This window comes from Hippoglossus hippoglossus, chromosome 17, assembly GCF_009819705.1.
Source record: "Hippoglossus hippoglossus isolate fHipHip1 chromosome 17, fHipHip1.pri, whole genome shotgun sequence".
NCBI classification, from domain to species: Eukaryota; Metazoa; Chordata; class Actinopteri; order Pleuronectiformes; family Pleuronectidae; genus Hippoglossus; species Hippoglossus hippoglossus.
This window is the reverse complement of record NC_047167.1, coordinates 18518610-18644170: the sequence shown is the minus strand read 5'-3', so window position 1 is coordinate 18644170 and position 125561 is coordinate 18518610. Positions and strand designations below refer to the sequence as shown.

General features: G+C 41.2%; 4 protein-coding genes across 13 annotated transcripts in view; all 4 read left to right on the top strand.

Annotated features, from left to right (window-relative positions):
• The first annotated feature begins 19388 nt into the window (after positions 1 to 19388).
• Positions 19389 to 47559, top strand: myo9b (myosin IXb). Of its 4 annotated transcripts, none has more exons than XM_034613843.1 (41): positions 19389 to 19697; positions 20749 to 21585; positions 27669 to 27763; positions 27966 to 28028; positions 28596 to 28695; positions 29826 to 29929; positions 31166 to 31289; positions 31499 to 31588; positions 31729 to 31845; positions 31928 to 32062; positions 32410 to 32531; positions 33090 to 33231; positions 33521 to 33710; positions 33960 to 34023; positions 36068 to 36160; positions 36280 to 36319; positions 36402 to 36524; positions 36692 to 36772; positions 36866 to 36976; positions 37091 to 37213; positions 37505 to 37654; positions 37889 to 38022; positions 38373 to 38738; positions 38867 to 38948; positions 39160 to 39357; positions 40311 to 40417; positions 40547 to 40626; positions 40933 to 41117; positions 41265 to 41372; positions 41593 to 41763; positions 41845 to 41886; positions 42014 to 42125; positions 42224 to 42297; positions 42387 to 42579; positions 43018 to 43146; positions 43316 to 43421; positions 43506 to 43637; positions 43767 to 43890; positions 44633 to 44733; positions 44823 to 44959; positions 46016 to 46272. In XM_034613843.1, the coding sequence occupies exons 2-40, from the start codon at positions 20809 to 20811 to the stop codon at positions 44953 to 44955; spliced, it is 5421 nt and encodes a 1806-aa protein (XP_034469734.1). In that variant the 5' UTR covers positions 19389 to 19697; positions 20749 to 20808; the 3' UTR covers positions 44956 to 44959; positions 46016 to 46272. The 4 variants fall into 4 exon arrangements, with proteins under 4 accessions (XP_034469734.1, XP_034469732.1, XP_034469731.1 ...); XM_034613841.1 differs by having other exon boundaries at positions 19390 to 19697; positions 39160 to 39315; positions 44823 to 44947; positions 46016 to 47559; XM_034613840.1 differs by having other exon boundaries at positions 19390 to 19697; positions 44823 to 44947; positions 46016 to 47559.
• A 962-nt stretch (positions 47560 to 48521) lies between these two features.
• Positions 48522 to 62405, top strand: mfsd14a2 (major facilitator superfamily domain containing 14A2). Of its 2 annotated transcripts, none has more exons than XM_034613664.1 (12): positions 48522 to 48894; positions 52102 to 52197; positions 54696 to 54758; positions 55522 to 55649; positions 55892 to 56006; positions 56190 to 56408; positions 56550 to 56663; positions 57712 to 57783; positions 58306 to 58418; positions 59752 to 59849; positions 60185 to 60342; positions 60449 to 62405. In XM_034613664.1, the coding sequence occupies exons 1-12, from the start codon at positions 48811 to 48813 to the stop codon at positions 60659 to 60661; spliced, it is 1473 nt and encodes a 490-aa protein (XP_034469555.1). In that variant the 5' UTR covers positions 48522 to 48810; the 3' UTR covers positions 60662 to 62405. The 2 variants fall into 2 exon arrangements, with proteins under 2 accessions (XP_034469555.1, XP_034469556.1); XM_034613665.1 differs by having other exon boundaries at positions 48632 to 48894; positions 52108 to 52197.
• Positions 62406 to 73800: 11395 nt separating this feature from the next.
• insra (insulin receptor a) lies at positions 73801 to 121426 on the top strand. Of its 2 annotated transcripts, XM_034614683.1 has the most exons (22): positions 73801 to 74477; positions 83903 to 84454; positions 100506 to 100842; positions 101844 to 101897; positions 104592 to 104731; positions 105061 to 105205; positions 105449 to 105663; positions 107112 to 107238; positions 108093 to 108343; positions 111594 to 111761; positions 112992 to 113190; positions 113680 to 113966; positions 114566 to 114705; positions 115345 to 115504; positions 115596 to 115695; positions 115791 to 115858; positions 116163 to 116392; positions 116716 to 116826; positions 117492 to 117651; positions 118163 to 118292; positions 118748 to 118882; positions 119581 to 121426. In XM_034614683.1, the coding sequence occupies exons 1-22, from the start codon at positions 74378 to 74380 to the stop codon at positions 119936 to 119938; spliced, it is 4167 nt and encodes a 1388-aa protein (XP_034470574.1). In that variant the 5' UTR covers positions 73801 to 74377; the 3' UTR covers positions 119939 to 121426. The 2 variants fall into 2 exon arrangements, with proteins under 2 accessions (XP_034470574.1, XP_034470575.1); XM_034614684.1 differs by lacking the exon at positions 101844 to 101897 and having other exon boundaries at positions 119581 to 119938.
• A 2350-nt stretch (positions 121427 to 123776) lies between these two features.
• arhgef18a (rho/rac guanine nucleotide exchange factor (GEF) 18a) overlaps positions 123777 to 125561 on the top strand; it is a 16085-nt gene continuing 14300 nt past the window's right edge. Inside the window, exon 1 of one of the 5 annotated variants that reach the window (XM_034614685.1) lies at positions 123777 to 123900. The gene's annotated coding sequence lies outside the window, so the exon portion shown is untranslated. Of the gene's footprint in view, positions 124109 to 125561 lie in introns of all 5 variants that reach the window. The other 4 variants (XM_034614690.1, XM_034614688.1, XM_034614686.1 and 1 more) reach the window with 4 other exon arrangements.

Sequence of the window (125561 nt, the reverse complement as noted above, 5' to 3'; positions counted from 1 at the left end):
AGTAAAGCAGGAAAAGTCCCCCCCCCCCCCCCGTCTAAAATAGCATGAGGCGTTTACGTTGCGGCACAGCGACGGAGGACATCCAGGCGTTTATTTTCAAAGAAAGCTTTGAAAACAATGTGTTGTAAAAAAAAAAAATAATAAACTACTGGGAATCACAAACATAGGAAGATAAAGAGGGTTTATGCATCCCAGCAGGAGGATGAGCAGCAGTCCAGTCACAGCTGCTGGGAAAGACTGCTGCTGTAGATGAAACGAAGCTGCAGCGACAACACCTAACACATATATAACAAACATTCTCACAGGAGAGGGATGTGAATCTATATAAAACAGGGCTGATTATAAGGAGTTAGTTAGTAAGCAAAGTTCTCAGGCATCAAATCTCCAGTGACTCTTTGGCCTCTTTGAAGAAGTGAAAAACGAGCTGTGAAACTAACAAGTTGACCACATGCAAACACATGCAGCGGTTACATGGCAACATGATCGTTCATTTGCAGTTCTGCTTCTGCTCATCTGGCAAAAATCCAACCGATTTCGTCTCAACCAGCTCCTGCAGGAAATATCTGATCCACACCCTCAACCAATCCTGAGTCAGTCTCAGCTGTCAATCATGATGTTTCACCCTGTTTGAATAGCATCTCAAAAGTCATTAAAACTAAACTTACTGGAAAAATGAACACATGCACATACATCAGTGTGATAAGAACTACCTGAAATGAAAGAAACAATCTAAGAGAAAAATGTATTTGACGTGTACCTTGACTTTTCAGATTGGTCCATGTCCCAGCTGCTAATATGGAGGAGGCAGGATTTATGACCTACACAGTCACCAGGTGGCGATCTAGTCGCTTTAGCTTCACTTTTGGTGAGTTTTCATGGCATCCATCTTTACTTTCTGTTTATGGATGGAACCTAAACTGTAAATTTCTGTGCCCTGGAATCAAAACAAGGAGCTGAAAGGTCGTAAAACATTCCACCGAAGTGCCGAGTCAGGTGATTTTTCTTTGTGGGCTCAAGAACAATCCCACAAGTCATTTGATCCAATGTTAATATAAAAATATTGATCATAGCAGCTTTAAAAATCAAGAGAGAGTCTGTTTTTCAGTTAATCGGTAAATTAAATACTTGAGAAATCTAATTACATCAACGCATTGATGCAAAATTGTTTAAAAAATCCAGTTCTGCTCACACTGACATAATGAACCAAGAGAAAGAGGCAGATACCAGACAGAAAAACCTTCCTATCATCTCTCAGCACTTTGATAGTGTCCAACCCTAGAGTACAATAGTTGAATCGATCTTAGTACTCTGCTGTTATACATATTTCATAGTCTCTTAATAAACACAGAGGTGGAGCCACCCACAATAAAATATCATCACAGGCTCTTTTGAAATTGCATCATCGTTAACTCATGAAAACTTGCACTTGTCCTTGACTTTAGCAAAATATCAGCAAAGCAGTATTTCCACCTGAGTGCGACATTTCAGGATCTTTTCCACTCCTGAATTTAAGCACTGCACTCCGACGCTTTGTAACTCATCCATATGCACACGATCCAGACAGAAAGTCGATAAGAGGAGACACGGGAACACCTCAACCTGTCATCTTAATCTCAGTATTTCTTTAATAGCGCTTCCTCAGGCTCATTCTTTTGCTACACGCTCCAGTAGAAATATCAAAAGTTGTAGATGTCATACACCCATACATTCAGATGGGTGTAGCATGTGCGTGCGTGTGTGTGTGTGTGTGTTGCCTCAGAAAGTTCCCAGCTTGTGCAGCTCTTACATCACATTTCTTTGTGTCGGCCTGCCCACTTCCCGCTTCGCTGCATGACTGCGGGGCAACCACAAAGTAGAGAATGGGAGCCACACTTCAGCACTCGCAGCTCCGTGCTCTCACATCCTTGCCAGGGTCAAGATGACCTAATTAGAACATATGGATACTTCTAAATGAGACTATAACAGGAGCTCAGTATGGTGTCGGGGAGGTGTCATATGATTTGTGGCCTATTTACCCTCTGATGCAGCATCCCATGATATGTAAATTGTTCCTTATGTTGCCGGATTCATGCAAGTTACATTGTAGGTGATATGATGGATGTTTTGTCTGTGACTTCCTCAGACTCTACAGGCACATTTTAGCCTCATTACCCCGGCTTCCAGTGGGTTATGTTGATTTTAAATTCATTTCAATGAGAGGTTTGCAATTTTAACTACTATCCCTCAGTGGGTCTGCAATCATGTTTAAATACCTTCAAGACGTAGCTTTTGCAACTGTGGTCGACTTTAAATCATGTTTAAAAACCTCACTTGCATAGTTAGTCCTTTTATATCAATATATAGTTACATTGCATTAGTCCTTATACGAGTTGAGCCTGTGTTTCTGTTCTAGCTGAAGGTTTCTATATATTAAAAGAACTGAGAGTCCCAATGGGCTCGTACACACATGCATTAGCGTGCACGCAGCTGGCAGAGCCTTTGTTGCATGTCAGCCCCGCTGCTCTCTCTTTCCCTGCTGTGAACTTTGAAGTGAAGGTAAAATGCCAGAAATAAATAGCACATATTATTATTTACCTTGTGCTGTAAAAGGAAATGTTGTCAGACCTGATTGTGTTTATATATGACTCAGAGAGTAAAACTCGTAAAAATCCCCTCGGTTTCCTGTGCTAAAAGAAGATATACAGTATGAGAGTGAGATCACAGGCTATCGTCACTATATTTGATTGGATGCAAGTTTTTGTATCAATAGCATGACAATCTTTTTTATTGACAGCATTAAGAAGAACTAAGACTACAAACATCACTGTGTGTTTTTAAATCATCTCTCAAACCTTTGTTTTACCCAATGGCTTTAGCTCACTTCTCTTTCTTACTTTATGCTTTTTGTTTTTGTTTGTCCTCTTAGTGAAACGTGTTGTAACGGCTGTTTTGAAAGGTACTTCATGAATTAAGTTGTACTATAGTAGTATTAGTATAAGCATTAGTATTATCTTCACCATCAGATGGAATTTGTTCAGCCAATATGATCAGGAAAACAATTAGAAATGTGTAAATTTCCACAAAAATGATATTTTCCTTTATTTTACTTACACCACAAACATGTTCGTCAAAACCTTTTTCTTCCTTTAATTATCAAATATTTCCAAAACAAAAACAGCTATAAACATGAACCTTATCTAAATACTAGAAAATTCTGAATTTAAATCTGAACTTTCTGATAAGTTAAACAGATTCATTTTCAGCTTTTGATATTTGACAGTTTTGGACACTCTGTTCTATGGATCCATTTTGATTGGTAGCAAAAGAGTGATCAGGTTCAATACCAGCTCCTGTTTATCACTATTCAATAAAAACCTAACAAGCTTCTTAATAACCCTCCACAACAGATTCAGCGGTGCACACTTTGCAGACACTTCACAGAAAGTTTTAAACATTTTCAGGGTCTCGTCTTGAATCGGAAACGTGAATCATTCATGCAGCGGCTCACGTCAATGCTTTAATGTACGCTGAATGTATAAAGAACAAGGAGCACCTGTGTGACACTGCAGCACTCCTCTGCCTCTCTCTCTGTACTTTCTCCTTAACCGCTGCTGCAACACTCTAATAGAGGAAATCTATGTTGTGAGTGTACGCCTGAAATTTTGCATATTCATTGCACACTGAGAGGTTTAATGAGGATGAATAGTTCCTGCGTCTGTAGATGAGGTCAATCTAATTTCACTCGCAAATTATCTCCTATTGTGTGTATTGCACTGCGATTTCCTCAGGAGCTCCCATCACCATGAAACAGACACAGCACAATGTCCGTCCTGCTGCCTTGAAATGAGATTATAGGGTTTGTGCTGAGAAATGTCCAAAACAAAGTGGTTCCTGACAAAATGGAGAATAATATCAAATACTGGCACGATTCATGCTTAGTCACGGAGACTCCCCCTGCAGCCAAGAATGAAGTGTGACTAAGGTGTCTGACTGAGAGTATGGAGCAGATTGGATGTTAAACTGTTAGAAACACCTTTAACTCCCTGCTGGACAAGGAGTACGTCATCAGGGTGGACACATGGTCCATTCAGACTAAAGAGGGGACTGTGTTTGAGGGATTTGTGTGGTAAAATAAACTGGAGAAACCAGAGGGGCGTATTTTTTTTTCCACTTGTTTCAGAGATGCCATTTAAAGTTGACACATGAATGCAGGGAATCAAAATATTGAAATACACCATGCACCCGTGTCCTGTCCAATAACCAGAGCCTCTCTCAGAGAATATGGAGAAGGAGCAGAGTTTGACCAATTCTTGTGGGATTTCTTGTTGTTATTGTTAAAGTTAAGTTTTCCTTCTCTCTCTGTTGGATGTTCACATGTGATTCAGGTGTTTAAATGTCCAAAAACCATTGAGGCAGAACTGAGGTGACTGAAACAAGTAAGAGTGGCCAGAAAAAAACTGCAGTCAGAAGAAATTCTCCACCGTGAGATTTCCAGACTAGTGACAGCGCTGAGCCCATTTTACAGAAAACCCTGTGAGATCTAACACCCGGTGAGGTCACATCATATATCAGTGCACGTCCTGATTCTAGGGAACACAATGGTTGCGTTGTTCCAAAGAGGATTATAAAACAATTCCTATTTCCCAAGCCAGGAAACCCAATTGCATCATGCCACAAAAACAAAAAAAAACCTGCTGTGTCATGCAAATCCCAGGATACATTTTTTCGGTGAGTTTTTGTGAGAAAAGGTTTAAGTTGTGTTGTTGGAAAAGAGAAGTTGAGACTCGGATGTTCTAAGAGACACGAGGTTGGATATTAATCAAATCACTGCTGTCAACTCTTTGTGCAAGATTGGGTAATTATTGTCACAAGAGAAGATTTACTTCATACTTTTCATCTTCTCTGTTAGAATGAACGGTCCTTGAGACGATTCCACATCGAGTTATTAGAGGCAACTTGTCTCACAATGCATTGCACATACTGTGAACCTGCACAAAGCTTAAAAGACCTCAGGGTGCGGTAGCTAATTTGTCTTTATACGCTGAGCATCAAGGGCACCAAGCGGGAGCCTGCTGTTCAAAAAAAGAAAAAAGCCTGAAATCCAAATGACAAAAAGCACTAATGGACAGGATAATGACGGAGTGGAGTGAGTGTTGCCTTGAGAAGCACAGCAGAGGTGGCTGGCAGGAAGCTGTTGCCATGGCTGAGAGTAAGAAAGTGGGGGAGAAAATGTGTTAATGTTCCCCCTGTTGGGGTGAGATGCACCGTAGGGATATGGTTAAAAAACACAGCAAAAAGCCGGTGTAAATAGGGTTTGATTTGTGAATGGCGACGAGGGAGAAGGGAGAGATTGACGCATACCGTCTAACATGGGATTTGCAGCTCTGCACAAAAGGACATACAGCAGTGGATGTTTGTGGCTAAAACTACCTTCAATGTGTGTTAAGTAATTCTGAGGCCGGATCCACGTGAAATAGATAGTGTTGTTTACACCGAGACCCAAAGCTGTGCCAATGTCAGATTGACAGATTGTATTGTTTCAAGGATGAACAGTGACAGTGATGAATCTGGGAGATTCTCCACTGCACAGATGCTGATGGGAATGTCAATAGTTTTGCAGGTATTTGGCATCAGCTGTATATAAAGATGGACGACTTGATGGCTCCCAGAAAGTGAAGCCAAAGTGTCTCTATCAAACCCTCGAGGCTGGCTGCAGTATACGCCATAAGCCCTGCCTCCTCCATGTTAGCAGATGGGACAAGGAACAAGCTAAAAAGTCAAAGTAGACATTAAAAATGTTTTTCTCAAAGATCGTAGTTCTTATCGCAGATCTTCAAGTCCTATTTTTTCTGGTAAGTTTGGTTGTAATCAGTTATTTGATGTTATAAAAGTATGGTGAAACGTCATGATTGACAGCTGACACTGACACGTAACTGGTCAAGTGCATGTATCGTTATTGACTGTGGCTCCAAAATGATTTCTTCAGCGTTGGAAGTGGAGACGCATCGTCCCTCTTTATAGAAAATCTCTGGTATTTGGTCAGGAACCAACGTATTGGACTAATTAACAGGAATAGTTAGTTACTGAAGGAAAATTGACGAGATCAACAAAGTTATTAAATAGTGAGGGGGGATGAGAATGTCTGTAGCAATGTTCACAGCGGTCGATCCAACAGATCAACATAAAGCAAATCACCTAATATGGATAAAAGTCATGTGATGATCCAGAAATATCCAGAGGTCAGGAAGACAGATAAAAGATTCAAAGGAAGTGTTTACAAGTTCAGACTCAACCACTAAAACCCCACCTGAGGCTTAAAATAAATAAAAATGAAAATACCCTATTGAAAGGTCTGGCTCCTAGCTTGTGTTTTATGTGGGAATAAACAGCGCAGCACCATGAACACGTCAGTCTGGTCCAGGCGTCGTCTCACAGCCCAGGACTCTGTGTCTAAGACAGTCAGTCTTCTATTCAGTCAGAACTGACCTGCAGCAGCAACAGACCCTGACCCAGATAAACCCACATCACATTGTTCATTCAACAGCACCACACCAAGGCCTTTGGTCCTTATTAGTATACAGACAATGGAGAAATACTCCACTGCCAATGAAAAACTAAAAGAAAAATCTACTTTAAGTATTAAAACTATATTTTTGTTTTACAGGAAAATTAGCAAAGAGTCATATTGTATTGTATTACAGAATTTTTATTGTTCATAATTACTAATGCATTGATTTGCAAGTTGTAATTTATCGTTAGACATTTAAATATATAACAATGAGTCCTATTCTGAAAAGGTTTTGTATGTAAAACCTTCATCTAAAAAATGTAGTGGAGAATTAAGTGAAACATTTGCCTCTGAAATGTAGGAAAGTGTATATGAGAATAGAAATACTAAAGTACTGAATACAATTTGCTTAAAATTGCACTTGAGTAGTAGTATTCCACTCTAATAAACATACTTAGTGAAACTCTGAGAAGCTTTTCAAGGACTAAGCGTGGGTTCCTCTACCTTTTAAGTCAAGACTTTATGTTCAATATCAAGATTATATCATAGGTAACATGAACGTTTCTGCACAAAACGTTTTAGTTCATCTCTTATTTTAATGAAATGAGTGACAGGAGCAGATTGTTGCCCTTTGATATTTAGATATTTGCCTTTGAGGCACCAGAGTAAAGGTCGGCATCTAACAGAGAAACGTTCAAGGATTCAACCGTTTATCTTCAACAACTACAGAGTCGTAAAAGACCCTCGACAATATTACAGAAGAAAACTTCCATTTAAAGTAAGTGAAAGTAATTTGTGTTTTGCTCCTTGAGTGATTCCTGACGCGAACTGTGAAGAAGGAGAATAACAAACCTTTGACTCTTGATGTTCATGAATCCACAGGTGAATCTTAGTGTCTTTATCAAACTGTCCATTAAAAAGCTTGAGATATTACAGGAAATCAAAATTACTCAAAATCACACTTAGCCTCATGGTGATGCTATGAAAAGTTACTATGATTGTTATCCTCTGGGAACCAACCCATCTTATAGATATTGAGATATTTCACAAAAAAAACTTTCTACTGCTGGTGGAGTCACCGGGGTTCATCCTCTGGGAACCATGAATATCTTTTCCTGCATGATGTTAACCAACACATCTTTTTTTTTAGATATTTCACAAGATAAACCTTGAGCTTGAAGAAAAGAAAAACCAAATGACTCATGATGATTAGTTGTTAACCAACAAAAATGTTAACCAACCCATGAAGTAGATGTTGAGATATTTAACAAGATCAAACTTGAAGACATTAAAATAAAATCTTCTACTGGTGGAGCTTGAAGAAAAGACTTACCATTAGAATTCATTAGGACTCATCCTCTGGGACTCATGAATATCTTTTCTTGAAAAGGTTAATTAGCCCATCCAGTATAATTTACAGGATAAAACTTTAAAAATCTTTAGAAAAATTAAAAGAATTACCAAAGGATTCATTAGGACAAGGAGTCATTAAGATGTATCCTCTAGGAAGCCAGATACGTACAAACACGGCCAACATGTTACCAACCCTGCTAACATAAGGAAATAAAAAGTTATCTAACTCAGAATCCCATTGATTTTCTTTGATCTTTCCTTTTCTTCTCGTGTATCACTGGAATATTTTCCTCTCAGCATCTTAAACTCATCTTTCTTTCTTCTGATCTGGTCACAACAGTCGTTTAAAACCCCTGAGAACAGGGCAGACACATTCTCTTCACTTTTAGACCATCACAGGCCAAAATCAGGGAACCACAGTGTATCTGTACGTTCACATGACAGTGTCGAGGATCCAGTTAATTAAAACTGATCACGTCACATCAGGGGAATCAGAGGCTCTGTAGAGACCAACCACATTAAGATTTGATAAACTCGTTCTCAGATGCCACGGAGACATAATTACTGCACAAATCCTGCTGTAATTCACATTAAACAGAGGATTAAGGTCAGATCCCTTTTTTTAATTTGCAGCAACTTTCCAAACACATTACCCTGCCCTTCAAGATCAGGCTCGTTCCGTTTGTTCGGAGTAATTTCTCGTGTTTGCACCCCCACCCTGAAAGAACAACAGCTGAGTCATTTATTCATCACCATTCAAAGCTCTGCATGTCTTTCACGCAGCAAAGTCAGAGTTGATGGTGAAAGAGGGAAACTGTTGAAAGTGCTGCCGAGCCTCCAGCCTTCATATTCTGAGATGAATAGCAATGAACTCAACTTAAACTTGACAGCCGCTCACTATCTGTGGTGCTTGAATTCAGATAATGTGCGAAATACTCCAGGGAAACCGGTTAATGTCATAATCTTCATTTGCTCCTTAGTCACATCTGCTGCAAATGATGACTTTAAATCGGCCTCAAACAAAAACCTTTACTCTGGAAAAAGATGAGCGTTTGTTTTGTGGATATTTCAAGTGGCGTTCAGTGTCTTTTATTGTAAGTAGAAATGTACAGCAGATGGCAAAGAAAATCATGGCACTGCAGAGCCACTTGAAACTGAGACCGCTACTCAAAAGTTCAGTGTGTAGAGTTTAGTGACATCTAGTGGTGGAGTTGCACGTTGCAGCTGAATGCCCCCTCACCTCACCCTTTCCTTCCAAACATGACAGAACCTGTGGCAGCCGTCAGTTGTCATCAAAACTCAAAAGGTGTTTGTCTAGTTTGGGCTACTGTAAAAAACATGGTGGCTGCTCCTAATGTAAATATAAAGTATTTCAATAAAAAAGGACCCATTTTAGGGTAAAGAAAACAACAATTCGTACAATTTAGATGAAACACACCAGTGAAAACATCACTTGGATTATTTTATATTCAAATTCTGCCAATAGACACTACCTACACACTGGACCTTGAAGTCATGAAACATGCCAGCACAGATCGCACGTCATTAAAAAGGCCGGTCACCTCACTTGGAGAAAGTTTGCGGACGTGTCCTCAAGCAGCCTCGGAGCCGGAGCTGTTACTGACGGTCGGTGAAGGCGTCAACAGGGTTTTTATGCTTGGTAAACAGCCATTAAAGAAAGATGGCAGTCCTGCAAGACCTCGGTTGAACCAAATCTAGGAACAGCCCGGCCTGGGAGTGTGGTTTTAACACACTGTGCTGACACCACGCTCAATCTTGGCTCCGGCTATGCGACGTCTCTTATTTTCCTAAGTGGCAGTATCTTATTTAGTGCCGCAGCTCCCATGGAGCATTGTCCTGTGAACGCTGGGGCTTTTTTTGGTCCTTTAAATCACTGTCAGATCTGTGGCGAAGATCACGCGAGAAACCTCTCAAGCTCAGGCCTCTGTGCATTCACTTGATTCTCAGTTCACGACGGGACTGAGACTCAAGTGAGTCAGTTCAGGAAGAAAATATAAACTTCACAATACAAAAGAATAAGACACATTCATCATCTTGCTTTATGTGAATGTTTCATAAATCAAATGCTTAATCAAACTAATTATCATTATTTGCGGCGCCATCGGGACACAGTTATGATCCACAGTATTTATGAGGATGTATTTATTCATAGCTGTCAATAAAACACGACCACATTAAACTCTAACAAAAAAGGGAGGTACCAGCTATCAACAAGGATGGTTGTTGTGTTTTATTATTTGTTGTTCCGTTTTGTCATTTGTTGTTGTGTTTTGTGTGTTGATTTAAGTGATTTACTGTTGTGTTTTACGATTTGTTGCTGTGTTTTATGATTTGTTGTTGTGTTTTCGTATTGGCTTTTGTGTTTTCCCATTTATCGTTGTCATTTGCACTTCCGGGCTACCGCATTAAACACACAATTTTAACACCAGAATTTGTTTTACAAAAGCTCAGCAGAGACTTGCATTCAAGCCTGAGACGTTCACCGTTTGAAAGCAGTGCAGAGTGTTTCCTCCTCTGAAGAGATCGTCCCTGGGTGATTATTTATCTACTTTTAAACTGAAACACGTCCTTTGAAGCTTCACTTCAGATTTACTGACTATAATTAACTCCCTTGCATTTCCTGTGTGACACCGCTTGTACCGCAGAGACGAGTGGCGCAGACAACCTCACAGCTTGGTCTGCACAAGTGTCACCGACTCACACTAACCACTGGGAGGGTCAAAGGTCGGACAGTCGTGTTCACAGATGTTGTTTTCCTGTCCTGTTGCAACTGGATCTCTACTGATCCTGATCTGATCCTGCAGCTGCTCACAAAGTCAATGCTCTTTGTTTGGTGTTTCCTCCGGCGTTTAAAACATGACATTGATTGAACTGATCTTTGCACCTCAGAAATAGATTCGAATTCTCATCCTGATCAATAGGTGGCAGTCTCGATCTTTGAGAGTTTTGCAAGGTCACACTTACAGGAAGAGATTAGAGCTGCAAACAGTGAGTCAGGTACAAATACATTTTACCAGCTAATTACCACACAGTACATCTCAAAACACGTGTCAATATGTCACATGGTATATAAAATATCCTTTATGATTAGAAAACAATGCAGTCCAACATAAAATAATGACGTTACCAAACTTCTTGATGGATGTTAGAGTGAAACAACCTTTTCTGACACAAAAGCGCTGTCCTTCATTTTCAATCTTGGCTGACGAAAGTCTTATTCAGGCATTTATCACCTCCACGTTTGATTAATGCAACAGCACCCTCTACGGCACATCCTCCAAGATCCTGCAGCACATCCAAAAAGCCCTCCCGCCTGAGTGCTCTCTCTCTCTTTCTCTCTCTCTCTCTCTCTCTCTCTCTCTCTCTCTCTCTGCTGCTCTGTTATATAACTTCCTCCCTCCAAAATACCCATCGGCGTCTTTGCACGCAGCAAAGGTTGCATATCAATCCACTTCTCTCTGCATAAAGAGCGGTTCTTCACATGGCTCCGGCCCATCTCTGTGGCCTTTTTAACTATCACACACCTCCCTGCAGAGCTGTGCCAATGTCCTGCACCCGGCGCAAGGACGGAAAAAGTCCTTCAATTATCCACCTTTAGTCAAACTGTTAACTGTCTCCTTTATCAGTGAAATAGTCTGAGATGTCGAGCCATTTCTGTGGATGTCAAATCACATAAAAGTGACAGATTGGATGGAGCTGGTTCATTGTGGGACTGCATGTCTGCTAGATAGATAGATAGATAGATAGATAGATAGATAGATAGATAGATAGATAGATAGATAGATAGATAGACATTTTTCTCCCAAGAGCAATAATGTCCCTAGAATGGCTGAAAGCAGAAATTAACACAGATATAAAAGAAACATTACAGCTACGACTGCCCTGCAACAGAACCACAACAATCAATCTGCATAGCACTACACGACACAGCTTTAGAAATCAGCATCAAATAATTGAATGATCAGAGACTTGTTGGACATCTGCAGCCAAAGAGCAGTTTACCTCCAAACTCCTCCATCCACATAATGGACAATCAGGCCTGTCGGAGCCAGCTAGCCCATTAGCCTGGGCTAATGCATCCAGGACTCCCCGCCATGCCCATCACTCTCGACCGGATCCGGTTTCACACAGGAGCCGCCTCATCTCTTTGTGCCGGGGGAAACTCTTCCTCCAAAACAACAACCCCTGGGAAAAAACAGTTGTTGAGAAAAATTGGCGTTTTCTCTAATAGATTTGCGTTTAGCAGTTGAGGTCATTTAAAGATCTGTGAGTATCTGGAAAAATAATTAACATTTCCAGGTTTTCACAAGACAGACATATTGTCAGAAGAACAAGCTACAACAACCTGTAAAATGTAGAACTTGTATAATGTGCGTGTACAGTAACACGTATCGGATTCCGGTTTCAAAGTGTAAAGTGGATATTGGCTCAATCAGAGGGTGAAATTGTTTTTGACCAGGCCTGTGATCTTGGGTTTCACAGCTCTGCCTTGCTAAATGGACCGGGTGCATTAGGGGCCAGAGACGAGCGGGCTGCAGAGTGCTCTTAAAAGGCGAGGAGGAAAAAAAACAACTCCAGAGACAGCCTCCCAGCTCCTTTCTCTCTTTTTCAGCTGCGGAGGGACAGTGACACGCACCAACCATGTATGGAAGTGCTGCGTGTCAGGTTTCAGCCGTCAAATCAAAACAAGCCTCCTGATGGAGAGAGGGGCCGAATGGATACGGAGGGTATGGTGACTGACATGAGGGTCGACCGATGTGATGGAGGGTGGAAGTTTTCCATTCGCTCTTCTTTGTTACAAGTGGATAGAGTTTACAAGTTTTTCTTCTAATGGGCTTAGAATACCAGGGGAGCGGTGCTTGGACACAGGAAACAAAAGGAGAGAGCAAGAGTCAATTTCTGTGATCGTTTTTTTCAGATTTAATCACCTGAATTATTTGGTGAAATATCTCATGAAGGAAAAAGGATTGTGAGATGTTTTAATCTGTTTTTGCATTTTGTAATATCGTTGCACCAGCTATAGCTAAGTTTGCGATAAGTTAACTTTCCTTCTCTCATTTGGTTAAAATAATTTTCGGTGATATTAAAAATCTACTTTTGAGGTTTCTTTGGCAAACTTCATAGCAAATAGTTGCTTATTTAAACATCCACAGATATGAAGCAACATTATCAATCATCTGGAGTTTTGATGACTGAAGGTGCAATGTTCCTTCCTTTCAGCTCTGTTTTTGGTCTCCACCAACGGTTGAGGGGACGATCCTGCTCTTTAGCTCGTCTGTGTTCACAAACAAGTTGCTAACTTTGTCTTTCTGCTGTTTGGTGCATACCAAGTGTTGCACAGTGGGTTTTTAGAGCTTTTTAAATGAAAGCAGCTGCCGGCTGCGGCAGAAAACTATGCAAAGAGCGGTGGGAGTGAACCAAAACAATAACGTTGTCGACCAAAACAAAGACTATTACGACATTTAAACGTCAAGTTGAGTTGAGAGAAACGCCAGAGACGGGTGATAATTTCAGTTTTATCGTTTCACTTTTCATATAGCCTGTATAAAGTATTAATTAAATGTATTATATACTTTTTCAGAAGTTCAAGAATGAACACCCACGGTCGGAATTTGAGTATTATTCCACCTTCTTGTCTTATTTGTCTGTTACAACTCATAACTTCTTTCACACAAGTCAAAAGGTATTAAAGTTGGGTACCACAGTATCAGTGCAGTGTATAGTTGTGCTTGACGGTGTATTTACGATCCCCGCATCAGCACTTTGGAAACTTTGATCAAAGCTCTCACTTTGAAATAAAAATGAAACAAAAAGCTACAAGAGATAAGAAAACAAACGTTGAAGATGAGGTTACGTTTGATATTTTACCAACATATCTCCAGAATAATTGAGGGGATTGATCAGGTATTCAGGTTGCTTGGGTTTTGTCTCTTATGCTCAAATGTCTCTATTTAAACATTGTCCTCATTTCTCTGATTCACATCCCAGCTCTCTCCCTTAATCTCTTTCCATTTATGTTAGAAACTAGCTTTTCTCATGAATGTTTTAAATGCTGTTATTTTGCCGATGTGCTCTGTCATGCTCTGACATCTACTGCACTTCTGTCAGTCCCCAGGTTTCTGCAGTTGTTCCCACTCGTTAAAATAGTTTTTTCCTCAATCTCGTCGAGGGTCATAGGGACGGAGCATGTCACAACTTGTTAAACCCTATGAGGCAAATTATGTGATAATAAATTGGACTGAATGATTGAAAACCTTTATCACTTTGTATTTCCTCACACCCTGAAACAAAGACACATCCTGTTCATTTCAACACAACCTTTTCATTCCTTTGCATTTCACTGTGTGTCTCCCCCACACCCCCCCCCCTCCATAAGAACGATGACTCATCACGCTGAAGCAAACATGCCAACAGTGAACGCCACCAGCAGAGTGTGTAAATTCCACACCTGTCCGATTATCCTCCTCCCTTCTCCTCCCTCCCTTCCTCCCTCCCTTCCTCCCTCTCTCCCTCCCTCTTTTGTGCCTCCTCTCTTCTCCACACATGCTCACCCCCCCTCGTTCACTCACACCTCACACCGAGCAGCTTGAGGAGTGGAAGGCAGCGCTGGGAACATGCAACAGAGAACAGGGGGGAGCAGCAGGGACCGACGAGGGCTTGACAACACCGAGGGCCTCTTCTCTTCTGTCTCATTAACCACAGCTTGGGTTTACTCACAGGTAAGTGGAGATTCTCGTCCTTTTCTCAGGTGCTTTTACAACCAAATGAACGAAGGTGGATTTTTCCGCTCTTGGAGGAATTTGGGATGAGATGCAACAAACGTGAAAATCCTTTGCATGTGTCGGAATCATACTTTTATGTATTTAAGTGCATCTTTTCTTGTTAGGGGAATGTTTTTACTGAACATGACACCACTTGATTGCTTGTATCGACTATTTCCCACTGTACCCCTCTCTCCCTTCTGTTCCCTTCATTTTCTCTTTCTCAATCCTACTCTTCCAAACACTTTTCCCTCGTAAGAACTTCCCCATTTTCCCCCCGAGAAAGAGTCAGAACAGAACCTGACAAAAGTTGAATAAAGACAAGCACGAATGTGATAGCGGATCGCTTTGTTGTCCTGCTCATTTCGTCCAAAGATGGATCATCATCACACTTCTTCTCTGCAGGAGAGGAGGAGTTAGCCGGATGACAAAGGCTGCAGCTGCCTTTTCTTCTCAAGAAACGGGGTGAAAAATGACATAATGGCAGCTGAGCTCAGGTAACTTCACTCGGACATTGATACCCTTGAAACTAATCCAACCCCTGGGTCGTGTTTACAGGGTTTGTGCCGCTGCGAGTGTGAAATCGAAGCTATTTTGAGGGCAGAGTCTGAGAGGATGACTTATTTGGGTAACAAGACTGAATGAGGTAAGAAGAAATTACCAAATGATCTCATTAATGCCTCCACTTAGTCCTGTGTTTGTTGTTTTGCTGTGATTAAACCAGTGCAACTTGCAGGAGTGAAGAGATGAACACGTGAAGTCTAAACTCAGATTCTGTCATTTCAATTAACTTCAACGAGTGCTAGAATACACAGACAGAATTGATGCATGTGCATGTTATGTAAGGCTCCAGGTCGTGGAGGCACAAATGGCGTGAGTGAGTTGTTTTTCAGCGGACGGTGATGTCATGACACCACTGTTCGGATGGACTAACAGTTTGTAACAGAAAACTGAGCCTGTGTCCTGAGGCTCAGGCAAATTATCTGAGTACAAACGACGAACGTTTAGACTCCTGATGTGAAAAGAGAAAACTGATATCTGCGTCTAAAGCTCGTCAAAATGTCTAGTGAGCTGAATTTTCTAGGGATGTGCTGCCCAGCGCTGGACGCAGCATCCAGGAGAGGTTTGACCCTACACTCTTTCATTTTTCCTCCATTTCAGGGAGTTTCATTTATCATTTTCATGTTCTGCTATTTAAGATTTCAATTCACCACATTTCACATTTAAATATTTAACTTTTACTTCACTAAATGTATTTGTTGTTGATTATTATTAATAATCCACTTATACCTAATGTAATAATCTAACTCCGACATGAACCCTCTGCTGCGTGGATAAATATACTTCTACATACTTTATGTACATTTTACTGTTAATCTGTGATTTTACCTTTTTTCTTCCTGGTTTTACTTCAGAAAAGGTTTTGAAAACTTCTTCCACCACTCGATCAGAGGACGGATGTGAGGCCATTTCATTTTTACAATGGTCATTAACATGCAGGTCATGAAAAGAGCTTTTCAGCTCTTGCATTTCAAAGTAATAAACTGTGGTCTGACTCTTCGGCCGACCACTTCTCTTACGCTTCCATTCATTATAAGTGGTCAGTATATATTAGACTAATACACTTTGTTTTTATGAGCAAATTACCTGTTTACTCTCCCTTTAATGACGTCTGTGCCTGCAGTGGAGCTGGAATCTCATTTGGATAAACATTATCACTTTTACTGGGCTGCACGTGACTGCAACTCCATTTAAATCTGTGATCTCCATTAAACATCTGTATAATTTTGTTGTACAAAGTTTTTTTTTTTCTTGCAGAATGAGACGCACCAAGCTCCGATTTCCTTCTCTGCGATGACTTTTCTGAAGATGCAGAACTTAGCTCATTAGTGAGCATTAAACTTGACAGGAATTGTTCACAGTGGCTAAGTTCAGTGTCTGACATGAAAGAAGGAGCTCCGTGCACACCTGAGCGTCCGGGACATCCAAACACGGAGCGCTGAGGGAAGTGAAAGGAGGAAAAAGCACGACCACATGCACTGTACGACAAAGAGAAAATGCTGTAAAGGGATTTGCGTGTCCAGACACACAGTGTAATACCTGGATTCTTCTGATTTATGGGAGGTTTATGAAGATGGACAAGAAAAGACCACAATGAATGACAGAGGATCTAGTTCCATGTGGGTTCATCGCCAACACTTTTATTATGAAATGATTATCATCCACATTTATACATTTTCTGAGATAAGATGATTTCAGTATTGTGTTACTCTGTGTGTGTCAGATCTGCACTTTCCTTGCTGTGCAGAGTTAAAAATAGAAGCATAACTCGCTCGATTCTGTGCTTTCAATCATTTTGGGGAATGTTGCAACGAGGCATTTTTTCCGGCTGTGTACTCGTGTGCCTACTGAACTGGTTTCAGTGTGTCTTTGCAAAACTGGCTCAGTCCAGCAGGAACAAGAGTGACATCCAAAAGACACCATTGGTGCTAACAAGGCCTCCATCATCGTCCCCAATTTAAATAATCAGAATAACCAGAGATGTGTTTATTAAACCACTCAGTGGCAGGTATATGTCAGGAGTGATGAATTTGTGATTGTGACACATAGAAACAATGTGTGTGTGTGTGTGTGTGTGTGTGTGTGTGTGTGTGTGTGTGTGTGTGTGTGTGTGTGTGTGTGTGTGTGTGTGTGTGTGTGTGTGTGTGTGCCTCCTAATTTGTCTTCCTGTGTGGGTGAATATGGCTGCGTCTGCAGGCAGTCGTTATCAGCAGCAGCTGATTTGTGCTGAGTAACACTTTACCCCCTCTTCATTCCTCACACTATAATAAGCTGTCAGTGTGTCGGCAAACTTCTTCTCCAAACTGAGGTACAGTTTGATACGGGCTCAACACCTCTGCTCTCATTATGCACCTGAGTGGGCAGAGGCTGCATTAGCATAAAGCTAAACTGGTCATCACAAGACAAACTATTGATTTTGTACATGTCCTCTGTTTTCAGGGTGTCATTTAAACAAGAACTTTCCACCATGGGCCACCTTCGTTAAAAAACGTGCAGACATGGACAAAAATGTTGCTCAAAAAATGAACCGGTGTCGATTTTCATGTTGATTTCACTGAGTAAAACATGTCAGAATACAAACAGTAGATTGGACTTTTTATTTATTTGTCATGCATGGTGATTTCTGCTGTTTCACACCGATAACTGTGCAGTTCACACTATTATAATTTTACAGCTGAAGGTGGAGAATGTACCTAAATAGTCAAGACACTTTTCTGTCTGTGCCTTGCTGAGGATTAAAATGTTTCCAATGCGATAAAAATCTGTTCTCTGGCATCATTTGTGGGACTAAGATAAATTTAGGACTGGGGTTAATTTCATAAAGTTCCTGACACAGTTCCTTTAATGTCATAAAAGTACAATGGTTGAAAATACTGAAAAAAGAAAAATGTGGCGATAATGGTGATAAAATAGTCCAAAGCTGGTGTATTTCTGAAAATAGATTTCTGAAAATTCCAGACTTAATTTCTTTGTGTACAAAGTCATTTTTGTGTCTTGTTGTTTGTTGTATCGTGGTTTTATGTCTCTTTGTGGTCATGTTGTGTCTCTAGGTGTTCGATATTTGTCTTTTCACAATAATTTTCACCTTCCTGTAGTCATTTTCGTTTTTAAGTTGTCATTAGTATATAGAACTTTTAAATGAAAGAAGTAGTTCTTCTTTGTATAGTTTTTATATTATTTTTGTGTATTCCTGGGTGTATTTTCATTTTAATTTACACGCAAAAGTGGGGAAATCACAACCAAATTAAATGTGTCTGTGTGTGTGACATCACAGCATGTTAACGTGTTTATGAATATAAATCTATATTTATAGCTTTAACAAATATGTATGAAGTCACAGTTACAACTACCTGTGTGTAACAAATACAGACAGTTGCTGTGCTCTGGGTTTGTTGTAATACCTCAAACATCCAGTAGGAGGCGCCCCAGATCACCCTGATCAAGCCTGGTCTGTAAACACGTTCAAGTAAACAGTGGTGGAAAATAATGAATTTTCGTGAAATTATAAAAGTCCACATTTAATCAAACCTGAATTTAGTCCATTTTCATTATTTATTACATGAGTATAAGTCTCTGTATTTAAGACTTTTATATATAAAATGTGAAAGAAGGTTTTTATCTTATAGCTTCTTCTGTCCACACCCCCTTAATTTAATAACTTTTCCTGAGCTCCAGGTAAAAGCACAACTCGTCCACTTTGAAATGATCTGAAACAAACTAGAAAATCTAAATATTGGATCCTTAAGTATTCATATTTAATACTTTTTTGAAATCAACAGGTTTCATGTCATGTGACCCACTGACTCCAAACCAAAGCTGAGTTGTGTTATTACCCTGAATAAAGAGGACACGTCTTATTGTATGTTAGTGCTTCTGGTATTTTATATGAATATTAATGATTAAAAGAATAATACAAAATTGAAAATACAGTAATTCAAATACAGAATTGTATTATCTTTGGTTTCCATTATCCTACAATATTTTAGAATCCCGTCTTGAACACTTTAATAAACATTTAGATATTTTTGAGCAATAAAAATGCTTGAGTGCGACGTTCACTGCCAATGGGACGTTTACGTACCTGTATTGCGTAAAACCCTCTGCACTTCTCAGTTGTACCTGCTGTGAGCGAAACATCTGTCAGGTCCGTGAAGGCATCACTTTATTTCCACCTCGTCAATGTGTGCGTGTGCGTGCGTGTGAGTGTAAATCTAGGAAGTGAGTTCTCGACCCGGGACAACAACGCGGTGGAGACATCAAATCCACGACATCTCAAATGAAACCGTGATTTCAAGGAAAAACTACTTCTCTCGAAATGTGCGTGTGAGCGACTGGGAGGTGATTTGAAACTGAGCGAGGAACAGTTTCCTGTCTCACCTTTTTTCTCTGGAGGCTCAGGTGAGGGAAGTTTCAGTTTTTCTCTGACTTGGTTTCACTGGAGCTGCAGGAACTCGTCCCCTCTCCTCGCTGTCGTTGGGACTTTTCCAGCTTTTCAACATGAAATGAGCGGTTTGGTGAGTTTTGATTTGGACATTTGAATCCAGTTTGACACTTGTTGCTGTCCCTGTTTGACATTTGTCCCCTGGGTGGATGTGTGGGAACTTTCTGTGGTGATTAAGGGAAAAGTTGGTAATTCCTGATACAGCAGGTTGATACTCTGTGTGGAAATGAGGGAAGCAAAGTGTTTCAATGTATTTTGTCGTTTTTTGTGCCAAATGATGTAAAGTATGTTCACTGATGTTTCAACTACAAGAACACTTATAAATATCAGGACACACAGGAAAAGACACCAAGACAGAAAAAAGTACAGTACACACTACTGTACCTCAATACCATGTAGACTCCTTCAAAGAGCTGATCTGGGACCTGTCATCCCCAATGTAGTCTGGAAAAACTGTCTTTCAGTCTTTAGGACATTCACAAAGAAAAAGAAAGACAAAAAAGAAACCAAGACAGAGAAAAGGAAACTAGTGCATCAAGAGTCAGTTGTCGATGTCACGGCCGACTATCAGTGAATAGACCTCCTTCTTCGACCACCTTCTCTAGCTGGACCCCGTCATCCTCTATTTACTCCAGAAAGGGTCCCAGATCTTGTAAAAACTTGGAACAGCTTGTCTCTCAGCCAGAAGCGTATCGCTTCCAGAGAGATAAATTCCATAAATCTCCAGATCCAAAAACCATATGCGGACATTGTCCAATATCCAAAGAGGCAGAACACATCTCCTGACCGGTGCAAGACAGTAGCACCTCAGAGTGGATTGAATGATTGTAAAAACTGGTCCCAACCAGACATCATTTACAAGAGGACAGTCGAAAATACAGTGAAAATTTTATATTCAACAGATTTACACTTATTACAGTAATTTGAAAGCAAAGGTTTGAACTTGATATGTTTCACTGGGGTAATATGAAGCAAATGTATGATCTTGAATTAAATAATAATCTGCATTTTACTGTAAAAAGGAAGTTTTAGATGGTCATACTTGGATTTAGTTGTTTTGATTTCAGTTTGATTTTCATCATCTCACTATTTCATTTAATCTCACTATGTGTGTGTTTCCACAGTGGAAGCTGGCAGAGAGTTGGCGCAGTGAGTTATGCTGAAGCCTGCCTCCGTGTATCAGGATGAGCACTACAGATCAAGCCGGGGCCCCTGAGCAGGATGGAAGGGCCCGAGTTGTGCAGATCTACCCCCGGGTGTCCCAGGAAACGGCCGTCTACTGTCCCCTGCAGGTGAGCAGCGGGGACAATGCGAGGTCTGTCATCCACAACGCTATCGTCACTCTCGGGCTGGACTCCAGCCAGAGGTACGCCCTGCTGGAGGTCCGGGAGAGCGATGGAGAAGAGATGCCTCTAGAAGATGACGACTGTCCTCTGGAGCGAGTCCTGCTGTGGCCAACAGAGGCGCAGAGGTGGCATCCTCGGGGCCAGGGCCACTACTTCATCCTGCAGCAGCAGCAAGCCAACATTGCAGGCGACCAAGAGAGCAGCACCGAGGACTATGACGACCTCTGCAACCTCCCAGCTGTGACTGAGGAGAATATTCTGGAGGCTTTACGCCAACGCTTCTACAAGTTCAAAATCTACACCTACGCCAGCAACATCCTCATCGCCATCAATCCCAATAAGCTCCTTCCTGTTTACTACAACCCCAAGTATATCAAGATGTATGAGAAGCAGCCACTGGGCAAACTAAGCCCTCATATCTTTGCAGTAGCAGACGTGGCCTTCCGCACCATGCTCAACAGGCAGGTCAACCAGTGCATTGTCATATCTGGAGCGAGCGGCTCCGGGAAGACGGAGAGCAGCAGTTATCTCATCCACTGCCTGACCGCGCTGGGCCAGAAGACGTACTCCACCGGGCTGGAGCGGACCATCCTCGGGGCGGGACCGCTGCTGGAGGTAGGTGACTCCGGAATCCACTGACACCTGCGTCTGTAGTTGAAGAATGACTTTCTCGCTGTCTGACACGGATATCAAACACACAGTTATCGCAGTTTCAGATTTCTCAGCTACGGGGTCACAGCAATCAATCAATACAGTGACCTTTGATTGGGAAAAACAAATTATTTGAAGACACTGTGATGGCTCTGGGAAATGTAGGAACATTTTTATGACAATCTCGAACTTTAAACCCTCAAAACTTGAGCTCTAACTAACGATTATGCTCATTTTTAAAGATAAAATTTCTCGATTAATTATGTGATCTTTTCAAAAATGGTGCGAGTCTTGATCTTGTTGGATTAACTAGCTGATCATCTGACTATGTTGTGGCCTGAAGAGAGTGAAACTAACTGAACCTACACCCTGACCTCATTCAGTCATGGTGGTATGAGTTTGTGGGACACCACTTCGATGTGGGTGGGTTTTTTTTTTGCTGTAGGTCAGGGGCCACATTAAACTGAAACAACCTATTTCATGAATAAAGTTCATGCTTTAGTGTCAAAGCCTTTTCCGTACATGTTAATCACTGCTATTCTGGTTAAAAATAAACAGAATCTACTCCTGTAATACAGGAAATATAATCCAGACACTTGTGTTTTCCACTTCCTGCAGTAAAAAAACATGATTGTGTTCAAGAATACCCACAAAAAGCTGCCATGTGCACCATGGTGAGAGATAAACGGCCACAAGTGATGGATGATCATAAAGAGCCATAGACATGAACCAGATCGACAACATTTTAATTTCATAGTTTCCTCAAATGAACCTAAATCAAAATACAACATCTTGTTGTTTCTGTGGCTCTCTCAGTGTCAGGAACTTGAAGCCACAGTTCCCTCAGATCTCTGCTTTCTGTTTGAGATGTCGGTTAAATTACACAACATGTTCAAATAACTGACATGAAACTAGGCCAGATGGTTTTGAGTTTTTTTTAAAGGGAACTTCTAAACTCTTCGGAACTTGTGTTTTACAGGAAAAACACAATTTCTTTCTCAGTTTCCCTGTTCTCAGTCTATTTTCAATGCTCAAGGAACAGATCAACGAGTGGGAACTGGAAACATCAACTGGTTTCACTTCATTCCAAAAACGGAAACATTTGGTTCATACTTTAAAAGTTCAGCATGTGACTCTTTGCTTTATACCTTTTTTAAATCCACTGTATCTGCCAGTAATTGTGAACCGTGTTGGAGCAGAAGGTGTGGAGACGTGTCGAGCCTGGTTTTTTCAGATTTATGCTGTAATCCATTCTCTGTCTCTTCAATACACCAGCTAACCTTTCACATAAAAGATCCTGTTCCTCTTGGTACTGTTCACAACCCTACACACACAATCCCAGGGGGCCTGCCTCTTATTGGACAGAGAAACTAAATATGGATTCCTCCCCTTTCTGAACAAGACGGACAAGCATTTCCTTGTATTAAGTATTTTTCTGCCGAATGATCTCACTGGCATTTTGCTGTTTTGAGCTCATCTCCTAAAAGTCAGCGGTTTGACCTGAGCAGAGAGTGGTTTGTTGTGTTAATGGCAAATTGAAAATGCAGAACAAGCGTTCCGATGAAGAAATATTAAGGAAGAATATAATAAGAATAGAGGAATCGATCCAAGGCCTTTTTCCATTTGCAGGTTTTTTGGTCGTTGTGTTTCTGTAAATGTTCTGTTTTGAACGTCTATGGATTTCCTTTGCATTCGTGAGTCATACCCTGTGAAACTTGTTCCTTATCTTAAAACTAAGAAGTGCAGCTTCCTTATCTTTCCCTCTGATATGTCATTAAATGTTCTCTCGCTAAATTAGATTTTCGATCTCCCTGGTGACAGACAAACTGCCACTGTACTCAGGGTTTCTTTTTAGAATGCAAGTAATGAATAATACAACGTTTGTTGTATGTTGTTTGATATTAAAACCAGGAGGAAAATTGCAGTTAATAGCCAGGAAGTGATGACACCTTGCGGTGGTTGCTGGAGGTTTGTAGCTGCGCTCCACAGGGGGAATGTGCAGGGCGTTGTCCTGGAGGAAGCACCGGAGAGAGAAAAGAAACGGGAACGTGTCGGAACAGGCTCAGCCAGTTTGCTGGAAATCCTACAAAACAAAGCAGAAATCACCTCCTCGCTCTCAACCTAAACCCCGTTCTCACACAAGCACCTTTTCTCCCCCCCATTCTCCCTTTAGTCCAGCTGTGTGTCAATCCAGGGATCTCAAATTCATCCTAGCTTTTCCTTTCAAGAGCACAGTCATCCCCCTTTTCCCATTTTGACAAGCATATTCTGTCACATTTTAGAGGCCTCCACATATTCCAGCTAGAAATGCAGCTTTTATTTTAGTCTCAATTTGTTGGACAACACCGGTGGATCCTTTGCAGCCTCCTGTATCCCATAATCCACTTTGCAGCATTTGCATCAGGTTATGTTTTTATCTCCATTGTTTGTGAGTTAGCAGGATTATGCAAAAACAACTGAACCGCTCTCCATGAAACTTGGTGGAATGATGCAGTATGACTCAAGGACTGTGCAGGACTTCGTTTTCACTTTCTTCAACGTTGCGAAATGGTGAATTTAAATGTGGTTTCATAAGGGTTTTATTGGGCCTTGGCAGAGTAATGATCTTTAATCTGTGCCAGAGTCTTCCATTGTGTTCAGGAGATCCTTGTTAATTCACAAAGCCAGGAAATAATCACATGATCACAGGGAAATATTCCCACACCTTAAGTTTCGGACCCCAATATCTTCCACAGTAAATATGTGAAGTATCACAAGACTTCATGGGAGTGTTTACGCTCCCCAAAGGTCTGAGCTGTGGAAGCATTGGTGTTTATTGCTGTTAAACCAGTAAATCAGTTATATCCAGTGAGCCCCTGCTTGTCCATGTGAGCCTGTTGTACTTCTGTCGCTAAAAATAATATGACATGTTTTAGATAGTCTCGCTTTCTGCCTGGTGCGTTGCTTTTACCATCATTTCTCATCTGCCACCTTTACTGGTGATGTAGGCTTTCCCAGTTCGGAATCAACCACTCCCATTGGCTCTGGTGGGTGTCGTCACAGCCAAGTGTCGGATTCAGAGGACAAGAGCTCTCCTTTGTTAGTTAACGCAAACAGGAATAACACTGGATTATTCTGAGCTCAAAGCAAAGAGGAGTCGGGCTCAGTTTGTTGTAGTGACGGAAATAAAGACAAATAGATGACGCGAGTAAGATATTTAGTTCAGCTGAGGCTTTACAGCTGAATACTTTAAGGAGAAACCGACCTACAGTACATTTGATAATAATACTGTGTTTTCTCTGTAAGCAATACGGATCAGTAAAATGATGTAACTGCCTTTTATTGTGTAGTAGCGTATGGTGGAAGTTAACAGTTTCTGAAATGAACCAAATACTATTGAAAACTATTTTGGTCATTTCAATGAATCCTGTGCGTGATTGTGGACAGGAACTGCTCCCATGTGTTTCGTGTTTAGGGACATTTGGAAAAAGGCCTTAAACTGGCAAGAAGACACAAGAATATAAGAGCTTCAATCACTTCAAACATAAACCAAAGTATAGGTGTGAAACCTTTTATGTTCAGTTGTGGTTTTGATATAATGGGTTACAGTGCTTTTTGATTTTTAATGAAATTATCTTTTTGGCTAATACTTTAGAATATTGACACATAATAAGTGAGTCATTATTCAAACCACAAACGGTCTAAATGCGGATCTCAGAGAACGGGAAAGAAAAAGCAGGAAAAACATGTTGTCTATAAAACCTTAATGCCTCTGAAAGTTCTGGATAAATCTGTGGTTTAACTGGTAATCGCCTTGCTCCTGTGAAACCAGTGCTGATCGTTCACAGCTAAAAGTCTCGGACCAAACTAGATGAATGAAAAACTGTGTGAATACTGAAGTGGATGCAGGGTTAGAATTCTATCATTTGTTTTTAGTAATCCTCTTGTTTTTTTGTTAGTCAGAGCATTACAGGTAAATGGATGTGGTAACGATTAGGGCTTAATATAACGATTACCTTTTATTATAAGATTATAGATGATTTCTTCTGTCCATGAATTCATCATTTAAGATATAAAGCATCAGGAAATTGTGAAAAATTATCATTTGCTCTACAGCAGTTAAAAACTCTTAAGGTATTTAATTCATATTGATATGGAACAGAGACTTGTCACAGTTGAGGAGCTGGGATCAGCTTCATGTTGGGCACCTTAACTTAATAAATCAGTTTGACAAATGATTAGTTATCACAGCTCCTTCTGTAAACTCAAGTATTGTGGAACCGTTTTACCCCTGGTGGTTTTCCCCTTGTTTCCTGAAGGTGGATTTCTGGTGACAAATATGCAAATCTTTGACTCTTTGAATGATCTGTTGTCTGTGTTTCTGTAAATTCTAAGCCTGTACGTCCTCTCTTTTAAGATCATGTCCTTCAGAGGATCCAGTCCCTAAACTGAGACCTGACAAACACCTGTTTCTTTCTCTCTCTCTCTCTCTCTCCCACCATCTTTCCTTTTTTTCCCCTCCACATTCCTTTCATTCTTATCTCGCTACATCTACCATCTTTTATCGAGCTGGTTGAAAATGAAATCCTTCACCTCGGTGCGTTTGCAAAAGCTTCACGGGAACATTCCAGTGAAGAGTGTGATCAGTGCGGTTTGCAGACCTGTCTCACCCTCTGTGGAGACATTACTCTGGCGGGTTGAGACACGACTCTCGGCACAGCTCTCACAGGAATGAAGAACAAGGATATGCTTTGGAGACTGACCTGGGCTCAGTTGGGATTTTTCTTTTCCTTTTGGGAAAGGTTCACACTTGGGAAGTAGAAGCTGATCCAGAGTCAGCAGAGGCCGATGTGTCATTTTACCCACTGACGTTACCTGGGTGGAGTCTCCTGTGCTTTTCATAGATACTGTCTCCAGTGTGTTGTACAATAACACACTATGTAATGTTTGTGGGAGGGCTTCACTTATTGATTACATCATTATTGATTCTCAAAGGCTCAGAAAACAATCACAAGGTTTTAAAAATAGACATGATGAAATATCTTAGTTTGTCTGAACCACAGTTAAGGAGTTTGATTTAAAATGATTGAGCTGAAACGATCAGATAATAAATGGATTAGTTATCATGGTAATTTCAGATTGACTGTTGTTATAATAATTTTAAAATGAATACGAGGGAAATTCAGGATTATTTTTTCATTTATTTATTTATTGCTTTTTTAATTTTAATTTTATTTAAACTAAAGGGTGTAAATTGGACAAAACAAGCACATTTTTAGACAAACAGATGTTTTAACTACATTTCCTCACTTTTTACACTGAAATGTTAATGGAGTAGTTGAGAAAATAAGATAAAAGAAGTTATTATTTTAAGCTCTGCACATAAGAAACCGAACAAAGAGAATATTCCTCACATTTCAGATGTGGGAACAAGCTTAAGTTGTGCACTCATCCACTACACGGAAAATAAATGTTTATTTATTTATAAGTTCTTTGAGGCTTCAAGGATCTAATGCTCGTCATCACTTAGTTATGTGCCTGATGTGATTCTCCTGGTTTGACTGCATTGTTTAAACACATTGAAGTCTATGAAGGCAAATCAGGCGGACTGAAATATGACGTAGTGAAGCAGGTGAAGTGAAAGTGGTGATGTTGTAAAATCATGTGATTCAATTGTAAGTTCTTGGGAAATCGTTAAAATCAGACAAGCAGCTTTAAAAAATATTTTATATAATTTCAGATTTATGCTTTTACATCCTTATTACAACATTTTTCTATTTCCCACAATTCTCGTACTCATTGTATTATCTTAATACTTATTAGTATGTAGTGATTCGTCACTTTTTGTTTAGTTTCGCAGGCTACAGTCATGAAGAGAGTTTTGCCCAACTCCATCTTTGCTCTTTTGCTCGTGGAACGCACGCTCCACCATCCACACACCAAACTGATTTAGTTTATAGCTCCTCTGAGCAGCCGACATTTGCAGTGTTTAGGCTTTGGTGCCAGTGTCTGTGACAAATGTGTCTGTTCATTTCAGTGGAAACTTATACTCTCTATATTTCAAACAGGCTTTTGGCAACGCCAGGACTGCAGAGAATAACAACTCCAGTCGCTTCGGGAAGTTCATCCAGCTCCACTACCTGGAGAGCGGCGTCATCAGAGGGTGAGTTTTATTTCCCTCCACAACCTCCTGTGCTCCTTTTTTAATGAATCCTCCAGGCATCTGCGCTACTGTTTATTTTTGGAGGATGTCTTTGTTAAGCAAATTTTTCTTCTCATGTCATAATTGGTCAATGTTGGCAACCTCTGCGAAGCATCACAGGCTTTGTTGACACTCTCCTCTTGTCTGTGTGTGTTTCTTACAGGGCAGTTATTGAGAAGTACCTACTTGAAAAGTGCCGCCTGGTGTCCAGAGATAAGACGGAGAGGTAAGATGAAGACAGGGGACATTTCAAATCCTCAGGGAAAAACTCACATTTTAACGAATCTCTACTGAGACCAACCTTGCTCAGACTAACACACTGTGGCACAATACATGCGTGGGCAAGCGACTGAACCCCACGTGGCCCTGACAGCTGTGACGACCGTGTGTGATAGTGCTGCGAATAGAAGCCTTGTATGAATGTGTGTCTGAATGGACGAATGTACTGTAAAGGGCTTGGAATTGTCGATAACACTTGTGGACGGCTGTGGCTCAGGAGATCGAACCGGTCGTCCACTAACCAGAAGGTTGTTGATTCTCTCCCCGGCTCGTCCATACCGTGTGCTGAAGTGATGCTAGAGAAAGGGCTGCGTATAAAAGCGCTATATGAATATGAATGCACTGTAAAGCCTTTTATAAATACAGTCCATTCACCATCGTACCTGCACCCTGATCTGTGGAAGAGGTCAGGAACAGCAGACCTCACTCAAAACACACGCCTGCAGTGCCATCTTGAGTGAATAACACGAGCCCTGACTGACTGTATCTGCGCTCTGTGACCTCTGACCTGCAGGAACTACCACGTGTTCTACTATCTGCTGGTGGGAGCGTCCAAAGACGAGCGGGAGGAGTTTCATCTGCTGAAGCCGCAGGACTATCTCTACCTCAAGCAGGTAACTTTGATCCACAATCTTTACAGCAGCATGACACAGTGATGTGTCATTTAATGCTGTCAAGGGGGGGGGGGAGATCAGTGGTTGATGTTTTATAGACGGAGAACAATAATATCTTGAAACCCTCACATAAAACTGTAAAACACTTCACCTAGGAGTATAGTGCTCCTGTTTTCCTTCAAAACCATTTTATTACATTTTCAGTTTAAGAACACGTCGACCTCCAACATGTTTATTTAGGTTTTAGTGAACATACTTTACTTTAGTAGCACTTAAATTCATTCACTCATATTTATTTTTTACTGCGGTGTGATTGAGGTCTGTGTGTAGACTAAACAACACAATGGGTCAACCTGAAAACATTGATCTCTGTGGTTTATGGTGTTTTTAATTTAATTTATTGTGAAAAATGCAACTTGGAAGAACAAACAGCTTTTACCTCGATCATGTTCCAGTTAAAAACATATTTAATTTTTTTAGTTTTTAGTAGCTTTTCCTTATATGTGGCTGCATTTCAGTTGCAGCCATGAGTCATGGATGATGCTCATGAACAATACAGAAAGAAAACCTTTAAGTTCAGTGTTGAGAAGCATCATTTTTGCTGTCAGTGTCACTGAATCAGATTTTTAGGTTCATGCATTCTGATGATGAAGAATGACTCTAAATTAAACTAAATTACAGGTGTCAACACAACCTGGGAAATCTAAAGTACTTTTTTAGACATGGACCCATGGAGTTTTTCCCGCTGTATTCTCACATGGACTCGCTCTGACATTTCCTGGACATTTTCCCAGGGGCCCGGCAGGAAAAAATCTGGAAAATGTCATTTGCATTCCCACATGCAGCCCCTCTGGAATACTTCAGGAAAATGTCTGAGTTCAGTGCAAGTCTGAAAGCAGCTTTATAAACCACAAAAGTGAACCAAAGTGGATTATAGAGAAACGGAAACGAGATTTAAAAAAAAATCACAAATGTACATGAAAGTCAATAAATAGTGTGAGAATAAAAAAAGCTGAAGAAAATTGAGGATTCTGATCTTGTTTGAAATAATGTTACCATGCATAAACCTCTGTGGCGATATGCCTAATATTCCCGTGTCTCTCTTCACACCCCCTCTGTTTATTCTGCAGGTCTTCCTCAGTCTTATAGATGATGAGGAGAAACTTGGGCAGGAGTACAAAAGACTCCAGCAAGCCATGGAAATGGTCGGCTTCCTGGCCTCCACCAAGAAACAGTATGTACAGTTTTTACAAGACAGCTGAGGCAAATTGCACAAGCAATATAAGAAAATACAGAAAATATGACTTTAAAAAGAAAATATAGGTTAAAAATTAGTTAAATACAGAATAAATAAATGAATGAAAAGAGTGCAGTTTACAAAATGTGTAATTGAATGATTTAATAAAAGGACCGTGGCAAACAGGACAGTTTTCAGAGTTGATTTAAAAAAGAATTAAGATTTGCAGTTGACCTGCACTTCTCTGGAACAGGTTCCACAGTTTAACGTCAGCTGCACCAACCTGGAATATAAAAACTTTGCATGAAGGTGAATTCTTGTGCAATTCTAACCGAACCTTCTCTGAGAGCCTCTGCTTTCTTTGCTCATGTAACAGGTCAGAGCTTGTCAAGTGAAGCAGGAGAAAAATGCGGCAAAAGTGTTGGCAAGTGCCTGACAGCCTTGGGACACAGTGCACACATGAAAGCAGCAGCAGCATAGTTGTCAATCCTTCCTTAGAAGACACCTGTAGTGCTGAGGAACTGCTCGTGCACATAGTAAATCAAGTAAATCTCATTAATTTGCCACGTTGGTTATCAACTATCCTCTAGATTTTACAATTCTAGATGTGCTTGCTCAAAGTCAACATCAACACAGCAAAGTTTACTGTTTACACCACTGGCTCCAAATGCAGCAGTTTCACATCAGCTTTGTGTTAATACTGACGTGCTGATGAACTATCAACGAGGCTGTAAAAACAGGAAAAGAGATAAAAACGAGATACCAAAAGTCGGTCTACAGTACATGTCAGAGTCTGAGAACATGATCAGTTGATAATCTGAATATGAAGCAAGTCACTCAGTTTCTAGAAAATTAAAAGTTCTATATATGTATTTCAGGCAGAAATTATTTAATATTTTAATGCCTCTGTCCTTGATCCTCATTACTCCTGTAAGTAGCAAATAAATTGAAATACTTTGACCCAGAATCAGTCTGGCTGGATTCTCCTCCTGATCCAGATCCGCACAAAAAGTGAATGGGTTCTATCCTGACCCATTTTGTATCCTTCTACCATTCTTAATAATTTTTTGCATAATCTTGCTGACAAACAAACAAACCAACCAATTCATAAACAAGCATAACCTCCTTAACAACCATGGTTTAACCCAATATGCCACAACTAAAACCCCCCCAGTGTGTCTGCCAGATGTGCCAAAAAAACACTGACCCTGTGTGTGTGTTTGTTCCACGCAGAATATTTTCCACGCTCTCTGCCATCCTCCACCTGGGCAATGTGACGTACGCCCTGTCAGAGGACACCCAGGTGCTGGAGGTTGGACCTGCTGAGGTCCTGTCGACACTGTCTGACCTGCTCAAGGTGCGTTCTTAAAGCAAGACCCACATCACTAAATCATCATCTGGATTTATTGGTGTGTTACTTCAAAAGAAAGTCACTGAGCTAAACAACCCCACAATATTTTTTGGTTTAAAAACATGTTAAAACAGTTGTTTTACGGTGGATTAAATATATAAAGTATATTTATCAAAATTTGTCTCAACTTTTTTCTGTTTTCAATTTATTTCCAGGTGAAAAAGTGGCTGCTGGTGAAGACTTTGACCAAGAGGAGAGTCGTGACCACCAACACCACCATAGATTATCCGTACACACTAGAAGAGGTATAGTGTTTAAATCTAGTATTAGGGCTGCTTGTTTACCTTTTAATTATTATACAAATTTAGGCTCTTTCATTTGATTTACAACATTGTTTTTGTTATTTTGATCTTTTTGTGCATTAAATCTAAGATTTTCTGTGCAGGCCTCCAAAGTGCGGGACTCCATGGCCAAGTCTCTGTACAGCGCTCTGTTTGACTGGATCGTCCTTCACATCAACCACGCAATGCTCAACAGACGAGACATGGAGGAGTCCGTCTCTGTAAGTCTCTAATACTCACCACGGGAGGACAACGTGTTTAATGTTCCCCAAAGAACAAGTATTCATGTTTTCATTGTTTCAGTGTTTGTCCATCGGTGTGTTGGACTTGTTCGGATTCGAGAACCTCCACACAAACGGTTTTGAGCAGCTGTGCATCAACTACACGAATGAAAAGCTGCAGCATTACATCAACCAGAACATCTTCAGGCTTAAGCAAGTAGGTGTATTTACATATATACACACACATATATATATTTCAGCTTTAGGTTTGTATGGACTATGTGCTCTGCTATCTCAGTGCCTGCAAATCCCACAATATCTAAAACTATGTTGACACATTTCACTTATATGGTCTTACAGGTAGATAAATTGCAGATTTATCCATTTTTTTTAATTTTCAGTTTCTTTTTTCTTGGTTTTCTTCATTATTTTTAAAAGCATTTGGCATTAAAGACCCTGAAAACTTGCAGTATTTATTCCAGTATGTTCTGTTTGACCATTGCTACTGTTTCATTTAATTTACATTTAATCTGATCATGTGATTGTGAATAAACTTTATTCCAGGAGGATTATGTGTCGGAAGGCCTCACTTGGCAGAACATCGACTACAGCGACAACAGTGGCTGCATCGAACTGATCAGCCAGAAATCAACTGGAATCTTCGACCTGCTGCACAACCAGGATGAGTGAGTGAACTTCACCTGTCACATTTCCACTAACTTCATTTCTCAGATTACAACATTTGATGGGTTAAGGATTGTGTATTAGTACAGATGTGTTTTATTATATTGTCAATCATCGGTTGTTTAAACACCAATTAACCTCCACTTACAGATATCAACAGAAGGAGGAATAGCTGTTGACAAATGCTATAGGTTAAAATAATTTAATTATAGCTAGTTTTCCAAACAAAACAACCAGGGAAGATAAAGCAAGAGTACTCATGAATACATGTTTTCTGTGGTGTAAATATGACTGGGTGAGCAATATTGAATGATAATCTAAATATATGTACATATATGTAGATATGATCTTAAAATGTTTTTGTAAAGCTTTAGAATTGGCTGTAATATCATCATGTCACCACCTTGTTCTATCAATGAAAGCAAATAATCAGTCAATATCCTTAATTGAACAATGCAGCAGATTCCTTTGCTGTTCACATGCTCCTTTGTTTGAGTCTCATTTCTTTCCCATGTATCACATGTGTAACTGGATGTGTTGTCCTGTGTGTGTTCCTTCAGCCTCCCCGAGGCCACAGATGAAACCCTGATGCACCAGCTGAAGCAGCAGCATCACAACAACTCCCTTTTTGTACCTTCTCCAAACGCAAAGCTGACTTTTGCCATCCGACACTTTGCTTGGACTGTTGAATATCACATCCAGGTGGAGTATTGTTCCCACTTTGCAAACGTCCGTATTCATCCGTGTGAATTACGATTTCTCCGGCCACATTTGAAACTCAGTACTTTCCATCATTCCCCTGTAAAGGGTGTTGATCTGCTGTGGCCTTGTCAGATAAAGCAGTGTGAGAAAAACCTGAAAATATGTGAACTGAAGTAAATGATTAACGCGGCTCCCTCCTCGCATGTAGCGAATGTGAAGCCTCACAGATTCTCGGACTTCTAGACCAGAAGTTTCCAGAGTGTGAATCATGATTGTTTTTATTTTCCAGGACTTCAGAGAGAAGAACTCGGAGCACATGCGTCCTGAAGTCGTGTCTCTGCTACGCAGCAGTGAGCGGTCGTTCCTGCATCAGCTGGTTGCATCCAGCCCAGAGGCGCTGTTCAGATGGGGCGTCCTCCGAGCCACCATCCGAATCCTCTCCGTGTTCAAAAACCTGGGACGCCAGCGGGCAGACAAGAGTAGGTGGCTTGAGCTGCTAGTTGAATCACATATTTACCTGGAAACCAGCAGCTGCATACCTCACTCTGTGTTCCTCAGAGAAATGTTGACTTGACAGTGGATTTGTTTTTGCTGGAAAAAGCTGGTTCCAGTTCCTCGGTCATGACATGTTTGTCCAGACGAGCGACACCATCAACGTGTTTTTCTTTTTCTTCCTGTGATCAATGTTCTGATGATTTTTTTAAAACTGACTTCTATTGTCACCACAGCCACCAAACGGATATCCCTCAAGGAAATCAAACAGCGCAACAGTGCCGTGGACCGACTCTCCAGGTGAATACACAACACTGAACACAACACTTTTATTGAATCAGGCAGGAACTTTCTATTATAGAGATAGCACAGTAGCCATCAACCATCCAGGTCTGATTACAAAATGGGCAAAGATACTGAATTTAAATGTAATTCATTAATTTTCTTGTGTTTTTCTGTTTTGTCGCTCAGCTGTATTTGTTGAGGAAAGACTAAGTTGCAAGTGCATTTTCCTCCCTGTCAGAGTCTGTATCAGGAAACTCACTCTTTTCAGTGACCTGAAATCCTGGTTATTCGCTCTGAACTCAACTGAGGATGTTTTAATTATTCAATTTATATATACACTACCGTTCAAAAGTTTGGGGTCACTTAGAAATTTCCTTATTTTTCAAAGAAAAGCACTGTTTTTTTCAATGAAGATAACATTAAATTAATCAGAAATACACTCTATACATTGTTAATGTGGTAAATGACTATTCTAGGTGGAAACGTCGGGTTTTTAATGAAATATCTACATAGGTGTATAGAGGCCCATTTCCAGCAACTATCACTCCAGTGTTCTAATGGTACATTGTGTTTGCTAATTGCCTTAGAAGACTAATGGATGATTAGAAAACCCTTGAACACCCTTGTGCAATTATGTTAGCACAGCTGAAAACTGTTTTGCTGGTGAGAGAAGCTATAAAACTGGCCTTCCTTTGAGCTAGTTGAGTATCTGGAGCGTCACATTTGTGGGTTCGATTATACTCTCAAAATGGCCAGAAAAAGAGAACTTTCATGTGAAACTCGCCAGTCTATTCTTGTTCTTAGAAATGAAGGCTATTCCATGCGAGAAATTGCGAAGAAACTGAAAATTTCCTACAACGGTGTGTACTACTCCCTTCAGAGAACAGCACAAACAGGCTCTAACCAGAGTAGAAAGAGAAGTGGGAGGCCCCGGTGCACAACTCAGCAAGAAGACAAGTATATTAGAGTCTCTAGTTTGAGAAATAGACGCCTCACAGGTCCTCAACTGGCAGCTTCTTTAAATGGTACCCGCAAAACGCCAGTGTCAACGTCTACAGGGAAGAGGCGACTCCGGGATGCTGGCCTTCTAGGCAGAGTGGCAAAGAAAAAGCCATATCTGAGACTGGCCAATAAAAAGAAAAGATTGATATGGGCAAAAGAACACAGACATTGGACAGAGGAAGATTGGAAAAAAGTGTTATGGACAGACGAATCAAAGTTTGAGGTGTTTGGATCACACAGAAGAACATCTGTGAGACGCAGAACAGGTGAAAAGATGCTGGAAGAGTGCCTGACGCCATCTGTCAAGCATGGTGGAGGTAATGTGATGGTCTGGGGCTGCTTTGGTGCTGGTAAAGTGGGAGATTTGTAAAAGGTAAAAGGGATTTTAAATAAGGAAGGCTATCACTCCATTTTGCAACGCCATGCCATACCCTGTGGACAGCGCTTGATTGGAGCCAATTTCCTCCTACAACAGGACAATGACCCAAAGCACACCTCCAAATTATGCAAGAACTATTTAGGGAAGAAGCAGGCAGCTGGTATGCTGTCTGTAATGGAGTGGCCAGCGCAGTCACCAGATCTCAACCCCATTGAGCTGTTGTGGGAGCAGCTTGACCGTATGGTACGCAATAAGTGCCCATCAAGCCAATCCAACTTGTGGGAGGTGCTTCAGGAAGCGTGGGGTGAAATTTCTACAGATTACCTCAACAAATTAACAGCTAGAATGCCAAAGGTCTGCAATGCTGTAATTGCTGCAAATGGAGCATTCTTTGACGAAAGCAAAGTTTGAAGAACAAAATTAATATTTCAAATAAAAATCATTATTTCTAACCTTGTCAATGTCTTGACTATATTTTCTATTCATTTTGCAACTCATTTGATAAATAAAAGTGTGAGTTTTCATGGAAAACACAAAATTGTCTGGGTGACCCCAAACTTTTGAACGGTAGTGTATGTATTGTTCTTTTCAAGAGTGCTCCAGAGGAAACAACATGTTGTTCACTATAAATAAAAATCCTGTACAAATATATATATATACGTTTTTTTTCATTTACAGCAACAGCCTCACTCTGGATTTCTCCTTCGATCGCTCTGACGAACATCCTCTCGATGTATTTGAAGACATCTTCACCAGTTATGAAATGAGAAAGTAAGTCAGCCATATTCATGTAGTTTAAACTAAAGTTGATCTACTTTTTAAATTCTGTTAACGGCTACAGTCTGTACTGTTAATTGTTTGGAAACTCATTTCATGTGTGTTGTCTGCAGGACGAGCAAAGGAGGTCGACAGAAACAGCTCATTCCAAAGGTAAAGTGTTTGTCAAGTGTTTGTCGTCTCAAGAGTTTGTTAGTAGCTGTAAGATGTACATTAATTATGTCTCTTCAAACAGAAACTCATGGATTTTCGGTCACTCCAACATATTGTTGGTCTCACTGCGCACGACCGAACCAGCAAATCCGTCTTCCACCCTCACCCGAGAGCGAGGCCTCTCACAGTCAGTGCTCAGCTGCAGGTTCGTCATCTTCCTCTCTTCTTCTCTATGTAACTTTGCTGTGTTGCTCATGTGTGGTTAGGATCAGCTAAAGAATTATCCCCAAATGATCAGAACCATGTATCAGCTGATTCCTGATAAGCAAAGGCTGCACCTCCACACTCACTGCATCTAATGAATCTCTTCAGGCTTCGCTCCGAAAGCTGATGGAGACGATTGAAAAAGCTGACCCTTTTTTCATTTTCTGTCTTCGCTCCAACGCTGAAAAGGTAAAACGTCATTTATGAATCTGCAAAATCATCCTGATGAATTTAGTCTCACGTTTTGTTATCAGACTGATGGTTCACATTATTTTTTTACAGAAGGAGCTGCACTTTGATGAAGAACTTGTGCTGAAGCAAATCCGGTACACAAACATGCTGCAGATGGTTCACATCCAGAAGTCTGGCTACAGCGCTAGATACACATTCATGGTAAGAAGAAAAGTACACAAATATACAGATATACACTAGATATTTACAAAGCATTAAAGGAACGTAAAAAACACAAATAGTACAATGATAATACTGTTTTTCTGTTGATAACAGGAGTTTGTGGAGAAGTTCAGGATGTTATTCCCAAAAGGAGCACGTGGAGCTCCTGAGCACATAACGGAGCTGTTTGAGAAGATGAAGCTCGACACGTCCACCTACCAAATAGGAAAAACCAAGGTTAATCAAAATCATTACTATTTTATTACGAGTATTAACTCTGCATGATCCTGTGTATTACTGTGACCAGAAGGTAAAAGTAGCCTTTCTACGGTAACTGTAAATGAGACGCCATCCAGGAAATTCATGAACATATGTCTCCTCATGTAAACTGCTTCACTTGATGGTTTATACAAATTCATAAAAACAATAATGAATGAACTTAGATGTTAAACTGACTGCGCAGTACAACTATTCTTTGTGCTTTGCTCTTGCCTCACACTTTTCTATGCCTCCCTTGTATCTGCTCAGGTTTTCCTCAAGGAAAAGGAGAGGCAGCTGCTCCAAGACACTCATAACAAAGAGGTGATGCGTCGCCTCGTCATTCTGCAGCGCTGGTTCCGGGCCTCTCTCATACGACAGCACTTTCTGCAAAAGAAAGATGCCACGCTTCTCATTCAGGTGCAGTTTGTGTAAAAACATGCTTGAGAATAAAACAGTACTTTCAGAAATCTCCTTATGTGGACTGCTGGACAATGAAAACGCAGCTCCCATCACATTTTACAAGGACGTTGTTGATATTGTGACACAGTAACTATTCACCCATACATGTACATGACTGATGTACGTGAATAAAGAACAAATTAGATGTTCTGACATCGGACTGAGGTTGACAGAGGATTTCTGTTGTTTCAGAGGAGCTGGCGTGAGTTTTATGAGAATCAAAACCAAGCTGCGACCGTGATCCAGACAGCGTGGAGGACTTCCCTGAAGAGGTCGAATCAGCAGCACGGGAAGGACGAGGGGACGACTCGGCATGGAAGGGACAGGTACACAGATCACTGTATGATTCCATAGATTTCCAGTCTCTCTTCAGATCAACACTGTGTTCAGAGGCATGTGTGCAACAGGTAGAATAGTGTTCAAAGACAATATGAGCCAGTAACGTTCAGGTCAGTGGTTCGATGCCCCATTCCGTGTGCCAAATTTCCCATGGGCAAGACACTGAACCCCAAATTGCTCCTGACAGTTGTGCTGGAAGTGTTTGGAGGATTGTGAGAGAAAGTGCTGCACTGTAAAGAGCTTTGAGACTGAAAAGCACCATAAAAACACAAAACAATTTGTATTATGAATACAGTTACTGCAATGCCAGTCTAATATAATGGTTCTTACTCAACAGCATGACAAAAAAAGAGTTCAAGAGGCAGCAGAAAGTGGAGCAGAGCCCCAACAGGACCCGGAAGCTCGACCCCGTCAGCAACCAGTCGGCGCAGAGGGACCAGAGCCGGGAGAAACGCGACGGCAGAGGATCCCCGCCGCCGCTCAACAGGCCCCTCTCCTTCCCTCTGGACCCTAAAGTCGTCAATGAGGATCGCTCCCCCAGCCCCTCCAACAGCAGCTCGCTTCAGCGCTACACAGACAGGGAGGGCTTCAAGGAAAAGGCCGAGAAGTGGAAGGAAAGAAAGAGTGAGGGCGAACCCACGGATGAGTCGAGTCCAGAACTATTCAGGCGAAATGCACAGGCGAATAGGAAAGATGAATTTCAGTAAGTAAAAGCTCTATTATTCTGTTATTATTCTGCATATCTTGATGCTTTTACCAGCAAATGGAAAGTGTCTAATATTAGTTCCACAGTAATCCACAGCTTTGCTCTGGTTTCCTTCTGTAAAACAGCCGAAAAGGGATATCCATGTCTGTCGATGAACTGTCAAAGATCAGCTCATCGGGCTCTGATAGTTCACCGTCCGCCAATGAGGTAACCTTTACTATTCCTTGGTTTTCTTACACCATCTAAATATGATTTAAAGCATGGTTGTTGTTGGTTTTTTTCCATTCACAACAATAGATGTTGACGAGCTGTAGTTGTGTGCACTGTAAACGTATGTTAAGATCACAAAGCCGTGGAGGCTCCGTTCGCATGAGTCCGAGCCCTCCCTCTGCCTTACCACCTTTCCTGACCCAATTAGGTCAGGGTACGCCTCCGAAAGCAGCCCAAACGCAAACGGCGCTTAGCCTACGCCCGCAGCGGTTTGATGGCTAACTTTGGGGGCTCCAAGGAGAGTGAGTACTGGAGCTTTCCGCTGCCTCCCCTCAGCCCTCACATAAACACCATGAAGAGCTCGGTCAGTAGCGTGGATGTCCGGGGCCACAAATCCCAGGTCAAGGTACTGACCAAAGGGACGCTGATCCAAGATGATGCTTCTCTGCATGCAGGCCTCGCATGTCTATGTCCTGAACAGAACGAAGGTTTCGTTCTTGTGGAACTTTGCATTTTCTTCACTGCAAACCAGCGCAATGATAAATGAGCGGTTGCTTCCAAAGTGAGAGGAATTATGAAAACCCATTTCCACAGCTCGTTGCTCATCTTTTTTTTGACTCCTTACCCAAATGAGTCGTGCGTCAGTAGATTCAATTTACAACAGAAGATAGTGACTTGTTTCAGTGTCGGTTTGTATTTGTTCGCTTCATAGTTAAATCCGGGGTTTGTTCATGGTGGCCTCAGGAATCCCAGGTTATTGCTTCATATAGGCTCATTGTGATTGTGTTTAATGTACATGCTCACTAAAACTTAACCATGGCAGCTTGTGTTGATCTTAATCTATAAATGGACCAAGTACTAAATTAACCAATGTTCAAAAATCCTAACTTTAAATAATGTAATCGGCACTGGAATATTTTTCTTTACTCATAAAAATCCTACTATCTTGCACAGAGCGAATCACATCAAATACTTAACACATTAACATGGGAAATATGAATCTGTAAATTTGTCTTTTAAGTCTTACTAACCTGGCGTTAATGAAAATAATAACATACACTTATTAACTACAAACTAATTATGATGATACTAATTGAAAGGAACCAGGTTAAAGTTGAGGTGGCAGCAGGAGATCGTGTTCCCTTGCATGATAAATGAAAATGGTGAAGGAATAAAGCGGCTGTGCTAATATTTGATCTTGTTTACGGGTGTGTGATTTGGTGGTGGAGGAGCTGTGGGTGGAGTTTTGGAGGCATTGGGTGCGCTCTGTCGTTGCAGGTGAACATCGCAGGGGGGGGGAGTGGCTAACTCTGATACCAGTGGTATTTATTTTATGTTCACGTCTTAATACTTTTGCAGATTTCAGCAGAACCTGATGGGTCGAGGTTCAGCCTCCAGCCCAGGACCAGCGACGAGAACTCAGGACGACAGGGGTCGAACCAATCGCAGCTCACAACTCCTGAGAAGTAAGAATTCATAATACGGAAATTATTTAGGGGCTTGAGTTTCTAGAACCACCCTTTTTGTTTATTAGAAATCGTGAATATCATCCCTGCATGGAATTAACTTCTTTTAACTTCCCGTCTTTTCTACAGAGCCTGGTTTCTCAGCAAATTCCTCAAGAGACGAGTACAGAAACTTTCCCCGAGCAGTGACTCTCCTTCAGATAAAACAGGTAATATAAAGCAGTAGTTTTATTCTTTTTACTTGTGCAGTGCAGATATTTGAAATACACTGTAGCAGTAGTACAAACATATGAATATGATGATATACCCTGATATACCCACGCTCCTGTTTACTGCCACCTAGAGGTTAGTTGCCCATAAACAATTGATGGCAGACTTTTCATGTCATTTCTGTTTAATGTCTTTGAGATTGAAGAGATAATCTGTCCAGACAAAGATAAATTCAGTTTTTGATTGAAAATATCCTGATTCTCATGTCCGACTAATAACACCGTCTCTCCTCATGTCACCTCCAGTCGTCCTGCCCAGCTACACTCCATATCCCTACCACATGCCGAGCAACAACAGTGGGAGGCCCAAGCGAAACCCAACCATTAAAATCAGCCGCGCCACCCGGGCGATCGAGTGGAACACCTCTCTGGACCGAGAGATCAGCGACCCCAAGGAGCTACGACACCTGGACGAGTTCCTCGGAAACCAGGTGAGATCGGGAGGAAAAAGAGAAGAATGATAAATCAAGTCTTCACACTCATGGCTGTGCAGATAAATTGTCTGTGTCAGGGGACGGATGATTTATATATTTTGATGAACTCTCTGTTCTTCATCGTTTCCTCACCTCTGTCATCAGGTAAACGAGCTCCGAACAAGAATGAAAGAGCTGTCGCCAACAGAGAGCATCTTCCTCCTAGCCACCATGCAGTTCAGAGATACCATCAAAGGCATGTACTCTTTGGAGGTGAGTCCATTTCTTTCCTCCTTATGAACGAGAACCTTAAAGCTTCATCGAAGGGGAACAGTTATTTTCACCCCTTTTAGTTTTTAGCATGTCTCACTTTTGTTTATTTTACAATCACTGGTCAGAATCTGCCCCTAAATGTCTCACAAACGAACCAAATGAAGGGGATTGACGGTAAAATCGTGACTAACTGTTTCAATGGGCACTTTGTGACCAACAGAAGCCGCAGATTGCCTACAAAGATCTGATGAAAGGTTACCACAACAAGGTGAACACACTCGCTGGACCCAAGGAGAAGGCAGAAGTCTCCCTGGTGGTCAACCTGTTCCAGTCCGTGCTCGACGGCTTCATCAGGGGCGAAAGGAAACGAGTCGGGTCCGAACCGCCGAAGGTAAATGTGAGAATTTAAGACGATCATCACCCTCTGAACCATTGTGACAGTATAAACTAAATATATTCCTCACTCTCTCAGGCGTCTAAAGGGACAAAGAAGAGGCGGAAAAAGGACAAATGTGTAAGTTTAATATCTCCATCTGCACTGTTGGGTTCTCTCAATATGAATCTATTGAATAATGAATAATCCCAGTGTATATTCTCTGTGTGCCCCCCCCCCCCCCCCCCCCCCCCCCCCACGTCTACAGCTCGACAGTCCTCTGGATCACCTGTTCAGCACCTACCAGGTGAACATTATGCAGTCATGTGACTTGTGTGGCTCCTACATCTGGGGGATGGAGAAAGCGTACATGTGCAGCGGTGAGTTGGAAAAAGCTTCACAATCAAATATTAGCATACTAAAGAAACACAAATGGCCTTAAAAAAACTAATCTTTTGTTCTTCTGTTTTTATTTTAGCCTGCAAATTAATATGTCACAAGAAATGCTTGGACAAAATCATCACCGATTGCTCCACACGGTGCGCCAGACAGGTAAGAATGGAAGTTTTTAATATTTCCTAACATCACTTTCTCAAGACTGAATCCCTTACGTTAACTCATTCTGTCTTTCCGTACGACAGGATGACAATTTGCCAGGCTCCCTTCACTTTGGGGTGCAGGTGTGTGTCCTCACCAGTAAAGCCAACCCCGTGCCCAAGGTGGTGGAGATGCTGCTGTTGTATGTGGAGATAAACGGCCTCTACACCGAGGGCATTTACCGCAAGTCGGGCTCAGCCTCTCGAGCGAGGGAGCTGCACCAGATTCTGGAGACCAGTAAGAAATGTCAAGCTTTTGTCTCAGGAATCGAACAAATCCAGTCAGTTCTAGTCTTGCTGAGCATGTTCAAGTTCCACATGAAGCTGTGTGGAGCAACAGCAGCCTAAATAACTGGGGGTGGAAAAGTTGAGGAGAATCTGAATATCTATCTCCCTCTTAATCTCCCATATTCTGTTGTCTTTAGTTTTTTGTTAGTTTGATCTACTTTGTATGTTTGCTTACTTATATTTGTATTATTCAAGTTCGATTCAAAGTCTTTCAGAGTAAATCACGTAAAACAGACAACAATTAAAATATATATAAACTCAATACTTGATGGTAAAACAAATCTACAATCACATCCTTTGCCACCCAACAACATTTACTGAGAAATAACTTTGGACAATAATAAAGTCATATTTTTTTAAACCTGTGTTTTCTGTCTTGTTCCATCAGATCCTGAGTCGGCATGTTTAGAGAACTACCCCATCCACACCATCACAGGTCTGGTTAAACGATGGCTCAGAGAGCTGCCTGACCCCCTCTTGACCTATTCCCTCTACAGTGACTTTCTCCATGCTGCAGGTGAGAAAAATATTGATAGAATACATATTTTTATTTCACATATAAAGCTTGAGGGGTCCCGTTACAACGTAGGCCCTTGTTTTTCATTTCCCTTAATACATTCCTGATCAGCTTCTTTAATACGATATGAAATATAAAATGATGAATCTCCATTTTTTTCCACTTTCAGAGCTGCCGGAGAAAGATGACAGAATCAAGGCTGTGTACCAGAAGGCTGATGAACTTCCTCCTGCTAATTACAACACATTGGAGCGACTCATCTTTCACCTCGTCAGGTATGAGGATGATTTTTGTTTGTTTGGGTATTTTGTGTCAACCTGTGAGAGAAAAGTGAGATCTTGACCTTTTGTGTCTTTTAGGGTTGCAAAGGAAGAAGAGCACAACAAAATGACACCGAGCTCTCTGGCTATTGTGTTTGCCCCCTGTATCCTGCGCTCCCCTGACTCTGACGACCCCTTCCTGGGTATGAAGGACGTGGCCAAGACAACACAGTGAGTCAACCTGCTGCACGTCCCTCTCCACAGTCATTTATTTTTCATGTCACAACACGGTATGTTCCAGATACTGTCTGTATTTCCAGAGATGGATTGTGATTTATGGAGGCGCTCTGTTGTCTGCAGGTGTGTGGAGACGCTGATCTCTGAGCAGTTCAGACGCTACAATGAGAAGATGCAGAATATCCAGGAGCTGGAATATGCCGAGGCCCTGGCTGTGAATCAGCTCAAACTGAGGAGGCAGAACACGGTGAGAGGACAACACAAGACCTGGTTTTAAGACCTGGCGTTAACATCCGTCCTGAGTGATCACAAGTGGTCAGTGCTGAGGTCTGAACACAACCGAATGCGACTTCGGAGGTGGTTGTGGGATTTAGTGAGGCCACATTGTCTTTTGTCCTTTGACCGGCTACATTCAAATATTCAATCCAACGTGATTCTATGCTTTTTTGTTTGTGGTCACAGTCACATTATAAAAACTGATCACCACATAATGATTGCTACTTTTTAAGATTCATTCAGCCCATCCCTTTCTCTAGGAAGACACACACACACCGACACACACATGGACATCGGACTCATCTGTTTACTCAGACTGGGCTAAAACAACATAATTTGATCTTCACAAATGACGTACGTGATTATTTGCATGTACAGCTGGGAAGCAAGATCCGATCACGAGTGGTAACAGGAGACACATTCAGGAAGCATTTTAATTCTGTTCACTCTCCAAGGCTTTCCTGACTAAGAAGAGTCAGCCATTGTCACCAATTGTTAAAAGTAAATTTGAAACAAAAACTTGATTGTATCTGAGTGATGAGACATATTGTAATATAAACCTAAGCTTAAAGATGAGAGCAACTATTCAGAATGTATCTATTGTTCCTAGAGCAGTTGGATGTTACTTGTTCTTGCTTGTGGAATGAATTTAATTGGAGCCAGCGTCTCCATTTAGCAGTTTACACCCAATCACTAATCTGATCCATGTGCAGGTTGTTGAAAAACCTTCGGAGCTGAATGTTCCAGAGGAGATCAACACTGATGAAACAGAGATGACTCTCATCGAAAGGATCAAGTCCATCAAGCAAGAAAAGTGAGATGAAGTTTTTTTTTTTTCATTAAAGTTCATTAGAGATTCATCAGAGTTTGAATATTGATAATATCTTGTGTTGTTATCTCCAGGGTGGACCTGGCCTGCAGGTTACCTGATCTGGAGCAGGAGAACTCCGACAACGACAACCTGGACTCATCGTCATCAATGAGCTCCGAGAGCCTAGATGACCGTCTGGGGAGCCTGGATTCGGAAGGTCAGTAGGGAGGTAAGGTCTTTTCACCTTCCCCTGGGTTTAAGAAAAAAACACACCAGTTTTTTTATCCTACCTCCTAAATACATAGTTATTTCATCGTGATAGCATATCCGGTCACTGTGCATGCAGACATGTGTTATAGGCACATATATGAAGCAAGTAGTTGCGTGGAGAATGGAAGAAAAGAGAAAAACTCCTGCCTCACTCTGCCAAAGAAATGGGCATGATGTATAGTTGTCTTTCCCCTCAAACTCTAATTTTTCTCAGTTATTTCACTTACTGTATAAACCAGTGCAACAATATGAACCTGTCCAGGAAAGATTATCCAAAGAGTGTGCGTCATAGGCTGTGTGTAAAGATGAGCAATATGAAAGCTCCCCAGACGTGAAGCCAAAACATCAACAAAACCTAACTGCAGATGGGCCAAACTAAAAAGTCTAAATATATTACATTTGATGAGTGGGGTGAAACCTCATGACTTAAGATTGGTCCAGCATGTGTGGGCTTCTTCAGGACCTGAATACTGACCTCGAGATATCACATCTCTCTGGTCAGCCAGCTTCGAACACGGCCGTTTAGAGAACCTATGAGCACTTGTGTTGCAAGAGAGCAGATGTTTGGCTGTTTCTCTTTATTCTCTTTATGGCTCCAGAATCCCTCTTATAATTAAAAAAAACTCCATTTCCATTTGATTTCTGATTCCATAAATAGGCTTCACAGTTAAGTCCGCACATGAACTTGTGGTTGTACACACTGTGTCGCTCCCACTGACAGAAAAGCTACAACGACACACCCACACTCTACATCAGTGTACACACCCACTGCCATTTAACACATAGTATCATTCTCCACCAGTCACTCACCGCTCACAGCTGCACAGCTTGTACTTTGTGGTGAAAACATTCATCATGTATGTATATGTTTTTGTGCTATATTTCTTTTATATATTTTATACTTTTTATTAAAATTGCATGTATTTATTTATTTATAGTGTAAAAGTAGTTTTTTTCTACTAAACTAAATTCCTAGACCTAACGATGCTGACTAATCTGATGTTGCTACCAACAGGAAAGGTGACCATGCGATTGAAAACGCAGAAACCGGACTGCCCGGCGAAACCTCCTGACCTGGCACAGAGAGTCAGGAGTCTGATGGCTCAGACAAACGAGTTCACACCGGGACAAGCGACAGGTGTTACTCAGTCCATGATATTCCTGCCGAGCCACGACAACAAGCCCCAGGTCCCCAGCAACACGTTCAACGGGAGCTATGACGACCTGGACATCCCTTACATTGATGAAGATGAGGATCTAACTTGAGCACAACACCACCACCAATATTTTAGATTTTCTCAAGTACGTGTAAACAGAAGATGTGCACTTTGTTGTATAGACTTTTCCATTTGTCAGTGCTGCTATGGAGACAAAGTGCTTTGAGAACTTATTTGTATTTAACGGAGAAAACAGTTCCTTCAGGGTTTTTAATCACAGATCTGAAGAAGAACCATCCGCAGGGACTCACTCTGTATCTATGTGTATCGCTGTAAGAGATTTTAAACATATTTCAGAATTGTACAGGACACACGTTTAAGAAAAGTTGGGTATTTTGGACGACTCCCTTGGCGCTCTGTATCATCTGTAGAGAAGAATGGAGAAATGTGACGAGGAGCAATTTAGGATTCAAGTATCTCCTTTATTCACAGACCATATTCTGAGCTGACGACTGTGGTACCAATGGATGTGGAGGAGTTGTTTGTGAAAAGAACAAATAAGTGTACCAAAAAAAGTTCTAAAATTGTACATAAAGTGATTTTCCATTGTACAGACTGTAACATTGTATTTTGGGCTTTGCTGAATTATTTGAAACTGATCAGTTGAGTTTTTTTGGCTTTTCTTTATACTGACTGCAGTGAGCGATCACTGATTCAACGAACCTACAAAGAAAATGGTCATAATGCTGTTATCCAGACTGACTGAATATGTACCCCTCTGTCTTTTTTATTTCTTTTTCCAAGGCTGTGCAGTTTTCACTAAGTAAACACTTTGTCAATACATGTAGGTAATTTTATTTTTTTTATATGCATGCATGTACATTTTACAAGGGTTTAGGAATTATGTATGTTGTGGTGGATGTCTTCTAATTTTGACTCATGATTCCCCAAATTAAATTTACTGACCATTTTCCAAGTGTCACTACATGAACTGATAATAATAACTGCAACCAATAATTACTCCCTTGACATCAACAAGTGTTGTAAGAGTGTATGTCATATTCTGGTCGGACATTCGGATGCAAGTACATGGTATCCCCCTGACAAAAACATACTGCACAAATAAACATTAAATGGAAATTGAATTAAATAGCAGAGCTCTATTAATATATCTATTATTTAGAAAATTGACAAAACTATTTTGCAATATATTAATTGGAATTTATGCTGTAAATGTTGACAAGAGACACAGCAAATTAGTCCAAAGGGATGAAGTTAAATCAAAATATCAACAAAAACAAAACATAACATTTAGGAAAATAGGATTTATTGCAGTGCTGTTGACTGTTTAGACTGCACTAGTTTCACTCAGGTGTTCCTAATAAACTGACAACTGAGTGTATGTTATGGTGATTTTATGTTTTTAAGATTTATTTCAGAAATGGGCCAATGTCCTTTTTTTTTTACAATTCAAATCCAGAATGCATGACTTTTACATTTAGGGTACATTTGGGTTAAATATTTCTACAGTGTGGAATCACTACTTCAACTTGGATGACAGATCTGACTACCTATCCCACCACTAATGAAAAGTAGATGAATTAAGCACAGTGAATACAGTATTATCGTTAATGTCTGTCAAGCAAAGTCCACCTCTAAATTCTTGGATCCTTTTTTTTTTTATGTACTAAATATTCTTGTTTAAACTTTTACAACACTTTTGTTATGATAGTGGAGGTTGAGAAGGTTGTGTTAGATTTTAGTTCAGACGATCAAATGTTAAGTGTCCATCTTGGAAGGTTTGTTTTTTTTATGTTTCCGATGTGCTTTTTCTCAAATAAAGTTTTCTTTTGTACTGAGTGTTTAGATGCAGGAACTGGACTTATTTTAACGGTGGGTTCTTGTATAGTTGACTTAATTATTGACATATTTAATTTGGTGGGCAGATTTGGGGTTTATATTTATTATATGGGCTTTTAGAAAGCATTCATTTTACATGTGCAGGGGGTGAATATCCCTTCCCTGATCAAATTTAACAAATCATCTCACCACATTCCTAGTGGGTGTTAGTGGAGGAGAACTTTGACTGATTATTCTAAGACATCCTCCCTCCATGTTTGTTTAGGATTTATCCTTGTAGTTTAGTTATTTTCTACACACACACACACACACACACACACACAAAGGGATGAAGACAACATTCCTCTTCAGTGTTGTTATTCTCGCAGATCAGTGTTGTGAAGGAACATATTTACAAAGTAGAACAACTTGTTCACTACTCGGGCGCATCAGGCGTTTCCTTCTTGTTACCCGCGGTGTGACGTTGACAAATCACCATTTGCGGATCCGTGGCGGTGACGTCCTGTCTCTGAGCCAATCAGCCGCGGGGTTTGGGTTTGCGCGTTTAGCGGACGACCAATCGCCGAGCGGCGTTGCACTGAAGAGGTGGGTGCTCCGTCTGGTTGCGGAAGTCGCGTTGAAGTGAGGCGGGGATGAGAAATCATCGTTGAGTTAGCGCGCTGCTAACCGCTAGCTGTTGCCCGGAGCCAGCTGCCGAGCTGTTGTCGGCTAAGTGGCCCAGTCGGTGTGTTCTTCTCTCTGTCAACAGGCGCGACGATGACCCGCTGACACCAAGAATGGACATAAGTTAACAATGACGGGGGAGAAAAAGAAGAAAAAGCGGCCGAACCGCAGCATTCTTCTTGCAAAGAAAATTATAATAAAAGATGGAGGAAGTGTGAGTTAAATATTTATTTATCTTCGTTGCCCGAGCTTGTCACTGAGCCGCGCCGGCCCCGCGGCCGCCGGAGTTAGTCCGCAGCGCTGTTTATGTCGAGAAAACGCAGAAGTAAGAGGCGGCGTTCGATGGTTAGTACCCGGCAGGTCCGTTAGCTGGGACCGCTAAGCTAACGCAGCTAGCCGTTAACTAGCACGGGCTAGCGTTAGCGGCCTGCGCTTGTGCTGGTGGTTTACACGTCAGCTCGGCTAGCCGCTAGCTGTGTTTTTCTCCATCGGCCGCCCTCGTATACAATAATCCAACCGCACTCAACCTCACGTTATCCAACTTAAACCAGCTCTTTTAAATTGGGGACACGTTAGGTTTGTTAAGTTCTGGTTAAAAATGTCCGTGTGGCACGACGAGGCACAAACAGCAGCCTGGTCAACGTTAGCTCGCTAGCATCTGTGTTAAACGGTGATTGGGTTTATTTTTCTACCCTTTTTACAATAGACTGACCGTGTTCAGGGCAAGTGTTGTACAAATACTACAATGTATGAGTGGCATCGGATAACAGACCCTTAGTCTTTACTGGTGGATAGATGGTACTTCATCTGTGGAAATTAGTGTTGCTGCAGTTAATTTGCATAACACTGGGAAATAGTGAGGTAGTAAACAAACAGTGCAAACAAAGGCCGCATTTAAACTGTAAGAATACACAAAGTAAAGTATTAAACCGGTTGTGGACTATGTGCTGAAAACACTGCACACACGTAAATGTGCTATAATTTGTTGTGGAGGCATCCTGTTATCGTGAGCTATGCAAAACCTTGAGAGCTCAAGTTTAAATAGAAATGTAAATACCACTGCTACGGTATGAGATGTATTAGTGGGCTGATGTGCAACGTTTCATTCAACACTGGGTTTCGCTTGGGAGAATAAGCAAACACGGGGTTTAAGTCAACAACCCGGGCGAGTGAAACACGGACTGTCTCTGCTGAAGCTAACATCAGCTGTGTAGTGTGACGTGCTGTTTAACTGCTGCATGTGCTGCGTTGTGCACAGCGTGATGGTGCTGATGTGTGATGTGTGGTTAATTATCAGCCTGGGCCCGTTGGTCCTGGCACATTTATAACCCCCCCCCCCCCCCCTCTTCTCCGGTTCAATGACACCTGTGACCCAGCCAGGATGACACCGTTGCATAATGTTGGTTAAATATCAAGGCAAAGGGATTGTAGTGACCTGGATCATTTTAGATGGTGGAAGCAAAGATTGTCCCAAATTAGGCAGTGGGCAGCGAGTGAGTATGGTGGGATTGTTATAAATACAGTGAGGTGGTAGTGTTGCTTATGTAATCGGTTGGATAGATATATACCAAACATGCTGGATATATCCATATGAAGGCACACAGAGTTGTAAACATAATGAATGGAACAAGAAACTTCTTCTTCTTTTTTCCCCCCCCACACACTAATGATCCAGTCCCACTGATGATAGTCTGTCAGCATCTCCGTCCTGGCTCTACTCCAACAAGGTCCTTAGTTCAGATTATTGTTTTTGCTCGACTGTGTTACCGCAGCTTGGCCTGACCACTCAGCCATTAAGATTTCACTATCAACATCCAGCCAGTGCATCTAATAGGCTTAGACGCTCACTAGTCAATAACAAAATGCGATTTTGAAAAAAATTGTGGCTGGGTGTCCATTCACTAGAAAGGAAGTTGCAACATTCATACGATGGAACATTGTTCCTCATTTTCTCCATGAAGCCAGTGGTGTGACCATATTGTGAGTTCTCATGGAACAAAAGGGGCGGAGTTCCTGTAGACTGGTTTTCTGGTACTATTTCATTCTCCCCACCTGCGGAAACTACAAACCACACATGTGGTTAAACCAGTAGCTTGTGTCCTGGTTGTGAGTCTACAGTCTCCACAATTATTACACCTTGCTGTGTTTCTTGCTAAGCATCATGCTCGTTCTTACATGCTCGCTCCAACAAACTTTATATCTAGAAAGGGAGATAAAAACCTATTGTAGTTTGTGTTTTGCTACTTACAGATATAGATCTGTAGTTAAAGTGACCTAGTAAAGTATAGCACCAAATATTCAGATGTTGTACTTTTTTTTTTTTTAAACGGTATGATTTCAAGGAATTAATGGTATAACATTTGTTTTGTATATTAGTTTAATGTCTAGACTGAATTATTTCTCTTCTCCCTGGTTTATATCCTGATAAATTACCCTCACTCAACGCATTTATTTTGTACTCAGAATTAGGTAATATAGCTGATGTCCATGTTGTCTCACTCGCAGTGGTGGTTTGCTGGAGAAAGGACTAATGGGATGAACAAATACGTGTTAGACCTGATCATCAACAGAAAACACCACATTTTCCATTAGCTCTTTGTGCTACAACAAAACTTAACCATCAAACTGGTTCCAGGCCTCTGAATTGCAGATCACGTGTCAAATGTATTCAGCCATTCAAATAGAATTGTATAATTATGTAAAATAAAGTATCTTATTATAGACTAAATTGAGTGAAATGGCAGCCAAGTCTGATTATCAGGCTATAATGTCTCAGAAATAAGGTTCATGTTAATCATTTAAATTTCCATGTCAAACATTTACCTTAAGCCTGTGTTAAGCAATGAGCTATTTCTATATGTGCATGTTAATGTACCGACCGCTGTGCTTTTTGAGTGAGTGACTGTGTTTGCATGGACAGCAATATGCAAACTATTGGCCTTATTCTGAGTAAGACATTATTCATTCGATTATGGTGTTTTACATGAGTTGCTGATATATCCATTAATTTTCCTGTTTACATGTTACAGTTGAAAACTCTATTGGTTTAACTAGGCTCATATTGATGTCATGTAAACAGTAGTTTTTTTGTTGTCTGCTCAGCTATGTACTGTATGTAATAAAAATTTACAGTGTAATTTCAAATCAGCATTTCCTTCAGTACAGATACTTCTTCTGAAGGTCCAGAGTAAAAAAAAATAAATACATTTCACAACTTCTTTACACGCTCTTACCCAACTATAGGTTGTTCCATAGGATCAGCCACCATCATTAGTATCTATTTCAATGCTGCCTAAAAATAGATCCCCAGTTCGAGGTTATGTGCCAACACTAACAGGCTCTTTGATGCATGTTGTTTGTTTTGATCCTTGTCAGCTAAACTCCTTTCTATCTATGTGTGTGTGTGTCTGTCTCCACCCAGCCACAGGGAATCGGTGAGCCCAGTGTTTACCATGCCGTGGTGGTCATCTTCCTGGAGTTTTTTGCATGGGGTCTCCTCACCACCCCAATGCTCACGGTAAGTCCGGCTACACTCGCTTTCATGTAGACAAGCCGTTTTCTAAATTGACATCATAGTTTGTTGTATATTCATATCCAACGAGTGACATTTCCTATTAAATCACTCAAGGCCCATCAGTGTCTATGAATAATTGAATCTCCAATCAACTGAGCAAGGTCCTGGGTGACATGGTTTTGTTTTTTGGTTCGTGTGTGCTGGCAGATGTTTTGCCAAGCTCTAATGGACTGAGAAATATGAATAGGGCATCAAACAGTTTTATTGTCTGAGCACCAGTTCTTTGTTGAAAAGGCTTATCACGGGGGTCACTGGTTTGTGGTGTCAGGCCACTGCACAGATGCCAGGCAAACCACGCGACACATCCACCTCAGTGCACTGCAGATTGGTCGGGTTCAAGCATTTGCTACAGGAAACTCCAACTGTATTTTTCAGAGGGGGGTTTTTTTTTTTGGTCCAAAATGTGACCTGTTCTTAAAGAAACTGCTTCCATCAGATAATCAGTCAATATTTAAAAAAAAGAGTGATTGCTTTCTCTAAACGAGATCTGATGACAAGTTTTATTTCAAACCAGCACGAATAGTATATTTGTAGTTTTCAGCTTTCCATTTTTTTCCAGCATTTATTTAATTTTTAATTTTAATTTTATCTTTAGTTTCTTTTATATGCATGCTTTTATAACCAAAAGCAAATTACTTTGTGGAAATGTATGACTCAAACAAATGATGAGCAAACATCTGTGAGCCACATGGTGTGGACCAGACAGGCTTTTGTAATGCATACTTTCCAGTCTGTTGTTTGAAGAGGAGGTGGTTGTGTGTTTGTAACTGTCGAGCATTAATTACTTGGGGTTTGTTGCCCTCGAGATCCCTGGGCGGAGGCAGGATTTGCATTTTGGACTAATCAGAAGGCGCCTGAAAATGAGAGGGACCGCTTCAATGCTCCCAGTGAGCACACGGCTTCATTAGTATCCAGCAGCAACAGTCTTCACTGAGCATTCACAGTCTGTGTGTAACTGACTCCCAGAGGAAAAGAGGGGATTCTCAGCCATGCCATGAGCTTTACCGCTAAACAATAACCAGACCCTGTTGTTGAGTCTCGGTCAAGCTCCGCACGTCATGAATTAAATTAAAGGCTTCATGTCCCCACACAAGTGTCAATGACACTTACATGCAATACTTGCTGCACACTGACATTGTGGACTTTGAACTGAACGTCTCATGGATTTTTAACTATCTAAACAACCCTTGTCCCCTATGTATTCCCACAAAGTTAAAATAATATAGCAATGGCATGTCTGGCTGTAAATATCCTGAAATACTTAACCGTTGAGGTCTTTGCTTGTGGAACAGCAGGAATAAACTTAACATGGTCGAATAGAAAACGTATCTATATATTTTTCTATCTTCCAATAAAGGCGTTTTAATTCCCTTTACTTTTCCAAATAAAAAAAACTGGATATTTAAAATGTAAAGGACTGTGTAGCCCTGCTGATGTATATGTACGGCTCTCTGAGACATTTCGAGCCTGCAGTAATATATTCAATTATAACAGAAAATACAAAATTTAAATCAGTTAATGGATGTCAGTAAATCAGATGATGTAACATGAATTTATAACCTGACATTCCAGAAAGATGTGGTGTAATAATAATATTACCCAAGTCTTAGCATTCCAGTCTCTGGCTTTACTCATCTTGACTGTTTCGCAATTGTATTCACTAAAAGTATAAATACATCATCACAGCATTTGGTACACACCCAAACAGGTCATGTATCGAAGCTCACCTGTCCTGTCGGGTGTTATCAAAACCCGAAACTTATTCAATCTCCCAATAAATGACACATCACCAACGTGTAGTGCCTCAGAACAGAAAACGGGTTGAGCACGACTCCTGTGAGAATCCAGGCCCTGGGCTGAAAATATATTTTCATTTCCAGCTGTGATTGGCTAGAGGAAGGCCACTGGAAAAAATGTAGGGAGTTCATCACATGTCACATTTCTGACCAAAGAGTATGAGATATGTTCAGGGAGTAACAACTCCAAAATAGAAACCTGCCGATCTGTGACACAACATTTAGGTCGGCAGTGTGGGAACATTTTGGTTATTCTGTGAAATTAAAAGGATTTAACACATGAGGAATGTCCATGTTTATCTCCAGTGTGATTGTAGCATGTAACTCCGTTTACATGCCAGTTCTCAACATGTGGGTCAAAGCCCTGTGGGAAAAAGAAAAAAAAAATCTACACTATTTGTGTTTCTTCATCTTAGTGAAAATTTGCACCGTCTAGTTTTCTGTCTCAGGCCTCAGTGATAGAATCTATTGTTTTATTTCTTAATTTCTACCCTCTGTCATTTGTTTGATTACTTGATTTTTGCTCAGCGCTGTCTTACTTGTTTAACCTTTGAAAGTAAACAACCAGTGTAGGTCACAGTTTGAAACCTGAGGCAGACTGTGTGGATAAAGGGTTTCATGTGGTTTTATCTGTTTGTTCTCCAGGTATTACACCAAACATTCCCCCAACACACATTCCTGATGAATGGACTTATTCATGGAGTCAAGGTAAGAGACAACAGTAAATACCTGCTGCAGTTCTGTCTCTCATGACGCCATTATAACGTAAACATGTGCAAATTTACAGAATTGCAACAGTTATACTTATTTGTTATCTTGTGTTTTTCTACCTATCAAATCTTTTCTATCTACTGCAAGTAATAACTTTCTGTGGTATTGACGTAAACACTTTCATCCACTTTAGACTTGATGAGAAAGGAAAACATAAGCACTAATGTACTTTCTTTATACTTTTGTATACCTTAATATCTTTTGTGGATTATTAAAATATTAAATATCCTACATCATTTGGTGCATTTCATGTCAGTTGTCATCCTTCTTTAGCACAGGGATTTTGTCTTGTTTTTATTTGCCCATGGCAGATTTTCTGAGCATGTGTGCTCTTGTTTAGTGTCGTCCTGCTTGACACTAGCTTAGTTGCATGTTAAAACCAAGAAGCTGTAGAGTAACCACTGTTAGTCAGTCGGCTAGAAACAGAAAAGTTCATCTGAAACACATTTTCAGCGTTAAGGACCCTGACAGATGGTTTTCAGGAAGGAGAGAGTGTCTAAAGAAATCTTGTAATTATTTTAGATTCACTATTTATTTCTGTTTGTGAGCACAACTGTTGCGGTGTCTACAGTTTAAGTGTGAGCTTCTCTCCAGTTATCAATTCACAGTTTTGGGTTCAACAAATACTCTCTTCTCTGAAACATTCTTTGTACTGTTAATTCCAAGTCCTCCCCCATCTCTCTCTCTCTCTCCCTTCCAGGGCCTACTATCATTTCTGAGTGCTCCTCTGATTGGGGCATTGTCAGATGTATGGGGACGCAAGTCTTTCCTGCTGCTAACAGTCTTCTTCACATGTGCTCCCATTCCACTGATGAAGATCAGCCCATGGTGAGTGCAAACACCAACACTTTTCCTCTGTTTTCAGTTTAATAGAATCGGTCTATGTCCATACAATGTTACAAAATAAATAATTATAAAGGTTATATGTTAGTTATATTGGTAACTTGATATTAGAAGCTTTAACCCCAATGTAAGTCATCGTTAAATATCTGCTGCTTTTACTGAAGTACAGTAGAGGTTTGGCTTTAGTTATTTTGTTTGTGCTGATGAGCAAATTTCCTTTCTTTCAGGTGGTACTTTGCCGTCATCTCCATGTCCGGTGTCTTTGCCGTCACCTTCTCTGTGATCTTTGCCTACGTGGCCGACATCACGCAGGAGCATGAGCGGAGCACAGCATATGGTTTGGTAAGTCGATGGCTGAGAAACACTGATCACCATTCTGTTAAACATAACCACTGAATAATTAGATCAGTATTTGTAACACTTTCCAATAGAGACCAAAACAGTTAATAAAGAACCTACCAATGAAAGGAAACATTGATCCCCTCATGTTTTGCTCACATCAGCTCTGCTCTCCTCTCCCTCCAGGTATCGGCGACCTTTGCAGCCAGCCTGGTTACCAGTCCGGCCATTGGAGCCTACCTGTCTGTGACCTACGGAGACACCTTGGTGGTGATCCTCGCCACGGCCATCGCCCTGCTCGACATCTGCTTCATCCTAGTGGCGGTGCCAGAGTCGCTGCCAGAGAAGATGAGGCCAGCATCGTGGGGGGCACCGATCTCCTGGGAACAGGCAGACCCCTTTGCTGTGAGTAAAATACCTAACCTAACAGTTGCTGATGATGGTGTTGCTTTTTGTCTGGTGAAATAAGGAAGCATGGTTAAAAAAGCCAAAATATTCATGTTTTAAATTCTTGTGACTAATTGTTCTTGCTTTCCTCTTGTCCAGTCTCTGCGTAAAGTGGGCCAGGACTCCACGGTGCTGCTCATCTGTATCACAGTGTTTCTCTCCTACCTCCCAGAGGCCGGCCAATACTCCAGCTTCTTCCTCTATCTCCGACAGGTAATACTCTGCTCTCCCTGTTTACTGCTTCAAACCAGGAAGGCCACAGAAATGACTGGATTGCAAAGACAAACATTGTTCAGACATGTTGAGAACACCTGCTACCACATGTGTCTGTCCGTTTTATACTCCACCAACTGTTAATACCAAAGAAATGGTGTGATTTTTGGTATCTTGGATCAATGTAAGGTGAAGTTATGGTTCCTTAAAGAGGACATTATAATGTGTGACTGTTGTATGTGACAGATGAATACTTTAACCTTTTTAATGTTTCTAATATAAAGCTTACATTGCAACTGATAAGCTCGGGGAATGGCCTCGGAACAACTTGCTGAAATTTGTCGAACACACACTTTCCCTTACGTCGCTTTAAGATTAGATCTGCAGGTTTGCTGAGCAGCCGCTTTCAGTGCTTCAATAAGTCAAGCAAATTCATTAAGTGTCTCAGCAAAATGTTACCACAAGAAAACCAGCACATCTGAAAACACAAGTAGCCAGAAATGGACAGATTCAGAAGCTTATTTATAGACTGGCAGCAGCTGGCCGCTCTGAGATAGACTGACGAGGTGTTATCTCCCCCTTTTTTCCCAAACTGCCTGAACTGAGGGCTTCTAAGTCTGTGTAAACAATGTCAGTTGAACCAGTCGGGCAAGTCTGATACACAGAGGTTTTAAAAACCATCTTGAAAAGGACGGATAAGTTGCTCTAGCGAACATTTCTCACCACACCCTCATGTTCTCTTTTTTGCCAAAATTCTTTATTGTACATCTCTCCCTGTTCCTGGTCATATTTTATATACACCTCGCACAAGCTGCTCTGTCCCTGCTGCTGCCTTTTATTGCAGGAAATGAAGGTCAACATATTTGACCTAAATACGCCACAGAAGAAGCAGAGGAAAAAGAGTCCTTGTTATTGTTAGATGCAGAAAGTGATCACAAAAGGCTGCAAACAAACCCCTTTCTTTAATTTTGTGTTGAGGATCCTCGTTGTCTTTTACGTGCACAATCATGTCCTAACCTGTGTTATCTTAACACATTCTCCCCCTCAGGTTATTGGCTTCACATCCGAGACAGTGGCTGCCTTCATCGCTGTAGTGGGGATCCTCTCAATAATAGCTCAGGTACTGGAGAAAACCCTCCTCCTGTTGTTGTTGATGTTGTGATACTGAGTCATCCTCTTTCTCTCTTTTATTCTGCATTTCCTTTATTGAATTATCACCAATTATTTCCTGAATGAATTAAACAATCATCTGAAGCTGCTTCCAGACATGCACTGAACTCTGATCATTTTTGCGCGACAGATGCAGATAAAATAAAAACACAAATGTATCCGGTGGAACTTCCATGACAAACAATAGATAGTGTGTACATAGAAGACAAATTTCTTCTCTTTTTTTGCTCCAAACCCAAAGTTATTCACTTCACAGACGACAAAGAAAAGCAGCAACTCTTAACATTTGAGGGGGTGAACTAGTAAAACTGAGTATAAATAATGTTGTCGATCGTGTTTTGTTTCTATCAACTATAAATCCAGCTCTTTGTCAGAGTCTAGAATGACGTGAAAATTTGATAAAGACTATTTTCTCCATTACTTCATACCTGTGTTGCTGTCTTTATATAACCTGTTCACTGTGTCTCCTCAGACGGTTGTGTTGGGGATCCTGATGCGTTCAATAGGAAATAAGAACACGATCCTGCTCGGCCTTGGCTTCCAGATCCTCCAGCTGGCGTGGTACGGCTTCGGCTCTCAGCCCTGGTCAGTAACACACACACACACACACACACACACACACACACACACACACACACACACACACACACACACATCTTTATATTACATAGGAAGTGGTTAATAATAAGGTTTAATCAAGGAATAGGTTTTTTGTACCTTAAATGTCCATCACTGGTCACTTATGTATCTGTGGAGCTCAGACTCACAGGCCTGGTTGAGCATCATAAAAGTCAGTAGAGAGACAGTGAGTCGGCGTCACAGAGCAGATATCATCTCAAATGATGGAGGAAGTTCATCTAAGACGACAAAGAACTTCCTGTAACATGATGCAAAACCACAGTCCTGTGTTGCTTCATTCAACTCAAGTCGAACACTGCACATTTATTAGATTAGATTAGATTCAACTTTATTGTCATTGCACAGAGTACAGGTACTGAGACAACGAAATGCAGTTTAGCATCTAACCAGAAGTGCCAAAAAAACAGTAAAAGTGCAGAGTATGTGCATATGTAAAGTGGAATATGTAAATAAATAAGATATGTACAGTCTGATATTGCTCAGTAGTGTTTTCCTATATTATAACAAACCTGAAACAATCTACAACTGGAAAAATAATTTGACCTAATACTCAATAATTAACCTTAGGCCCCCAGTAAACATGTACAGATTTGACAGTTATCAAAATACTGTGTTTTAATGCTGTTCTAGACTTGAACTCCTTTGCTCTTGCCTCACTGTTGTTGTTATTATCCCTTAAAGGGCCACTAGAGGGGAGCAAATAAGAGTTAATCAGTGTTGCTTCAACGAGTTGGTGATGCTAAAATCTGACAGACTCTTAAAAAGGCATCATTCTTGAAGTTTTTTGAATTTATGTATTTGTTAAGTTTTGAAACGTAGGTGGGCAAATAAAGTAGTTCAGGCTATCCCAAGTACTAAATGCATTTATTTTTTCTAACTTGTATGTTAGTAAGTTATGTAACGTGACTGTCACGTCTGTCTTTTGACTAGAAGGTATTTTAATTGCCAAAGACTTTCTGCCAGAGGCTTAATGAAGTCAGGTGAGGTCATTTAAAGAGCCTCAGAGTTGGCAGACAAAGGAGGTCGTGCTGGTTAAATGGGGGCAAGCACAGGATTGTTGAAGGTGCCAGAATCTCTTACTGCTGGATAGAATCCACAGAGAGAAGTGAAGGGACACTTAACAAGAAAGAGAGAGAGCTAGAAGCTGCTTATATGCATTAACCATAATATGCTATCATTATATACTATAATTCCCCTTCAAGGATATGTATGATCAAAATTGAGGGTTAAAACTACCTTTTGTCTCTATCTTTAACCAAACGCATGTTGTTGGTTGTAGGATGATGTGGGCTGCAGGAGCCGTGGCAGCCATGTCCAGCATCACTTTCCCTGCCATCAGCGCCATCGTGTCCCGTAACGCAGATCCAGACCAACAAGGTGAGCTTCTAGCTGGTTGTTTGAATTTATTTTTTGGGCTGCCTATTTGAAACCAAAACTATACGTGTTCAAAAGTGTTTTCTCCTGGTTTATGTAATTGGTAAGGAATCATTTTAGATGGTAATAGATATTGAACAGGACAAACCCAAAAGATTTTTCAGGTCAAAAAATCAATCTTGACATACCGACAAACAGACGTGATACACACATGGCCGTGACTTACATCAGACTGTCAGATTCCCATCGCGGACACATGTCCATTAATCCAAATTATAGAAAAATATCACTCCAAATATCACTCATTATCTTGTGTTTGCATGTGTGTCTATGTGTAGGTGTCGTCCAGGGGATGATCACAGGGATCCGCGGCCTCTGTAACGGTTTGGGTCCGGCGCTTTACGGTTTCGTCTTCTACTTGTTCCACGTGGAGCTGACTGACACAGACGGCAATGAAAAAGGGGCCAAACTCAACATGGCCAACCCCACTGATGAGGTGAATATCAATGGAAAAAATGGCATTTGGGTCATTTACACAATACAAAGAATATGTTGCAGATACTGTAGCTGTGCTTAACTAACTATTTTTGCCTCCTCTGCAGAGTTCCATCATCCCTGGGCCTCCCTTCCTCTTTGGTGCATGCTCAGTTCTGCTGTCTCTGCTGGTCGCCCTGTTTATCCCAGAGCACACAGGACCCGGCGCGAGACCCGGCGCCTACAAGAAGCACAGCAACGGTGCACAGAGTCACTCCCACAGCCCCCAGGGCAGCGGGGCAGAGGGCAAGGAGCCTCTGCTGGAGGACAGCAGCGTATAACCTCAGCTAAGGAGGGGCTGACACCCTCTCTCCACCCCCAAAACCCCTGCACAAATGAACAGACACACACATTTTACCACATGGACACGCTCGCACCTCAGGCACGCATCAGACCTGAGTGCCGCTGAGAGGTGCAAGTGTCTGTGTTTGTGTCCACAGCACAAAAGTGGGCACTCGTTCCTTAGCAGCCCTTTTGTTTTTTAAAAGCGGGGGACTTTGAGGACTCTCTAACGACCCTGCACAGAGAGTGTGTTGAGTTTATTTTTTTTTTGGGCTGCAGTGGAAAGGGGTGTGTGGTGTGTGTGTGTGACTTGGTTGAGCTGGACTCTTTGGTTTCTATAAAACGTGTGGAGCATACAGCAGCTCGCTCCCTACCTGGTGGCAACACAGAAGGGAAGTGATTTGGTTTAGAGTGTACGTTACTAAATCCCCGTGTGATTCATCATATTCCTCCTGTAGCCAGCGAAGCGCCAACTCTGTCTGTTTGTTCCGACAGAAGCGCAACAAACAGTTAGTCGGACGCTTCGCTCTCGGTTTCACACAAGTTAACTCCTGTTCTGATGTCACCACAGCTCCAAGAAGGGAACACGGTTCTTCCTCTGAGCGCACACAGCGGGGAAGCACAGTAACTGTACACCTGAGGGAGGAGCCTCTGCAGGGCAGCGATTGGAGAGGCTCTGCCAAGTCTCAGATAGGACGGGTCAACCAGTTCACTTAGATAAAGCTTCGTAAGACCACACTTTGTTTAATTGTCACACTTCTTACAGACGGGGAGTGTGCAACTGAGACCACTTTATTAGCGGAAACTGTTTTTTCAATGTTTACTTGCCATTCTCTAGATTAGTAGTACAGTTTGGGTTGTATATTTTTTCCGTTTGAACTGAAGGCTAGTTGTGCTTCACGTTTTTATTCAAGAAACAAATGTTGCCTTGAAGTGACTTAAGATATATAAATATATAGATATTACGTAACCTGTATGAAGACCGAGGTCTGAGGAGGCTCTGTAATCATACGCTATCGCTCCCATCGGAGCCGTTACACATTTTTAATTCCGTTTTGGTTTCACGTCCTTTCCGTTACTTAGTTTGCTGATGTTTTATTGCCGACAGGGTGAAGGTTTATTTATAAAGCTTCTGGACCATTAGGAGCTGGAGCGTCGCTATCAGCACGTCAGTGTTTGGCACTGACCGTTAATACGGACAAATATCATTCGGTTAAAACAATATCAGTAATGGAGTTTGTGATGTAATGGACAAAGATTTGGACCGAGGTGACCGGATAAGAACGCTTTCATATTATCCCCGACATTTTATATCTCTTGACCTGTAACTAACGTGTAGAAACTTAAACATGTGAAACTCTGAAACCCGCATTCAACAGACTGCAGATTCTCCACAAGGGGGCACTGTTGGCTCACTGTCAACCTGCACCACCCTGTAGGACATTCAGCAGCAGTTGAGATCAGTAGAATGCAGGAACGCGGAGCGCCTCCTGCAGGCGAGGGAAAGAATAGCTGCTTCAGTATTGGCAGATGCATCAGCTGCAGAATTTTTTTTTTAACAGCGGATGTTTTTGAGTTATTTTTCATTTGAGGTTAAAAATTAAACATCCAGTTTCTCTTTTATATATTTTTTTTATCTATACAAACACTTAAAATACAGGGTTCCCATTCTAATAAACTAAAGCTAACTGCTAAAACATTAAATATAATTCATCAAATTAAACAACTCAGAAAAATAACACATTTCATTTAAATAACCACTTTAAACACAGATTAAAAATAAGATTAATTCGTCCTTTTCATCCTCCAATAGATACTGAACCTTTAGTTAAAATCGGTTAAAATTAGTGAAAATCCTTTAAATTTAGAGCTTATAATTTACATGCTAGGCCTTGGATCATTTTAAACTCAGATTTTCCCATTAGTCTTCTATAGATATAACCCATCAAACAAAACAAATCAAAATTTTTAGAAACATGCAAGAAGAAACCTCTGCAACATTCGGTGTCTGATAGTTTTCATGATTAGAATTTGTTATCTTTCTGCTCTGAGTCACGGTGTCTGTTGCTGCTGCTGTCGTCACCTTCCTCGCCCCAGGTCGAGCTGCAGCTCCGTAACCGGCTGATCTCGGCTGCGTCTGGTTCTTTTCGGTGCTTTCACACCAGTGGCGCTGTGTTCCCTTTGTTCACAGACTGTTAACAAATCGTAAATTGTTCCGTCACGGTTTTCAACAGTTAATTTGAAAATGCCCCAAGTGCATTTAAAACAACCAAATTACATCCTGATCTGGTGAAGTCGTAGCTAACGGTGGGTTTTCCGCGCTGCTTAGCATCTCTGAAGTGAAAATGTGCATCATGTGTTTTGTGCCAAATTTGTTTTTGGTTTGCTTTTTTCATACTGTGTGTGTGTGTGTGAGACTGTTCTATCTTTTTTTCTTATGTCTTAATTTCTTTGGCTGAAGATGTGAGTTTTAAATCTTTTTTTTTTTTTTAATACTTTTAAAACTTCATACAAATTTAGGAATATTTGTGGCTAGATGGTGAATAACCAAACGTCTCTGTCTGCGTTTCCAGTCTAGGTCTTCACTTAATAACTTTTCATCATGGTTAGTTACATTTGATCAGCTCCGAGTCACTGAATGTCCGAATCCAAGCTGTACGCGTGGACACGCTCGCCCTCGAAGTTTCCACTCACCCTGTCGCATAGTTTTTATTCTTCAGATGGGGTGTTACCTAACCAGAAGCTGTTGCTCTTGATTTAATCTCTGAATATCATTCTGTTTTTTGTTTTTTTTAATGCATCATTTCTTGGACCAACACAGTAAATTCCGATCCTTCATAAATTGGTAAGATTCTGCACCAGCCCCACGCAGATGACTGCAAATGTACAAAACTCACCTGTACGATACAGTAATGTATATATTTAATCGCTCAAGGAGACGGCCGCCTCTTGGTCTATTTGGTTGTATGGTGCAATTATGCTCTATTTCTCAAGACTTACCTGCTAGCCACTCCTGTTTTTAGTACGACGTGGTTTGTGGCCTGAACCCCCCTCTCTGTGTGCCTAAATTTAGCCAAGAAATGAGTATGGCAACATAAGTAAATGGTGGTTATTATGTAAATATGGGAAACTAATGACAAACTATTTATTAAAGGTTTATTGTACAATGAAATGTTTGCTTTTGCCTTTGTGGGTGTTGGGGGGGGTGCACCATATGTTGATGTGAGAGCTGAAGGGTGTGTCAGCAGTAACCCAATAATAATCCTCGCAGTGATTTATTTAAAACAAGGATTCTAATCCTAAACCTAACGGCTGCTAAACCCTCTTTTACGTCTCACTAAAGACAGAATCCTTTTAGCTTTTACTCACGGTTCATTACACCAGACTTTTAGTTTCATTCTCCAACTTCTTCCGTTGGTTGTCGAGTAATCCTCCACTTTCTGAGATCTATTGTGGCTCGAGTGCTTTCTACTACCTACACACTGTCAACAATACACTCAGCCGGTATTAATGCACAGACCTAAGCTCATTTACTTTCTGTGCTCTGAGCCTTTCTTTATTAAAACCACATGCGGGCGTCTGTCCAGGGAATCTGCAGGTCTTAAAGAAGTCTGTGAAAAAAAGCATTGATTTCACTTACCTCAAAAAATTATAATAATTCTGAAATATTTTCTTTAGCCTGTCGGAGGCGGTGAACATTATATGAAGTAGAGATTTTTAATCCATCTGCTGCAGCTCCTGTTAAATAATCCATTAACTATACCATTAGGAAATATTATCTGCAGTGAAAAAGTACTGTTACATCCCAACTGGTTTTAAGTGATGTCTTTCATATACTTACTGATATAATGGTTAAATAAATGGTTACCACTGAACAAGTGTTTACAAGCTGAAGGTCATTAATCACATAACAAGACTGAAAATTCATATTCTTTAATGCAGCTGCTGTCATGTTGTGTAGCTCAGATTGTGTCATGATTTATGAGCTGTGTCAGTTATAGTTTACTTTTAAATATGTTTAAACTTCTATTCTCTGTCTGCACAGAAGTGTTCACGTGTTGATCAAACATGAGAAGGATCCTTTATCTTTTTAAGTTATTGATCCTATTGACACTAATATTGTTAGTATCAATACTTTGGGAGTCAAGCTGCTCACATGAACCATATCAGTGTTGACCACTTTCATATCAACACTTTAATAGACTTATATTCTGAACTGTTACCTGTAGATTGACAAGGCTCCACTAACCTCAGTGAGAAACATAATCGTGTTAGATAATCATCATTTTAATACATTTGTCGTGAATGAATTGGTGAATTGTGGAATTTGTTTTTTTTTACCTTAACATTGCTCTTTTTAATATTTTCACGTCGTCTGCAGCAGGAGAACTTTATAAATCCCAGCTCATTACTCCCAAGTCATCGCTCTTTTTCCCACGTGCTGAAATGCCCCCTGCATGAGATCCAAGGAGCTTCCTCATCACTTTCTCTCTCTTGCATTTGACGGATTTGTTTCCTCCACAAACATTGAGGACCTTCCAGCCGACACTCTCCCTCTCTTTAAACATTTCCTTCTACATGTAGAGAATAATCTTAAGGCGTCTGCCTCACCGTCTCTCTCTCTTTATCTCTCTCAGCTGGAATATGATGATGTGCGCAAAAGTGTCCAAGTGGAGCAGCAGGTGTTATGTGGTCTTAACCTGGGACAGAGGAGATGATGATAAGACTCTTTGCCATAATCCATACTGTTTCCTCACAAGCGTTCTAACCGGCACTGTGGTGGATTTACTTTCAATGGACTCATCAGCACGACCGTGTCTCTTATTGAGCAGCGACAGTTCCCAGCTACTGATGGAAGCTGGTACAGTGTAAGAAACACACACCCCCCCCCATTTCGCACTATGATTTTACTTTCATCTACTTCGAAAGAGGAGGGGGAGCACTTGGATTTGTGGCCTCTGGTGACACATCAACAAACAGCAGGTTGCAGCAGACCAAAATATACCCCCTCCCCAGACTATACCCCGGGTTAAAGTGGGCTAGCTTGTTTTCTAACCTGGGCATAAACTGGACTAGCCCAGAATTTACCCAGGGTATAACACAGGCTACCCTATGTCATAACACCCCCCCCCCCCCCCCCCCCCCCCCCCCCCCCCAAGGCCAGATTACTGTATTCACTTGTTCTGGCCCTGATGGGGTAATACCACCCCTCACCTCATTCGTATTCCCATTTAAAAAATGTGGTCAAAATGTGATGACTTTGTGATCGCTATTTCCTAATGTTTCTCCAATTTCTAAGTTGTAATTGTATTTTATCTATTATTTAATAATAAATCCAGTATATTATTCCCCCGAGTTACCTTATTTATGATAAACACGAGTTATAATCCAGGCAGGAGAGATCTAAAAACTCTGGACATTGAAATACAGACACAAGGGGGGTATAATCTGGACTAGAGAGGTATATCCTGGGCTAAACGCCTACTTTATACACCAGGGGATCAAACCAGACTAGCCCAGAATATAGCCCAGTGTATAAAACAGGTCCGGGGATAGTTTGGGGGGGCATCTTTGCCGAGATCACTCAGATCACTACCAAGGCATAAAGTTGAGGTCGAGAGCCTCTCTGGTGTTTCTCTGTGGTGTATTTGTGCTCGTGTCGGGGATGAAAAGGGGCCATGTGACTATTTGGGGGGAGTTGCTGGAATGTATTGTGATGCAGAGTCGCTGTCATTGCACATTTACTTTCCAGGCTTCAGTTAGGTGCATGAGAGCGGAGGAATGCTCGCATGCTTTGAAAAACCGGCCTCCGGGACTTGGCTGGAGGCCACGCTGCAGTCCACAGCGCCGTTACTATAAATGTCCATTAAAATCCGAGAGGGAGAGCATCCATCAAGTCCTGCCTCTTAACCTAATGTATTGTCTTATGCAAACACTGGGAATGGCGTCAGGAAGAACGCTTTCACAACTCGCGCCCTTGCAGACGCACTGGGAAAGGGGAAGTGGCCCCAGTGGTGGATGTCCCACGCACGGCAGCATCTTTTCCTGCGGAGGAGAGGTGCAGTGCGCTGGCGTCGAGGAAGAGCCCCGGGAATGAATCATGGCTGAACCTCATTGTTCTCCCAGTCACACAGGTCTGTGTGAACCTCGGCGTGTCACTAACCTCTGCCACGATTCCTGCGTTCCCATGTTCTATAAGCAGAACGCCTCATATGACTTCCTGGCACATGGTGGCCGACGATTAACTCAGGGTTAGGTGTGGGCCTCCGCGTACGCACACACATACACCCGACTTCAACATCCCTGGAAACCATCATCTAGCATCGACTGTAAAAGAAAACACCCCTGGTCACAGTGTGTTCACAGCCTCAGCCTTATCGCTGTGAACCCTGACCCTGTTGTTGCTGCAGTCAATCAGGGTGCTACCTACGTACCTACATGTTGGAAGAAGCTAAAGGTTACGACGTGTGGATGTAATTAATGTAGCAGAAAGTGCAGCTTCAGGTTTTTACGTAAGAGCCCTTTAATCCCCCCCTCCCTCCTGCAGTGAGGTTATCACTTCCAACAGATTTGTCACAACTGAGAAACAATCTAAACTCACACACACCTGAAAACTCAAGTGCCACATCGGTTAGTTTTGAGGATTTGAGGATATTAACGACAAATTATTTTGCTTTCCTCCATTTTCCACAGCATATGAGCTTTTTAAACAGCTTTTAACTTCCACTGTGCCTCAGCGTCGCTTGAGATTTTCACAGCAGAGCATTTTAAACTGTGGCCCGAGTCAAATATGAAATCTCTGGGTCACCGGACCTGTGTTAGAAAAAGTTTTACGAATCATTTCCCCTCAGGAGACGAGAGCAACGTCTTCACCCAATGTGGTTTGAAGCCTCTTTAATCGGTATTTGATAATGATTCCCTGTGATGTGAGAGCAGCCACGTGTCGTGACCAACAGGCCACATGAGCCTTTCAGCCTCATTTAGCTCATCGTTTTGATTTTATGCCACATTTGCTGTGTGATTCAGGGTCATCGCGCAGATAAACTTCATTTCCAGCAGCGGCAACAAGCAGCTTTCAAAGGAAAAGCCCGCTGGACGCTGCCTGTCCTGCACCAGGCCACCACCACTTCGTACAAATTCTACAACCTCAAATCTCAATCTATGTAGTTTTATGTACATTATAGAATCCAAAATATTCACTCTCCACCATTAAATAGTTTGAATGAGTGTAACTTTCATTAGTTACCTCATAAATAAACTTTCTTTAATTCTTTTATTTGCTAAAACTTCCACCATGTGAACATTGCAGATGTAGAGTTCATGTGACTCAACACGATGATGAAACCATAGACTGTATATAAAGATGGACGACATTACGGCTCCTGAAAAGTCCCCCCTGGTGGCTGGCTGCAGTATAGGTTTATAACGCCCCGCCTCCTCCAAGTTAGTGGTTGGGACATTTAATTACATATTCGATGCTATAAAAATGGGATGAAATGTCTCGATTGCAAGATTTCAGATGCACAAAATGGAAGCGTAAGATTAAAAGAAAAACTCAAAGTTTACTCTCTAGCTTTTTCTTCTTTCAGACGTAAAACAAAACCTTCCATTAATCAGATGGAATCTGTCAGTCTCACCTGATAACACCTTAAAAAACTGTAAAATACTTGTTTTATTGTTTATACTGTATTTACATATTTATTTAAAGCATTATGTTTCATGTCCGGCTCTTTTATGTTTTCCCCATATAAACTAATTAATAAACTGCTGGAGCCTTTTTATTTTTTTATTTCCAGGACGTTCATGTTTGCCTATTGTGCGGCCTTCAGGTCTGGTTTCCCAACAACGTAACTCTTTTCAACAGCCAACATGTAAATATCGGATGTTGGAGTTCCTTCGTCAAGCAGCATCACCACTTAACATAACTACAAGTCCCTCTGACAGGAAACCAATGTGTGGGGAAATGTGTAAAAACCAGTTTCAAGTTGCACTAAGTGATTATTATCATTCTTAACGATTCCCGCTGGAATAGTCATCTAAACATATGGCTTGCTTTGCAAGATGGTGACCAATTATTTGAAGTACTCAGTGTATGATGTATCAGTGTTGATGGAGGAGAGGACAGCAGCTCCTTCATGGCAGCTCCTTCATGGCAGCTCATGTTCACAGATGTAGAAGTTCTGCTTTTTGTTGTGTTGTTCCCACTTTACAACGCAGCCAGTAGCTTCCTCTGGTTTTTGTGTTGTGTGAAAATGTGTTCAGACTTTTTTAGCCCTTGTTTAAGCTCAGAAATCCACCACACTGAACATCAAGTGTGAATTTTCTCAGGGTCATATTGTTGTTGTGTATGAAGGTTATGTTTCAACTGCTGCTTGTTTGTCTGTCAGCAGGATTACTGAAAACTACTCAACTGATTTTCTTGGAACTTGGTGGAAGGATGTGTTGTGGGCCCAGGAAGAACCATTAACTGTGAGAGCAGTTCCCAAATTAGCAGACCCAGGGATTGTTTTTCACTTTCATTAACGAGATTGGTGGAGTATGTGTGTTCTCGGGAGCGACCGTTTAATTCAGATTGGTTTTAAAAGTCTACATTTAATTAACAATTAATAATCTCAATCTGTACAACTCCAGCCTGCTGATTGGTTTTATACCTCACAGAAATCATTATTTAAACCAATCGACAACACGCATACTGGTTAAGTCAGTAATGAAAAGTAACAGCAAAGGCAAAGTACTGCACTTAAATACAATACAACACTTTTCATTTAAGTGACAGGAAGTTATTGATTAAATGTGACTACAGGCAAAATATATGACACATAATGCATATTAATACTTTTTTTAACATGTATTTTTAATTTATTTAGTCAAAGTATTCAGATTATATGGTATAACACTAATATGCTTCTAAACAAGTTCAAATGTTGAAGTATTAAAAGTATTTTATGTTCTTATTAGAGGGAAATACTGTGATTTTTACTCCACGACCTTTATTTGACAGCATATGTATCTTTTTACTTTACAAAATATTTTTCCACCCACACACACACATACATATCTGTATACAGTTGCTGATTGGTTTAAGAAGCTGTCACCCTGACCTTCTCCTCCACCTTTCCGCTGCCAGTGCTACTACTTTGCTCTTAACAGTTGGACCCGACCTCCGACCCCAGCAGAGGTCAGGATCAGTGGGATTGTCAGGATTAGAGGTCGCAGCTCAAAGAAAACCCACCTCTGAAGTCCTGAGCAACGCGCCGCACTGTTCACTTCAGCTCATGTGTTTATGACTCATTTGTTTTTGTGTTGTTTTTTTTTTGTTCATCTGAGCCTCAAAAACACATCAATAGTTCTGGGCCCTAATAATCCTAATCTGACCAAAGTAGATTAGTCATACTGTATGAAGCCTGCTGGTTTGAACTAGATATTAGAGAGTAAATTTACTGCGTTATCCTACATTTGTATTGTTAGTGAGCAATTTTCTTACTTTATTAATCATATAGATACAAAAAAAATGTTTTAGAAGCAAAGAAGTTTAGACGTCCAAACACATAAGACATATAAAAAATATTGTAAACAGTTGACACATTTTTATCTATCTATCTGTACTGGTCTTTATCTCTATCCCTATTCCTCTGTATCTCTATCTTTATATATATATATATATATATATATATCCTAATATATCCTAATATATCCCTACCCCTCTATCCCTTTCTCATATCTTCATATATCTCTTGATGTCACTATCTCTCTATATATCTATTTCTCTATATCTCTCCATGTTTCTATACATCTATATCTATTTCTCTATTTCCATCTCTCTATATATAGGATTTCTCCCTATATCTAAAAACATGGTCTCTAGCTCATTATGTGAAGTGGGACATTGCTTCCTCCAGTCACTGTCTATTAATCTCATTATGGAACCTCCTCCCCTCAACATACTCGTCCATAAGATTAAGCTTAAGATATAGAATCCACAACGGTGCAATTTAGCGCCGATTCATCCATAAGGCAAGATGTTGCTGCAGTGCATGATGGTCCAATCGGCTCAGTGGCTGTAATTACTCGTTAGTGACCCTTCTGTGCTTCTTTTAAGTGGCACTTGTCGAAAAGGGCGTTGGCGAGCAATCCCAAAGACCGTGGAGCTTCAGTTCTCCTTCCACCGTTTCAGACGTGTTCTCTCAGATACCACGGCGGCAAATTGCTCTGATTACCAGGTGCTGATGAGCTGCTTTCCTGTTTCAATGTTTCCTCAGAAGAAGGCGTCACGTCCCGCGGAAACCCAGGCCTGCATCCGCACCGAGACGAGCGCTGGCGTACATTCACACCCTCAGACAAATAAGAGAAGATCTCACGATAAATTGGTGACTGAAAGTGTCGGTCAAAGACGCAGCTGCCACAGAACTCCCGTAAGAGCAGCTTTTTAGTGTTCCAGTAAGATCTATTTTAGTGTAATACACAACAGGACATGATTAACTCGCTGCTGCTGCTGCTTGCACGGAGGATGTAAACAGGTAGTGAATTAGCAGTTGTGACAGAGACAAACATGTCGGGGAAGAACAATCTCAGATATTTTCAGCCCCCGAGAGCTCAGTTGGGAACAGAGTGTGAAATACGTAATCGCAGTGGGCTTTTTTTTTTCCAGTCGTATCTGTCCGAGTGTGAGAACGGCGAGGGATCAAGTTCTGAGAAAATGGTTGAATCAATCAGGGATTTTCCTTCCTCATCTTTTCCCCCTCAGCTTCCTGAAATAACAAGGAATCGTCCTAACTGTCAAAACATGAACGCTCAAACCAGATCGGACAAGAAACAGCCAGCCTGAGAGGAACATGGTATCTGGATTGTTTAGATCGAGCCTTTTGGGGACTTTCCTAAACCCCATGTGATCTTTATGAAAATTGGAAGGAGGCTAACGGCCAAATGCATTTACCTTAAAGTGACATTGGTCTGTATGTTCCCTCAGTTACTCTCTGTCTCACTCTCTCTCTCTCTCCAGGTGATTGTGCAAGATACAACTTGTGACTACACAATGTGAAGGCGAGATTTGACAGAACGCTTCTGTTGCAGAGTTTCACAACTTGCTTTGACTTTGTTTTCACATCAGTTAAAAAGTTTCAACACCCAAAATGTCCTTATTCATTTGACCTTTAAATGCAAAGTACAAAAAGTCAAACCCTATATGCTCATTGTTCAGTTTAATGCGCATTATTGGACAAATCTGTCAGTATGTTACTAAGATGTGTGTTTGTGGTCTTGTAGTTGTTACTTTAACTACATTAGGTAAGAAGCATTGCAACACAACAGGGCTTTTCAGTGGCCGTCATGGGACTGTGTGTTGTAGTGTTTTACAATATTTGGTCAAACAATGTAATACACTACATGTGGCTTTTTACAAGTATTTAATTAGTGGTTGTTGCTTTATACTTAACTCATCAATGAGAAATTGATAAAAAAGTTTATGTATCTTTAAAATACAATGTAAATAATCCAATAAATCTTAATCCCAGTATTTGTTTAGCCTTATTTCATGTTTCACACTAATTATATACACAGCTTTGCACTAAAAGTCTGCTTTCTTAGATTTCTTCAGCCTTCAGCTGAACCAAGGAGGTTCTGTTGTCTTCTGTTATTGTTTGTTCCTTCGCAGAATTACGCAAAAACTACTCAACTGATTTCCATGAAATTTCCTCGAGTGGAGGCGCATGACGCAGAGAAGAACCAATTTTATTTTTGGTGGATTTCCAGGAGCAGGGAGTGGATCCAGGAACTTTCTGCACTTTTTCTCTATTAGTTAGCAGGATTATGCATCATTATGGATCTTGATGGGAAAAAATCATCTGGCATGTTAAGGGGACAGATATTTGATATTTATGTTATGCAATGTGGTGCTGATTCAAAGATAAAAGTAATTTAAAATCCAAACTTAGTGAATTTAAATGTGCTTTCATGAGGTGACTGGTGGTTCTAGTTACTTCCAACAAGGAGGTTATGTTTTCGGGAGCATTTGGTCAGATTATGCAAAAATAACAGGACAGATTACCATGAATCTTGTTGGGAGGATCTCATGGTGTTTTCCAACAATTTTCTGGATTTCTCAGAGGTAAAAACTCACAGATCTGGATGAACTTATATTTATGAGCGTGTGCAAGTTGGTGCAAATCCAAATAAAAAGTGTGCATGTAGTAAATCAAAATGTGAACGTTGGGCTATGATTTCACGTATTCCATGCTTAGTTAATGTATCCTCTTATTCACTGATGTATTTTTGCCTTGTAACAACCGATCGAATCCCCCTCTGATTCAAAGCTCTCCGGCAAATGCTTCGGGAAATGTACCCCCATGAATAAAATGACTGGACTTCACACTACAAATTACTGGTCGGGAGTAACTGCATTACTTTCCACCACCTGACAGTGGGATCAGTTTGTTGTGTAATCCAATAAGCTCCAGTCCGTATTTCCCCTGAAGCCCATCTGGCTCACTGGCAGGGTTTGTTTACTGGCTGGGGGAAGAAGAAGTGGATCCTACAGGAGCTGGGAGACTGTACAATCTACCTCAGTCTGTCTGTGGGAGATGAAAAGGGACAAATAACGCTGAAAAACTTTATCTCACCCGCTTTTTCCTCTCGCTCCGGTGCAGCTGCTTTTTTTGTGGTGGGGGAGAAAGCAGTTCGGAGCCTCGGACGCAACTTGGATCGCACGTGCATGTTTTTAAAAAAAACAACTCCTGCATTAAAACAGTAGAGAAACTACATCTCTTTTTAAAAAAAAAAAAAGAGAAAACGGAGACCACCGGAGTGCTGCTGAGCCACGACCGCGTCTGTCAGCTTCCCAGAGTCCCACTGAAATCTGTGCACGTCTGTGGTTGACGGTTCGGAGCCGCTCGACGGATACAAACACCTGGTTCCACACGCGAAGACAGAAACCAGGGGAAGATGTTCGCGGCTCGCTGGAGGACTTTTAAAAAAAAACAAACACACGCTAACGCCACGCACGCTTAAAAAAAAAAACCTGAATTAAGTTAGCAATCGGCTTTTTTTACATTAATTTCCCCCCGCGGCTGCAGCTTTTCCTCATTTTTGTTATACACGCGTGCATTGTTACGCGGGTGGCTTTGCGTGGTATTCCCCCCCTGAGGTGGAGTTTTTTAATTTAACACGGTTGGAAAAAAAGCGGCGCAAACTTCTCTCTCTCTCTCTCTCTCTCGTGGCCTGGACGGGAGTGGTGCAGCCAGGCTAGGTGGCTAGCAGCTAGCAGCTATCTGGTAGCTAACTCCGCGGCTAGCACTGACGTTAGCCTGCGCTGGGCTTTGTTTATTTTGTTGCTGTTCTTTTTTTCCCACCCGGACAAACTCAACCGGGACGACCTGACATTGAAATACACCAAACAGAGGAGCCGTGCGTGCGTGCGTGTGCGTGTGAGTCAGTGTGTGCGTGCTGCTGCGTGTCCACGGTGCAACCCCCCCTCCTCCTCCTCCCCATGAGGTGGCTAGCTGTAGCAGCGGTAGCCCGGGCGCTAGCTTGTGTCTGACCCGAACACGTTGGACTCGATCCTCCGCCCATCTTCCGGGATGTCTTTTATTTATTTTTGTTTACCTGTTGGCCCACGCCACAAAACAAAACCAGCCTCCTGAAGGTGTCTCTCCTCCATTTGAGCTTGTCCTCCTCGCCAAAAGGGGGGCCACCGAGCTGTTTTGACCCGGGACAGGAGCTGAATGGTGTCTCATACCGAGTCAGTGATGTGTCCCCGGACTTTGTGTTTTGTTTTGACCGCTGTCTGCTTCGTGGTGAGCTGTCATCGAGCGACCGGAGAGAGTAAGTAACACTAATGATCGCACTTCTCCGCCAACCTGGAGCTTTTGTATCCCCACTGTGTACATCAGAAGAAACGACGCAGTCAGACACGTTGGATTTTTAATATGTTATGATGATCTCTGTCCAATATTGTGTCACAGGAGAGATGATCAACACTCACATCTGCTAGTATCCACACGTTTCACTACATGTGTCACAATAATGGTGGCTTTAATCAAATGTTTTGATTTTATTTGTTTTATTTTGATAGAGATCCACAGACATTAACCGAATAGTTTCAATCCTTTTTATAATGCAAATGTCTATACACATTTATAATAATTTAAAAAAAAAAGAGATCAATAAATTAAATTAGCTGATAAATGCTATAAAAATGGTTAAGGAGTGGAATCACTAAATGCTGATTTTTTGTTTTGTTACTGATGGTAATTTGAGGCACGTAGGCAGCAAGTTGTAGACAGCCATTGCATTGGAAGGGACAAAGGTTAACACTTATCTGGCTTTTTGGAGTCTGCAGCAAACTGTAAACAGAATGTTTTGTCCCACATTCGTAAGCAGTCTTAGGATTTGGGATAATAATAATAATAATACATTAATTGGACTGTGCTGTAGATTGGAGATTGGAAAGCCTCGACTTGTAGCTGTGGTCTGTGCAGGAATGGAACAATAAGCCCCCTTTAAAGCTCCTGACAATCCCCTTTATATTCACCAGCCAACCGACCCGGGTGATAACAATGAATGAACACATTTGCAGTCACCCGGAGACATTTTCGCGTTTCTCAAACACTCGCAGCTTCACACCACTGGAATCTTTTAGTTTTGAGCAAATATTGGTTATACTCGCAGGGAAATGTTAAGCAAACCTGTGGGACCACTTGCATGTTTAAACTGTTGTACAGTAAGTGTAGGTGTTTTTAAAAGATGACAACAACAGACTCATTTATTTCCCCGTATATCAGGAAATGTTGTTGTTGTGATTTTAAAAGGTGTTACAGGTCTATAAACAGCTTTTTACATATAAACCTGACATTACAGAGTTTATAGAATTTTACATCCAAATATTGATTAAATTAGTTGTTAAGCAGTTGAAGGAAATCAGATTCAAACAATAATAATTCTCTAATAATTTACTTTATTCAGTCTGTAAAAGTTTGGGGTCATAATAGATAGGAAAACAAAGACAGATCTTCCCCACAATATCCTGCGGCACCATCCAAAACACAAACATTGAATTGATTTAGAATTAAAACACAGGTTATTGTCATATTTTAAAAAGTGGAACCATGTCATTTTGGTTAAACAATTACGTATAATGTATTATCAAAATAGTTGGTGATTCATTTAAAACATTTTTTTGCAGCACTACCCTTTTATTGGCATTTTAAATGTAATCTGGCAATATCAGTTAATACTTTGGAGTGTGATTGACATACATTAAAAAATATTTTGATTAAACCTAGATGATTTCCTTCAAATCTTTCTCTCTATAGGAAAGTCCATGTCCAGATACATTACATTGACTTTGGGGCACAAATGGCAACACATAATAGGCTTATACAGGTGTTTTAATTACTTTCATTACTCTGTGAATACTAATGAATTGATCTGAAGTGTTAATCCCTTTTTTCTATTGTTCTTGGAGGGAAGAAAAAAAGCTCTAGAGTAAGTTTGTGTTGTCTTACAATAATCTTGATACGAGCCCATATACACAACAAACAGTTGTGTTATTTCAGAGACGGATTGACAGGAGCTCCTCCTCCTATGTTCAGTATAAGCAGTTTGTATTCTGTGTTTGTGTCCAGCATATTTACACACAGTGTGTTGCCCCAGGTCGCTTTAAACGTCACACTTCTACAGTACATGGCGGTAGTTGGTTTTTAAGAGGCGCTCTGAAGGAAAAAGAAAAGCCCAGACTCTCCCACCTATTATCAGATTTTAGTGAGGGTTGAAGGGAGCGATGTCATTAAACCAGTCGGAACGAGAACTTTTGAGACATAAATCAAAAGCAAGTTGAGCAACTGCGCTGCGGCAGCCCCCCCTCACCCCCCTCACTCCTCTCAGACGTGAGTTTGAACCACAGAAGGGACGAGTGGAACCTGGGCCTCACACTGGCTGATTTCATAAGCCCGACTGACCAGTGTCGAAGTCAGGAAACCTCCTGTGCTACTCGTTGGTCGCTGTCCAGCTCAGCTTAGTGGAAAAATATTCACTTAATATTAGAGGCTTATGTTCAGTGGCAGTGTTAGTTACTATGTTAATTTATTCACTATTGAGTGGCAGTTGTGTGAGAGCAGACAAATTTCCAAGTAACATCATTCTGCTCCTATGTTTTCTTCTTGTGTTTTGTTTTTTACACCTAGCGTATTTAGCCCCAGGTTAGGCCTCTTGTTTAGTGAGTCGTATTACACACATCCGTTTTTCATGAGTTGTGGTTGTTAAACAGCACTCACTGCTGTCTTCAAGGTATCTCAGAAATCCAAACTATTTCAGGACTCTTTTAACCATCGAGCTAAAAAAACATTTAGTCGTCTTAGGATGAGATTTCTCACCCTAAGTGGGGGCCACTGTTTCCTAACAAATATATTTGCAGGAAATGACCAATCAATGCTAAATTTGTATGATACTTTTTTTTTTTTATACTATCGGACCTTTTGTCTGTGTTACTGTTTGTAAGGTGAAACCTTTAGAACAAATTTTAATATTTTGATATGCTATTGCATCCAATAATCAGTATTTATCCAATTATCAGAACCTTTAAAAAAAAAAAAAATCCAATTGCCAATAAAATGTATTTATTTACTATTCTACTTATGCTTTAATGCAGTCCCCTCTTCCTGTCTGTAATCACCTCTGTGGTCTTGAGAAATGTCTCGCCCACCGCACTAACTCATTGATTACACGTCATGAGTTATAGCCTATCAACGTCATGTGACAATAGAAAAAACGTCTGTTGTTTCATATTATTCATTACTGTTTATCTCGCTGTGTGCAGCAGATCAATTTTCATGGTAATGTTTTTGTCATTTGGACGGCACTTTGCGTTCTTCCCCTTGGCATGAATGCAGGCAGGACATTTGCATGTAGGTAACACAAACAAACATGGAGTACAGTGACACAGAAAGGGTTCATTCTGAACAGCGGGTAGGACTCAGGCCAGCCAAAGACAAATCAGGGAGCTTGTACCTAAAAGAGGAACTACTTATCTTGCATGGATGTGGTTTGGGTAGGAAAAATATGAAATGTACCAGAAAACTGTTCCTTGCAAATTGTGCCACAAACTCAGCCGCACAACAGATTCAGACTGCAACACCACTGACCTCTTTCCACCTACGCAAGGAGGTCAAAGAGAGAGTTAACGGATGGGAGCTGCTAAAATATAGTCGAGTTCTCTAAACAATCCCCAAACTCTTTATATATATATGTAACATGTGGTAAAAAGTCCCAAAGATGGAAGGGGTAAAGATAACAAGTTTTATCTTCAAATATATTTATCTGTATTTATGCCAGTTTGTATATATACCCATTGCATTGTTATTGTCAAAAATGATTTTGATATAATTTCTTGTCTTGCACAATAAGAGCAACGTGTATTATTTACAAGTGCCCAGATAGAAATGAAATTGAACTGTCAAACTAGAATAGCACTCAGGAGAGCGTATACCTCCACCAATGCCAAACAGTCCCCTTAAATACAAGCTGCACCCAAATTCACACACTCATAGATGTCAGTTCCCGTCCATGTGCCTGATTTTTTTTTTTTCCCATCAAGATCCGTTAATTATTCCCTGGGAAAAAAGGTGCCAATGTTGAAAAAGTGTTTTTTAACGGCTTTCTGGGGTTTTCAAACTTCACCAGTATTGTATTAATTTGTTTATGCAAAAGCTAAAGTATGTGACTCGAATGTATTGTTACTGCTTAATAAGCGAAAACTGTGGTTAAATTCCTGCTTGGTTCACCTCAGGTGGTTTGGTTGTCAGACTGTGGCGTATTGTTGTGCCATGATAAGGCGTCACCTAATCAGCAGTGTCAAACAGCAGGAAGCCAGTGGCTGTCTGCTGTCGAGCACAACTTGGGGCTGGAGCAGGTCTTGTATGTGGGCAACGGTTCAATCAGCTGCCACCCTGGGTTCACTCCTCCTGACAAAACGCCAACTGTAAGGTGATGAAACTGTCACCTCTCAACCACCCCTCCAAAAACACCTCACACAAAAACACTACACACACACACACACACACGTCAGTGCTGTCTCAAGTACCAAAGTCCTGAGTGGATTTGACATGAACACAATAGAATGATTTTTGCACTCGTCACCCTCGACAATGACCGTATAATCCTGGTTGACGGGTTCACGTACGAAAATGATATACAGCTTGGAAATGGAGCAATCAGGCACACCTGCACTCGTTCACTCTGACCAGGCAGGCGTCGGACAAGGAAGTCTTGTTGTGTCAGATCTTTACCCTTGACACCGTGCGCCTGTTAACAGGAAATGGGCTTGTTATTGTGCACTCACACGTTAGAGGTAATGATTACCCCCAATTGTCCTTAATGCCCGCATGATCTTAAAGGTTAGTAAAAGATATTTATTCTGATGCAGCCCGTGATTCTTAAACACCTTTTTAATGTCTCATGGGCTTTTCAAAGTAATCAATCTCCCAAATTTAAAAAAACAAACCAATAAAAAGAAACAATAGGCTTCTAAATGTTTTATTTTCCTATGCAATTGACTTTTTTGCTAACCAGCAGAAGGAATATTTTGTAAGCACATGCAGCTGGTGGGCAACTGACTCACCAAATTATCTTCGGTCTAAAGCCATTTATCAATGTGATAGCCATCACATAATCCCAAGAGGGAACTTTGTGGTTTTATAGGCTCCCTCTTTTACTCACTTTCACTCTATTTAAAGGCTGGGCTCGGATTTACTTTGGCTTAACTTTATTCCCTGTTATGCTTTCCATGGCACCCCTACCAACCGTCTTCATCTGATAAGCCACTCTACCCATGCGCCTGCTTACAATATATTCATTTGTATATTGTCGAGGAACTTACTAACAGCTGTAATATCCCATCCTGTGCAGTTGGTAGAGATGAAAAACAACAGTTTGTTTGATTGTGGTGTTTCCTTATTCCTCTTATTCAGAGAAGAGCTTTATTAAAAGTTGTTGTCAGTGTTTGCAGTCTACCTTGAAGGGATGCTTCACCCAAAAATGCAGATTCACTCATTATCTACTCACCACTATGTCGATGGAGCGTGGGTGACGTGATTGAGTCCACAAAACACTTCTGGAATTTCAGGGGTAAACAGCGTTGCAGCCAAAACCAATATAATAATATATTGTAAGTTAAAAAAGGATTTGGCTGCAACGCTGTTTACCCCTGAAACTCCAAAAAGTCTTTTGTGGACTCAAACACTTCACCCACCCCTCCATCGGCATAGTGGTGAGTAGATAATGAGTGAATTTTCCTTTTCGGGGTGAACTATCCCTTTTTAAAGCAGTGTACTGATTACGTTTTACAGCCCTTCTTAAAGTGGATTACATAATATGTTGTCAGTTTGGAGACAGCGAATGTATCTCGATGACCTCGGCATTTTGTGGTTGTGTGGTTAGTTTTTAGTCTAGGTTGGAAAACAGCGGAACAGCACAAACCTTGAAAAGGGAAGTGTTGCAACCATGGAGTGTGTGTGTGTGTTCCTGTGTGCTCATTGAGGCCTCAGTTCTCTGCGAGGCCCAGCTATAATGTACACCATTAGTCTAACAACCTGTAGCGCCCTCCCCCCCCTGACATTCACCTCCTTCACAAGATCAGAATTGCCTTTTGATGCTTGCAGCTGCAGTGAGAGCATTGTGAATTTGTACATTATACCCATGAGCACACAGTGGACAGATGGTGAAGTCTCCAGCGGACTCCGTGTAGTATAGATATGCAGAGTACTCAACACCTCACAGTTACAGTTGAGTGCATGTTGATTTAAATTTAGGACCATCCCGTGACCCAGGCATGATTTTCATGAGCCGATGTACAGACATACTTAATAATGCTTAAACCAGGCCTAGAAGTTAGAGGGTTATGCTGGTGTCATTTTATCATTTAGCCTGACTGATGTGAATTTTTGGAGGCCGATGCCAAGGTAGTAAAATATTGGCGATATTGATATATTAGCCTTCAATTCAACATTTAATGTTGTAGTGCCTCATGATGCTGTTATTTTTATATTGTGGATAGAATAGCTGGAAAAGAGCTTTAAAACCTATTGAACTTAACTTTTTAAATGTCACTCTAATATATTTTTGGTCTCATGCAAATCTCTTTCCAGAAATCACCTTTACTCATCTTGTTGGTAGAATAAATTAAATGTTTGTTGTTGTCCTTTCATTGGATCAATAATCTCTCTAACCTTTTACATTTTGATTTGACCGTGTCTGCTCGTTTTCCATCTTGTTATTATTAACAGGCTTTTGTTTGCTCACAGTGTTGTTGAAATGGGAAACCATCACACTGCTCCGTTTTAATTAACCTTAAAAGTGAATCTGTCTCCGAGGTGCAGGCAGTGATGGAGATAGATAGAATCTAATAGCATCAGTCAATAGTGATCTGTCCCTCTAATGCCTCTAATTGACAATTCAGAGCACCATTGGGGTGTTTGGCTGTCTCGCTCAAAGTAGGTGATGTATTGAGAGCTGGAGCCAGCCTAGTTTCCGTAGTAACCTTTGTGATGTCTCCCAGTTTTTCCAACAAGCTTTTAAATTCTGCGACGCACCTGGTTTGTTTTGCCTGAGTTGTATAATGTCGTCATTGTTTCAGTGCCCTACTCTGAAATAACCCAAAAATCGTGTGTCCATTTGTGCATGTGGCTTTTTTTGTATTTTTTTTTTAGTTCCACTTCTGCCAGAGTTTCGTTCCTAAACTAAGTATTCACACATGGTGAAGTCAGCCCGGCCAGTTCTTTCTCTGCTCTAAAATTCCTCACTTACACACCAGGGCTGCCATGTTCCAGTTTCCAATGTGAGCCACTATCGGCACGGCTGGAGTGTATTAGATTCTCTATTGGGAATGTGGTGCTAAAAATACTGGCCTGGCTGAAAGTGTACACTGATAGGAGCCTGGACTCGCTGCCCTGTGATGATTCGCCTTCTCCACAGGGTCACCCAGCACTCTGCTAGTTGACTTCACTGCCAACACAGATTCACCAGCCCCTCGTATTTTTACACTGCCAGCGTCTTTGTTCACGAAACGGTTCTGTTTGACTGCGTGTGGCTCCGAGGCTCTTGTAAATGTGTTCCTTCATGCATCTAGACTTTGCTGCAGACTCCTGTCAGTTACTGTACAGTTTGATAGGAAAAGTTTCATTTGGAGGTGGATGTGTTGAAAGAACTGATTTGTGACTTTCATGCATACAACTCAGCGAAAGGAGCTGCTGATCCAAGCCAAGCTGCTTTTAACAGGCGGCAGTTTAAACCCGGGCTCATACATTTTCTCAAACAAGCCACAAAGTCGTTGACCAAACTCCCGATAATTGCTGTAAATTGAGCTTTCTGGTTAAGGTCATGGAGTGAAAAGCTTGTTTTTGGACACAGTGTTTGGACACTGTGTGTGTGTGTGTGTGTGTGCGCGCGTGTGCCAGTTGTCTTTTACTGTTATGCAACAGAAAGTGTAAAATGAGCCGCTGCCATAAAGAGGTGCACGCCTAGCTGTTATACCTCTTCCCCACATGGCTGACCAGTTGGCCTGATGCGCCCATCTCAACGGTGGGTCGCTCAGTAAACAAATACAGTCCTCTCACCAGGCAGCACACCTCCAGCTGCACCCATGACTTGTGAACTGTAAAACTGTGGCCAGAACGTCCCACAATGCACCTGCAAAGGAAAACATCTTTATGACCATCATTATTTGTGTTATGTCACAAGCATATGCTCCACAAGTTGGCTGGTTTCCAGTGGAGAGAACTGAGGAAATCCTCATTACTGTCGATGTTCCTCATACAGAACCTCCCCCTGAGTGTAATAGGGTTTGATATATTTTGCAGAAGGCTTCAAGATCATTACACGTTTTAACTTCAGCTGCAGTTCTCTTGAGATTCATCTAGAGTGGAAACGACATGTTGATTGATTAATTCAATAAAGCAAACTAATAAACTGCTTAATTATCTAACAACCATAAATACAAATAACAAAAGCAATTTCTTGCTTCTCAAATAGGGATGCACAATAAAACAATATCACTTATTTTCACAGTATAATTTTCATCAAGAGCAATGTAACAAAAGTTTAATATATTTAGATATATTCCTTATGTATTGTGCAAGCAGAATGAGGAGGAATAACACATAATTGATCCGCCTCAGATTTGTAAAACATTTTGCTGTTTATCAAATGCTTGTCATTTTCTGCCTGAGAAGATTTCAAAACCACAACCTTAACTCAGGAGCAAGAGTCTTTAAACTTAAAACAAACAACTTTGTGATGATTAATTATAATAATATATTATAATGGAATGAAAATTATATACCAGCCCTATTCTCAAATATAGACTAAACAAGTAATTTGAACAAATCACCTGGGGCTCTGTCATTACTATTTGACTTTCATTAGACTAAAAGATTAATAAAAACAAAAATGGACAGGTAATTTACCGTAAGTTGCAACACTAACATTCATCTCTCATACTGTCATTGTGGTACAGTATAATTTGAGGTGATTGACGTGGGACGTGTCTGCACAGCAGCAGAGTCAAGGAATTTCTCATCCAACCAGATCATGTGTCTGGGTGAGGACTGACGAAGCCCCAAACTTACTACTGGTGCAATAAACGACCATTAGTGCTTGAATTCCCCTCACAGACAAATACTTTTAATGCATTAGCTAATGTTTTTTATGGTGTTGAGTTACAGAAGCAACTCCACAAATCAACCCAGCGTAACCAAGGATGAGCACAGCTCTGATGACAGCGCTCCATATTTGACAGTGGCTCACTGCCAGATATGTGGTTGCTAAACAAAATGTCAGTGAAGATAGTCTGGTCTTCATCAAAGACAGAGACATAACCACGTACTTTTCAGTAAAATACTCCCTCTAATTAGCGAAAGATATATTATTTCTCCTCCTTTTGTCCATCTTACTTCTTCAACCCTATTTTTCCAGTTTGCAGAGTAAACCTGTAGCGTGACGTATCAGCCAAGTGCAGCAGTTGTAATCTTCTGTCAGCGGATAAATTATCTTAAGGCATCTTCCTGTTCTTCACATCTGAGAGTCATAATATCACCTATTCATAATGCATAATACAGTTTATTCACCTATAAGACATGACTGTAAATCTCAATCTTTCCACACATTATTGTTTGAGCCTTTGAGATATTTTTCATGAATGATACATGAATGAGTCTAGTTTCTAAAGAACCTGTGTCTTTCCTTTCTTGTCTCTTCAGTTTGTGTAAGCAAGGACATCCGCAACAATGTGACCAACATGCAGACGCTGGAGAACTGCACTGTGATCGAAGGCCACCTGAAGATCTTGCTCATGTTCAAGACCAAGCCAGAGGATTTCCACGGCCTCAGTTTTCCAAAGCTGAGAGTGATCACAGACTATCTGTTGCTCTTCAGGGTTTACGGCCTGGAGAGCTTCAGTGATCTCTTCCCCAACCTGACAGTCATCAGAGGCAACAACTTGTTCTTCAACTACGCCCTAGTGTTGTTCGAAATGCTGCAGCTGCGAGAGATTGGCCTCCACAGCTTGATGAACATCACCCGAGGTGCCGTGAGAATCGAGAAGAACCCAGACCTCTGCTACCTCTCCACTCTGGACTGGTCCAAGATCCTGGACTCGGTGGAGGACAACTACATCATGGCCAACAAGAACGACAGAGAGTGTGGAGACGTGTGCCCAGGGCACATGTCCCTTGGGAAGACCACCTGCCAGACGACAACAATCAATGGACACTTCAGTGAACGCTGCTGGACGCAGAACGAATGTCAAAAAAGTAAGAAGACTTTTGTTATTATTCTCTATCACATGTGCAAAAAATATTTGGCCTTGGTTATTGTCGGCGGTGGAACTGGTGTTATACAATCTGCACACCCAGCACTAATCCAGGACCATCCTGCTAAGGATCACTGTTTCTGTTATTCATCTTACCAGCATTGATGTAAAAGGAGCGGACTAAATAATAGAAACATGTGTCCGTATAATTCTTTTGTCACTCAACAATTACTGGAAATAATCTGTTGTTGTTCTCTTGCTTATAATAAGCTCATTGGACTTTTGGCTTCCATCTGGTAAATCTATATTTCCTGCAGCAAATTTTATGGTATTGAGTAACAGAACTATTCCCTCTTACAACCATCGTGATACATGTTATGAGAATCCTGGATCGTTGCTAAAAACCACAGAGTTATAAAACGATCAATTGCATTTGACTGCTGGGATCTGTCGCACACAACGAATGTGGGAATTTCTGGCGTTATTGTGAGCTTTGCCTGCCTGCTGAGGACAGTAACAACTTTATGGGTGTTTTGTTTTTTTCTGCGGCCCACCAGTGTGATGGTATTTCTCCCATTGATGCCGATGGTCAAAATATTTTATACAGTATTTAACTATCAGGACAAGGTAATTAATAGAAAACGCTGCCATTATCTTGCTTTTCTTGGACTCAGCTGCAGCTTCTGGTCTTCAGCAGATGGGTTTTATTCAGTAATGTCTCATGTTAGTCACTGTCTAGTTTTTAATGATAATCAAGTTGAGTCTAAAAAGATGCCAAAAAGTCAATAACATAGTTCTAATATAATTTTTTATAGGATAAACAGTTAATTTCCCAGGAGGCTTTTGATTATATTCATGATGCTTATCCAAGCCCTGCTATTACATTATTGTCAAATGAATTCCTTGCCAGAGACTAGTAGCAGCTCCTTGTGCAGCTCTTCCCCAGCTACTTTCCACCGACGTGTCATTATTTCCATTCCGCTTTGGTTTTACTACACGTCTAACCAGTCTAACATTTACAGAATTCAACTTTCCATTTGGATCAAATAAAAGCTGATGGGGGTCAGTGTTTCAAACCAAAATAGTTCTTTGTTCGCAGCCGAGTGAATGATGAATTTGCAGCTTTAAAGTTGTTTTGTAGTATTGAAATGTCAGAGCTGTGTCATGTGTTCAGGTTTAGTTAAGTAGGCCAGGTTCTGTGTCAACGCAGCTTGAACTGTACTCTTAATGTGACGCAACACCTCGCCAGTTAGTCTATGAATGTTTACTCTCAATAGGCCGTACTGCTGTCATTGCTCCTCTCTTGTGTGGAGGAGGTGAAGAAGATGGTGGACATCAGGACACATTTCTCATTCTCCGCTGTGAAGCAATAAGCTCCTGCGACACGGGCTGTTCCCTATATGATCTGGCTTTTACTGTAAAACCACAAGCCCAGCCGTTTCACACTGGAAAAAAGGTTCAAGTTCGAGTGCTGAGAAGAATTTTGCGCATGGGTGATGTGTGAACACCTTGGCTCGCACCGTTACGCAACAGAGCGGTACATTAGTTATAACAGTTCTTTTGAAGCAGTTCCCCTGCACATGTCTGACTTTTCGAGCTCTCAGAGATGTTTGTTTGGTGTGGCGACTACATGCACTTTCTCTCTCGAGCTGAGCACGCCCCATTATTATGCTCTCCAGTCCTCTTGCCACTGAAGAGTGTTTTTATAGTTTTTCCACTAATGTCTGTGCTTGAGGTGATGATTTCTCTCAGTCATCACAAATCCTTGAAGACATTTGCAGAATGGGCCCAGAAGACCTACTGTCAAATTGTGGCGATGTGGTAAATTTCAAGGGGGAAGTGTTATATAAAAAGTCTCGCAGCATATGATTTCCTAATTGTGTGCCATATTCTGTTGATGAATCAACACCAGATGCTGACTGGCGAGCACTGGTCTTCAGCCATGGGCCTGCATTCGGCACGGGCAGGGCTTGTGGTATTGTGGTCTGGGACCTGCGGTTTTTTGCCTACTTTCGCTGAAGCATGAAAAGACCCGTCAAGCCCCAGCTTGAACCACAGGACAGAGAGCAAGGCTTTCGGTGTCCCTTTCAGATGTTGTGCTTTTTACTTAGTTCTTATTATAGACCTACAGTAGCTCTTAAAGTGAGCTACATGCATCTCTTTCTCTCTGTTAATCTGCTGCTCGCTGCAATAACTTTCTTCACAGGGCTCCAGAGTAACTTTTTCCAGTAGTTTCACAGGTGCTCCCTAGTAAAGCTTATGAGCATCAGCACTAAAGTTTAGGCCTTAAATCAACATGCATCGCCAACACATTCACTACTTTTCCATCTGATTTATGCTTTGGTGATAAATAGGCAATTTACAGAAATAGCAGAAGACAAATAATAGATTTACAATGATAGCATAAAAAAAGGGGCCGGTACATTTCTGTCATTACAGTACAACAAAACAAGTAAACAAGGAAGTTCCCCCCCCCCCCACTTTAGAGCACATCCCCCTGAGAGCCACTGAGTCTCTGCACATGTGAAGCACAACCCCATAGCTCTTTGAACCTGACAGGTGCTGTGCTGCCTCTTTGTCACCAAACCCCCCCAGGCTAGTTCCCATGATGCTTTTACTCCTTCAATAAAAATGACATGTTATCTCATGTACAATTGAATGTTATTTGGAATTGCATTGCACTGTAATGTTCAGTCATCCTTCTTGCCAAATATGTGACGTTACTGTGTTCAAGTTTCTGTTTTTGACATTAAGCCTGGGGTGAGAAATGACAGGATTTTCTAGCTGTGGTGGGAAGGGGTTGGTATTAGTAAATTTATTTAAGGATCTGAATAGATGTTCTGATCTATATAAGCTTTAGATCGTGTTTATAGTCCTAAAGGAAGCAAGAATACATCTAAACGTGCATTTTTGAACTATGCATGGCAACGTTCTGACTTCTTTGTGACCTCCTCAGAACACGCTGTATCATATGATGGGGAATAACTTTCTGATCAATATAAGCTTTAGATCGTCTCTATTATTTGCAGAGATAAATTGGAAATTGTTTTTTTTACATACAACATAGATTTTTGATCTGACCTCAGAAATACAATTTGTATATAAAAATCCAGTTTTTCTTTTCTAGCACAATAGAAATCTTTGAAATAGAGATAAAAAATTGGCAATACAATAATACTTTACGTGTGTACTGCAGAGAAAAGGCAGTGGTTACATGCTGCAAGTGACAGAGGTGACTGTGGGTCGCACGCACTTTCTGTAGTCCGTCCACCGGGAGAAAACGAAGCTGAAGAACCAGGAGGCTTGGCTTAGCTCCCATGTTTGTAGTCACAACCCATTTCCCTTCCTTGCTTCTCTAACAGGGGTAATTTGAGCTTCTCCCAGAGCAGCCACTACTAATTTCCCCCTCCTTTTTATACCAAATTGGGTGCGTCCATTCAGTAAAGTGGCAAAGCAAGGTTGCAGGAGATGCTCATTATGAAAGCTGATTGGATTTGACTACAGGCGCACACGCACACACACACCATGTCAACAGCTGTAATTGTGGTAAATACAAGGCATCGTGCTGTGAAGCATATTTTTGCTAATTAATCTTTACATTTTTGTTCAAAATTAGTCCTAAAAAGGCTTGATATATTAAAAACTTTTTAACTACATATTACTCCGTGCCTCAGAGGTAGTTTCAGTTCTTGAGTTTTTTTGTCTTGTATGTCTCTTTATTTATTTATTTCATGACTTACCGGTAATAATCAGTAGTTGTCAGATTTTCAGTCTTTCATAAACACAGGCTTTTAAAATCTGCTGGCAAACAAAGCAGGCCTTTATTTCCTTTTTAAAATTGAGTTAAATTATTATATGGCACAAAGGGAGATATTACTGTTTAGTCTTTTGATGAAACATTTCTTGCCAACACTCATATAAAGATAATGGGTATTTGATTATGTTTTAGTGATGGCTGTTATGTGGCACAGCTTGTTGGGCTGTTAGGATGTCAGCTTAGCCTGAGCCGCAAAAACAGACTGGCAGCTGAACATATTGGCTGTGACTCAATAAGAAAGCAGGGGCTTCCATTTGAGATATTATTTTGGACCGCTTAAGAGCACGGACAAAATGTCCACCGGTTTATTAGCATTTTTCTTAAATTTTGTATATATTCATGTATTTACTATAATTATTTTTGGGGCATTTTCTAGAGAGGTGACAGCAGCAAAATAAAAAGAAATGAAAGTGAGGGGATTGGGAATAACATGGAACAATGGTGCCTGGCCAGACGCAAACCCATCATGGTTCATGGTCATGGTCAGCCAGACCATAAAACACAAACGCTCTCAGGGGTCTCCCTAATATTGCACATGTAAGGCCACCTTCTTGTCGGGGGAAATTCCCAGTGTTAGTATGAAGTCATTTTTCAGTAATTATATGTCACACAAGTTTGATTACTGTGAAACAAAATCCAATGGCGTTATCTTTATTGTTTTTACTTGGTGCAATCTCATGTGTGGAGTATTAGGTCTTTGTTATTCCAGTGTTATACTTGTGGGAAGCAGTGACAAAAATGTGAAGTAATAATGAACTAGTAGAGTACATACCTTCGCCAAGGCCCCACCGTCCACTTAAATCAAGCGTCACCGAAATGCACACACTCATAGATATCAGTTCCCTAAAGATTCATTAATTATTCCCAAGCATATTTGTGAAAATGTCAAAATATGTCATAATGTTAAAGAATTCCTTGATCCACCCTTTGGTCCAGATCTGCCCCAAAATGTGGATGGACTGATTCCTTCCATGTTCCATCCTTCCACCAAGTTTCATGGCAACCCTGTTCAGTAGTTTTGTGTAATACCAACCAACCAACAAGCGGACAGGGGTGAAAACATAACCTCCTTGGTGGATGTAATAATAAGGGCCCATATCGTCCCTACAGCTTTTCAATCATTCTTTAATGGCTGGTTTTATTAATGCTGGAATATTAACTAGATACTTTGTTTTTGTTCTCTTTGTGGAGCTGTTTCTGTTGCAGGCTGTTCACAAAGCTCAGGGCGATACACAGTAAATGAGCTTGAATTTCCCAGGAGGCCAGTATTTTACACACATTATTAAAAGTGATCTTAATTATCTCCTTCTGCCGGAGATGATGATGATGAGACACCCAAGAGGGACCGTCCTGTGCACCGCAGCAGCTTTCACTAGTCTGTAGATCTGTTACATATTTAATAAGCTGCCATAAGGTGGAGAATGGATCTTAGCCTCCACCTCTGGCTGGTTTGGGACTCCTCACACTTGTTGAATGTGTGCATCTGTGGGCAAAGGGAGGATCCTGTGGGTCGATGCAGGTTGTCTCAATTGGGTTTTTGTTATAAATCACATTTAACCCAGGTCAGGTGAGGATCCGGCGCCTCCTGGCTCACATTACATATATCTCCTGACCAATCACAGGATGGAGTTGGAGCTGTGTCAGGGTCAGTGTACGTGGGCAACACAGACACGGACAATAAATCACACGGAGACACAGCCTGTGTGCGTGTGCGTGTGTGTTTGCAGCTATTGTTTAGTCTTGCTGCTAGGATACACAAGACTAACACTGGGGTGTAATCGTGGATATGAACACATCAGTCATTCACCCGGGCTGTATCGGAAGGGCGAGGTCACCAGTCACGGCGGAGGTGAGGAGGGGTGAGGGGAGGGGTCCCAACTTGCCGTTGACCTCAGCTCTCTGTTGACTTTGCTGCTGCTTCCACACGCATCGGTCATCGTTGGTTCCACCGCGATCCTTTTCCACCGCGAACAATGGCAGTCGAAGAAGTTCACGGAGCGTTCTTCCCAAATACTCTTCCCAATTGTTTCCCGTCTTTGTTGGTCTGCTTCCTCTCCGAGGTTATGAATGGACTCCCAGGCCTGGAGTGCCGCCTTGGTAGCAGCAGACACTTTTATGAGACCAAAATACTGATGGGTGGCCCATGGAGGTCAGCAAGGCAGGAAGAGGACTAAATTAGCTGCTAGTAAAGCTGTCTGTGGGGAAATAAGAGGATATTGTTACTGTACTTTATTATTTTGGGATGGAAGGGAACGCTGCCGTGACAAAACTACAGTTTTTTTTCATTGTCGTCACCGACTTGTGTTAATTGGTGGCATTTTTATTTGGAAATTATAACTGTATGTCACTTTTTACTCATCATGGCGTAAGGACACCGCACTTTGCTGTCTCTCTGACATTAAGGCCTAGTGCTAGCGAAATTCATCTTCATGTTTTCATCGCCAGTCGTACTGCCTCTAAAACATAAACTGTGTTCGAGTGCCAAGTCAGCCATGTCCTCCTCCCATCACATGCATCATTCCTGCCGTTTCTATTTTTGTCATGGCCTCCATTCTTTCGCTATCGTCTATTTAATATTAAACCTTAAAGCTTCCAGCGTGGTTTCTTGCCCTTGCAAGAAGCGAGAAGTAAATGTGATTGTGATTGTGTTCAAACTGAAGCAAAGGTGTTAGAAAATGGAGACTTGTCAAAGTCGTTACATCCTTGCTAAGAGTTAACAGCTGTTCTGCTGAGTGAAAATGTCCTCAAATCCCCAGATAAGACAAACTCACTTTACCCATGTGTTCAAATTTATTGCCTGTCACACGTCTTCCAATACTGACTGCTGTGATTTTATGACAGGACCGCTACATCTATTCAGAGATCTCACAGCGTTACATCAGATGTCATCCAAACACAATAAATACTGTACATGCACATATGGCCGAGGTATAGGACGTTGTTTTTTTTATTAGATCATATATTTTTTCTTAGGTTCTTCTGAAAGAGGCATTATAATCCCAACATCATGTTTGAATTCCTCTGCTTTTTTTTTGTTTCCAATGTGCAAACGCTCCTGGATGAATAGTCAACTCGTCTGTGAGCCATTTGTCTTTCATTTTTTGGTTCCTTTTCGTGCCTCAGAGACATGCAGGCTTATTCTTTTTTAACATCTGGTGCAGAACGTGGTAAGTAAAACTTTGTGTAGCACTTTTTGCAACCAGAGCTTCGCAGTCACAAAGACAAACAAGCAAAAATAGTGAAAAGGTGCTACATGTATGCATCTATCAACGTATTGTCTTTGCCGCCAAACGTTGTTTCTTTCCATTGAGCGGCGCTACTTCTTCATCTGACGGCAGACTGGACGCTAAAGTGGCACCTGAACTGCGCCTCTTGAGGTGCAAAGTGATATTACGAGATACGACGGGCCAGGGCTTTTAGGTTAGAATGCTAACTTCAGTAACACAATACATCAACATCTGAAAAAAATACCAGAACTGTTATTTCCTCACATTGTGTCAATTATCAGTGAATTTCTTCTTTACTCAGTTCTCCTGTTTGACTGTCGATAACAGTGGTTGAGACAAAATGGGACAAAAATACACGATCTTGTATAGATATATATGTAACTCAATTAGTAGACCTTACTTTGTACAATAATTAATAACATGTTGTGACCTAATTTCACTCACAAAAGTTTACTACATGAGAAAAATTAATCAGACAAGGCAACTGTGCCTAAGCTCCACTTTTTCGCAAACCTCAACAGTCTTCTCTTTTCATGGTACAGTTTGTAGAGCGCAATGCTACTATCCTAATACAGCCCCCCCCCCCCCCACACACACACACACACACACACACACACACACACACACACACACACACACACACACACACAAGTCCTTTCCTTTGAGCTGACTTAACAGCTCTGGCATTCAGTCTTATATGAAGCTGCACCCTGCGAACCCTCGCCGTTCAGCTACTGGAGCCATTCCCTTGGAATCCCAGACATTTCAAGCATCTGTTAAAGCTGGACCGACAGGCATTTCTTCACCACTGTACGCGCTCACACTTACAATCGACAGTGGATCTACAGCATCTTACTACTGTAATTCTGCTGGTTTTATCAGACAAACAGGGAAATATTTACTTGATCTGACCTCTCACCAGTTACACACAGCTTTGATCCAGATCAGTTTGTTTTGTCACTTTTCTACTAATTATAAAGCAAATGTACATCTGACTCTCACATTGCATTGTGGGTCATATTAGCACCACTTTTTGACAAGGTGAAAGATTTGTTTAGATATGTTATTTCTGGTTCTTTATCCATTTTAACCGTCCATATTTTGAGTCCTGCAGTATTATAGGAGTGTAAAGCTAAATCAGATCAGGCTTAAAATAACAGGATCTGTGTATCAACCTTTTATCAATGTGCATGTGTACTTCCCAGATTTTCTTTTTATTCCAACCAACTGGTTGTTGGAAGAGCTGTAGATATACATTTAGAAAAACATCCACACGAAGGATCCAAGTGTCATGAATAAACAACGTTTTTCATCCAGGGCAGACACCTGTGCCTTTTTTCTGTCCTTTAATAATTAAATATAACTAAATAAGGAAAGGAAATGACAGAGGAAAAACACTTAACGTTCCTGCTGGTGGCCCTAACTTGTTTGCTTCATCAAAGAAACTCAATTTACTTATAGAAGTGGATTAAGGAGACCTTCCTATGTGACTCTGTTATTGTGAACACTTTGTGCCTGCTTTCATTTATTATTTATTTCTGTGGGCAGCTGCACACTAAGTAAGAAGATTAATAGCGTTGGTTAAAATTAAAATTTTAAAAGCGACAAAGTGTGAGGCTGCATTAATGGTATAAATGCTTTTAATGTCATAACACGGAGATATTCACTGTTTCAGCCTGACACTGAGCCCTGAGAGGAAATGAAGATTCAAGACCATGGCCTGTGTCATTTGCCTGTCAAACAGGCAGCATAATTGACCATCAGTGATTGCACAATGTGTTATCATTTCTATTCCAGTCACGGATAAACCGAATATCCTGCCTTCAGATGATAGCAGTGTCCGGCTGACACTAACAACAAAAAGTGCCTTCCCATGTTGTCTGTGTGTTTTTGTCCTATTAATGGAGGCCCGGGCTCGGTTAATGAAATTGTTTACGGCTGCTGTTGCTACCCGAGTCGCCTGAACCAAGCCTTGCTGCGGCTGAGTCAGACCAGGTGATGAGGACACACCGGGAAAAACAACCAGACAAATGGTTCCAGACCATAATATTCATCTGTTGTTTTTACCACTTAAGTTTGAGTTGGATAAATCATTGGTTGTTTCTGTGTCTTAAATGTTTCACAATATGCATTTCTGGTTCCTCACTGATATCTGTGTTGTCTTTTTCTTTGTTCAACAAGATGAAAACAAGTGAATTCATTCATTAGATAAATCAAAAGTCCTTTTCTTGTTTGAGGACTGCAACTAACTTATCAATTAATTATCAGTTAATATGTCAGTTATTTTTTATTGATTTGTCAATTAAATACATGTCCAAAGCCAGTAATGAGTGGCAGCTTCACAGAGCCCACACACAAAGTATTCAGGATTTGTGTTTGATAGACTTTTTGGTCTCCAAACGCAAGTTAGTTAGTGGTTAGTGGTGTCCTTTTATTAAGAATTTAACATTGCATCGCTTGTCCAGTGCTCCTCTCTGTACAAGTCTTTCCAAAGTCAACCTCTTGACTCAAATGTCACACACTCCATGAATTGATTCATTGTTGATTTTGAACAGCCATCCATCTTCGTTTGCCGCCAACTAATTTATATTAAAGGAATAGAGGTAGTTGGCATGCAGTGAAAAGGGCACAGTCGGGGATTTGTATTTTTTTTACAAAGAAATGCAAATGCTGGTGTAGACTGTTATTTGTGTATTCAAATTGAACAAAGGCCTCAGATGTCTGGATCATGTCTCATCCATTGGTTTTAGGTAAAGATGTGAAATATAATATCTTCATAAAGGTAATTTCATATCCACATATATCATTTCTTGTTACTCTTTCCATTTTTCAACTATGTAAATTGTGGGCCTGTATTTGCAGATGTACAGTAAGTCACAGTTCTAGTTTCAGGACATGTTCAGGTTCTTGCAGGAACGTGTTTTGCATAGAATTTTTTATTGGTCTGCCTCCTATATAAACATCTATTAGTTGTGGATCTGACCGTAATCAACAAAACGCTCCGGGATACTCCAGAAACCTCATCTACCAGCCTGATGAAGGGAAGATAAACCAAACATTAGGGCTTGTGGGGACTGCAATCAGCGATATCACTATTGTGAGATCAGTGTAATGTTTCTCTGTGTTTTATTTGTGTTTCTGTGTATTTAAACTTCCACAACCATCTACCAGAAAAATACAGTGTGGAGGATTCTACCATGCAGAATAAAGGACTTTGAGTCATTACTTCTGATGGTCTACTGAATGCATGAAAACCCAACATGGTCCTCAGAAGAGCGCATTCCGCCAAACAGTTCCCTTAAATCCAATCAAGCCACATCAAATTACACACACTCATTGATATCAGTCCTCTAAATATCCTTGATTTTTTGGGATTGTCTGTGCATTATTTCTTGAGAAATTTACAACCACACCTTGGAACTTTAAAGAAGGAATAAATTCAGTTTAATCACGAATCACAAACAACATTTTTTATTTATTGTAAAAGCTTGAATTAGCACAACTGCCTTGTGGGATATGGATATATCGTTTGTATGCAGATGGGTTAATGAGCAATAACCACTGGTTTTTATTCTTGGATATTGCTTTCGATGTTACTTACTTGCTCGACGGAAAATTTGGTTTCGTTATATGTTGGGGTTTAAGAAGCAATTTGAAGATGTTCCCTTGGCCTCTGTGAAACTTATTAATGTTTTTTACTTTTCTTACATTTGATAGACTTCAATGATTATTTCGAAGCTGATTATTTCCGATCATGTCAGGCCTGTATGGATCTACTACACTTCTGCCTTTTCTATGTCTCTTGCCTGACATCATCATCCCCAAATATCTGGTCAGCTGTTGTGCTGCACCAAGCAACAAGTGCCAAGCGATCCATGTCACATTTAAATCATATATCAAACTTCAAAGTTCAATTTTGGCAGCTTATTTTTGCACTCGTGTTGCTCTGTTGTTATTCTGTCAGTTGGTTTTAGAAATCAGAAGCGGAGAAACTTTGACAAATCACCGTTTTCAAAAGCACTTTGTTTGTTCCCTACTTAGATTCTTCTCTTCTAGGCTTTCAGCATAAAATAGTCCTTCATAAGAAACTAAATACCACCCTGGTCATGGCCGTGGAATTTTAATTACCAACCAGCACACCGCCACAGTCCCGTTTGGCATTTTCTTGGGTCTAATATGATCTCAACACAAAACGCCTCAATGTGCTGTTGTTTCATCACTGCCTTAAAAGGAACCTGGAAAAACTCACCACAAACCGATTTTAGGGAGGGTTGCGGTTAATGAAAAGCACAGAGGCTCTTAATTTCAGGCAGAAATCCCAGAGTTTTTTGGGTACGGTGTAGTTTAGTTCTATCCTCTTTGCTTGTAGGATTCCTAATTGCTTACGGTGTGCTTTTTAATGTTGGTCAAAGGAACAAAAATAGAAAGCTCTTCGCACAACTTGGTGTATTGGTTTCAGATCAATCCAGAACTGCAGACAATGGAACTGTGGTGAACTGTGAGTCATTCCTAGCAAGCAATGTGGATTCTTTCTGCTTCTTCGACACCCCACAAGTGGCGTTGGCTGGCAGTCAGCACAGAGCCGTTTCTTCACCTCCCTCTTCCAAGCTGGCATCGCCCTGACAGGGTGTATTCATCTCTGTCACACTGGAGCCTGGAGTTGTGTTAGCTTGTTGTTGTTGTCCGTGTCGGGCTTCGGGGATTCAGCGTTTCATTGTGTGGCCTCATCCAAGTGAAACCTCCGCTAATGAGATAAAGAGCCAGGCATTTCTGCAGCATTATTCCTCCGCCTTCATGTGATCCTGCTGCACTTCGCACAAACCGCATGACAAAAGATCAGACGGAGCTCGACCAGGGTGCCAGAGATACCAGTGTAATAAGGATAAAGGATTCAGAGACACAAATTCTGCCTCAGGACTTTTTCTTAAGATGTTTCCAGTCATAAATGAATCTAAGTCCAACTGCTGACCTGGCGCTGGGCTCCCCAAACCCCATTGATTTATTGTTGTCAAGTGATTTTACTCTGCACAAATAGAAGATAAATATTGAAGATGCTGACAAGATCTAACTCGAGCTAAGAACTACATGATATAGACCAAATGGAGAAAACCTCTGCCCTTTGTTTACTGTGTTAGCCGCTGCGTCTATAATAATAATTATAATAACATGAATAATAATGAAAAGAAAGCAGGCCTGTATTTAGAGATTTGTATTTTAATGAAAGAATGACAAACTCTTCCAAACAGCCTCCTCAGTGTCCCCCCTCCCTGTAGGAGATCAGCGATGGCTTGGGGTGGCCCCCCACTCAAAGGTCGTCAGGGTCTCAACCTTGGAAACATTTGTGACAAGCACAAAAACAAGTCTATTCTCCTCAGTGTGTCCACTCTTGTTTGTATATTAGAACCCTCTGTTATGTCTAATAGTGAATAATTTGGTATTGATTTTCACTTTACATTGATTTTAACTGAGCAGACGCGGCCAAGTCAGCAGCTGGCAAAGCCGTACAAATCTTTTCAACAGTGAGTGAGTGGTTTGTTTTGGTGCTTTGTGAAAGTGGTTGCCCACTTGTTCTTTCAGGTGCACGTCTGAAGCTTAACATCAGTCACTCAAATGGATTTACCCAATGGACTGACACACATTAACCTTCGCCACTACACCCACACTTGTGCCTCTGTTAAAAAACATCAGACATACAAGATTTAAACTTCAACAAGATTATTTACGCTGTCAATTATTAAAAAAATATATATACTCTGTTTGGAAAAGAGCAATGGCTAATTGTAAAAATATACCGATCTTATTTATTTAACCAGAACCCAAAAGTATTAAAATTAAAAATATATTTAAAAAAAATGAGAAACGCAAAAAGTTTCCAAAATATTGGATTTTAAATCATATAAAAGAGAAAATCCCTCATTAAATCATCCAAATTGTTTTTCTTTGATTTAATTGATTGATCAAGTTCTCTGTTTTATAGATAGATGTACTTTATTGATCCCAAATTGGGAAATTATTGTGTTACAGCAGGATGTCAAGGGCATTGCACATAGAGCGAAGAACAAGAGAATAAATACACAAGATGACTAAATAAGAGACAGGCATGCAAAGTTGCAGTAGTTGTTTGCAAAGGTAAAGGGAGGAACATGACTAAAATACATAAATATGAACATAAGATTAAAAAAAGGCTCTAATGCAATCAGTTTGTAAGAGCAGGCGTCGGTTGTTCAAACATATCTCGATTTGGATGGAATTTTGTTGTGTCGCTCTGGGGCCGTTGAAGTCTCCAAAAAACACCTAATGAGTTGTAGACAAGATGAGGCATGATCCATCACTCACTGAAGCTGTTCTGCACAATACTGACACAACATGATTATCTCAGCAGGAGTTTGAACCATTACGACAGGAAAAAAAACACACTTCTCTGAATAAAAATCATTATTATATAGACTTTGTTTTTCCGTCTGTCCACCAAAGATAGATGTGCAACCGAAAATACTTAATAAGAGCTAGTTGTGCTTCAGATCAGTATATAAACAGCCGATTTGTGGTCTGGAGAAGACTGAAAGAGAACTGCAATCCTGCTCACTTTAGTTCAGCCCCAGCCTGTTACTATGTGGCTCATGTGTTTTTTGTGTGTTTTTTTGCATACCTCCGATCGCTGCTGCTGCTGCTGTCTGACTGGCTCGGAGAGAGGAGAAGAGCAGAGGCACACAGAGGGTTAAAGCATGTGCCTGTCCTCCTTGGAGATGGGAGAGGCCATTTGTATGGCTAGCTCCCACAGCTAGCCAACACATTGGCTAAGGCTGAGGGTGGATCTGCTGCTGGGCCTGTGCTACGGCATGGAGCCCCGCTGCAGGATCAGGAGTCAGCCAGGACAGACAGCCAAGCTTTTGTGTGTATGCACGTGCATATGGGGGCGTACGTGCGCTTGAGGAGAAGTTGAAGGGCAGCTTTTGAAATGAACCTTGGAGGTGGAAAGGGAAATTATATCAATTGTATTTGTTTTTAAGTGCAGAGAGGGTCTTTAATACTCTGTAAATCCCATTGTGAGGTAGATTATTTGGACTAGCAGACTGACGCAGATAAAAAGTGGTTATGTCATTTGTTTTGCTTGCACTGTGCCCCCTTAAGCTTCCCCATTTCACTGCCATTCTCATATTGCTGCTTTCCCCCCCCCCCCCCCCCAAACATACTCTCTTCATGTGCTTCAGGAGCTTACCTCCATTAATGTGATAGGACCAAAGAGGGGGGTTGTTGTTTTGTTCGTTTAAGGACTGACCTCATGACACTAATGAAGCCGTGCTGTTTTGGACATATACTCACTGAGTCATGTCTAACAAGAGAGGCTTCAGAGAGTTACGGAGAACAACACATTATGGAAATTCATTGTCTGTCATAATTGGAGATACAGCACCCGACTGTGAAATGTGGTTTTGCTCGATGTGGCTAAATGTTCAGGCCAATAAAACACATGCAAGCTCACATTTTTACGAGCTGACCTGTAACCTGCCACTAACCCCGGCGATTCATTATCTCCTGTGCTGCTGAACTATCTTAATCTGGCTCTCGTGGACGAGAAGATAATCTCATCAGGCAGGTCGGTCTGCTGTATTTACCTCAGAGTAGCCTCCGTGTACCCTTGCTCACTCGTCCTCATACCTATAGTGAGACAACAACGTGCACATAAACTGTGCACGCTCACACATGCACACGCACGCACACCTGCCAATCCTGAGAGTCAGTTATGTAACTTGTTTATTTACAGACGGACACACATGCGTATGGACGTATGCATGAGCGGGCAGCCTACAGACTTGTGTCTTTGTCCTCAGCTGAACGTGCTTACGCCCCAGAAACATCAGTGGACCTTTGTATGTTTGTGTGACTATCAGAACACTGTATCTTCCTGCTATCAGTGTTTATGTCTTCTGTGTGCTCACAAGGTGCTTGAGTCCACGCTGCTGGAAAAGGCCTGTGCTTAAATAATGTTCAGCTGCTTTAGATGATTCAGAGGTTGTTTGATTTAAGGAAATTGCAGCGTGGGGTTTAACAGTATATCAGTGCACAATATATCTCAAATTTACAGTCATCGCGATATCAACATGCACAATATACGTGTTGCCAAAGACTGCTTGAACTGCAATAAATGGAGTTCCATGCGCCATGCATTCACGCTCTGCTTGTCAATACAATTGGCCAATCAGATGGAGCCCTACTGCCCTAGATAATAAATAAAGATATTCCGATCATTGACAGGCCTGTCCAGGGTTTTTCCCTCAAAAATCAATCACAAAAAGTCATTTCATTTTCCATATCTAAATCTATCCTATGTATAGTCTGATCTAATCTGTGTACTTTCCATTTCTAAACAAATCTTGTGGTGCTTACCACAAGGAGGTTATTATTAGAACGTTCCCCCAGGTATTGCAGTTCTTGTGTAATAACTCTTTCCAAGTAAACAGTACTGTTTTGTTACTTCAGTAAATGTACAAGGCCCTCACAAGAACAAGAACGACACCAAGCAAAGCCATCTTTCATGTGTCTCACTTGCAAATTACTGTATGCTTCAAATGTTTCTCCATCGTCTCTGTGTCACTTTCACAAGACTTCTGGGTAAGTGTCTGTCTTTTAGTGTTGGATCCCTGCTGGTTGTGCTCAGTATGCTTGTTGGCCAATGGCAGATGGTCCTCTGGGCTGCTGGCGAGTGTCGTGTGGATGGATTTCTCTCCTGTGGATGGAGAGATTAGGCCATATGAAATTTCTGTGGTGTTAAAGATATAAAGATACAGTATGGTGCTGTCATTAGGGACTGATTCAAATCACCTATGACAACTGGGGAACTGAAACGATATGTTTGATTGGCGATAAGCTCCTGTTTCCTGTGCTTCTCTTCCCGCAGCTCAAACTGAGCTCGTAATACATAACCTTTACTTTCACATGACACACTTTGCTTTCATGGGATTCATTTCCTCCTCAACCTGACCTTGTTCTTCTTTCCCTACCTGCAGTGTGTCCTGTACAGTGCAAACACCGGGCCTGCACCAAGGACAACCAGTGCTGCCACGACCAGTGCCTGGGCGGCTGCCTGAAGCCCAACTCAGCCAGTCACTGTGTGGCCTGCCGAGGCCTCCAGCTCGAGGGTGACTGTGTGGACCGCTGCCCCGAAAACCACTTCACCTTCAAGGGCTGGCGCTGCGTCACATTCGCCTTCTGCCAGGATCTCCACAACAAATGCAAGCGGGAAAAGGAGCGCAAAAAGAACCCCGACTGCTACGAGTATGTAATCCACAACGGGGCCTGCGTCGCCGACTGTCCCTCCGGCTACACCACCGTCAACTCCTCCTCGTAAGTGGACACTCATACTGGTCTGATGGGCTCTTAATGACCTGAAGTAACAGTTTGATCATTGAATCTGGTTCAATATTCTTCATTCATACATGCAAACACACATATACATCAGAACTTAATCCAGGGCCTTTATATACGATAGGATTGTGTTGACTAGTTGATTCTATTCCTTGTGCAATTTTGCTAAAAGCATACCTGTTGAGGGTGCTAAAAATAATAACAGTGCTTTAATTTACAAAAGCATTCGGCTTACTACAGACGGATTATTATTATAGACTCCGGTATTATGCAGTCATCATTCGATTGGTGTATTAGACCTGGAGACACCGGTCAAAATGGCAAAAAGTCAATTATTTAAGGGCTGTTGTCAGAAAAGGTTGAATGATTAAACAGAAATGCAAAAATTCTGAATAAAATGGTTTTCATTTTATGTAGTTCTTCATTTCTGAACTAGTTTAGCAGTTCAGTAAAAACAAATGATGCAGCAATCAATCAGCAAATTATTAGTTGACAGACATAAAATTCATCAGCGAACACTTTGGGAATCAAATTAATGGGTTTCTATGACTTTTTAAAACAATGTTCGGCTTCTCAAATATCTCAGATCTGTTGTTTTTCTTTGTCGTAAATCACCGTCAACTGAAAATCCTAATTTTGGTCCTAAATATAAGAAAGAAAACAACATAACTTGATAAATGCAGAGTAAAATAAAAAATAGTCTCACGTCTAAAACCCCCCAAAAAAGAAAAGCTTTTTAGATTTCTGCTTGGCTTTTGCTCTTATCACTGTTTTTTGTTAATAGCATAGGATGAGTATACTGGAGCTAAGGATCAGACTCTGTATATGTGCACATGCACCTCTGTGTTTGTGTGAGAGAGTGCAGACAGCTAGGTCATATTAGTGCAGCGCAGCAGGACGGCACATCTGTGTTTATGATTTTAACTCTGTATCCATCTGTTGCCTGTTTTGTTTTTTTTGTCCCCCACTTGCTGCACAAGATTGTTGGTTGTTTACCAACCGGTGGCGACTTCATTGCCGCAAACAAGCTATAGGCAAGTTTTCCATCTCTCGACATCTGTAATTTACAGCTTTTTATGTATGTATCTCCGTATCTGCATTCTAACAGGCTTGCCTCCTTAAAGGAAGGGTGTAGTACATGTTCTGACCTGACAATGACCTTCATCGCCTTGACACCTTCATTGACCGTGACGGGCCTGTTGATTAGTGTGGGTGTGCCTGCAAGCACAGACACTCCAGACAGCCCTAATCATGTCGCTCAGGCAGAGGCTGAAACCACAGCTGGATCTTTCAGGACCTGCTGTCTTGTGTAACAAGGCTGTTTGACTGGCTCACAGTTAAACAGCGGAGGTGTCAGGGAGAATTTGGGGACAGACTGAGTCCCCTGGGGTGCCGGGTCTCGATCCCCTGTGGCTGGCTGCAAATAGATAAGGGCTCTGTCTGGCAAACAAATGCAGCAGTGTAGTTTTGACAGTCTCTCATTCACAATGGTGATGACAAGGACAAGTGGTTGCGCTCTGGTGCGGTGTTTGTATTGTTACGTGTGTATTCAACCTTTATTTATTCACTGAGGGTTTGCAAAGCACATAATCTCCATTTGAGCAACTTTTAACTTACATTCTGTACATTTAGACCTGAGAGGTTTCTAGCTGGACTCTCCGAGCAGATCCAGCTCCACTGGAGCAGATAAAAGCTGAAGTCCCTTGCTCAAGTGCACCTCAGCAAGAAATGAGAAGGAAAGAGAGCTACCCATTCTCTTTTGCTGTCCAGCAGGTACAAGGTTTTGAATCAGAAAAAGAAAACACACGTGTCCAGCTAGACTGAGAAAGTCTCTGAATTATTATAATAAATTAAACATCTGTAGCTGTGCCACTCTTCATCAGAACTTGAATAAATACATTCTTTACATATGTTCTGTTCTGTTCTATCAGAGATCAGCTGATTAATTTGAAGCGAATAACGTGTTTCAAGTAATATAATCACTTTGATTTAAATTCATCACAGAAAGAAATTACAGTCAGGCACTTATCAAGCTATATCTTGAAAATATGAAGTATTATAGTATATTTTTACATTCTTGTATCGTGTCCTTTGGTCTATATTGCACAGATTTCTGTAAAGTGGAAGTGGTATTGTGGAATTTAAGAGCTCCACAGTTCGAATCTAGAGCTTCTCTGATGCTGATGTGCAGATGTGTTCACCTCTCGCCAGGGGTTTAAATAAACATACCTGCTCATCGAAAAACCTAAAGCTGCTACTGACCTCTACTCGTATCTCTGCCTTTTCCCCATGATGCCCTTTCTGTCCCCCTGGCATATCCCTCACATTTGTTGGCTTTAAATTAAGCTGTGGAGATGAAAGTGAACCAGATAATAAAACATGGCCCATAACCCTCTTTTTTTACACATGACAGACACACTTTACTTTTGTGCTTGGCTTTGATACAGGTGGTTTGTTTTGATCTTTTACACGTACGACATGGCTGCAACAATACCAAACTACTTTCGTTTTACTTTCATTATGTATTTACTAGACAACGTCATAAAAACTGTAGCACATGAGCTGTCGCCCACTTCTTTTATTTGGCATTCACAAAAAAAGAAATGCCTCATGCTTCTGTATTTGCCAATGCCAACTTTCTCAACTGTTGCTGAACAAAGACGTCCTCACCTAATAAACCAGCCAAAAGCAAAACAACTTGAACACATGTAGTACTTAGGACACTGACCCAGAGCAAACAGCCCATCATTGTTTAATCTGTGCCTTAATTCCCTCAAATTGAAACCCACAAAAGTTTTGTGCAGCGTGTGACGTCTCTGAAAGATGTGTGCTCTGGCTGCTGGGTGTTTCTGCGAGGCTGCAGAGATTGTTGTGTACTTTGGATTTCACCTCATCAAAGTTTGCACTTACCGCATTATGAGAGCGGGATTGTACAGACGGCTTTTCAGGAAATGGGTTAATATGGTTGGCATACAAAGGCATGGCCATATACTTGTTATGAGAAGAGACTTGTTATGAAAACATTATGTAAGCCAGGTCGTTCAGCTTGCTTGTCAAGGTCAAAGTTTGGGCTTAGTTCATTTTTAGTTCAAACAAAACAAAAGTTCAAGCTGGCATTCAGGATAGTGTTGAGGTTTAATCCTCATTGTTTTTATTCTGCATGCAGTGCAGAGAAGATTTATTTAAAGCAGCAATATTCAACATTTTCATTACAGGACTACTAACACCCAACTCTGCAGTTCCCCTTTAGCTCTGCAGAGCCTTACAGCATCTTCCAGCTCATTGTTTGACCTTTATGTTCGACAACTTTACTGTTTTGGTTCAGAATCAAAACTATTTTGAGCCTCAAGCAGCAGCTTTCAGTGTAAAGCTGTGAAGACGCACTGTGCACAAACATGAAACAGAGTTGGTTGCATTCAGCTGCAAAAGAGCCATATTTCTAACAGGAGGTGGTGGAGACCAAAACAGAGCTGAAAGAGAACACCGTTCTGTGTCTGCTAGCAATCATGTTCACCATATCATTTTAAAATCTGATGAAATGTCCCAGCGGTTTCCTGCTGCCCTGTGGTGGCAGAGAGGCAGGTTTATGGTGTTTCAGTGTTGAAGACAAGAAAGAAGTTTAAAAATGACTGTAATAAAATTTAAAACATGTCATTTGTGACTTCAGCTTACACAGTTATCTTGTGGACACAGTTTTACTAATACTTGTTTTCCTCTTTGTTATACAGCCTCAACTGTATGCCCTGTGCAGGGCTCTGTCCTAAGGTGTGCATGGGTCTGAAAACTGTGGACTCTGTCACTGCTGCCCAGGCTCTGAAAGGCTGCACTGTTCTCAATGGAAGCCTGGTCATTAACCTGCGTGGAGGAAGTGAGTATCTGTGATTTGTTTGATTCAAACTTCAGTTCAGAACAGATAATATCAAATAGTGCTTCAGGTTACGATAAATCAAACAATTCATTCAACACTTAACATTTAACATGTACCTTAGCAAGTAACACACAAATTACAATAACCAAAGTAAATAAATACAAGTTTTGTGTCAGAACAGGGTCAGTAGGTTGATCATTTTATTCAGCTTTTGCATATAGAGGAATGAAAATACAAAACAAGATTGAGAACACAGTTTGTCAAAGAACAGTTGTCTGTTGCAGATTCAGAAGTCACTTTAAAGGCTTGTGTTTTCTGGTTTTCTGTAGACAACATAGCAGCTGAACTGGAAGCCAGTCTGGGTCAGCTGGAGGAGATCACTGGCTACCTGACAGTGCGACGTTCCTACGCCCTCGTGTCCCTCTCGTTTTTCCGCAAACTGCGTGTTATTCGTGGAGAGGAACAGGAAAGCGGGTGAGACTTCGTCTTCTGAGCCCATCTCATCCTCAACCATTTCAGAGCCTCCTCCTGTAATTATGAGTTAAAAGCGGAAGGACTGACCTTTTCAAAATGTCTCACTGTGGTAGCTGTTTCTGGTTAGAATTTCCCAAAATCATATGTGAGGTTTCATTCGGACGAGGTAGAGGAACACTGCAGCAGAATGGACTACGCTTACTGTAAAAACATGTTCATGTAATCTTGTGTGTTCTTTTCTAGGAATTACTCGTTTTATGCACTGGACAATCAGAACCTGCGGCAGCTCTGGGATTGGTCCAAACACAAGCTCACCATCCTGCAGGGGCGCATGTTTTTCCTCTACAACTCCAAACTCTGCATGTCTGAGATCCGCAGTATGGGAGAGGTCACAGGAACCAAAGATCGGCAGAAGAAAATGGACGTCGCCACCAAGACCAATGGAGACCAGGCCTCATGTAAGAACCTCTACTCCAGGGACATGTTAACTGTTGCATGAGTTGCTATGGCCACAGGTCGACCTTAGCACAGCCGCAAACACAGTCATAGTTATTGTCATGATGGTCATTTCCTCTCATTTGTGTTTGCTGATGTCTCTCTGCAGACCTTTACTGATATAGTTTAGAACAACCAACAGAGAAAAGGACAGCCAACTATTGGACATGGTGATATAGGATTTGTGCTATTTATATCACAACGCACCAATATTATTTTAACAAGTTTATTTTCTAAATACAACATCACAAACCATCCCTAGAATAAAGAATATAATTATTTATGGGATAACCCTAATTCATTTTGCTATACAGTGTATATAGTGTCTATAATGTCTATATATAGACACTGCATACCATATACTGTAGTATGTATATATATATATATATATATATATATATATATATATATATATCGTGTCTGCCATGGGAACACACACAGCTAAAAGCAGCAACTACTCTTGTTAGTTCTGCCATGGACAGTAAAAACTTGATGGATTTTTGATGGTTCACCGATGCGCTGGGAATTCTCCTGGTGCTCCAACTGTCCAGTCCGACTATGACAGATGGGTCCGTTGTCACTGTGGTTGTGAGAGAGAGAGACGGAGACGGAGTGCAGCAGCAGGGCAAGGAGGGTCTGAGAGAATCGATGCGCCGTGCACAGCTCTGCAGGGACGCAGTTAGCATAACGCTATGTTAGAGGTCTTTTTAAATCATTATGAGAAGTTCATGATGAAACTATGGGGAGACAAATGAGACTGTGTCGTACCGCCGAAACACTGGGTCTATTATATTTTGAATCATTAAGATTATAAAGACTAAGGTCAGGACATGAGTAAATTAATCCACTGAAATGCACCAAAGCAGGCGAATATTTTAATGAAGGTCCTAACCAAATAATAACAATTCGTTCTTTTTACATTCAGCAAACTGTGTGTGATGCTTCTTATCCTCCGAGTCGAATTAACAGGCTGTCAAATGTTCAGCACGGGTACAGGGCGTTTTGAGCATGGAAATTAATTTGTGACCCTGGTGAGGCATGTGTGACACACTAATCATAACATAAAGGTTCCCTCCCCAGTATTTTCTGAGCTCCCAGCGTCATCTCACAGGGAATAAATGGAACTGGCTCATCTCATGGCCTAATTAGGAATTATCAATACTTAGTGATCATATATAGAGATCGAGATTCAGATCAGTTATATGTGAGAATTAAATCTTTTTTTCATCTTACTTTAGGAATGTGGCTCACAGTTTTATATCTAAAACGAATCCACTAACAGTGTTGGAGTTGCTGGCTGCTCCAGGACACTAGGGTGTTCTCACTCTAATTCAATGAATGTATTCTCAGTAATGTCTCCTTATCACATTTTCTGCTTGTAGCTTCTAATTGATCCAATGTGTCTCCTCAGGTGAGAACCACCTGTTGAAGTTTACCCTGATCCGAACCATGAGCGATAAAATAATGGTGAAGTGGGAAGCGTTCTGGCCTCCGGACTACAGAGACCTGCTGGGATTCATGGTGCTGTACAAAGAAGCGTAAGTAAATATTTTTTTGTCATCAGGCAGCCACACTCACAATCACACTTTGTTCTCTGCTAGAAATAAAAAAAAGCTCTCAGCTGCTCAAGCACTTCAAAGATAAGAATAAGCTGAATAGAAACATGGAGATCAGTTGGACCTGGTGGGTTGTGCCAATGTTAAACTGGGCTTCACTGACTCTTATAAAAACACATGCAGAAAAATCAAGATAAGCACGTCTGTGAACAATGTGTCCTCTATCTGAAATCAGTGTTCAAGCACAACAAGCTTTCTATACTCAGAAGAAAGTATAGGGCGTGTTCGTAAAATGCACTGTCAATCTGATGTGTTCTATGTTCTCAGTAGACCAGGCAGCAAAATGGAAAAAGAATCAAACTAGCGCTCTGTGCCGATTGAAGAATCGTGACACTGAGCCGACTGAGAAGTAATATGAAAAAAAAGCATTTTGGATTCAACACCACAGATGGAAAAATCATGCATAAAAATGAGGCTGTCTGCTGACTTTTTAAAACACAACCGCCTGCAGTAACATCAGCAAATATTATGAGGTCACCTCTTCATTTCTACAGCCTGTTTTGCAATTAGGCTATGTGGGTTGCAATGAATGCTTTTAGAAAAAAAAGGTCATTTTCATTTATTCAAATTTTTCAACCAGCATCATTTTGGTTCTCTCGGGCCTGAGTGACGTTCACTGAGCTCTTTCCCTCGAACGACTGCTCTGATAAACACGATGATGAATTGACTGAAAAAATCAAACTGAAACTTGATATCCTTTCTCAAGTGGAATTCGATTTGGGCCTACAAATAACACACTTTTCGTTTGGATATTGTTTTATTTTTTCCCCTCACAGACCATTCCAGAACGTAACCGAGTTTGATGGGCAGGATGCCTGCGGCTCCAACAGCTGGGTGATTGCTGACGTGGACACTCCAAATCGAGCAGAGGGGGAAAAAGAGCAGTTGGAACCAGGCCATCTCATCCTGCCGCTGAAGCCCTGGACACAGTACGCCATCATGGTGAAAACTCAACTCTCAGCGTCTGATGAGCACCAGGTTCACGGAGCCAAGAGCGAGATAATCTACGTCCGCACCAATGCCACCAGTAAGACTGATTCAGATTTGTGTTGTTCAAATGTCTTGCTCCACGAATTCTAAAGGTATAAATATCTTTCCAGGCAGTGAAGCCAGCAACACTTTCTCTCGTCTGGAGAACACAAGTTCCTCCAACACTGTAAAGCATATCTGACTCAAAATCCCTCACATTTTCCTTTAGTCTTTAAGTTCCAGTGATATATTCAGAATCATGCACCTCTTATATTTGTGAGCTGGAAACATACTTCAGCAAAGATGCACATAAATGTCTATGCAGAGAAGGGTAGAAGCTAAGATTCACAGTGTAGACAACACACACACACACACACCTCCTAAGACTTTGGCATCGGGTTAAATACAATATTCCATCACTTTAATTATACTATTGTTTTGTTATGTAAGCTTAGAATTAAAAAAAATCCATATTCCATTGTTGCAGGTCCCACAATAGCATTTTGTTACCAAACAGCAAATGAGCTTAATGGCATTTCACCTGAGGCGGTGTTGCCTTTTCAGTGGCGTAAATCTTCAGGTGTATGGAGCAAAGTCAAAATGCAAGTCACAACATGAAACCGGAGCCGTACAGGATTTCAGTGGAGAATCAGTGGGTCCTTTAAAAAGAAGTGAATCAAGTTTCCTCCAAAAGGTTCCAGGTCACAGGTAATAAATCAAAAGTGAAATAATAATTCTCTTTCTTCATGCGTTCTCTCTTTGTACAGTACAATCATAAAACAGATAATAGTAATAGACTTTATTTGTACAGCACAACTCATACAGATCAAGGTGCTGAACATATTAAGGCAATACAAAAATCTATGTATATACATGCATATAAAAAAATACATTTCATATATATATAAATCATCCATGGCTTCATAGATTTTGAGCCCCTGAGTCCATCAGGCAGACTGTTCCAGAGTTTGGGGACGTAGTTGTTTAAGGTTGCCTCTCCGTGTCTTTTAGGTTCTGACTTCAGGAACACTTCATAGGTTTGAGTCAGTGGATCTAAGGGACCAACAGACAAACTTCTTGACCACGTCGGTCAAAGTTTCAAATGTATTCTGTGACAGACAGGCAGCCAATGTAAACATTTTAGGATCGAAGTGATGTGGGCTCTCTGTCTGGTATTTGTCAGAACAAGACCTGCTGCATTCTTGATTTATGGCTTTTATAGGTATACCAGACAGCAGCGATATTCCTTAGTCACGTTTCTAATGTGGCGAGAGGCCGACCCAGTGTTCAAGTCTGTCCAGCAGAATGTTATGATCCACAGTGTCAAATGCCGCACTGAGATCCAGTAGAACAAGTACAGAGAGCTTTTTCTCATCTGTGTTCATTCTGAGGTCATTCACAACTTTGACCAAAGGCGTCTCTGTGCTGCGCTGGGCCCTGGAACCACACTGGAATTTCTCAAACACAGAGTTGCTGCAGAGGAAGTCATTCAGCTGTCTGCAAACATTTTTTCTGAAATGTTACTCAGAAAAGGCAGTGGTTTGATTAAAGCACTTTGAAAAGCTGAAGGAAACGTGCTTGTGATCAGTGAGTGATCAATTACTGTTCAAACTTCTTCTGCAAAACAGTTTTAAAATGCAAACTATTTTAAAAAGGTGGTGGGGATGGATGTTACATAGATGTGCATTCAAAGTGCAGGTTATGATTGTAATGAGTTCCCATTGGTGGAAAAGGCCTTTACACGTACGTTCTGAGTAACTTCTGTAATGAATCCTCCTCAGATTGAACCAGAGTTCATTCAATTATTTTTAGGCTCGTCTTGAATCCACATTTCCCACGGTGTTACTATCATTGACTGGTGGATTGAGCATTGTGTGTGTCAGTCTGGCTGCTGCCAAGACGTCCTTGGCTTAACAGCCATGAGAAAGACAGATGGCACGATTCGCCAGGGGCGCCACTGACCTACAGGGGGCCCCCTAGTGCAAGATGTCTGCATCAGTCCGTCACGCCGCGATCGCAAATCTCTTTCCCAGAACCTAATTGTACCCTGCCACCCACCGAGCGCGTGTCGTGTACAGATTTGTTTGTCATAGGCCTCCTTTCACACAACGTGCATTTCCTTCCTGATAAACAACTTTAAACACAACAACCCTCACTCACATGGAACAGGCTTCCAGCAGAGCCGCGTCGCTCAGTCGGCCGAGGGAGGGCTGTTCTCTAGCCGTCTCCGTGTTCCCGGCCTGTGTCGTCTCTAGCCAGCGTGCTGCGTCGGAAGGGCAAAGCTGTCATTGCATATTAACTGTCTCCGGTGAAACTTAGTCTGACAATGCAGTCGGACCAGTTTGTTGCACCCTCATGAAACAGGCACTACATAATCACAGTGACATCAATGCTCAAGTGTCTGGGGCTCCTTATGGTTCAGTCTGACGTCCCCACGCACCGCTCCCTCCTCGCGTCAGAGTTCAAACCACAACCTCATTTTCTACTTTTCAATCAGCTCTCCACAAACTCATTAAGTAGCACAAATTGTACTTTGTTTTGCAACGTGAAAAGACAAGTAAGCTTTCAGTCACAGTGAAACTGATGTGCAACATTTAAAGATGATGATGTGTCACATGTCCGTAAACTAGAACCACAACAAGGTGTTTCGCAAGCATTGCCAACAAGTTACAACAGATCTTTAAAACCATGAATATAAATCAAAACGAAACAGATAATCAGTCTAAAACAAGAGTAACAAAAGACAACTCTATACCGTGCAAGCTGTGAATGTGAAATTTTAAATATGGCAGTAACATATAGTAAATGATTTAATATTTTTGCAGCAAAACTGTGAAATCTACAAATCAAAACTACGTAAAACAACTTAAAATATAAAATCACAACTTAACACAGAAAAGAACTAAACTAAAACTACCAAAGCCAAACTGACAACCGAGATTTAAATAAAACTGAAATGAAACCCGACACCAGCTGTGGCACAGAGGCGAAAAAGTACCTCAACAAATATGTAAATTATAACTTGTGTGACCTTGCAAATTAGATTGAAACAGCTTTTCTATTTTTGACTAATTCCAATGATTGTAGATGTCTGCTAACTGTGATACCAAATGTATCAGAATTATTACATTAGAACAACTCACAATGGATCTACACTATCCTCATGATCATGATTCACATATAATCATCTGAATTGCTTTGCTACACAACTTCCATTCAGGTTTTGGGTCCAAACTTCAAGTTGACAGTTTGAAATAAATGTTTTTTCTCCATGTACCTGTAAAAATAACTTCTTCCTGTCTCTCTAGAACCCTCCGTCCCGTTGGATGCCATTTCCTCATCCAACTCTTCGTCTCAGATCATCCTCAAGTGGAAACCTCCCAATGACCCCAACGGCAACATCACTCACTACCTGGTCTTCTGCCAGCGTCAACCTGAAGCCAGCGAGCTCTACAAGTTTGACTACTGTCAAAAGGGTAAGCCACTTTGTTTGTGGTTGTCCTGTTGTTGTGTCCACGTCTGTATTACTGTGTCTGAGTCTGTCTGAGGCTGTGAGAAAGAAAGAAAGAAAGAAAGAAAGAAAGAAAGAAAGAAAGAAAGCTTTCCATTATTGGAAGAGCTTTTCTCACTCAGAAGCTTTTCCCTGCTTCGGCTTGCTCCAGTCTGCTCATAGGAAACTGTAATGACTGTGTATGCTGATTGATGGGTAACTAGAGGGGTTATTCGATATTTCAAATATATATCAATAAACATAATTTGCATATCAACACAACAAAAGCTTGCTGCTTTTATGTACAAAAAGAAATGCGTCCGTTTAAAAAGATGTAACAGTTGCAGCCCATGTGTCCTTTACATTGGTATGGTTGATAAGCAATACATCTATTAGAGGGCAGCTCAAAATAAACGGTTTCTGGCAACAACAAACATGTCGATGGTGGAGGAGGTTGTGATAATGTACCTCTGCAAAAGCAGCTCTTAGTTCCTTTGCACAGTCTATCCTCAAAAAGGTTCTGCCATTGTTGAAAGTTCTAGTGCTGAGAAGGATCCCAGGCTCTTCCACACAGTCATGCACACATTGTATTGAGTGAACACCTGTATCCCATCAATACTCAAAGCCTATGTATCAGTTTCACTATCGGTATTGGGACTGAAGACGATGCATCGTTGCGGTCCTATAGTTGAACTACTGTTCCCTAACAACAATAAAAAATATTCTGTACAAGCTCAGCAAGAAAATCAGGTGCTGGAATCTTTTGCTTGGGTGCAGTTATGTTGCTTAAACTACACAAAACCACATACTCAGACAATCAGGATCCTCTCCGCGCTCTAGACCGTGTATATTATTCCCTGCCCCTCAATGTTGGTACGTAACTGAGCCCAAACTTTTGTCTGTTGAACTCCCATAACTCCCACAACATCCAGAGAGATGGGAAGTCTACGGGGAGGTCATGTCACTAGTAATTTATCTCCACTAGAGAGGGTGAGGAGGAGGTGAGGGATGACGAGGACAGACATGGCCCGCAGGCGTGCGTGCGTGCGTGCGTGCGTGCGTGTGTGTGTGTGTGTGTGTGTGTGTGTGTGTGTTTGTGTTTATGCATAAGACTGTGTTATGTGTCTGTGTTAATTGCAGCTGTCATGCCATTCTTTCTGATTTGATTGTTTTCATTTTTTTCCCCTGGTTGCCATGTCTGACTTCATTTCATCAGGGATGAAGTTGCCATCGCGGGTGCCCACGCAGGTGGACAGTGACGAGGAGCACAAGTGGAACCAGACGGAGGAGCAGGGCCCGGGGACACGATGCTGCGCCTGCCCCAAAACAGACAAGGAGCTCAAGAAAGAGAAAGAGGACTCGGAGTACCGCAAAACCTTTGAGAATTACCTGCATAATGAAGTTTTTGAGATCAAGTAAGACAACTGACAACAGACTTGTCTTTTTAAGAATGAAAATCAAGAAAACCGTAGCGATTGTGCTTTGTTATTCATGAACATGATCCACAAAAGAATATTTGTTAGGGTTTGGAGCTTGAATAAATGACAATGGCTTTTTTCTTTGCTTTTATGTTGTCAAACTCAATCCAGTTCAACTTTACTTTGAGTTTAACTTCACACACAACAGCTTTAGCCTCCATTGCATCATCTTAGGTTTCGTATCTGAATCACACAAAGTACTTTTCATTAAGAATAATCAAAGTACTGTATAATGTCCAAAGCTATTGGACCAGCCAACTTTATGCCTTTATGTTATTGTGGCTCCAACTACTGCTCACTGCGGTTTCTGCTTTCCAATTAGCTGTTGGTAATTGTCCTCTGTCCCTTAAATGTCTTTATACTTTCTAATGTAATGTCTTTCATGCATTATGTAAAACACTTTGAACATGCTTTGCCTTATCTTAGACGCTCGAGACAGCGGCGCGCTGTGATGGGAATTGCCAACCGCACGCACCTCTTCCTCACCACCGCCCCCAGCCTGCCAGAGGGCACACGCATCCCCAACGGCGAGGACGAGGAAACCTTTGAAAGCACCAAGACGGTGGTCACCGTCCACGCCAAGGAGTCCACTGTCATCTCGAACCTGAGGCACTTCACCAGCTACCAGATTGAGATCCATGCCTGCAACCACCCGAAAGACCCGGCCCGCTGCAGCATGGCGGCGTACGTCAGCGCCCGCACGATGCCCGAAGGTAAAGAAGGTTTGCTCTTGTGAAGTGAATGTAGGACTTACATTCAGCATCAACCTTTATCCCTTTACTTGCCAGGAGCTGTCTTAAATTCCTGTTTTGCTTCTATCACTTCTTTGTTTCTACTGAAGTTAGCATTTTAACCATCTAGTCCCGGCCCAGCCAACTCGTCCAGTCTGCCGTGGAGAAGAAGTGCCGCTCAGAGAGCTTATTATAACCTCATGTCTTTTAAACACAACGTTTGCTGAAACTTTGGCAAGCGAACTTCACCACCACCTGCTCCTGGCAGCGCAGTAAATTTACAAATAGCACCTTTAATGTCACACCCCAACATCTGGTTCCAACTACATTTACATATAATTATGGAGGAAATTACACTTTTATGGGACTTCTTTTGCTGGTCATGCTAACTCTGTACCTCATAGGTATTTCTTAATTATTTTTTCCTGTAACTAACGGTGAAGAGACAGAGGAAACATGCAACTAGTGTCACAGCCATGAGGCCAACCGGACACCTCTGCAGCTCATCTTCTGTTTACTCCAAACAAACCAGAGTTTGAGTAGAAATATCATTTGTCAAACCATGTGACTGTCGTCCGCAGACAAAGCCGATGACGTTGTGGGTCAGATCAGCTACGAGGTGACAGAAAATTCGGTTCACATCACTTGGCTGGAACCCACAGCTCCTAATGGTATGATCATCCTGTACGAGGTCAACTACAAGAGGCTGGGAGACACTGAGGTGAAGAAACACACTGCGCACACATTTGCACTCTCATCTGTTATATGACTTTATTGCTCTAGTGAATGTAGTGATGTGAGTCGCTGGGTCACCGAGTACATGAGTTCATTGCAGGTTCACCTCTGCACATAAATGAATTCTTACCCAGAAAGCACTCTTCATATTTCCCTTCATTAAACCAGAGGCTCGGCTGTAATGACAGACAATTTCACTGAGAATCAGATTTAATGGATCCATTTTATAATTAGCTGAGCAGTCATGCAGACCAATTAGAGCTATACTTATTACTTGACTTGTGTTTTGAAAGTTGGAGCTTGTGGTCTCAGTAATGTCTTTGTTTGATAACCTTAATGAAGAAGTAATTTACCCATTGCACCTTGTTTTAGTTGCCATAGAGACAGGTCTACAAAACATCCGTCTGATGCTGCAGACGGATGTTTGGTGTGGAAAACAATAAAAAAACAGATGTTTCCTCAGTGGAAACGAACTGTTTGAACACGGCAGAAAAAGAACATCATAAAATGTTATTTAAAACATGAGATTTCAAACTTTTCTTTTTTTATAAAGCAGCTGTTTGTCAAGCGATGTTGTTTCATCTCTGTTGTCCATCGCCTGAGCCTCAGTGTTGCTATTTCACAGGAGTTGCATTACTGCGTGTCGAGGAACATGTACAAAGTGACCCGAGGTTGCAAGCTGAAAGTGATGCATCCTGGGAACTACACGGTTAGGATCCGGGCCACGTCACTGGCCGGGAACGGATCCTGGACCGAGCCCACATATTTCTACGTCCAGGACGCAAGTAAGTCTCCGTCTGTCACAAAGTCAAACACGGCTGGTTCTTGTTCTTCCCCTGAAATGTGTCTCATTGTCTGGGCGGATGTGTTCCACAGGCGACCCTCTCTACATCGTAAAGATCGTCATTGGACCGGTCATCTGTTTCATCCTGTTGCTGTTTGTGACCGTGACAGGATTCGTCTTGTTCAAGAAGAGGTGAGCAAATACATCATCCTGTTAAAAGCTGTTTTCTTATTATTTCCTATTATTCAACATTTTAATGAATACTTTTTCCTCTTTTTTCCTTATAGTCAAACTCAAGGGCCAAGTGGTCCCATCTACGCTTCTTCTAACCCAGAATACCTCAGTGCTAATGATGGTAAGTAACGTTTTCACACATTTTGATCAATAATATAGAAGCTGTGTTCTTTTTAAACTTTTTTTTATTTAGATTTAGTTTTGCTTTAAAGGATTGTTGCTTCTCTCTCAAAAATAAACTTGCACTTTGTTTTCATGCAAAGTTTCTTATGTCATTCAACATGTAATTCACTTGAAATATCACTCAATTTGAAAAGATGCTGGTAAATGGGAGAAGTCTGACCATCTGCATAATCATATTAACCTGCTTTCATGTGCTTGTAAACTCCTGTGCATGTAACATATTTGTGGAAATGTGTTTGCAGTGTACGAGGAGGACGAGTGGGAGGTGGGCAGAGACAAGATCGCCATTTTGAGGGAACTGGGTCAGGGCACATTTGGCATGGTCTACGAGGGCAACGCCAAGGACATCATAAAGGGCGAGTCAGAAACACGCGTAGCCGTGAAGACGGTGAACGAGTCCGCGAGCCTGAGGGAGAGGATCGAGTTCCTGAACGAAGCCTCGGTCATGAAGGCCTTCACTTGCCACCATGTGGTAAGACGAGACGACACCTTTTGCAACAGAAATCTATTTTCCAATAAGAATTGTGATTATTAGTTCTGATTAATGACAGACTGTGTAGAAGTGCTGCAAATGGTGTAGGTGAATGGATCCAACCAGTGTCTGTCAATAATTAGACACAGTTCTGGATCTAGAATAGTATGTACAAAATGTACCATCATGTGCAAACACCACACCTCTCCTGCGTTTAACTGTGCGGAGAGCAGCTGCTTCACCTTGTGGCAGTTCTCATGGTTGCATAACGTGATCACACCTGACTGTATTGAAACAAATATCCCCTCGTCTTCGTCTCCCAGGTGCGTCTGCTGGGTGTCGTGTCTAAGGGCCAGCCCACACTGGTGGTGATGGAGCTGATGACCCACGGAGACATGAAGAGCTACCTGCGCTCTCTGCGGCCTGATGCTGAAGTAAGCAGATTACAACCCTCACCCCTATATCACAAAGTGAATTTTAAGTTATGCTCATATTAGTTTTAGGTTGGATTGAACTTCTCATTTGCTGAATTCTCCAAAGTACACCTGCAGAAACATTTTATCTATATCTACCAGAGGAAATATTTTTACACTAAAGGAAATAGAATCCGAGCCACTGAACTGTCAGTGGTTTACACATATACATGTTGCACATATATGTTTTACTTTACACATGTTTCTCAACCCAGGATCCTCTGCTGCTCTTGTTGACTGTCAGCATGTACTTTGACACTTTGTAAAAGGGGATTCGAACAGCTGCTGAAAAAAAGCTGCTGAAAGCTGCTGATTTAATCAACAGCTGAACACTCAGCACAGACTATTTCCACAATTTACTTTAAATATTTTTCTGTATAAGGTGAATGTTAATTTAACTGTCACATTTTTGACACTGTAACTATACAGTTGTCGCTTTAACCAGAATAAGAGCCAGATTGAGCCGTGTCGTGATCCCATTTTTTACAATATTATACTAAAGTATTTTTTATGTTGTGGGGTATAAATAAGAATAATTATCTAGACATGTTTTCACAATTAACACGTGTTAAAAATATGTCAGTCAGATAAATGTAATGTTTCTTCTTCTTCTTCTTCACCCTCAGAACAACCCAGGGCGCCCCCCCCCCACTCTGAAGGAGATGATCCAAATGTCCGCTGAGATCGCAGACGGCATGGCTTACCTGAACGCCAAGAAATTTGTCCACAGGGACCTGGCGGCCAGGAACTGCATGGTGGCTACCGACTTCACCATCAAAATAGGAGGTACGTTTCTATTAACCACAACAGACACTGGAGATTTGATTTGTCTAAAGCCATCATGTGTAGAATTTGACACTCTTGGGGCCTGGAACCCCCCCAGTGGTATTTAACAACTCCATCCACGAAGGTGTAATCATTATATAATTTGCCAGTAATTATATACTTATATAATCTGCAGTATTAGGTTTTATATGTGGCTGCTATAATCCATAGATGCGGGTCAACTGTGGCTCAGCAGGTAGAGCAGGTTGTCCCTAATCTCAACAACAACAACGTTCAAGTGAAACTAAATGTGTATTCAGCATCGGGAGTGATTTGCTTAGTAAGACGATAAGAAGATGAACAACAACAACAACAGCAGAAAGACATTTCAAAGTGAGCTAAAACACATCGCTGACACAGAAAGCTGCAGGGGAGTGGGTTTTAAATAAGACGTGTTCAAATACAGCACGTCACTTTATCATCAGTTTGACTGTCACTAACCTAATTTATATATTTCATTATTTCTTCCCAGACTTTGGTATGACAAGAGACATCTATGAGACCGACTACTACCGCAAAGGAGGGAAGGGTCTTCTGCCCGTCAGGTGGATGGCACCTGAGTCTCTGAAGGACGGAGTCTTCACTGCAAATTCAGACTGCTGGTCAGTGACACTTCTCATGTTGTGTTGAGGTATAGGTGCTGTAGATAGCATGTGATATATAGTTATGAGTAATAGTTGGTGACAAGTATTGCCTCAGAAAAAGCCTCAAAGTTTATGATTTATCGTCATAGGTCGTGGTTTAATGTGTTTTATGTGTTTTTGTGATACGTTGATGAAAACAACAAACTCATCCACCACAGTTGATTAATTTCCTCCCGAGTCCAGACCAGAATAACAAACAGTAAACACATTACAAATATTAAATGTGAGACCAGCTAACCTGCTTTTCATCCGGCCTTGTTAACCAGCAGCCGCCACCGCTGCTTCTGCCCTCGCTCCACCCGTTCGCTCCGACGAGTGTTTACAGGCAGATCCACTCTGTCAGGTGTCTAATTGTCTTGTCCTCATTCTTCCTGTGTTTCGCTGTTGTTTTCTTTCCTCCGCCTGTTTGCCAGGTCCTTTGGGGTCGTGCTGTGGGAGATCAGCACGCTGGCCGAGCAGCCGTACCAGGGCCTGTCCAACGAGCAGGTCCTCAAGTTTGTCATGGACGGGGGCTACCTGGACCGACCGGACAACTGCGCTGACAGACTGTAAGTACAAGAGCAACGCTGTATATGGACTGGAAAGTAAGAGTTGGAATATCTAAATTATTCCTGACAGCCTGAGTTAAAACTGTTTATTCCCAAAGTCCTAAATCAGAGCTGCACTGGAGTTTCATACAGTGTAGATCACAGCAGCAATCATAAACAATATAATATAAGGAAACTAGAAGTTAGTATCAGGTAAATTACAAACATGTGCTATAAGTGACCACTTTATTAGGTGCACCTCTAAAATCCTTTAAAGTAAATGTGTAGATTCATGTTTATCTGTTCTTGAGATCAGAGTTAAAAGTGTTGTTGTACAGGACTGTTTTCTGTTGTGGTAATTAACACACAGTGTTTGTAGGATTGACTCAGCATTAACTAAACTGCCCGTTTTATTCAAAAAGGAAGGAATGTGTCCTGATTGAATGATTGAATGATTGATTGATTGATAATACTTGGTTACGTCTGAAGTTTGTCTTGCGTCACAGCAGCAGCTCCATTTACAACATAAAATACAATTAAGACGAGAAAAACAAAGGATTCATACATTTAACATTATTACATCAAATGAATGTTAATGAAAGTCAACAATCTTTTCATCTGTGATTAAGTTCCATATGAATTTTTCTTGAACAACAAATTAAGATCTGGACCCAAGTATCATTTAACCATGGTCTCCCTCTCCCTGTTTCTTCACCCAGACACAACCTGATGCAGATGTGTTGGCAGTACAACCCCAAGATGCGGCCGGCCTTCCAGGAGATCATCGAAATGCTGCGGGAGGACCTGCATCCTTCCTTCCAGGAGTTCTCCTTCTTCTACAGTGAGGAGAACAAGCCGCCCGAGAGCGAGGACTTTGACCTGGACATGGAAAACATGGAGAGCATCCCGCTGGACCCGTCGTCCTACTCCCAGAGGGAGCAGTGCTCGGACAGGGACGAGGCCTCTTCCATGGGCCTGAGGGGCAGTTACGAGGAGCACCACATCCCCTTCACACACATGAACGGGGGAAAGACCAACGGACGAATACTGGGCCTACCGCGGTCCAGCCCCTCCTAACATACTACACACATCCCGCGCAAAACACATCGACGCTATAGATTTAAATATATTTTTTTTGTCTTTTGTTGTCATTTTATATAGATCCCACTTTTATCACACTCTCCTCAGAAGCCGCTCAGTGCAAAACTCAGGACCTTATTTTTCTCCTCAGATGCCACAAACACACACTACAGCAAGTTCTCACACGGACAGCAGAAGACACTTTTTTGTATTTAAGGATGAATCTCCCATGTCTTTCTTGTTAATGATTGTAGTTCATATACTGTATATATATATATATATATATATATATATACATATATATATATATGTATATATATATATTGCCAAGTTTGTGCTCGACTGGGCGGATAATGGATTCAACTGTGAAACAAACTCTTGACAAACAAGAAGGCTGCTAAACCCACTGTCCCTCCCCGAGTCCAGACTGTGTTCCCCCCCCCCCCCCCCCCCCCCATTCCCCCAGATTCAACACGAGGGTTCAATCCCAGATCGCTAAGACTTGAAAAAAAGTGCCCTTCTATTTTGTCTGTGGCCTACATCAGTTGTCTTGGAACTGTTTGTGAATCTTTGTACACAAATGGACGACGAACTGAAAAATGAAAAGCCTTTTGGGAACTTTTGTGTCGGATGGTCCAAGACGGTCACATCCTCGAACAAACTCTGATCCACTGGAGAAGCTGGTTGAAGTGGCTTACCTCCTCACACTCTGCAGTATTCCAAAATGGCTCCCAGGATAAACACAGGACTTTTTGTCGGATTCTTTTTTTTTATTTATTTACCTGTCTTTACTTTTTTCCCTTTTTTTTTTTTTTTTTCGAGTTTTCACATTTACAGCTGAAGGATATTTAAACCGTTTTCAAAAACATGTTGGCGAACGAGTTCCTCAGATTGACCAATAGCTGCTTCTTTGGTATATTTTAGTGGGTATAGAAGATGAAATATATATATATAAATATATTATTGATGTTTTTGTACATAGCCGATATGTTGTCATTCTTGAGGTATTTCCGGTCATGTTTTTACATGTTAGTCTCTTATGTTTATTTTTTCTAATCCAGAAAAATCATACTAATTAGCTTTATTTTTGTTTTTTCGGACTCATGATCAACCAACAGCACTTGGTCTTTTTTTTGCTATGCGATGCCCAGGAGAAGAAGCGTTTTGGCGTCTTCGGCTTCAGATGTCTGCCCATCATATCAAGATCAAATAAAATAGTGCTGTAAATATTGCAGCAAGGTGCATTCATGAAGAGGCTCTGCCAGCGCGTCTGTTTCCATGTGTATTCAGTCGGGGTTCATATGAATTTTTGGACGATGACGTAACTGTTGCTTTTTTTCTCCCTGTGCACCAACACAATGCATTTGAAAAGAAGCCATTCAGATGTGACTGTAAAAGTGTAAACTTTGAGCTTTAATTCAAGGGTTTTAACAAAAATAAAAAATATATTAACTTTTCAGATGCTGGAAAGGAATAGGAAAAAAATACTAGGATTATTTGTATTACATGAGACTGTGGAAGTAATGAAACGGTCCGTTTGTGGATCTTTCTTTTAGTTTTATCTTCTCTAAAATGTGGTGACTTGACTTCACATGAACAATATTCCATTTCATTCCCTTGAGAAGCTTTTCAGATACTTTCACTTTGTGCTTGCGATCATTATCCATCTGGCCAGAGAAACACCAAATCAACACTTTATTTAGCACCTTTCATGCAGCATGGTGAAGCCCTAAGTGCTCCACAGTTAAATGATGAGCCAAGATTAGGACAAATGAAAATGCTGACAATGAAATACTGTTCCATTACAATTGCTTTTATAAACTGTGATAACAATAAATATACGATAAAAACAGGAAACAAAAGTCAATAAAATGGGGTAAAAATGAATTTACTGTTTAACAACAGTAAATTCTGAACAAACCAGATATGCAATTATTCTAAATATAACAAAACATGAATAAAAACCCAAATAACCCAAAATGCAGCCACATTTTTCTCTCCATTTGTATGTTTCCAATATAAATTGTTAGGCTGAAATTAAAAGCAATCGTATGAAATATTTTGAAAGCAAGTTGCAGTTCTTAGGGTTTATTTTCAGATTATTTACTCACTGGATCAGTTCGTGTCAGTTTGACTCACCACTCTAACCTGAGCTCCCAGAAAAAGGTCTGTGGAGCAATGACGCCACCTACTGGACAGCAATGGAATAGACATTACCCAGTATGTGGTCACTCTCGTACACAGTGTGTTTTAAGACACACCTAAAACTAACTAAATGGGGGGGGGGGGGCATCCACAGTGTCCCCATCACAAAGTAAAACCTGCATTTAGGATTCACTTGTTCAAGCCATTACTGGTTGTGGTGAATGAGTTAATGTCAGGACACTATGACACCAGTTCATATCCACACCCAGAGTTTGAAAGTGTTGTGACTTTGACAAGATGTCCTCCACACTGTTCTGGAGCTTTTGACTGTCCCACCCAACCTTCTCCAGCAGGTGGCGTCACCCGTTATGGAATTAATTTGTACTTTTCTGAGCTTATTTTCCATGATTGCTTCAATGTTGAGATCAAAACTTCAGTCCTTTATTTAAAGAAACTTAAAAAATACAAACAAATACACAAAAGATACAAACAATTTAAATAATGATAAAAAAACAAAAAAGGCCACTGACCTCTACAGTGTCCAGAATAATTTATTCCGGGAGGAGAAGCATCTTTATTTACTGTCTATGATTTATATTCTTTGCTCTTTCACTGCATTTTGCTTCAGATATTTTGTACTTTTCCTAAAATATAACTAGATAAACTACCAACATCGAGGAGGTTATGTTTCCACCCCCGTCTGAGTGTTTGTTGGATGGTTAGGTCGTCATCAAGATTACACAAAAACTACTGAACGCATTTCCACGAATGCAACACAACATGCAGGGAACGGACCTCTATGAGTTTGAGAAGTTTGGTGCAGCCTGGTTGACTTTAAGGAGCCTTGACTAAATACACCTCTCAGTGTTGGTGCAGTATTAATGACAGAATAACACAAATTAAATAAATAAACACAGGGTCTTATTCAAGCAGCATAAACAAGTCCTGTAAGATTCAGGGTCTTTTTGTCCGTCAAGCCTCGGAGAGACTGAATATCTTCAGTTCATTCCTCCATCCGTTGATATGACCAGGGACGGATTTCCTAGGGGGGACAGGGGGGAGTCGTCCCCCTGCAAACATAAGCAATGATAGTGCCTACATAACTTTAAATAGTAATACAATATACACTGAATGCATGCTCACTAATAATATATAATTATATTATGTATAGAGTACTTTCGGTGGTCCCCTTTAGTGCTCATGAGAAATGTCTCTCTCTATATAAACAGGTTTCTCTCATTCAAAGGTTTCAGTCGGTGCCTCCTCATGCAGGTGTCTGAACTCCTGTGAGGACAGAGTGTGTTGTTCCTGATGTGCTGCACTGAACCAAATGATTCCCACAATGCTCAGAGGGAGGGAGGGAGGGAGGGAAGGAAAGAAGGAGGGAGGGAGGGAGAGAGGGAGGGAAGGAGGGAGGGAGGGAAGGAAGGAGGGAAGGAAAGGAGGCGGGCTCATCCAGAGGAGGCTGCAGTGATTGGTTGACTCATACCCTCTCTCTCTCTGTGGCGGAGCCTCCGTCTCTCTCTCTCACTAGTCTCTCTTTCAGTGTCTCTCTCTCTCTCACTCTCTCTAGTCTCTCTTTCAGTGTCTCTCTCTCTCTCTCACTCTCTCTAGTCTCTCTTTCAGTGTCTCTCTCTCTCTCTCTCTTGTCTCTCTTTCAGTGTCTCTCTCTCTCTAGTCTCTCTTTCAGTGTCTCTCTCTCTCTCGTCTCTCGTCTCTCTCTCTGTCAGCCCCCCCCTCCCCCCCCCTCTCTTCACCTGAACACTGGGCTGCAGCTGTTTATTCCCAGTCTGTGGTTTTGAAGTCAACACCAGGTGAGAGGAGACTTTTAACTGGGGTTTTTTTTTAACTTGTCTTTACTGGAAGTTACTGGAAGTCACCAGGACTAACTGGGTGGTTTCAGTGTCGTTAATGGAGAAGAGCCCACAGCCCTGTTCACTGTAGAGAGAGAGAGAAACCAGCTGTTTACTTATTGGAAGTAATGGCGCAGCTCCTCCTTCCACCTGTTGACCCGCAGCTCAGGTCGGTTTCAGGTAGTTTCTGTCGAACATCTCTCAGCTTCGGCTTCGTGTCCGCGTGCGAACACACGAGCGTCAGTGGAAACTCTGTAAACGCGACGTTAGCCTCTTGTAGCTTCGAGCTAACACGCAGTCACCTGTTGGTTTCATTCTGTCAGCACCTGCCTCCTCTTGGATTGATTCACTGACAACCTGCCTGACTGTTATTTTAAATCATTATTATATTGTACCTATAAATATGCTTGTTTTATTCCCTGTAATTATGTTTATATCATTATCTTATCTAGGTTTTTATCTAGTGTTTTATGATCTTTATTTTTGACGTATTTATGTTGCATTTTAACAACATTGAGTTGTTAAAATGCAACATAAATACGTGCAACATAAATAAAACTTGACTTAGATTTCACTGGGAATGAATCCAGCCCAGTTAACCTCTCACCTTCACTTTAGAAAACAACCAGTGTCGTCAAACCTACTTAAATGAGTGTGTTTTGTTTCTGATATTGTGTTTTGAGGTTAAATGTGATTTTTAAAGTGTTGTGAAACTCTAAAGCTGCTTCGAAACATGAAATGACGCAAACAATGTTGGGATGTTATATATGAAGAATTGTAAATAAAACTTAACGGTTCAAATTGCCTTTTTAATAGTGACGTCGGACGTTACTTTGGTCACTGCTGTAAAGTTGCAGCTAAAACGTCCCGAGGAGCAAAATATTCTATACGATGGATCTGAAGTCTATATTTCTTCTTTGAAAGTCAAACAACTCCAAAAAAACAATTACACAGAGAAGGAAAAAACAACAACAGAGACACAAAACAACTGGAGATGCAACAAACAACCTCAGAGATATGCAAAGTCACCATAAAGAGACAACAACAAAAAAACATTCATGTGCGGGGAGGCAGGCCATTATTTATACGTTGTGATGCAGAAATCACATGTTGTTTACAGCACATCAGCAGAATTGACCTTCTGACATTTATGTTTTCACATACAGCCCCTTTGGAAAAGTTCAGGTCCAGAGTTCAGTGCCTGTCTGAAAACATTGAGGAGACCACCAAGTGTGGGGGTCTTACATGGGTGGGGTGAGGGGCCCTTTCACCTGTCTGTGCCCAGGGACCCATTTTCTAACAATCCGCCCCTGATTGAAGTTAAAGTGGCAGCAGAAGTTGAAATGTCAGTTGAAGCGCTGAGTTGACTTTCACTTGAGCTCTGATTTAAAGCTGAAGAATCGGTTAGAGTTCAAGCACTGAAAGGAATTGAAGCCGATGGCGCGTGAGTGATGAGTTGAGCTGGAAGTGTCGGCAGAAGTGGAAGTCTTTAGATAAATGAGTGCCAGTTGAAGTGTAAAGTGGAAGGGAATGTCCCATGAGGTGAAGTCACTGAACAAAGTTGTGTAGATGCTGTGTGAGCAGAGGAAGCTGGGAGTTAAGTGAGTTGAAGTATGAGAGAG

Bases quoted from the DNA above. Each gene is read 5' to 3' on its own strand.
- myo9b (XM_034613840.1), top strand. From the start codon at position 20,809: ATGAGCACTACAGATCAAGCCGGGGCCCCTGAGCAGGATGGAAGGGCC. The intron at 27,764-27,965 runs GTGAGTTTTATT...TGTTTCTTACAG, and splicing joins GAGAGCGGCGTCATCAGAGG to GGCAGTTATTGAGAAGTACC. The intron at 39,358-40,310 runs GTACTGACCAAA...ATACTTTTGCAG, and splicing joins GCCACAAATCCCAGGTCAAG to ATTTCAGCAGAACCTGATGG.
- mfsd14a2 (XM_034613664.1), top strand. From the start codon at position 48,811: ATGACGGGGGAGAAAAAGAAGAAAAAGCGGCCGAACCGCAGCATTCTT. The intron at 48,895-52,101 runs GTGAGTTAAATA...GTCTCCACCCAG, and splicing joins TAATAAAAGATGGAGGAAGT to CCACAGGGAATCGGTGAGCC. The intron at 60,343-60,448 runs GTGAATATCAAT...CCTCCTCTGCAG, and splicing joins TGGCCAACCCCACTGATGAG to AGTTCCATCATCCCTGGGCC.
- insra (XM_034614683.1), top strand. From the start codon at position 74,378: ATGGTGTCTCATACCGAGTCAGTGATGTGTCCCCGGACTTTGTGTTTT. The intron at 105,206-105,448 runs GTGAGACTTCGT...GTTCTTTTCTAG, and splicing joins GGAGAGGAACAGGAAAGCGG to GAATTACTCGTTTTATGCAC. The intron at 115,859-116,162 runs GTAAGTAACGTT...ATGTGTTTGCAG, and splicing joins ATACCTCAGTGCTAATGATG to TGTACGAGGAGGACGAGTGG.